General features: G+C 41.7%; 1 protein-coding gene and 2 pseudogenes across 4 annotated transcripts; 1 reads left to right on the forward strand and 2 right to left on the reverse strand.

The window, feature by feature from the left end:
* Nucleotides 1-32: 32 nt before the first annotated feature.
* Nucleotides 33-1,416, reverse strand: LOC128581557 (isovaleryl-CoA dehydrogenase, mitochondrial-like; annotated as a pseudogene). The gene has a single exon (XR_008378869.1). The product of XR_008378869.1 is annotated as an isovaleryl-CoA dehydrogenase, mitochondrial-like (transcript).
* Nucleotides 1,417-15,877: 14,461 nt separating this feature from the next.
* LOC128582159 (zinc finger protein 883-like) lies at nt 15,878-83,157 on the forward strand. 3 transcript variants are annotated; one of them, XM_053585789.1, is made up of 5 exons: nt 15,878-16,411; nt 18,152-18,210; nt 65,932-66,058; nt 66,811-66,906; nt 78,235-83,157. In XM_053585789.1, the coding sequence occupies exons 1-5, from the start codon at nt 16,081-16,083 to the stop codon at nt 79,980-79,982; spliced, it is 2,361 nt and encodes a 786-aa protein (XP_053441764.1). In that variant the 5' UTR covers nt 15,878-16,080; the 3' UTR covers nt 79,983-83,157. The 3 variants fall into 3 exon arrangements, with proteins under 3 accessions (XP_053441764.1, XP_053441765.1, XP_053441766.1); XM_053585791.1 differs by lacking the exon at nt 15,878-16,411 and adding an exon at nt 17,823-18,050; XM_053585790.1 differs by lacking the exon at nt 66,811-66,906.
* A 14,329-nt stretch (nt 83,158-97,486) lies between these two features.
* Nucleotides 97,487-109,369, reverse strand: LOC128581030 (nucleolar protein 56-like; annotated as a pseudogene).
* Between the last annotated feature and the right edge of the window lie 3,189 nt (nt 109,370-112,558).

Raw genomic sequence — 112,558 nt, forward strand, 5'->3', positions numbered from 1 at the left:
CAAAAACCACAAAAAAAAAAAAAAAAAAGGGCAGCTGAGCAACAGGGTCTGCCTCAGGCAGAGCAGGAGAGCTGCCATGTCTCTACTTGCAAAGAAAGGCCTCTAGGTGCTGGGAAAAGGGGGTGATGGGTCTTAGGGCTAGTGAAAGTCTGCGTTGAAGGCTCTGCCAATGACCAGCTGCTTCACTTCACTGGTCCCAGCCCCAATCTCATACAGCTTGGCATCTCGAAGAAAGCGGCCCATGGGAAAGTCATTGATGTAGCCATTGCCACCAAAACACTGAATGCCATCCAGGGCTACTTTCGTGGCACACTCAGCTGAGTAAAGAATCACTCCTGCACAGTCATTGGCAGTGCAGTGGCCCTCATCACAGGCCTTGGCAACATTATGGATGTACTGCCGACATGCCATGAGGCGGGTGTACATACTGGCCATCTTCCCCTGCATCAACTAGAAGTGGCTAATCTTCTGGCCAAAGGCTTCCCTCATGTGCAGGTAGGGAATGGCATGGTCCAGGACAGCTTGCATGAGCCCGAGGGGTCCCCCAGCCAGCACCAGCCGCTCCAGGTCCAGCCCACTCATCAGCACGTACAATGCCCTTACTCTCATGGCCCAGGACGTTGGCAGCAGGAACCTTGCAGTCTTCAAAGATTAGCTCACAGGTGTTAGAACCCCTCATCCCCAGCTTGTCAAGCTTCTTAGAGGTGCTGAAGCCAGGCATACCCTTCTTCACAATGAAGGTTGTGATGCCCGGAGAAGCTGGCACAGCAGCAAGATTATTCTTGGCATAGACTATAATGATGTCAGCATCAGGGCCATTGGTGATGCAGAACTTGTTGCCATTCAGAATGTAGTGATCTCCTTTCTTTTCTGCTTTGAGCTTCATGGAAACAACATCAGAGCCAGCATTGGGCTCGCTCATGGCCAGGGCTCTGATGCACTCACCACTGATCAGCTTGGGGAGATACTTCTCCTTCTGGGCCTCATTCCCATTGTGCACAAGCTGGTTGATGCCTAGGTTTGAGGAGGCACCATAGCTGAGCCCCACTGCTCCAGATGCTCGGGATATCTCCTCCATCACCAGCACACGTTCCAGGTAGCCCAGGCCAGAGCTGCCATACTGAACAGGGACTGTGATCCCCAGAACTCCCAGGTTCCCCAGCTGCTTCCAAAACTCAGGTTTTTGAACTCGTTGCTACGATCAATCTCTTGGGCCTTGGGGGCCAGGTGCTCCTGAAGGAACTTAGCCATGGTCTGACGAAGCTGCTTCTGCTCCTCACTTAGCCCGTTGATCGCATCATCCACAGGCAGCAGAGAGTGGATCCTCTAGGAAATGAGGCCAGCGAGGGGCGGCAGTGGCGGCCACAGCCTCCAGGTTACCACTCGGTGCCCCAGTAGCTGAGTTGGGGTCGCCATCTCTGCCTTGCTCCTGGAGGTAGAACGGCAGCTCATTTATTTTTTTGAGACAGAATCTCAAGCTGTTGCCCTGGATAGAGGCCATGGCATCATAGCTCACAGCAACCTCCAACTCTTGGACTCAAGTGATCCTCCTGCCTCAGTTTTTCTATTTTTATTTTATTTATTTATGTATGTATTTATTTATTTTTTGAGACAGAATCTCAAGCTGTCACCCTGGGTAGAGTGCCATGGTGTCATAGCTTACAGCAACCTCCAACTTGGGCTCAAGTGATCTTGCCTCATTTTTTGTATTTTTAGTAGAGATGGGGTCTTGATTTTGCTCAGGCTGGTCTCGAATTCGTGAGCTCAGGCAATCCACCTGCCTCAGCCTCCCAGGGTGCTAGGATTACAGGCTTAAGCCACTGTGCCCAGCTGAAGCATTTTATCTTTGACTATCACCAGTGAACATTACATGCTATCTACTTCTGATCACTGTAGAATGAACACAAATGTGCTGTTCTGGGGATCCATGTTATTGAGGGATGTGGCTGTGGACTTCACCCAGGAAGAGTGGAAGACCTTGGACCTTTCTCAGAGGAACCAGTACAGCAGGGGTCCTCAAATTACGGCCTGCGGGCCATGTGTAGCCTGCTGAGGACATTTATCTGGCCTGCAAGGTGTTTTTGCCATAGCTGCCTGTCCTGCTTAGCAGCCGACTCGTCCCAGGCTGCAGTGCACATGTGTGGAATGTGCGCCAACTCTAACTCCGCTCCTTCTCTCTGTCTGTCCCCGCCGGGTGTTTTTGGCATCCTGCTTAGCAGCCTACTTGTCCCAGCCCACAGTGCGCATGTGTGGAATTGCTCCACACTCTTCAACTTCCCTCCTACTCCGACTCTCCTCCTTCTCTCTGTCTCTGAACTCCTCCTCTCAGTCTCTGGTGTAATCGGAGGAGTCACCAGGTTGCCTGTGCATAGCCTGCTGCTGCCTAAGGACCGAGGTAAGAACAAGTTAGGATTTATTTTTTTTTTGAAGTTTGGAGGTCTATTTTTTTTTTTAATTTTGCAGTTAGTAGGACCTTTTTTTTTGCAGTTAAGGGGGGCCTTTTATTTTCTGAAGTTAGGAGGTCTTTTTTTTTTTTGCAGAGAGGGGGTGCCTTTTTTTTGAAGTTAGAAGAGCTTTTTTTTGAAGTTAGGAGAGCCTTTTTTTTTAATGTTTTTTTTTTTTTTTTGTAGTTTCTGGCCTGGGCTGGGTTTGAACCTGCCACCTCTGGCATATGGGGCTGGTGCCCTACTCCTTTGAGCCACAGACACCACCCAGGAGAGCCTTTTTTTTTAAGTTGGTTAGTTGGTTGGGGGTGATTTCTAGGGAGTTTGCATCACAGTGATAATGCAAATAGTCAGTGCTCAGTGTTAAGGCAAATTGTCAGTGCTCAGAGGTAATGCAAATGGTCAGAGCTCAGAGGTAATGCAAATAGTCAGTGCTCGGTGGTAATGATAATTATAAGTGCTCAGTGTTAATGCAAATTGTTAGCAGTCAGTATTAATGCAAATTGTCAGCAGTCAGTGTTATTGCAAATGGTCAGCGGTCAGCGTTAATGCAAATGGTCAGTGCTCAGTGTTATCGCACGGGGGCCCAAACTGGTAATCTGCCTAGGGCCCTATGGGAATTTGATCCAGCTCTGCAGACAGCCAAGGAGTAGGAAACCCAATTTAATTGACAGTCAGTGCATTTATATTCTGATTGCTATTCAGTTGTGTATGATGTTGTATGTTGTGTACTGTCTAAGCCCCAGTTCACACTCTTGTGATTGCTTAGCAGTGCGAGTTCAGTCATATAAGCATATGGATGAACTCACATTAGATTCGGAAGAAAAAAGGCATACATGCCTTCTTTTTTCCCATGGTGGTGAGAAGACCCATGCGATCAGATTCCTGTGTGAGTTCACAGATCGCAATGTGGTTTGCACAGGGTAGTGTGAACTGGAAAGAAGGTTGGGGAACCATCTCTGTAATTGTGCCTGTTCCTGCACTGCACCAGTGTGAGCCGGAGGTAAAAGCAGAGTTCCACCATATGGGCACTGGTGAGGCTGAAATGATGTGGACTGGCAAGGCTGCATTGATGGGCACTGATCAGACTGCATTGATGGGCAGTGCAGTCTATATGTCTCTGTGTGGGCAAAGTTATTGCTGGTATATTGTTTTTGGAGCACTGTATATATATATTGGTATTTTACTAATAGCAATTTGGAATCCCTAGGAAACAATGATATCAAGAAAGAGAAAAACTGACTCAGAATGAATTTCAAAGAACAGTGGACTTATGATTACTTTTTCATGCAGTACAAGGAAAGAGCTGTGTGTTTGATAATGCCAGAATATAGTGTCTGTGTTCAAAGAATACAATTTGCATTGACAATATCAAACTCAACATAAAGATAAATATGATTGTTTGGTCAGAGAAGTGAGAAAAGATAAAATATTAAAACTGAAATATACATTGACAACTCAGAAAAATACTTTTGTGAAGCAGAAACAGCTAAATACTTCATCACTGCAAGCAAGTTTTCAAGTTGCCGAGCTAATAGCGTGCACTGGCAGACCATTCGTGGAGGGAGAATTTGTTAAAGAATGCCTTCTTTCTGTTGCCAAAGAGATGTGTCCATAGAAAGCCGATTTATTTAGTACAGTGAGTCTTTCAGGACCCTCAATTACATTAAGGATTGAAGAAATGGGAGATAATTTGCATCAGCATTTGCAAAACTCCACAAAAAAACTTTCCTATTTTTCCTTGGCACGCGATGAAACTAACGATATTTGTGATTCTGCACAACTTCTAATTTTTATTCGTGGGACGAATGACTATTTCAAAGTCACAGAAGATCTTGCTGCACTGCAAAGCATCAAAGGAACAACTACAGGAGAGGATATTTATGAAAAGTTTGCCAAGGGGCGGCACCTGTGGCTCAGTGAGTAGGGTGCCGGCCCCATATGCTGAGGGTGGCGGGTTCAAACCCGGCCCCCGCCAAACTGCAACAACAAAATAAATAGCCGGGCATTGTGGCGGGCACCTGTAGTCCCAGCTACTCGGGAGGCTGAGGCAAGAGAATCGCGTAAGCCCAAGAGTTAGAGGTTGCTGTGAGCCGTGTGACGCCACGGCACTCTACCAAGGGCGGTACAGTGAGACTCTGTCTCTACAAAAAAAAAAAAAAAAAAGAAAAGGTTTGCCAAACTGAATAGTTTGGAGCTGGACTGGGCAAAACTAGCCAGTGTGACAACTGATGGTGCTCCTAGGATGGTGGAGTCCAAGAAAGGAGTAATTGCTCGCATTAACCAAGAGATGGACAAACATAACCATTGTCATCCAATAGCCATACACTGCCTCATCCAACAACAAGCGCTGTGTAGTAAATCACTGTAGTGGGATTCTGTTATGAAAACTGTGGTATCTTGTGTTAACTTCATTAGAGGTAATACACTAAACCACAGACAATTTCAGGAATTTCTGTCTGAGTTAAATGTTGCCTGTGAAGATGTTCCGTACCACATAGAAATCCACTGGCTGAGTCGAGGGAGAGTTTTGAAACATTTCTATGACTTACTTCCACAGATTACAGCTTTTCTGCTTTCAAAAAACAAAGAAGAACCAGAGCTCAGTGATTCAGAATGGAAATGGCACCTTGCCTTTCTGACAGATGTAACAGAGCTACTCAACAGTTTCAATGTGCAACTTCAAGGAAAGGGGAAGCTCATCTGTGATATGCAATCACATGTGAAAGTATTTGAAGTAAAATTAGGCCTCCTCATCAAACAAGTGAAGGAGGAAAATTTCTGCCATCTCCCCACAACTCAAAATCTGTTAGCAGAAAATCCATTGGTTGCATTCCCAAAGAAAACATGTGTGGATTCACTGGAAAAGTTGCAAAAGGAGTTCCAATTTAGATTTAAAGAACTTCATCTCCATGAACAGGACATACAGCTTTTCCATAACCCATTTTCTATTGACATTGAAAATGTGGATACGATTTACCAAATGGAACTGGCTGAACTGCAGAATTGTGATTCTCTGAAAGACCCATTCAAGTCAAGCAGCCTTCCTAATTTCTATGCATCTCTCCCCTCTGAGACATATTCTAATTTCAGGAACCATTGCACTCAAAATGGCAACCATCTTTGGCAGCACTTATGTCTGTGAACAGACTTTTTCCAGAATGAAGCATCTGAAATCTCCAACCAGATCTAGACTAACTGATGCACACTTACATCACTTGTTACGACTAGCAGTGACAGATTTGGAACTGGACGTTGACCATCACATTAGCCAAAAGCAGGCCTATAGTTCCCATTGAAATACTGGTAAGTTTGTCAATTTAACTTTACTTGTTCTTCATTTTAAATATTGTATTTGTTCCTGTTTTGTTTTTTTACTTCAAAATAAGATATGTGCAGTGTGCATAGGAATTTGTTCATAGTTTTTTTTTAAAGTATAGTCTGGCCCTCCAATGGTTTGAGGGACAGTGAACTGGCACCCTGTTTAAAAAGTTTGAGGACCCCTGCTATACAGGGATATAATGCTGGAGAACTTCAGCCACCTTGTCTGCATGGGTAAGGATTGTGTAATCTGAAACTCTAAATGATATTCATTTCCTTTTTAGCTGCTGATTACAGGTGGTTTCTTGGTAGATAGTATGATTTAAAAACTTAAGATTTAGGAGTCAAAGTTAGTTAATCTCTTTTGGTTACTATAAAGAACATCTGTGTTCTTTTCTCCAAAGAAATGTTCAAGTGGACCTATTTTTTTTCTTTTTTTTCGGAGACAGAGTCTCACTTTGTTGTCCTGGGTAGAGTGCTGTGGTGTCATAGGGCACAACAACCTCACTCTCTTGGGCTCAAGCGATTCTTTTGCCTCAGCCTCCCAAGTAGCTGGGACTGTGGGCACCCTCCACAATGCCTGGTTACTTTTTTTGTTTGTTTGAGACAGAGTCTCACTATGTTGCCCTGGGTAGAGTGCTGTGCTGTCACAGCTCACAGTAACCTCTAACTCTTGGGCTTAAGTGATTCTCTTGCTTCAGCCTCCCAAATAGCTGGGACTACAGGCTCCCGCCACAACACCTGGCTATTTTTTGGTTGTAGTTGTCATTGTTGTTTGGCAGGCCCGGGCTGGAGTTGAACTCACCAGCTCCAGTGTATGTGGCTGGCACCCTAGCTGCTGAGCTACAGGTGCCAAGCCATGCCTAGCTATTTTTAGAGATGAAGTCTCACTGTGGTTCAGGCTGGTCTCAAACCTGTGAGCTCTGGCAATCCACCCGCCTCAGCCTCCAGAGTGGTAGGATTACAGGGCCACCATGCCCTGCCTTAAGTGGACCTATTTTTGTGCAGGCACACCCTTGTCCCCCTTTAAATATCTCGAACATGAGGCTACTCATGTCCTTTGTCATTTCCATTCACAGGGTGTTGTGTTACCAAACTGGAGGTGATTTTTTTTTTTTGCAGTTTGGCCAGGGCTAGGTTTGAACCCGCCACCCTCGGCATATGGGGCCAGTGCCCTGCCCACTGAGCCACAGATGCTGCCCACTGGAGGTGATTTTTAAGTTGGAGCAAGGAGAGGAGCCATGGATCATAGAAGAAGAGTCCCCAAGCCAGAGTCACACAGGTGAGTGACTGAGGATACAGGAAGCTGTAAAACCAGGGACAAATTGAACCCTAACGGGGGTAGTTTACATATTGTCATCTTTGAAAATTTTCAGGAGTCTTTTGTTTGTTTGTTTGTTTGTTTTTGCAGTTTTGGGCCGGGGCTGGGTTTGAACCCGCCACCTCCACTATATGGAGCTGGCGCCCCACTCCTTTGAGCCACAGATGCCACCCTCAGGAGTCTTTTTATAGAGTTAGTAGAACTTTGGAAGTGATTGAGAAGAGTTCGCCTGCATGCAGATGCATATAACAGGCAAATAACAGCTAAATAGTCTTTGTTTTCTTTCAAAAGTCCAATCTGTCTCATTTTAGACATTTTACTATTCTTTCTGTATCAATTTCCATTTTATCTTCTTTTCCTCATGTATTGTGCAGTCATATTATAAGTATTAACACTTGCTATATGCTAGTTTTGTCTGTGTGCTGGACATACAGCTTTAACAATATAATGACTGCATCCTAGTGGTAGAAGAGAGTGAGGTGTAGTGTGTTCTTTGTGAAAATGTGGTCAGGAAAGGACCTCTTTGAAGTCAGTGGTTTAATGAACATGGATTTGAATGAAGTGAGGCATTGGATTCCAAGTATTCCGGCCAGATGGTATATCCCGTCCCATGAACCTGATGCCAGAGTATATATAATATGTGCAGGATAGCAGTAAGCCTGGTTAGAAAGAGATCTGTGTGTAATGGAGAGTATGTAAGAGGTGCTATCATAGATATAGTTGCTTGGACTGTTGATAAATTTTGAAGTTATCTCCAAACTAGAATTTGCTTTTTGACTGAATTAGTAGGAAAGCATTCAGTGTTTCAATACTACACATGATGTTAGCTATAGTTTTTTTGGTAAATTCTCTTTATCAAGTTGAGGTAGTTACCTTCTGTATTAGGTGTCTCTAAAACCCTACCCAGGTTTGATGATTTGCTTAGAGGACTTGGAGGACTCAGTATACAGTTATGCTTGTGGCTAAGATTTATGACTGAGGGCGGCGCCTGTAGCTCAGTCGGAAGGGCGCTGGCCCAATATACCGAAGGTGGCGGGTTCAAACCCAGCCCCGGCCAAATTGCAACCAAAAAGTAGCCGGGCGTTGTGGCGGACGCCTGTAGTCCCAGCTACTTGGGAGGCTGAGGCAAGAGAATCGCTTGGGCCCAGGAGTTGGAGGTTGCTGTGAGCTGGGTGAGGCCACGGCACTCTACGGAGGGCCATAAAGTGAGACTCTGTCTCTACAAAAAAAAAAAAAGATTTATGACTGAAAGCAAACAAAGCAAAATCAGTAAAGGTAATAGGCAGGGCAGGCAAAATCCAGAGAAAAATAGGGACAAGTTTCCAAGAGTCTTCTCCCAGTGGAACAGAACACAATTACTTAATTCTTCCACCATGAAATTGTGACAACATAGGTGAATTGTTTTCTACCAGAGAAACATATCAGAGACTGAGTACTCAAAGTGTTTTGCCAAGTACAAAATTCCAGATTCCCAAAGGAAGTAGGTGGTTAGCTTGAGTCATATTATTTACACAAACAGCTTAGTTACAGTGAGCCATTCTTACCAGGGAATTGTGAGAATGTTCCTGAAATCCAAATTCCCAGGGGCCAACCAGAGACCGGCCTTGGAAGCAGACCTTTGTAAGGATGCCAATCTCACGCTTGGTATTTTAACACTTTTCTGCACACTTTCTATTCCTAAACTGCTGACAGTTTGTCCAAGTATTGGATTTCTCTGAATTTGATATAATCTTATATTTTTCATTAGTTTATTTACATGGTTGCTTGCTTTATGAGTATTTGAATGTTTAACCAGCTTGGCTACTTGGAATAAATCTTTCTTTGTCATGGTATATAATAATAATAATCATAATAATTATTTTTTTTTTGTAGAGACAGAGTCTCACTTTACTGCCTTCGGTAGAGTGCCATGACGTCACAGGACTCACAGCAACCTCTAGCTCTTGGGCTTCCGCAATTCTCCTGCCTCAGCCTGCAGAGCAGCTGGGACTACAGGCGCCCGCCACAATGCCTGGCTATTTTTCGTTGCAGTTCTGCTGGGGCCGGGTTTGAACCTGCCACCCTCGGTATATGGGGCCGGTGCCCTACTCACTGAGCCACAGGTGCCACCCAAGTGTATAATTATTTTTATTTGCTGTTGAATTTACAATTCTTTTTTCCAGACAGGGTCTTGTTCTGTCATCCAGGCTGAAGTGCAGCTCAATGCAACCTGAAACTCCTTGGCTCAAGTGATTTTCTGCCTCAGTCTCCCAAGGAGGTGGAAGAAACTACAGGTGCGCACCCCAACACCCTGGTATTTTTTCTATTTTTTGTAAAGATAGGGTCTAACTCTTGTTTGGTCTGGTCTCATACTCCTGATCTCAAGCAGTCCCCCTACCTTGGTCTCCCAAAGTGTGAGGATTACAAGCATGAGCCACTGCGCCTGGCCTGTATTTATAAATTTTTGTGTGTAAATTCATGAGAGTTACTGTCTGCAATTTTCTTTTTTTGTAGTTTGTTTGGTTTTGGTATTGAGCTAATGCTAGCCACATAAATAAAATTAGTTGGGAAGTATCCTTTATCTTCTGCTGGAAGAGAATGTCTAATTGTTAGGGTGTTAATTATTATTATTATTATTATTTTGAGGCAAAGTCTTACTCAGTCATTCTTAGTAGAGTCCTGTGGCATCATAGCTCACAGCAACCTCAAACTCCTCGGCTTAAGGGATCCTCTTGCCTTAGCCTCTTGAGTAGCTGGGACTATAGGTACCCACCACAACACTGGCTATTTTTAGAGATGGAGTCTTGCTCTTGCTTAGGATGGTCTCGAACTCCTATGCTCAAGCAATTCACCTGCCTCAGCCTCCCAGAGTGCTGTAATTAGTGTGAGCCACCACAAACATTTGAGTTTTTTAAAAATAAAACACCGTCTTAAAAATTAATGATGAATGGTATTTGTAGTTCTTCTTATTAAAAAGGCCTCTTTTATTTTTTCACATAGTACGAAGCATATTCTTATGCAGGATTGCATTAGGAAATAATAATTTTTAAACAATGTTATCAGATAATCATATAAATCCCAAATGCAGCAAAGGTAGGCAGTCTTCAGAGTGCACTTACAGGTTGTTGCAGTTGAAGCTACTCCTTTTGGATATTTTTCTAATTCAATATGAAACAGATTTCATTATGATTTTATCATGTGGCTTTTTTTTTTTTTTTGCACTTTTTGGCTGGGGCTGGGTTTGAACCCTCCACCTTCAGCATATGGGGCCGGTGCCCTCCTCCTTTGTGCCACAGGTGTCACCCCATTATGTGGCTTTTTAAAAGAAAAAAATGGTTTTGATTTCTTCCACAGCTCACAGTTCTTAGGTGAGATTTCATTTTGGAAATCATAGGGTCCAGAAATGGTTTGAGTAACCATATGTTCTTTAGACAGCAACATCTCTCAGCATAACTATAATAAGTAAGCATCAGCTATGGTACCAGTATATCCTGGAATCAAAAGTAAGATCGTAGGCTGGGTGCAGTGGCTTACGCCTGTGATCCTAGCACTTTCCAAGGCCAAGATGGGCCGATTGCTTAGGGCTTACGAGTTCGAGACCAGTCTGAGCAAGAGTGAGACCCCCATCTCTAAAAGTAACCAGGTATTGAGGCGGGCACCGGTAGTCCCAGCTACTTTGGAGGCTGAGACCAGAGACTCTCATGAGCCCAGGAGTTTGAGGTTACTGTAAGCTATGAAGCCATGGCACTCTACTGAGGGAACATAGAGACTCTGTCTCAAAAAAAAAAAAAAAGAGTAAGATCATTTCCTTTTTGTACATGCACTTAATTGTTTTAAAATATGAATATTTTTGCCATTTGTAATTTCTATTCTGGATCATAGTTCTGACTTCCACCTTTTTATGACTGCTTGAAGACAGTTGTTTTTGGTTTTGGTTTTTTGAATAGGCAAAGTAGTTTTATTTTTCTTTTTAGTAAATCATTTAGATTTCTATGTGTGTTCATTCATCGGCCAACTAAAATGGTAAATGTAAGGTCCTTGATACATACATTCATTTTAATTTTAATAGGGAATGAACATTTTTTGTTCTTTTCCACACATTCTCCTTACTAAACATGCAGTCTGGTAACTGATTAAAACACTATTTCTAGATGACACATAAAATACAAACACATTGGAAGCCAATTTAAACTCTTTCTGATCCAACTTTTCTGCCACCTGCATGCTCCCCAGCTCTTATTTATTTTGGGTGGGAAAGGGCTTAATGGATTACTTGTAGTTATCCTACAATTTTAAAAGAGCAAAACACAAATAAGAACTCACCTGATGATTTTATTATCTATTTTAGGTTACATAAAATAATTGAAATGTTTTTGTTTATAATTTTTTTTGTTTGTTTTTGAAACAGAGTCTGACTTTATCACCCTCAGTAGAGTGCAGTGGCATCACAGCTCACAGCAACCTCTAACTCCTTGGCTTAGGCAATTCTTTTTTTTTTTTTTGTAGAGACAAAGTCTCACTTTACTGCCCTCAGTAGAGTGCCGTGGAGTTACACAGCTCACAGCAACCTCCAGCTCTTGGGCTTACGTGATTCTCTTGCCTCAGCCTCCCAAGCAGCTGGGACTACAGGCGCCTGCCACAACGCCCGGCTATTTTTTTTTTTTGTTGCAGTTTGGCCGGGGCTGGGTTTGAATCTGCCACCCTCGATACATGGGGCCGGCGCCCTACTCACTGAGCCACAGGCACCGCCCGGGCTTAGGCAATTCTCTTGCCTCAGCTGTCCAAGTAGCTGGGACTACAGGGGCCCACCACAACACCCGGCTATTTTTTGTTGCAGTTTGGCTAGGGCGGGGTTTGAACCTGCCACTCTCCGTATATGGGGCCGGCGCCGCCCTGTTTATAATTTTTTTTTTTTTTTGAGACAGTGTCTCACTCTGTTGCTCTTGGTAAAGTGCTGTGGTGTCAAAGCTCACAGCAAGTTCAAATTCTTGGATTTGAGCAATCCTCTTGCCTCAGCTTCCTAAGTAGCTGGTACTACAGGTGTCCACAACACTCAGTTAGTTTTAGTAGAGACAGGGTCTCACTCTTGCTCAGGCTGGTCTCAAACTCCTGTGCTCAGGCAGTCTACCCACCTTAGCCTACCAGAGTGCTAGGATTACAGGTGTGAACTACCATGCCTGGCCCTGTTTATAATTGTTTTGAATGTGATATTTCTTGAAATAGTCTCCAAGATGAAGCCCAGGTTTCCCCTTACAAATTTCATGGTGGAAAATGGTTTCTTTCCTTCCATATTTCTCATTCTTTTGCTGCAAACCATGCAATCCTTTGTTGATTTTTTTTCATTTTGCATTATAAAATGCATTTTCCCATTTATAAGATGATGGTCTTCCCCTCTTTCTTTTTTTTTTTTTGTAGAGACAGAGTCTCACTTTATGGCCCTCGGTAGAGTGCTGTGGCCTCACACAGCTCACAGCAACCTCCAACTCCTGGGCTTAAGCAATTCTCTTGCCTCAGCCTCCCGAGTAGCTGGGACTACAGGCGCCCGCCACAACGCCCGGCTATTTTTTGGTTGCAGTTTGGCCGGGCCGGGTTTGAACCCGCCACCCTCGGTATATGGGGCCGGCGCCTTACGGACTGAGCCAAAGGCGCCGCCCCCCTCTTTCTTTTTTTAATTTTTGAGACAGAGTCTCAAGCTGTCGCCCTGGGTAGAGTGCCATGGTGTCACAGGTCACAGCAACCTCCAACTCTTGGGCTTAAGCAATTCTCTTGCCTCAGCCTCCCAAGTAGCTGGGACTACAGGCATCTGCCACAAAGCCTGACTGTTTTTTTGTTGCAGTTGTCTTTGTTGTTTAGCAGGCCAAAGCCAGGTTCAAACCCACCGGCCTAGGTACATGTGGCTGGCGCTGTACCCACTGTGCTACAGGCGCCTAGCCCCTTCTTTCTTGAATTTCTGTTCCTAACATTACTCTTGAGCTGAGTGTTGAGATTTCTCATGTAAGAAAGGTGTGTCTGTACTTTTTCTCCACTCCTTATCTAATGAGTAAAGGATGTAGCTGTTCACAACCACAACTTCCATCAGCCAGAAGAATAATTTTTTCTACCATTTGTAGGACCTCCTTGTAAATCTGTACCGTCTACAGTACTGATCAGCTCTGTCCACTCTTCCCATAAACTGTATATTCTAAAATAAGTGTTTGTTTTTCAAACTGAACAGGGTTATTTCTTCCTATAACCAGTGATCATCTACCTCTTGTCTTAATGGAACCTCTTTGGGCTATTTATTAGGGCAGGTCGAAGGATGGTAAGTTCTCTTAGTTAAACTTCATCTGAGAATATCTTTATTTTCTCTCCCTTCCTGAAAGATATACGTTTTTTTTTTTTTTTTGTAGAGACAGAGTCTCACTTTATGGCCCTCTGTAGCGTGCCGTGGCCTCACACAGCTCACAGCAACCTCCAACTCCTGGGCTTAAGTGATTCTCTTGCCTCAGCCTCCCGAGTAGCTGGGACTACAGGCGCCCGCCACAATGCCCGGCTATTTTTTGGTTGCAGTTTGGCCGGGGCGGGTTTGAACCTGCCACCCTCGGTATATGGGGCCGGCGCCTTACCGACTGAGCCACAGGCGCTGCCCCCTGAAAGATATTTTTGTGGAACACAAGATCCCAGGTTGACATTTCTTTTCTTTCTTTCTTTCTTTTTTTTTTTTTTGCCCCGGCCTGCGGGGAATTCAACGGGGACCTGGGAAACAAAGGGGTCAGTCGAATGAGGGGACAAGAGACACGAAAGAATGAGAACAAGTCAAGAGTCTGATCAAGCTCCGAAGAGTTTATTGTTTCAGCTGGGCTTATAAGCATTCAAACGAGGAAGTAACTAAGGGCTATTCCTAACAGGGCGGGGAGGGGGCTAGTTTCTGGAAAATTACTAGGAGAAGGACCCTAAGGCAGGGGGTGCATTTTTGAGGAGATATGCAAGGGGAAAGTACCGTTGCTGTTTACGGTTGCTCCTAAAATCAAGATAGCAAGGGGCATTTTTGTGGTATGTTTTGGCTCCTGGCATTTTTTGAGACATAGTCTCATTTTTTCACCCTCAGTAGAGTGCTGTAGCATCATAGCTCACAGCAACCTCAAACTCTTAGGTTCAAGCGATTCTCTTGTCTCACCCTCCCAAGTACTTGGGATTACAAGTGCCTGCCACAATACCAGGCTATTTTTAGAGATGAGGTCTTGCTCTGGCTTGAACCTACAAACTCAGGCAATCCACCAGCCTCAGCCTCACAGAGTGCTAGGATAATAGTGTGAGCCACTGTGCTCAGCCCTGACATTTCTTTTCCTGTGGCACTTGAAAAGTTTTGTGCTGCTTCTTTCTGGCCTCTGTGGTTTCTAATGAAACATCACTGTCATTCTAATGGTATTCTCCCTGATAAGATGTCTTTGTTCTCTTGCTGCTTTCAGGATTAAAAAAACCTTTACCTTTCACAAGTTTGTGATGTGCCTTTGTATGGATTTCTTTGAGGTTATCAAGTTTGTGACTTATTCATTTTCTTAAATATTAATGACTTTTGCCAAATTTGGGGAATTTTAATCTATTATTTCTTTGAGTGTTCTTTCAGCATTTCCCTCTTTCTTTTCTCCAGAAACTTTGATGACATAAATATTAAAAAAAGTTTTTTTGAGACAGAGTCTCACTCTTTTGCCCCAGGCTAGAGAGCGCTGGCATCATAGCTCACAGCAACCTCAGACTCCTGGGTTCAAGCAATCCTCTTGCTTCCCCAGCCTTCCAAGTAGCTGGGACTACAGGTGCCTGCCACAACATCTGGCTAGTTTTTCTATTTTTAGTAGTGAAGGGGTCTCACTCTTGCTCAGGCTGGTCTCAAACTCCTGAGCTCAAGCAATTCACCTGCCTATTTTTTCTTTTTGGAGACAGAGCCTCATTCTGGTGTCCACGCTAGAGTGCCATGGTCCCAGCCTAGCTCACAGAAACCTCAAATTCCTGGGCTCAAGCAATCCTCTTGCCTCAGCCTTCCAAGTGGATGGGACCATAGGCACTGGCCAAAATTCCCAGCTAATTTGTCTATTATTAGCAGAGATGGGCTGTTGCCCATCTCCTTAGATCAAGCCATCCTCCTGCCTTGGCCTCCCAGAGTAGTAAGATTACAAGTATGAGCCACTGCCTGGCCCCTAGTAAACTATACAATAAATTCTTGGCTACCCTTTTTCTTTAAGGCCAATTCCAAGCTTAAAAAATGCTTTTAATATGCTATATGGTAAACATTACTGATAAAAACATGTTTTTTCTTCTTAGAGTCAAGACAACACAAAATAAGCAAAGAGAAAATTGGCCCGAAAACTTTTTGTTTGGAATATTTTTAAAGATTCTGGGAAAGTCCTAGGAATCTCTAGCTACTCAGTTCTTTTAAATTACCATATACTGGCCCGCTGCCATGGCTCACGGCTGTAATCCCAGCATTTAGTAGGCCAAGGCAGGTGGATTGCCTGAACTCAGAGGTTCGATACCAGCCTGAGTCAGAGCGAGACCGCGTCTCTAAACATAGCCGGGCGTTGTGGTGGGCGCCTGTAGTCCCAACTACTTAGGAGGCTGAAGCAAGAGAATCGCTGGAGCACAAGAGTGGGAGGTTGCTGTGAGCTGTGACAGCACAGGACTCTACCGAGGGTGACAAGTGAGACGCTTGTCTCAAAAAAAAAATTACCATATACTACACAATGTCATTTTTAGTTTTTTCTTAATAACTCGAATAATAATTATTTTGTACAATTTTTGAAGCTATTGTGAATGGAACTTATTTCTTTTTTTATCATTGGGGGGAAAACTGGTGTTATATTTTTCCAAGAACATTTTTTCTGACAGGATAATGATAAATATTATGACTATGTGTTCGTATTTCCGTAAACTCGCAGAAGGCGGTGTGTCTAATGACTAAGCACAAGAATCTCAGGGAAATGTCTATTTTCTGGTTTTTGTATATTACTCGGTAATTCTTGGGCTAGCCTGGCAAAAGGTATGATAATGAAATATTATTTGGGAAAAGCCGGGCTGTTCCAGTGTGTTTTCCTGGTAGAACAGGGCTCCGGTTGGTCGGTGGTCCGGCACCTGTTGAGGCCGCGGGCGACCCCACCTCTCGCCCCTCTCCCTGCGCGGGCGGTGGAGGCGCCCTCCTCCCTCCCGGGGCCTGATGGGAAGCGGCGGGCTCCGCGCTCTGTGCGCATGTGCGGCGCGCGGCGCTCACTTCAAGGCCGGCTCCGTTACTTTCGCGAGGTGGTACAGGCTCGTCCGGGTGTCGGAGCTGAGTCGCGCGCTCGCCGCGCTGTAGGGGTTCCGGGGTTGCATGGAGGTAGGAGCGCGGTCGAGAGGGGCCTGTGTGGACCGGAGCTGGCGGGCGAGTCCTGGGCGTCCGGGACGGCTCGGGCAAGGCCTGTGGAGAGCGCGCCCGAGGCCCCGTCCCCGCGGAGGGCCGCCTCCAGCGGGCTCCCCGAGGAGGAGGCTCTCCGCCGGCTTCTACGCTCTCTGAACGATGCCCCGTGTGAAGCATTTAGCCTCCTATCTGGTAGTTAATGGTTAAGGAGGTGTTTTCGTTTGATATCTTGGTGAATTTTCATAGCTGTTTTAGCAAATAAAACAGGCATGGAAAGTTGAATGATTGACCCAAATTCACATACCTAAGCAGGCGAAGGAGTTGAGGTCCAAATCTATTCTCTGCCAAATCTTTTTATTTATTTATTTATTTATTTATTTTTTATTTTTTATTTTTCTCTGCCAAATCTTACGTTGCTGCTAGTAAGATACTCTGCCGGGAAACCAGCCAGCGTCCTGCCCTTCACAGCCCCAGGGGGCACAGGTGCCTTCCTGATTACTCCGGTGAGCCCCAGGTTCTGTTCCCAGGCGTCTTGATTTGAGCTTATAGAAGGGCTAGCCTATAGGGTTCAGATTGGGGACCTTAGATTCCAACTGAATGGATTTTGTTCTCCAGGCCAGGGCCCCATCTCTTTTGGAACAAAGAATTGAGAGGGAAGGAACCAGAATCCCACCTGTGAGAAAACCCTGAATCAGACCTCTCACCAGAGTTTCAGAGCTAAAGTGGAGGACACTCTCCCCGCCTCCTTCACAGTCCCCAAGCAACAGATTATAGCTGAGGAAGTTTATTTAAAATTCTTCGAACAGCCCACATTTCTTTTGTTCGCTCATGTTTTTCAGATTCTGAGTTCACATGGGGTGTTTGTCCATGTATTTGAAATCTGTATATTTTGATTTTAGAATCACAAAATGGTGCTGCAAGCAGAATATACAAGGTTTATTTTTTTCATTTGAAAAATAAAACTCAGAGCCTGAGAGAGACAATGAATTGTTACAGGTCGCTCTTTTGTTACCAGTAGAGAAAAGAGTTTCTTGATTTCTTGTTTTCTTTGCATAGTTGGACTTACAAAGAAGTCTTTAAAAATGATGAAATTGCAGTCAAGGTAGGACGAATATTTTTAAAAATCTTGCATGGAAACGTTCTCTTCCAGAGTTTCTGTGAATTGTTCAACAATATCCCTAGTATTTATAGGAAAACAGATAAACAGTGAAATCTGAGTATTTCCTACCACATCAGGTTTAATGAAGACATTGTTTCTATATTTTAGTATTCTGTAATTTATAAATTGCTTGTATTTAATTTTTTTTTTTTTACATGTTCAGAGAAGAACATAACTTGTTAAAATCATTGGGATGTATGTGGTGACTTTCACCCAGTAAAAAATTGGACATTGGGGCAGTGCCTGTGGCTCAGTGAGTAGGGCGCTGGCCCCATATACCGAGGGTGGCAGGTTTGAACCCGGCCTCAGCCAATGGGCAACAAAAAATATCTGGGTGTTGTGGCAGGTGCCTGTAGTCCCAGCTACTCAGGAGGCTGAGGCAAGAGAATTGCTTAAACCCAAGAGCTGGAGGTTGCTGTGAGCTGTGTGATGCCACCGCACTCTATCCAGGTCAACAAAGTGAGATTCTGTCTCTTAAAAAAAAAAAAAAATTGGACTATGCTCAACTTGATCTGGTCCCCGCCAAATTCCTCCTGACTGCATTCTTTTTTCCTCCCCAGCTTTACCTTCATTCTTCTCCACATTTTCCCGAGACCAGCAGAAAATGAACAGATCCCAGGTGAGTTGTTTGTTATTACTACCTTATAAATACTGCCTAAATAATTACTATCTTATAAATAATCCTTGTCTGAGGATTTTAAGTGTCACTAGATTAGAGTGGAAATAGAGAAATCAACAGGGAAAATATAGAGTAGCAGATTAATAAGATTATTTAGTGCGAGTGTGGTGGTTCACATTTATAATCCTAGCACTCTGGGAAACTAAGGCAGGAGATTGCCTTAGGTCAGGAGTTTGAGACCAGCTTCAGCAAGAATGAGACCCTGTCTCTACAAAAAATAGAAAAAATTAGTTGGGCATGGTGGCAAGTGGCTGTAGTTGAGCTGGGTTTAATTTTTGTTGTAGCTGTAGGTTCCAGAGGCTTTAGTTTTCCTCTAGTATTCTTAATTTTTCTCTTGACCTTGGGATTCCCTGAGAGCTCCACCTTGATGAGAGTCTGTGTCTCGCAGCTCTGTTCGCTATAATCCACTCTTAATGCTGGAGCCCTGTTGATGTGGTAGAGCGTGAGGACAGGAAACATTTCTCTGATCTCATGGTTATATCTGAGTCAGTGGGCTTTTGCCCTTGGGCTGTGATTTTCACAGTGCTTCTTCAGTGGTACAGCTTTTTTCTCTCTTTACCTCCTACCTTCTTTCTTGGCTGAGACTTTCTACTTTATTTCGGTGAAACCCTAGGCCAGCGGTTCTCAACCTGTGGGTCACGACCCCTTTGTAACAATGAAAATACATGCAGCATTAGGAAGGTTGAGAACCACTGCCCTAAGCCTTTGTGATTCTGTGTTTTTCCTTTTAAGTGAGACAGAAAGGCTAGAGATGGATGGGAAAAGAATTCCCTTCCTCTGGCTTGGTCCCTGTAGCTCAGTGGTTAGGGCGCCGCCCACATACACCTGAGGCAGATGGGTTCGAACCCGGCCAGGGCCTGCTAGACAACAATGACAACTGCAACAAAAAAAAGCCAGGTGCAGTGGTGGGTGCCTGTAGTCCCAGCTACTTGGGAGACCGAGGCAAGAAAATTGCTTAAGCCCATAGTTTGAGGTTGCTTGTGAACTGTGATGCCATGGCACTCTACCGAGGGCGATAAAGTGAGTCTGTCTCAAAAAAATAATTCTCTTCCTCTAGCTGGGATTATATTTCAGAGAGTAGACCTTTGTTGTGGAAAAGGCTCTGAGCATATTTTACAGTAGATACTGTTTCTCTCCTCTTGCTAATTCTAAGAGTGGGTCTTTCTTACGATTTTTTCTATGAGAACCTGGTGAGGTTCTCAGAAGGAAAGTGCATGAAAATGTGGGCACCCTTCTAAGACTGCCGTTCCCATGAATTTCTCACTTTGATACTTTTCTTTCTTTCTTTTTTTTTACATTTCAATTTTTTTTCTTTAAAAGGAGTGAGTTGTGTACAATAGGGTTAAATGCTTTATAGACAAGAAAAAAAACTGCGCTAGAACTAACTTATTTATCATCCTCCTTCTCTTCCTCCTCTTCCTTCTTTTTCTTTTTTCAGCCTTGAAGACTCCCTTTTTCGCTGCATCAGGCTTTCCTTTAGCTCGGTGTGCAGCAATATCTTTTTAGTATTTTTCCTTCAGCTTTGCAGCCTTCTTTTCTTTTCATAAGGCTACTTGTCATCCGCAGCAGTGTTATTCCATGTCTCTCCCAGTTTCTTTGCAACATCACCGATGGATTGGCTGGGATGTTCTCCTTTGATTTTTGGGTGATACTCAGAACAGAACAAGAAAAAGGAGGCCTCTTGGGTGCATTGGGATCCTTGAACTTTTTTTTTGTTTCCCGTTTAGGAGGGATATAGGTTTTCATTTCTCTTTTATAATGGGCCTTGTCCACTTTTGCCATATCTTCAAATTTTCCTTTTTCTTTAGCAGACATGGTCTTCCACCTCTCTGAGCACTTGTTAGAAAACTCTGAGAAGGCTTGGCACCTGTGGCTCAAGTGGCTAAAGCATCAGCCACATAAACCTGAGCTGGTGGGTTCGAATCCAGTCCGGGCCTGCCAAACAACAATGACAGCTGCAACCAAAAAAATAGCCAGGCAGGCACTTGTAGTCCCAGTTACTTGGGAGGTGGAGGCAGGAGAATCGCTTGAGCCCAGGAGTTGGAGGTTGCTGTGAGCTGTGATGCCACGGTACTCTACCCAGAGGGACAGCTTGAGGCTCTCTCTCAAAAAAAAAAAAAAAAAAAAAAGAATAGTCTGAGAAGTTGACTGAAGCATTTGGGTGCTTCTTCTTGTGCTCCTCCCAATAAGTTTGCACAAAGAATGCGTATGATGACATTTTGCCTCTCAGCTTCTTAGGATCTCCTTTGCTCCTTTGAGTTGTTTTTCCTCACTGAGGCACAGAGTCGCCTAGTGCCTGTCCGGCTCTCACTTGCCCTGGTGCTGTCTCTATGGAACTCAATGTACTGCAGTGGCTGTGAGAGCAGGAGCCAGATGCCTGATACTTTTCTACACTAAGCTGACAGCACTTTTCGGATGTACCACTTAACTGCTCTCACCAATTTAGGGCTCTGGCTCCATGTAAGCAGATCTTGCTTGTGACTTGGGATGTGACAATCTCTCCAGGTTTCAGGGGTGTGGTTAGCCTTGTGGCTTTAATTCTTTTTTTTTTTGGAGACAGAGTCTCACTTTGTAGCCCTTGGTAGAGTGCCGTAGCATCAGAGCTCACAGTAACCTCAAACTCTTAGACTCAAGTGATTGTTTTGCCTCAGCCTCCCTCGTAGCTGGGACTACAGGTGCCCAATACTACACTCTGCTGGTTTTAGAGAACAGGTCTCACTCTTGCTCAGGTTGGTATTGAACTCCTGAGCTCAAGCAGTATCCCCATCTTGGCCTCCCAGAGTGCTAGGATTACAGGTGTGAGCTACTGTGCCCGGCCACTAGCTTTTTCTTGTAAGACGGGAGTGACAGCTTCCAAGCTCTTTATATATCAGAGTTGAAACCAAAGTTTTATTTAATTCTAAACTCTTTCAGTAGGTTTCGTTTTTTTTTTTTTTGAGACAGAATCTTAACTACGTCACCCTTGGTAGAGTGCCGTGGGATCACAGCTCACAGCAACCTGAAACTCTTGGGCTTAAGCAATTCTCTTGCCTCAGCCTCCCAAGTAGCTGGGACTACAGACACCCACCACAATGCCCGGCTATTTTTTGTTGCAGTTGTCGTTGTTTAAGAGACCTGGGTTGGGTTTGAACCCGCCAGCCCCAGGGAACATGGCTGGCGCCCTACACAGTGAGCTAAGGGTGCTGAGCCTGTTCATTTTATTTTTATTTATTTATTTTTTTACCATCTTTTTTTTTATTAATATTAAATCATAGCTGTGTACATTAATGCGATCATGGGGCACCACACATTGGTTTTATAAATAGTTTGACACATTTTCATCACACTGATTAACATAGCCTTCCTGGCATTTTCTTAGTTATTGTGTTAAGACAATTATATTCTTTTTTTTTTTTCCGTTGGCAGTAGAGATCTTTAATTTTTTTTTTTTTTTGTTGAGACAGGGTCCCACCCTATGCCCCTGAGCAGAGTGCAGTGGGCGTGGTAGCTCACCACAACCTCAGACTCGGGCTGCGGGCACCCCGCTGCCTCAGCCTCCGGAAGCCGCTGGGATTACAGGCGGAAGCCGCTGGGATTACAGGCGCTTGCCGCAGCGCCCGGCTGGGTTTTTCCATTTTTTTCATGAGTCAGGGTCTCACTGTCACTCAGGCGAGTCTCGAACTCCTGAGCTCAAGCGATTCTCCCTCCTCAGCCTCCCACAGTGCTGGGATTACAGGCGTGAGCCACCACGTCCGGCGAGATCTTTAATTTTTTTGTAGAGACAAGGTCTCACTGAGTAAACACTGCACATATTAGTTTCACCAAGTTTTTATAGAGTCCAAATTTAAAATACGCATGCACCCTTACATGTCAATAGTATTCATGTTTGACAATTTAATATAGTATTTTTGCACAGTTAAAAAACCACTTGCCAGTTCAAATTGAAGGTTTTTTACACTACAATCATGCTACTTGTGTACTGCCAAGGACAATTATATTCTACATTTACTAAGTTTCACATGTACCCTTGTAAGATGCACTGCAGGTGTAATCCCACCTATCACCCTCCCTCCACCCATCCTCCCCACTGCTTCCCCACTCCCTCCCCTCCCTCTCCCCATTCCCCATATTCTTAGGTTATAACTGGGTTATAGCTTTCATATGAAAGCCAAAAATTAGTTTCTTAGTAGGGCTGAGTACACTGGATACTTTTTCTTCCATTCTTGATATTTTACTAAGAAGAATATGTTCCAGCTCCATCATGTAAACATGAAAGAGGTAAAGTCCCCATCTTTTTTTAAGGCTGCATAATATTCCATGCTGTACATATACCACAACCATTAATCCATTAATCCATTCGTGGATCGATGGGCACTTGGGCTTTTTCTATGACTTAGCAATTGTGAATTGGGCTGCAATGAACATTCTGGTGCAAATATCTTTGTTATAATGTGATTTTTGGTCTTCTGGGTATATACCTAGTAGAGGAATTATAGGATTGAATGGCAGGTCTATTTTTAGATCTCTAAGTATTCTCCAAACATCTTTCCAAAAGGAATGTATTAATTTGCATTCCCACCAATAGTGCAGAAGTGTTACCTTTTCTCCACATCCACGCCAACATCTCTGGTCTTGAGATTTTGTGATATAGGCTAATCTCACTGAAGTTAGATGGTATCTCAAGGTAGTTTTGATTTACATTTCTCTGATGATTAAAGATGATGAGCATTTTTTCATATGTCTATAGGCCGCGCGCGCCTGTCTTCTTCAGAGAAGTTTCTCTTCAAGTCCCTTGCCCAGCCTGCGATGGGATCACTTGTTCTTCTCTTGCTTATACGTTTGAGTTCTCTGTGGATTCTGGTTATTAAACCTTTGTCAGAGACATAACCTGCAAATATCTTCTCCCATTCTGAGGGCTGTTTGCTTGCTTTACCTTACTGTGTTCTTGGCTGTGCAGAAGCTTTTTAGTTTGATCAAGTCCCAGTAGTGTATTTTTGAAGCTGCTTCAATTGGCTGGGGGGTCCTCCTCATAAAATACTCGCCCAGACCGATTTCTTCAAGGGTTTTCCCTGCACTCTCCTCTAATATCTTTATAGTTTCATGTCTTAAGTTTAAATCTTTGATCCAGTGAGAGTCTATCTTAGTTAATGGTGAAAGGTGCGGGTCCACTTTCAGTCTTCTACAGGTTGCCAGCCAGTTCACCCAGCACCATTTGTTAAATAGGGAATGTTTTCCCCACTGAATGTTTTTAATTGGCTTGTCAAAGATTAAATAATGGTAAGTAGCTGGGTTCATCTCTTGGTTCTCTATTCTGTTCCAGACATCTACTTCTCTGGTTTTGTGCCAATACCATGCTGTTTTGATCACTATCGATTTGTAGTATAGTTTGAGGTCTGGTAGCGTAATTCTTCCTGCTTTGTTTTTATTTTTGAGTAATGTCTTGGCTATTTGAGGTTTTTTCTGATTCCATATAAAACGAAGTATTGTTTTTTTAAGATCTTTAAAGTATGACAGTGGAGCTTTAATGGGAATTGTGTTGAAATTATATATTGCTTTGGGTAGTATGGACATTTTAACAATGTTGATTCTTCCTAGCCATGAGCATGGTGGGATTTTCCATTTGTTAATATTTTCAGCTATTTCTTTTCTTAGAGTTTCATAGTTCTGTTTATAGAGATCTTTCACGTGCTTTGTTAGATAAATTCCCAAATATTTCATCTTCTTTGGCACTACTGTGAATGGGACAGAGTCCTTAACTGTTTTTTCAACTTGACTATTTTTGGTATATATAAAGGCTACTGATTTATGAATGTTGATTTTGTAACCTGAGACGCTGCTGTATTCCTTGATCACTTCTAGGAGTTTTGTAGTAGAGTCCCTAGTATTTTCCAGATATACAATCATATCATCTGCGAAGAGCGAAAGTTTGATCTCTTCTGACCCTATATGGATACCCTTGATCGCCTTTTCTTCCCTAATTGTGGTGGCTAAAACTTCCATTACAATGTTAAAGAGCAATGGAGACAATGGGCAGCCTTGTCTGGTTCCTGATCTGAGTGGAAATGATTCCAATTTAACTCCATTCAATATGATATTGGCTGTGGGTTTCCTGTAGACGGTCTCTATCAGTTTAAGAAATGTCCCTTCTATACCGATTTTCTTAAGTGTTCTGATCTTGAAGGGATGCTGGATATTATCAAAAGCTTTTTCTGCATCGATTGAGAGGATCATATGGTCTTTGTTTTTTAATTTGTTTATGTGCTGAATTACATTTATAGATTTACGTATATTGAACCAGCCTTGAGACCCTGGGATAAAACCAACTTGGTCATGATGTATAATTTGTTTGATGTGTTGCTGGATTCTGTTTGTTAGGATCTTGTTGAATATTTTTGCATCTATATTCATTAGTGATATCGGTCTATAATTTTCTTTTCTTGTTGGGTCTTTTCCTGGTTTGGGGATCAGGGTGATGTTTGCTTCATAGAACGTGTTGGGTAGTCTTCTTTCTTTTTCTACCTTTTGGAACAGGTTGAGTAATATAGGTACTAATTCCTCTTTAAAGGTTTGGTAGAATTCTGATGTGAACCCGTCTGGTCCCAGGCTTTTCTTTTTAGGGAGGTTTTGTATGGTTGATGCTATTTCGAAACTTGATATGGGCCTGTTCAACATTTCCACTTGATTCTGGCTAAGTCTTGGAAGGTGACGAGCTTCCAAGTATCAGTCAATTTCCTTCAGATTTTCATATTTCTGAGAATACAGTTTCTTGTAATATTCATTAAGGATTTTTTTGATTTCTGAGGAGTCTGTTGTTATTTCGTCTTTGTTATTTCTGATTGCTGAGATTAGAGATTTTAGTCTTTTTTTCCTGATTAGGTTGGCCAAAGGTTTATCTATTTTATTGACCTTTTCGAAAAACCAGCTTTTTGATTTATTGATCTGTTGTATAATTCTTTTGTTTTCAATTTCATTTAATTCTGCTCTAATTTTGGTTATTTCTTTTCTTCTACTGGGTTTGGGGTTGTAATGTTCTTCCTTTTCCCATTGCTTGAGATGTCCCATTAAGTTGTTAACTTCCTCTCTTTCTGTTCTCTTGAGGAAGGCTTGCAGTGCTATAAATTTCCCTCTTAGAACTGCCTTTGTGGTGTCCCAGAGGTTCTGATAGTTCGTGTCTTCATTGTTGTTTTGTTCCAAAAAGTTGGCGATTTCTTTCTTTTTATTTATTTATTTATTTATTTTTATTCAATCATAGCTGTGTACATTAGTATGATCATGGGGCACCATACACTTGGTTCATAGATCATTTGACACATTTTCATCACACTAGTTAACATAGCTTTCGTAGCATTTTCTTAGTTATTTTGCTAAGACCTTTACATTCCACATTTACTAGGTTTCACATATACCCTTGTAAGATGCACCGCAGGTGTAATCCCATTAATCCCCCTCCCTCCACCTACCTCCCCCTTCCCTCCCATCCCTTTCCCCCTTCACCCTATTCTTAGGTTGTAACTGGGTTATAGCTTTCATGTGAAGGTCCTACATTAGTTTCATAGTAAGGGTGAGTACATTGGGTACTTTTTCTTCCATTCTTGAGACACTTTACTAAGAAGAGTATGTTCCAGCTCCATCCATGTAAACATGAAAGAGGTAAAGTCTCCATCTTTTTTTAAGGCTGCATAATATCCATGGTGTACATATACCACAATTTATTTATTTATTTATTTTTTTTGTAGAGACAGAGTTTCACTTTATTGCCCTCCGTAGAGTGCTGTGGCGTCACACAGCTCACAGCAACCTCCAACTCCTGGACTTAGGCGATTCTCCTGCCTCACCCTCCCGTGTAGCTGGGACTACAAGTGCCCGCCACAACGCCCGGCTATTTTTTGGTTGCAGTTTGGCCGGGGCCGGGTTTGAACCCGCCAGCCTTGGTATATGGGGCCGGCGCCAGGCTCGCTGAGCCACAGGCGCTGCCCACCACAGTTTATTAATCCATTCGTGGATTGATGGGCACTTGGGCTGTTTCCATGACTTAGCAATTATGAATAGGGCTGCAATAAATATTCTGATACAAATATCTTTGTTATGGTGTGATTTTTGGTCTTCTGGGTATATGCCCAGTAGAGGGATTACGGGATTGAACGGCAGATCTATTTTTAGATCTCTAAGTGTTCTCCATATCTCTTTCCAAAAGGAATGTATTAATTTGCATTCCCACCAGCAGTGCAAAAGTGTTCCCTTTTCTCCACATCCACGCCAACATCTCTGGTCTTGGGATTTTGTTATATAGGCTAGTCTCACTGGAGTTAGATAATATTTCAAAGTAGTTTTAATTTGCATTTCTCTGATGATTAAAGATGATGAGCATTTTTTCATGTCTGAAGGCCGTGCACCTGTCTTCTTCAGAGAAGTTTCTCTTCAAGTCCCTTGCCCAGCCTGCGATGGGATCCTTTGTTCTTTTCTTGCTAATGCGTTTGAGTTCTCTGTGGATTCTGGTTATGAAACCTTTGTCAGAGACATAACCTGCAAATATCTTCTCCCATTCTGAGGGTTGTTTGCTTGCTTTACTTACTGTGTTCTTGGTTGTGCAGAAGCTTTTTAGTTTGATCAAGTCCCAATAGTGTATTTTTGAAGCTGCTTCAATTGTCCGGGGGGTCCTTCTCATAAAAAACTCGCCCAACCCAATTGCTTCAAGGGTTTTCCCTGCACTCTCTTCTAGTATTTTTATAGTTTCATGTCTTAGGTTTAAATCTTTAATCCAGTGAGAGTCTATCTTGGTTAATGCTGAGAGGTGTGGGTGCAGTTTCAGTCTTCTACAGGTTGCCAGCCAGTTCACCCAGCACCATTTGTTAAATAGGGAATGTTTTCCCCACTGAATGTTTTTAATTGGCTTGTCAAAGATTAAATAACGGTAATTAGCTGGATTCATCTCTTGGTTCTCTATTCTGTTCCAGACATCTACTTCTCTGTTTTTGTGCCAGTACCATGCTGTTTTGATCACTGTCGATTTGTAGTATAGTCTGAGGTCTGGTAGCGTGATTCCTCCTGCTTTGTTTTTATTTTTGAGTAATGTCTTGGCTATTCGAGGTTTTTTCTGATTCCATATAAAATGAAGTATTGTTTTTTTAAGATCTTTAAAGTATGACAGTAGAGCTTTAATGGGAATTGCGTTGAAATTATATATTGCTTTGGGTAGTATGGACATTTTAACAATGTTGATTCTTCCCAACCATGAGCATGGTATATTTTTCCATTTGTTAACATTCTCAGCTATCTCGTTTTCTTAGAGTTTCATAGTTCTCTTTATATAGATCTTTCACGTCCTTTGTTAGATAAACTCCCAAGTATTTCATCTTCTTTGGCACTACTGTGAATGGGATAGAGTCCTTAATTGGTTTTTCAACTTGACTAGTTTTGGTATATATAAAGGCTACCGATTTATGAATGTTGATTTTGTAACCTGAGACGCTGCTGTATTCCTTGATCACTTCTAGGAGTTTTGTAGTAGAGTCCCTAGTATTTTCCAGATATACAATCATATCATCTGCGAAGAGCGAAAGTTTGATCTCTTCTGACCCTATGTGGATACCCTTGATCGCCTTTTCTTCCCTAATTGTGGTGGCTAAAACTTCCATTACAATGTTAAAGAGTAATGGAGACAATGGGCAGCCTTGTCTGGTTCCTGATCTGAGTGGAAATGATTCCAGTTTAACTCCATTCAATATGATATTGGCTGTGGGTTTGCTGTAGATGGTCTCTATCAGTTTAAGAAATGTCCCTTCTATACCGATTTTCTTTTTTTTTTTTTTTTTGTGGTTTTTGGCCAAGGCTGGGTCTGAACCCACCACCTACCAGCATATGGGACTGGCGCCCTATCCCTTTGAGCCACAGGCGCCACCCTATACCGATTTTCTTAAGTGTTCTGATCATGAAGGGATGCTGGATATTATCAAAAGCTTTTTCTGCATCGATTGAGAGGATCATATGGTCTTTGTTTTTTAATTTGTTTATGTGCTGGATTACATTTATAGATTTACGTATATTGAACCAGCCTTGAGACCCTGGGATAAAACCAACTTGGTCATGATGTATGATTTGTTTGATATGTTGCTGGATTCTGTTTGTTAGAATCTTGTTGAATATTTTTGCATCTATATTCATTAGTGATATCGGTCTATAATTTTCTTTTCTTGTTGGGTCTTTTCCTGGTTTGGGGATCAGGGTGATGTTTGCTTCATAGAACGTGTTGGGGAGTCTTCCTTCTTTTTCTACCTTTTGGAACAGGTTGAGTAATATAGGTACTAATTCCTCTTTAAAGGTTTGGTAGAATTCTGACGTAAAACCATCTGGTCCCGGGCTTTTCTTTTTGGGGAGATTTTGTATGTTTGATGTTATTTCCGAACTTGATATGGGCCTGTTCAAAATTTCCACTTGATTTTGGTTAAGTCTTGGAAGGTGACGTGCTTCCAAGTAACGGTCAATTTCCTTTAGGTTTTCGTATTTCTGAGAGTAAAGTTTCTTGTAATATTCATTAAGGATTTTTTTGATTTCTGAGGAGTGTGTTGTTATTTCGTCTTTGTTATTTCTGATTGATGAGATTAGAGATTTTACTCTTTTTCTCCTGATTTGGTTGGCCAAAGGTTTATCTATTTTATTGACCTTTTTGAAAAACCAGCTTTTTGATTTATTGATCTGTTGTATAATTCTTTTGTTTTGAATTTCATTTAGTTCTGCTCTGATTTTGGTTATTTCTTTTCTTCTACTGGATTTGGGGTTGGAGTGTTCTTCCATTTCCAGTCTCTTGAGATGTCCCATTAAGTTGCTTACTTCCTCTCTTTCCGTTTTCCTGAGGAAGGCTTGCAGTGCTATAAATTTCCCTCTTAGAACTGCCTTTGTGATGTCCCAGAGGTTCTGATAGTTCGTGTCTTCATTGTTGTTTTGTTCCAGAAATTTGGCAATTTCCTTCTTGATCTTATCTCTGACCGAGCTATCATTCAGCATAAGGTTATTTAACTTCCATGTCTTTGTATGTGTATGCAGATTCCTGTTGTTACTCATCTCAAGTTTCATTCCATGATGTTCCGAGAAGATGCATGGAATAATTTCTATTCCTTTAAATTTACTGAGGTTAGACTTGTGACCTAAGATGTGATCGATTCTGGAGTAAGTTCCGTGGGCTGATGAGAAGTATGTGTATTCAGTTTTGTTGGGATGAAATGTTCTGTAGATGTCTGCTAAATTTAAATGCTGGATGGTTAGATTTAAATCTAGAATTTCTTTACTGAGCTTTTTGTTGGAGGATCGATCCATCACTGCGAAAGGAGTGTTAAAATCTCCGACTATTGTAGAGTTGGAGGAAATCAAGTTGCTCCTGTCTGTTAGAGTTTCTCTTATAAATTGAGGTGGATTCTGGTTGGGTGCATAGATATTAATAATTGAAATCTCATTATATTGAGTCTTACCCTTAACAAATATGAAGTGACCATTTTTGTCCTTCCTTACTTTTGTTGTTTTAAAGCCTCTTGTATCTGCAAATAAAATTGCAACTCCTGCTTTTTTCTGGTTACCAGTTTCCTGAAATATGGATGACCATCCTTTCACCCTGAGTCTGTATTTGTCTTTTAAGTTAAGATGTGACTCTTGTATGCAACAAATGTCTGGCCTGAGTTTTTGTATCCAGTCAGCTAACCTATATCTCTTTAGAGGGCAGTTTAAGCCATTCACATTAATGGAGAGTATTAATAAGTTTGGTGAAATTTGGGGTATTGAGTTTTTCGAAAGTCCAGTGGGCATTTTTAATCCTTTTGTCATTGTGGAAGTTGGAGTTGGATCAGAAGTTTCTGAGTGAGTTTACTTTTGTAGTAGAGGATTGGGTTGGTTATTATGGAGGATAGGTCTGAGAATATCCTGAAGAGCTGGTTTGGTTATGGCAAATTTCTTTAGCATATGTGTATCATTAAAGTATTTAATTTCTCCATCATAAATGAAACTCAGTTTAGCTGGGTACAAGATCCGGGGTTGAAAGTTATTTTGCTTGTGGAGATTAAACGTTGATGACCAGCCTCTTCTGGCTTGAAAAGTTTCAGCAGAGAGATCTGCAGTCATTCTAATGTTCTTCCCTTTGAAGGTAATAGATTTCTTTCTCCTGGCCGCTTTGAGAATTTTCTCCTTCATATTAACTTTAGTGAAGTTAATTATGATATGCCTGGGAGATGTCTTATTCGGGTTGAGTTGTGCTGGGGTTCTGAAGCTATCTGCTGTCTGAATTTCAGGTTCTCTAGGCATGTCTGGAAAATTCTCTTTCATAATTTCATGCAGAAGGGCCTCTGCGCCCTGTGAAGCCACTTCATCTGTTTCAGGAATTCCTATGAGTCGGATATTTGCCTACTTCGAGTTATCCCAGAGCTCTCTGAGTGAGTGATCCATTTTTGCTCTCCATTTCTCTTCCTCTTTGAGAGTTTGGGAGCATTCAAAGGCTTCATCTTCGATGTTGGAGATCCTTTCTTCTGCTTGGTCCATTCTGTTGCTAAGGGATTCTACTGTATTTTTCATATCTTTGAGGGCTGCAAATTCTTGTTTCATTGTGTCTAAGTCTTTGGTGGTTTTGTCTTTAAATTCGTTAAATTCTTGAGACAGCTTTTGAATTTCTCCACGAATTCCTGATTCCATTTTGTTAATCTTGTTTGCCATCTAAATTCTGAATTCGATTTCTGACATCTCAGCCAGTTGTTTGTGAATGGGATCTTCAATTACATCTGCCGTATCTTTCCTTGGGGGGTTTCATCTATTCAGGTTATTCATGTTACCAGAGTTTTTCCGGTGATTCTGCCCCATGATTGTTTTACTCCCTTTGATTTTCCTCTAGTGTTTTGTCGAGGACCCGTACAGTGTTGTGGCCTGAGAAACTGGGGCCCTGTTTGGTGTAGAGGGGCTAAGTGGTTCTGTCTTGTTTTCAGCTGGTTTCTATGTAACCCTAGTGAAACAGTTACTCTTGGTTGAAGTCTCAGCTGTGGAGAAATACCAGCAATTAAGTCACCCCACCCACCACAGGCAACAAATGGAAAAGGAAAATCAAACCTACCTACAACCACACACCCAGGGCACCACCTGGATAGTCCCCAGGTGAGTGACTCAGTTCAAAAGGTCCAAGTCAGTTGTCTCAGTCAGCAGCTGCTTCGGGTGAGAGAGTTGAAATGTCCCTGGGAACTAGATCACAGGGATGTGGTGACTGCTCTAAAATGGCTTGCTCCAGTGCTGCGTGGAGTCAGGAAGAGCCACCAGTAAATAGATCAGTCTGGGAAGATTGATGCCTCCTTCCCCACCTTGCAGCTCTGTCACACCCAGTCGCTGCTAGCCCCACAGGGCTGTGACCCAGTCAGTTGTCTGCAGTAAGCAGATACTCCAGGGGTTTGCATCTGCCTAAGTCACAGGGTAGTCTGTGTCTGCTCGACTAGGCCGCTATTCTCTGTCTTTATCCAGCAGGAGATGGCGTGGCCTGTCAACCTCGGGCACTTGATGGAGGCTGGAGGTGTTCACTCAGTTCCTGCCCCACCCTTAGTTTATGTTACTGGGTGAAGGGAACAACCCTGTGGGAGTTTGTTTCTGACCTTGCCAGATTCCTCTGCAGAGGAGAGGCTGATTTGAGTTCCCAGAACTTGTGCCTCAGGCCCTGTCTTTAGTCCTGCGGGTTTGTATTCGCAGCACAATCAGTTGTTGGCTGTAGCCTCTTCGCCTCCTTTGTCTACAGGCTGGTGATCCCCTAAGGGCCAGGTGTGTCTTAGGCTCAGTAGAGCCGTCCTCTGGATCAGCCCCACCCTGGAGTTTCCCCGGCTCTGTGGGTGTGTTTTCTAGTCCCCGTGTTCCACCCAGGTCGGTACCATCTCAGGAAAACCCTTTACTCACGGGGCCTGTGTTTCAGTCCCAGGTCTGTTCCATGGTGGTTGCCATCTGAGAAGATGCTCGGCCTCATCTGGTTGCCCAGAAAGACAGGAGGAGAGGCTATGGGATATCTGGGGGTGGGCCTTATTATTGCTGAAGATGGCTGTTGCTCTGCACCTCAGGGCACCACCGCTGCAGTGTAATTCCCTCTCAGCTGACCGTCGTCTTCTCGCTCCTTTGCTACAGAGTCAGCACTGGCCAGCTGCAGTCCAGGTCCTGTCAACACCTCTCGAGAATTCACCCAAGAATCTGGACTCCTGGGGGGGGGCAGGTCTCCAGATCATGGAGTGAGAGTGGAGGGGAGTGTTAGGAGCTCAGAGTTGTAGGTCGTAACACCAAGCTCATTGAGACCAAATGAAGAAATAAACAGATACAAAGGTTACCAGGTTCATGGGCCCATAGATACAGAGACAGATGGAAACACATAGACATACAGGCAACAGCCACGATAACAGCAATATAAGAACAACTGCAATAAAAATAGTGATAATCGTAAAATAATTGAAAGAAAGGAAAAAAAGAGAAAAAAGTGGTGTTAGAAGGAATGTTAAATGAGAAGAAAGAAGAAATTAAAATTAGAAGACATAGAAATAAAAAATATATCTATATAAAAAGTAAGAAAAAGTATCGAAATCTCCTCTAAGAAAATGGTGAGGAAAAAACAGACAAAAACAAAACAACAAGAACAAAAAAAAGCCACGAAAACCAAAAAAAAAAACAAAAACAAAACAAAAAAAAAGGCACCAACTACAAAAATATTCTTGTGTGTAGAAATATAGCTATAAATATCTATATGTCTGCCGTAGGGATCAACTTTTGTAGGAATATATTCATACTGCAATATATTTTCTGGACACCAGGTGGCGCTGTGAGTGGTTCTGTGACTTATACCTGATTTACAGTTTATACCGTTACCATGGTAACCACCTTCCATGGCCAATCGCCATTTTGGAGTTTCCGTAAAAGTTTGTCGCCTAAGAATTGTGCAACCTTGGCTGTTCTTTTCCAGACAGCACTTGCGACCGACCTTCCCACTCAGTGCAGGTGTCCACGCTTCCTAAGTCCCTCCACTCTGTTCCCAGGTTCCACCGCAACTGGCGACTGCAATCGGCCATAAGGGGAGCGGTGCTGAGTTTGCGCGGTCATTAGCGGGCTTTCGGCTCTATCTCCGGTAGCTGGTTCCTGCGGCTTCAGCAGCCAAACCCAGTCCGCTGCTTCAGTAGCTTCGCAGCTCCAGAAGCCAAAGCCGAGTCCTAGGCTTCAAGCCCGTTCCCGTGCTTGGAGCACTCAGGGGACTTATTCTGAGTTTTATGGTTCAGAGTTTCCCTTTTAGATGGGCGCCCGCCAGTTCACCGCGCAGCCTATACCGCCAGTCCCCTCCAACACCTGGGGGAAAAGTGCCTGCCCTTTTGGGTAGTTCAAAATGTCTGTTTCCTTGGCAGGTTCCCTTCCCTTTAATTGTCCAACAGTTTGCCCAGCTCCCCGTGGTTTTGAGTGGCTCTCTTTTCGGATGCCTCCCTCAGTTCAGGATTAATTATTTGTCAATTGGATTTTGTCAGCATTTACAAGCTACTTACCTCCGTAGGGGAGGGGCCTGCTGACCAGCACGGCCGAGCAGGGAAGAATCTCTACAACAGAGTCTGTGATTTTAAATTACCCCTCATATATAGCAAACCGCCAGTTTACTGGGCATCTCCAGCTGTCTGTCCACTCCAATAATCCACACACAGGGAATGTCCAGACCGCCTTTCCTCTCACCTGGTGGCTTGAGAGAGGTGGGCTACACGTCCGTCCTGTCTGCCATCATGCTCCGCCTCCGTGATTTCTTTGTTAATCTCATCTCTGACCCAGCTATCATTCAGCATAAGGTTATTTAACTTCCATGTTTTTGTATGAGTATGCAGATTCCTGTTGTTACTCAGCTCAAGTTTTATTCCACGGTGGTCTGAGGAGATGCATGGAATAATTTCTATTCCTGAGGTTAGACTTGTGACCTAAGATGTGATCGATTTTGGAGTAAGTTCCATGGGCTGATGAGAAGTATGTGTATTTAGTTTTGTTGGGATGAAATGTTCTGTAGATGTCTGCTAAATCCAAATGTTGGATGGTTAGGTTTAAATCTAAGATTTCTTTGCTCAGCTTCTTTCTGGAGGATCGATCCAACACTGCCAAAGGAGTGTTGAAATCTCCGATGATTATGGTGCTGGAGGAAATCAAGTTGCTCATGTCTGTTAGAGTTTCTCTTATAAATTGAGGTGTATTCTGGTTGGGTGCATAGATATTAATAATTGAGATCTCATCATATTCAGTCTTACCCTTAACAAATATGAAGTGACCATTTTTGTCCTTCCTTACTTTTGTTGGTTTAAAGCCTATTGTATCTGCAAATAAAATTGCAACCCCTGCTTTTTTCTGATTACCATTTGCCTGAAATATGGATGAACATCCTTTCACCCTGAGTCTGTATTTGTCTTTTAAGTTAAGATGTGACTCTTGTATGCAACAGATACCTGGCCTGAGTTTTTGTATCCAGTCAGCTAACCAATGCCTCTTTAGAGGACAGTTTAAGCCGTTCACATTAATGGAGAATATTGATAAGTCTGGTGAAGTTTTGGGTATCTAGTTTTTCGAAAGTCCAGTGGGCATTTTTAATCCTTTTGCCAGTGTGGAAATTGGAGTTTGATCTGAAGTTTCTGAGTGACTTTACTTTTGTGGTATAGGATTGGGTTGGTCATTATGGAGGATAGGTCTGAGAATATCCTGAAGAGCTGGTTTGGTTATGGCAAATTTCTTCAACATATGAATGTCATGAAAGTATTTAATTTATCCATCATAAATGAAACTCAGTTTAGCAGGATACAAGATCTGGGGTTGAAAGGTATTTTGCTTTAGGAGATTAAAAGTTGGTGACTACCCTTTTCTGGCTTGAAAATTTTCAGCAGAGAGATCTGCAGTCATTCTAATATTCTTCCCTTTGAAGGTAATGGTTTTCTTTCTCCTGGCAGCTTTGAGGATTTTCTCCTTCATATTAACTTCAGTGAAGTTAATTATGATATGCCTGGGGGATGTCTTATTGGGGTTGAGTCGTGCTGGGGTTCTGAAGCTGTCCACTATCTGAATTTCAGAATCTCTAGGCATGTCTGGAAAATTCTCTTTCATGATTTCATGCAGAAGGGCTTCTGTGCCCAGCGAGGTCACTTCATCTGTTTCTGGAACTCCTACGATTTGGATATTTGCCTTCTTCGAATTATCCCAGAGCTCTCTGAAAGAATGTTCTGTTTTTGCTCTCCATTTCTCTTCCTCTTTGATAGTTTGGGAGCGTTCAAAGGCTTTATCTTTGCTGTCAGAAATCCTTTCTTGTGCTTGCTCCATTCTGTTGCTGAGGGATTCAACTGTATTTTTCATATCTTTGAGGGCGCAAATTCTTGTTTCAGTGTGTCTAAGTCTTTGGTGGTTTTGTCTGTAAATTCGTTAAATTCTTGAGACAACTTTTGAATTTCTCTTCGAATTCCTAATTCCACTTTGTTAATCTTGTCTGTAATCCAAATTCTGAATTCGATTTCTGACATCTCAGCCAGTTGTTTATGAATGGGATCTTCGATTGCATCTGCCATATCTTTCCTTGGGGGAGTTGATCTATTCAGGTTATTCATGTTACCAGAGTTTTTCCGCTGATTCCGCCCCATGGTTGTTTTACTCCCTCTGATTTTTTCCCCTGGGGCTTTGTCGAGGGCCTGTACAGTGTTGTGGAGTGAGAAACGGGCCTTGTCTGGTGTGGTGGGGCTAAGTGGTTCTGTCTTGTTTTCAGCTGGTTTCTGTTCCACCCTAGTGAAACAGTTACTCTGGATTGAAGTCTCAGCTGTGGAGAAATATCAGCAATTAAGTTACCCACCCCCCACCAGCAAACAATTGGAAAATAAAAATCAAACCTTGCTACCACCGTGCACCCAGGGCACCACCTGATTTGTCCTCAGGCGATTGGTTCAGTTCAAAAAGTCCAAATCAATTGTCTCAGTCTGCACCTGTCTCTGGTGAGAGTTTAGGAGGTCTCTGGGAACTGGATCATAGGGGTCTGGTGACTACTCGTGTGGCTTGCTCCAGTGCTGCGTGGAGTCAGGAGGAGCCACCCAGCCAATAGATCAGTCTGGGAAGGTTGATGCCTCTTTCCCCACCTTGCATCGCTGTCACACCCAGTCACTGATAGCCCTGCTGTTGGCTGACCCAGTTGCGTGTAATGAATCGGTACTCCAGGAGTTTGCACCTGCCTGAATCACAAGGAAGTCTGCCAAGTCGCTGCGCTCTGCCTCTCTAGCAGGAGGAGGTGAGGCCTGACAACCTCGGGCGCTTGATGAAGGTTGGGGGGTTTTCACTCAGGTCCAGTCTTGCCCCTGATTAATGTTACTGACAGAACAGAACAGAACAACTCTGTGGTTCCCCTTTTGTTTGTATCCTTGTGGTTGCAGCTCACCTCAGCGGGATTGATGTGCATTCTTCAACCTTCTCTCTTAGTGCAGCTCAAATCCACCAGGTTACTTGATGAATTTTTGCCCTTTAACTCTCCTACTGGACGGGAGCCTCTGTGGAAAGCTGGCTTCAGTCAGCCATCTGGTCTCTTCCCCCTTGTTGAATATTTTTGCATCTATATTCATTAGTGATATTGGCCTATAATTTTCTTGTTGGGTCTTTTCCTGGTTTGGGGATCAGGGTGATGTTTGCTTCATGGAACGTGTTGGGTAGTCTTCCTTCTTTTTCTACCTTTTGGAACAGGTTGAGTAATGTAGGTACTAGTTCCTCTTTAAAGGTTTGGTAGAATTCTGACGTGAAGCCATCTGGTCCCGGGCTTTTCTTTCTAGGGAGATCTCGTATGGTTGATGCTATTTCAGAACTTGATATGGGCCTGTTCAACATTTCCACTTGATTCTGGCTATGTCTTGGAAGGTGACGTGCTTCCAAGTATTGGTCAATTTCCTTCAGATTTGCATATTTCTGAGAATAAAGTTTCTTGTAATATTCATTAAGGATTTTTTGAATTTCTGAGGAGTCTGTTGTTATTTCGTCTTTGTTGTTTCTGATTGCTGAGATTAGAGATTTTACTCTTTTTTTCGTGGTTAGTTTAGCCAAAGGTTTTTCTATTTTATTGACCTTTTCCAAAAACCAACTTTTTGATTTATTGATCTGTTGTATAATTCTTTTCTTTTCAATTTCATTTAATTCTGCTCTAATTTTGGTTATTTCTTTTCTTCTACTGGGTTTGGGGTTGGAATGTTCTTCCTTTTCCCATTGCTTGAGATGTCCCATTAAGTTGTTAACTTCCTCTCTTTCAGTTCTCTTGAGGAAGGCTTGCAGTGCTATAAATTTTCCTCTTAGGACTGCCTTTGCGGTATCCCAGAGGTTTTGATAATTTGTGTCTTCATTGTCATTTTGTTCCAAAAATTTGGCCATTTCCTTCTTAATGTCCTCTCTGACCCAGCTATCATTCAGCGTAAGGTTATTTAACTTCTATCTTTTTGTATGAGTGTGTAGATTCCTTTTGTTACTGAGTTCAACTTTTATTCCTTGGTGATCTGAGAGGATGCAAGGAATAATTTCTTTTTCTTTAAATTTACTGAGGTTGGACTTGTGAACTAAGAAGTGATCGATTTTGGAGTATGTTTTGTGGGGTGAGAAGTATGTGTATTCAGTTTTGTTGGGATGAAATGTTCTGTAGATGTCTGCTAAATTTAAATGTTGGATGGTTAGGTTTAAAACTAAAATTTCTTTGCTTAGTTTCTTAATGGAGGATCTAGCACTGCCAAAGGAGTGTTGAAATCTCCGACTATTATGGAGCTGGAGGAAATCAAATTGCTCATGTCTGTTAGAGTTTCTCTTATAAATTGAGGCGCATTCTGGTTGGGTGCATAAATATTCATAATTGAAATCTCATCATATTGAGTATTACCCTGAACAAATATGTAGTGACCATTCTTATCTTTTCTTACTTTTGTTGGTTTAAAGCCTGTTGTGTCAGCAAATAGAATTGCAACACCTGCTTCTTTCTGATTACCATTTGCCTGAAATATGGATGACCATCCTTTCACCCTGAGTGTATACTTATCTTTTAAGGTGAGATGTGGCTCTTGTATGCGGCAAATATCTGGCCTGAATTTTTGTATCCAGTCAGCTAAACTGTGCCTCTTTAGAGGACAGTTTAAGCCGTTTACATTAATGGAGAATGTTCATAGGTCTGGTAAAATTTTGTGTATTGAGTTTTTCAATAATCCAGTGGACAATTTTAATCCTTTCGCCATTGTGGAAGTGGGAGTTTTATCAAAAGTTTCTGAGTGAGTTTATTTTTGTGGTAGAGGATTGGGGTGGTCATTATGGAGGATAGGTCTGAGAATACTGGTTTTGTAATGGCAAATTTCTTCATCATATGTATGTTATTAAAGTATTTAATTTTTTCATCATAAATGAAACTCAGTTGGATACAGGATACGGGGTTGAAAGTTATTTTGCTTTAGGAGATTAAAAGTCGATGACCACCCTTTTCTGGTTTGAAAGGTTTCAGCAGACAGGTCTGCAGTCATCTAATATTCTTCCCTTTGTAGGTAATAGATTTCTTGCATCTAGCTGCTTTCAGAATTTTCTCCTTCATATTGACACTAGTGAGGTTAATTATGATATGCCTGGGGGATGTTCAGTTTGAGTCGTGCTGGGTTCTGAAACTGCTATCTGGATTTCAGAATCTCTTGACATATCTGGAAAATTTTCTTTCGTAATTTCATGGAGAAGGGCCTCTGTGCCTTGTGAGGCCACTTCATCACTTTCAGGGATTCTGATGAGGCGGATATTAGCCTTCTTCGAATTATCCCGGAGCTCTCTGAGAGAATGATCCATTTTTGCTCTCTATTTCTCTTCTTTTAGAGTTTGAGAGTGTTCAAATGCCTTGTCTTCAATGTCAGAAATCCTTTCTTCTGCCTGCTCCACTCTGCTACTGAGGGATTGTACTGTGTTTTTCAGATCTTTGAGGGCTGCAAATTCTTGCTTCATTGCATCAGAATCTTTGGTGGTTTTGTCTTTAAGTTCATTACATTCTTGAGACAGTTTTTGAATTTCTCCTCGAATTTCTAATTCTGACGTTTGAATTGCTCTTCGTATTTCTAATTTGAAATTTTCCTCCATTCTGCTAATCTTGTTTGCAATCCAAATTCTGAATTTGATTTCTGACATCTTGGCCAGCTGTTTATGAATGGGATCTTCAGTTACATCTGCCATATCTTTCCTTGGGGGTGTTGATCTATTCTGGTTATTCATGTTACCAGAGTTTTTCTGCTGATTGTGCCCCATGATTACTTTACACCATTTAATTTTTCCCCTGGAGCCTAGTCAAGGACCTGTGTAGTGGTACAGCCTGAGATGTTGGGGATCTATTTGATGTAGTGGGGCTAAGTGGTTCTGTCTTGTTTTCAGCTGTTCTCTGCCCCTAGTGGAACAGTTACTCTGGTTTGAAGTCTCAGCTGTGGAGAACTACCAGCAATTAAGTCACCCTGCCACCCAGAGGCAACAGTTGGAAAAGGAAGATCAAACCATTCTACAACCACACACCCATGGCACCACTTCTATAGTCCTCAGGCGATTGGCTCAGTTCAAAAGGTCCAAATCAATTGTCTCAGTCAGCACCTGTCTCAGGTGGGAGAGTTTAAAAGGTCTCTGGCAACTCAAATATGACTTGCTCCAGTGCTCTGTGAAGTCCCGAGGACCCACCCAACAAATAGATTAGTCTGGAAAGGTTGATGCCTCCTTCCCCACCTTGCAGCTCTGTCACACCCAGTCACTGCTAGCCCCACAGGGCTGTGACCCAGTCAGTTCTCTCCAGTGAGCAGATACTCTAGAGGTTTGCACCTGCCTAAATCACAAGGAAGTCTGTCTGCCTAGCCAGGCCGCTGCTCTGTGCCTCTATCCAGCAAGGGGCGGTGAGGCTTGTCAACCTCTGGCGCTTGATGGAGGCTGTGGGGTGTTCACTCAGTTCCTGCCCCACCCTTGATTAGTGTTACTGGCAGAACAGAATAACCATGTGGGAGTTTGTTTCTGTCCCTGCTAAATTCCTCTGCAGAAGAGGGGCTGATTTGAGTTCTCAGAACCTGTGCCTCAGGCCCTGTCTTTACTCCTGCAGGTTTGTATTCGCAGCACATTTAGCTGTCAGCTCTAGCCTCCTGTCCTCCTTTGTCTATAGGCTGATGATCTGTTGAGGGCTGGGTGCATCTTAAGCTCAGTAAAGTGGTCCTGTGGGTCAGCCCCGTTCTGGGCGTTTCCCGGCTCTGCATGTGCATTTTCTAGTCCCCGAGTTCTACCCCGGCCAGTTCTGCCTCAGGCAAAACCTTTACTCACGGGGCCTGTGTTTCATTCCCAGATCTGTTCTGTGGTGGTTGCCATCTGAGAAGATGCCTGGCCTCCTCTGGTTGCCCAGGGAGACAGGGGGAGTGGCTTTGGGATATCCAAGGGTGGGCCTTGTTGTTGCTAAAGACAGCTGCTGCTCTGCACCTCGGGGCACTGCCGCTCCGGTGTGATTCCCTCTCAGCCAGCCGTCGTCTCCTCACTCCCATGTTGTAGAATCAGCACTGTACAGCTGTAGTCCAGGTCCTGTCCACACCTCTCGAGAAATCCCCCAAGCATCTGGACTCCTGGGGGATAGGCCTCCAGACCTTAGAGTGAGAGTGGAGGGGAGTGCTGGGAACTCAGAATTGCAGGTCGTAACACCAAGCTCGTTGAGACCAAATGAGCAAATAAACAGATACAAAGGCTACCAGACACACGAGCCCACAGAAGCACAAACAGACGGAGACACATAGACATACAGACAACACCCACGACAACAACAAAAAACAACTACAATAAAAACAGTGATAATCATAAAATATTTGAAAAAAAAGAAAAAAAGTGTTCATAAAAAAGTTAAAAAAGAAGAAAGGAGATATTAAAATAGAAAAAAATAGAAATGAAAAATATATCTATAAAAAATAATAAATAATTGGGCGGCGCCTGTGGCTCAGTCGGTAAGGTGTCGGCCCCATATAGTGAGGGTGGCGGGTTCAAACCCGGCCCCGCCTGAACTGCAACCAAAAAATAGCTGGGCATTGTGGCGGGTGCCTGTAGTCCCAGCTACTTGGCAGGCTGAGGCAAGAGAATCGCTTCAGCCCAGGAGTTGGAAGTTGCTGTGAGCTGTGTGATGCCATGGCACTCTACCGAGGGCCATAAAGTGAGATTCTGTCTCTACAAAAAAAAATAAAAAAATAAAAAACTTAACAATAGCTCCTCCAAGAAAATGGTGAGAAAAAAACAGAACAAAAAAAAAAAAGAGAGAGAAAAGAAAAAAATGCACCAGCCATAAAAATATTATTCTTGTATATATGTAGAAATAGATCTATATGTATGATGTAGGGATCAACTTTCGTAGGAATATATTTATAATGCAATATACTTTCTGGACACCTGCTGGCTCTGTGAGTGGTTCCCAGCCTGATTATTATAATATATTATTAATATATTATATATATATTATTATACCTGATTCACAGTTTATACTGTTACCACGGTAACCACCCTACCTGGCCGATTCCCATTTTGGAGTTTCTGTAAAAGTTTGTCACCTAACTATTGTGCAACCTCAGCAGCTCTGTTCTGGATGGCACTCCTATCCCAGCTCCCAACTCAGTGCAGGAGTCCACGCTTCACAAATCTGTCCACTCTGCTCCCACATTCTCCTACAATTTTGCAGCTGCAATCCGCTGTGGGGGAGGGTGTTGGCTGCTGCTGGCTCGCGCGGATGCTGGCGGTTTGCGCCTGTTCATTTTATTTTTATGCACAGAGAATTTTATTCTCATTCTTGTTGGCCTGTTCCTGCCAGGATCCTGTATTGGGTCCCCTCAGATTCTGTCCTTGTCTTTCTGCTTCCTTGGTCTCCTCCTTGGGAGCATCTGACTCAATGATGGTTTTAGCAGCCACTAAGATGCCAGTGACTCCGTAGTGTTCACCTTTGTCTTGTTATTCCCTCCTGAGCTCCATAAACACAACACATCTGCTGCCTCCTGGAGATCCCTGCCTGCCTTTTCTATTGACACTTCAAGCAGAATGCATCTGAGACCTGTCTCTAACCCTTACCTTCTGCTCAGCCTCTTTCTCTGCACTTCCCAGTATTTACAAATGGCACCTGTATTTACCTGGATGCTTGTAAAGAAATCCTAGGAGGCAATTTCTCCATTTTTCTTTTTCCACCATGGATGTGGGATGAAAATCTCTCTCTCTTTTTTTTTAAATTTATTTATTTTTATTGTTAAATCATAGCTGTGTACATTAGTGCAATCAAAGGGTACAATGTGCTAGTTTCATATACAATCTGAAATATTGTCATCAAACTGTTCAACGTAGCCTTCATGGCATTTTCTTAGTTACTGTATGCAGGCATTTGTATTTTGCATTTAGTAAGTTTCACCTGTACCCATTCTAAGATGCACCGTAGATGTGACCCCACCCATTACCCTCCCTCCACCAAAACCTCCTACCTCCCTTCCCTTCCTTGGCCCTTTCCCCATAGTCTTGTGCTGTAGTTGGGTTATAGCCTTCATGTGAAAGCTATAATTTAGCTTCATAGTAGAGCTGAGTACATTGGGTACTTTTTCTTCCATTCCTGAGATACTTTGCTAAGAAGAATATGTTCCAGCTCCATCCATGTAAACATGAAAGAGGTAAAGTCTCCATCTTTCTTTAAGGCTACATAATATTCCATGGTATACATGTACCACAATTTGCTAGTCCATTTGTGGGTTGTTGGACACTTGGGCTTCTTCCATGACTTAGCAATTACGAATTGGGCTGCAATAAACATTCTGGTACAGATGTCTTTGTTATATTGTGACTTTTGGTCTTCCTGGTATAAACCTAGTAAAGGAATTACAGGATCGTATGGCAGGTCTATCTTTAGGTCTCTAAGTATTCTCCAAACGTCCTTCCAGAAGGAACGTATTAGTGTGCATTCCCACCAGCAGTGTAGAAGTGTGCCCTTTTCTCCACATCCACGCCAACATCTCTGGTTTTGGGATTTTGTTATGTGGGCTACTCTTACTGGGGTTAGGTGATATCTCAAAGTAGTTTTGATTTGCATTTCTCTGATGATTAAGGATGATGAGCTTTTTTTCATGTGTTTGTAGATTTTGCGTCTGTCTTCTTTTGAGAAGTTTCTCTTCAAGTCCTTTGCCCACCCTGAGATTGGATCACTTGTTCTTTTCTTGCTAATATGTTTGAGTTCTCTGTGGATTCTGGTCAATAGACCTTTATCGGAGGTATAACCTGCAAATATTTTCTCCCATTCTGAGGGCTGCCTGCTTGTTTTACTTACAGTGTTCTTGGCTGTGCAGAAGCTTTTTAGTTTGATCAGGTCCCAGTAATATATTTTTGATACTGCTTCAGTTGCCTGGGGAGTCCTCCTCATAAAGTATTCAACCAGGCCAATTCCTTCAAGAGTTTTCCCTACACTTTCTTCAAGTATTTTTATAGTTTCATGTCTTAAGTTTAAATCTTTAATCCAGTGAGAGTCTATCTTAGTTAATGGTGAAAGGTGTGGGTCCAGTTTCAATCTTCTACAGGTTGCCAGCCAGTTTACCCAGCACCATTTGTTAAATAGGGAATGTTTTCCCTACTGAATGTTTTTAATTGGCTTGTCAAAGATCAAATAATGGTAAGTAGCTGTATTCATCTCTTGGTTCTCTATTCTGTTCCAGACATCTACTTATCTGTTTTTGTGCCAGTACCATGCTGTTTTGATTACTATCGATTTATAGTACAGTCTCAGGTCTGGTAGCGTGATTCCTCCTGCTTTGTTTTTATTGCCGAGTAATGTTTTGGCTATTCGAGGTTTTTTCAGATTCCATATAAAACAAAGTATTATTTTTTCAAGATCTTTAAAATATGACAATGGAGCTTTAATAGGAATTGCATTCAAATTATATATTGCTTTGGGTAGTATGGACATTTTAACAATGTTGATTCTTCCCAGCCATGAGCATGGTATGTTTTTCCATCTGTTAACATCTTCAGCTATTTCTTTTCTTAAAGTTTCATAGTTCTCTTTGTATAGATCTTTCACATCCTTTGTTAGGTATACTCCCAAATATTTCATCTTCTTTTGCACTATTGTGAAAGGAATAGAGTCCTTGATTGTTTTTTCAGCTTAGTTATTGTGGGTATATATAAAGGCTACAGATTTACAGGTGTTGATTTTGTAGCCTGAGACATTGCTGTATTCCTTGATCACTTCTAAAAGTTTTGTAGTAGAATCCCTAGTGTTTTCCAGATATACGATCATATCATCTGTGAAGAGTGAAAGTTTGATCTCTACTGACCCTATGTGGATACCCTTGATCGCCTTTTCTTCCCTAATTGTGGTGGCTAAAACTTCCATTACAATGTTAAAGAGCAATGGAGATAATGGGCAACCTTGCCTGGTTCCTGATCTAAGTGGAAATGATTTCAATTTAACTCCATTCAATATGATGCTGGCTGTGGGTTTGCTGTAGATGGCCTGTATTAGTTTAAGAAATGTCCCTTCTATACCAATTTTGTTAAGTGTTCTGATCATGAAGGGATGCTGGATATTATCAAAAGCTTTTTCTGCATCGATTGAGAGAATCATATGGTCCTTATTTTTTAGTTTGTTTATGTGTTGAATTACATTTATAGATTTACGTATATTGAACCAGCCTTGAGACCCTGGGATAAATCCCACCTGGTCATGGTGTATAATTTTTTTGATGTGTTGTTGGATTCTGTTTGTTAGGATCTTATTGAGTATTTTAGCATCAATATTCATTAGTGATATTGGTCTATAATTTTCTTTCCTTGTTAGGTCTTTTCCTGGTTTAGAGATCAAGGTGATGTTTGCATTGTAGAATGTGTTGGGTAATTTTCCTTCTTTTTCTATATTTTGGAAGAGGTTTAGTAGTATAGGTACTAGTTGTTCTTTAAATGTTTGTTAGAATTCTGACGTAAAGCCATCTTTTCCTGGGCTTTTCTTTTTAGGGAGATTTTGTATAGTTGATGCTATTTCAGAACTTGATATAGGCCTGTTCAACATTTCCACTTCGTTCTGGCTAAGTCTTTGTAGGTGGTGTACTTCCAGGTATTGGTCGATTTCTTTCAGATTTACATATTTCTGAGAGTAGAGTTTCTTGTAGTATTCGTTAAGGATTTTTTGAATTTCTTTTTTTTTTTTTTTGTAGAGACTGAGTGTCACTTTATCGCCCTTGGTAGAGTGCCATGGCATCACACAGCTTACAGCAACCTCCAACTCCTGGGTGAAGTGATTCTCTTGCGTCAGCCTCCCGAGTAGCTGGGAGTACAGGCGCCTGCCACAACGCCCAGCTGTTTTTTGGTTTGTAGTTCAGCCGGGGTTGTGTTATGAACTTGCCACGCTCGGTATATGGGGCCGGCGTCTTAGCGACTGAGGCACAGGCGCCACCCGGGTTGTTTGAATTTCTGAGGGGTCTTTTGTTATTTCATTTTTACCATTTCTGATTGATGAAATTAGAGATTTTACTCTGTTTTTCCTGGTTAGATTGGTGAAAGGTTTATCTATTTTATTGATCTTTTCAAAAAACCAACTTTTGGATTTATTGATCCAAAAGTGTATAATTCTTTTGTTTTCAATTTCGTTTAGTTCTGCTCTGATTTTGGTTATTTCTTTTGTTCTGCTGGGTTTGGGTTTGGAATGTTCTTCCTTCTCCAGTTGCTTGAGATGTCCCATTAAGTTATTAACTTCCTCTCTTTCCGTTTTCTTGAGGAAGGCTTGCAGTGCTATAAATTTCCCTCTTAGGACTGCCTTTGCAGTATCCCAGAGGTTCTGGTAATTTGTGTCTTGATTGTTGTTTTGTTCCAAAAATTTGGTGAGTTCCTTCTTAATCTCGTCTATAACTCATCTATCCTTCATCATAAGCTTGTTTAGCTTCCATGTTTTTGTATGGGTATGCAGGTTCCTGTTGTTATTGAGTTCAACTTTTATTCCATGATGGTCTGAAAAGATGCAAGGAATAATTTCTATTTTTTAAAATTTGCTGAGGTGAGATTTGTGGCCTAGCATGTGTTTGATTTTGGAGTATGTTCCGTGGGCTGATGAGAAGAATGTGTATTCAGTTTTGTTTGTATGAAATGTTCTGTAGATGTCTGTTAAGTCCAGATGTTGAATGGTTGAGTTTAAATCTAAGATTTCTTTGCTTAGCTTCTTTTTGGAGGATCTATCCAGCACTGCTAAAGGGGTTTTAAAATCTCCAACTACTATGGAAGTGGAGGAAATTGAGTTGCTCGTGTCTGTTAAAGTTTCTCTTTTAAATTGAGGTGTGTTGTGGTTTGGTGTATAAATATTAATAATAGAGATCTCATCATATTGAGTATTAACCTTTATCAAATATGAAGTGTCCATCCTTATCTTTAATTATTTTGGTTGGTTTAAAGCCTATTGTGTCTGCAAACAGGATTGCAATGCCTGCTTTTTTCTGTTTTCCATTTGCCTGGAATATGTATTACCATCCCTTCACCTTAAGTCTATATTTGTATTTTAATGTAAGATGTGATTCTTGTATGCAGCAGATATCTGGCTTGAGTTTTTGTATCCAGTAGCCAACCTGTGCCTCTTTAGAGGACAGTTTAAACCATTCACATTAATTGAGAATATTGATAAGCCTTTCGAGAGTCCAGTGGACATTTTTAATCCTTTTGCGACTGTGGAAGTTGGAATTTCATCAAAATTTTCTGGGTGAGTTTACTTTTGTGGGGGAGGATTACGTTGGTCTTTATGGAGGATAGGTCTGAGAACATCCTGGAGAGCTGGTTTAGTTATGGCAAATATCTTCAACATGTGAATGTCATTGAAATATTTAATTTCTCCGTCATAAATGAAATTCAGTTTAGCTGGGTATAGGATCCTGGGTTGAAAGTTATTTTGTTTTAGGAGATTAAAAGTCGATGACCGTTTTCTTCTAGCTTGAAAGGTTTCAGCAGAAAGATCTGCAATTATCCTAATGTTCTTCCCCTTGTAGGTAATGGTTTTCTTTTGTTCAACAGCTTTCAGAATTTTCTCCTTCATATTAACTTTAGTGAAATTGATTATGATGTGTCTGGGGGATGTCTTATTTGGGTTGAGTCGTGCTGGAGTTCTGAAACTGTCTGCTATCTGAATTTCAGAATCTCTTGGCATGTCTGGAAAGTTATCCTTCATAATCTCATGGAGAATAGACTGATTGCCTTGTGAAGCCACTTCGTCACTTTTGGGGATCCCTATAAAATGAATATTGATTTTCTTCAAATTATCTCAGAGCTCTCTGAGAGAGTGATCTGTTTTTGCCCTCCATTTCTCTTCCTCATTGAGAGTTTGGGAGTGTTCGAAAACTTTGTCTTCAATGTTAGAAATCCTTTCTTCTGCTTGCTCCATTCTGTTACTGAGGGATTGTACTGTTTTTCTCAGATCTTGGAGGGATGCAACTTCTTGTCTCAATGTATCAAAATATTTGGTCATTTGGTCTTTGAATTTGTTGAATTCTTGATATATCTTTTGGGTTACTGCTTGGAGTTCTAATTCGATCTTATTTGCTATCCATATTCTGAATTCGATGTGTGACATCTCAGCTATTTGTTTGTGCATGGGATCTTGTGCTGTGTCTGCCTCATTGATCCTTGGGGGAGTTGATCTACTCTGATTATTCATATTGCCAGAGTTTTTCTGTTGATTTCGCCTTATGATTGTTTTTCCCCATTGCCTCTGGCCGTCCTCAGAGTTGGGAGGTGTCTCTCCAAGATTAGATCCCAGCGGAATCACTATATTATTGCTTTATCTTTGTAGGGAGTGACCCTGTGTAGTTCCTCTGGGGCTGCTCCAGCTAGGGAGTTCTGGTTGTGGCAGCAGCTCCGGCGTGTGATACACCTGGATCCAGCCACAGGGTGGGAGGTGGTGCACACGGTTCTGGGAGTGTCTGGCGCCCAGTGACTTTGGCACAGAGAGCCCAAAGCTCCAGCAGTCTCTGGCCAGGAGAAGCGGTCTGCGCAGAGGCAGGGAGGGCTGCAGAGGGCACGCAGCTATCAGTATCACTGGCCAGACGAGCGGGCCAGTGTGGAGGCTAGGAGGACGCAGGAGGGAGGATGCAGTGTTGCATGGCTCCTGCAGTTCCTGGTCAGGGCATGCAGAGGCCCAGTTGGTGTGGGGTCGCAGCACAGATCTTATGGAGGTCTGGGCAGCACCAAGCCCAGGAATTTGAGGAATTTGAGGTTGCCATGAGCTGTGGCACTCTACTGAGGGCAACAGCCCAAGCCTCTGTGCTAAAACTGTCTCACTCTGCCCCTTAGGGTTAAGGCAGCTCAGTCCCCGCCTTTAGGTTGCTCAGTCACTAGGTTACTACCTCCCGCCATATCTTTGCTCTGTGATCCTGAGGGCAGATCTTGCCGGGGCAGTTCTCTCACAGAATGGCTCCCTGCAGCCCAGCTCAGTGGCTCTGTCTGGGGCCCCAGACAATGCCCAAGGTTCTCCGCACTCATGATTAAGCTCTCCCCAAGGCAGTTCAACTGATTGCCAACTCCAGAAACACCAAAACAGTTCACAGGTAAGGCCTTTCCGGTTTGCAGTCTCACTGCTGCTTGTACTAACGGTTGCCAGGGTGATTAGGTTGATCGAACACACGCAACCACTTGCCAGTTTCCCACTGTTTTTGTCCTCCTTTGGGGTCCAGAAGTCCCTTGCTGACTCCCTGTATCCACAAAGGGATGATTATAGGCGGATCCCACCAGCCAGAGATGTCTGGAGTCTTATCTCTCCAGACTCACCGTGTTCAGTTGCAGGGAAGCTGGTACTCAGCCGCCATCTTTAATCTGATCCTTTGTTTTCTTTTTTGAGACAGCATCTCAATTTGTCCCTCTTGGTAGAGTGCTGTGGTGTCGTAGCTCACAGCATCCTCAAACTCTTGGGCTTAAACAATTCGTTTGCCTCTTCCTCCCACATAGCTGGGACTACAGGTTCCTGCCACAATGCCTGGCTATTTTTAGAGCTGGGGGTCTTACTGTGGCTCAGGCTGGTCTCCAGCTTGTGAGCTTAGGCAGTCCACCCAGCTTGGCCTCCCAGAGTGAGGATTACACGAGTGAGCCACTGTGCCCGGCCTGAACATATCTTAATGTCTTTATTTTCTAGGATCATTTTTTCTTTCCAGTGTTGGCATACATTTTTGGAAAGAGCCAGATAGCAAACATTTTGGGCTATGTGGGCCAAGAAATAAAATTGAAGGTTATCATGTAGGACTTACTAAGCCGTAGACAAAATAGAACTTTCACCAATTTTTTAGTGTGGTATCATAGCTGGGATTATAGGCACCAACAACAACGCCTGGGTCTCACTCTTGCTCAGGGTGTTCTGAAACTCCAGAGCTCAGGCAGTCCACTTGCCCTGGTCTCCCAGAGTGTTAGGATTGCAGGTGTAAGCCACCATACCTGGCCTTGCATATAATGTTTTTAATGCAGGTCTGCTAGTGAGATAATGGAATTCCTTTGGGGTGGTTCACATTTTGTTTAATTTGGATTATTCATTAGTATTCCCTGCAATCAAAATTTGTTGCAGGGGTACATGTAACTTACTGGGTAGGGTGTTGGCCACATACACCAAGGCTGGTGAGTTTAAACTTGGCCCGGGCCAGCTAAAAACATCATTGACAACTGCAACAAAAAAATAGGCAGGCGTTGTGGTGGGTACCTGTAGTCCCAGCTACTTGGGAGACCAAGGCAAGAGAATTGCTTAAGCCCAAGTGTTTGAGGTTGCTGTGACTTATGATGCCATGGCACTCTACTGAGGGCAACATAGTCTCTGTCTCAAAAAAAAAAAAAAAAAAAAGAAAAAAATGAGGTGGTGCCTATTGTTTAGTCAGTAAGGCGCAGGCCCCATATACCAGGGTGGCAGGTTCAAACCCGGCCCTGGCCAAACTGCAACAAAAAAATAGCTGCCTGTAGTCCCAGCTACTCGGGAGGCTGAGGCAAGAGAATCACCTAAGCACAGGAGTTGGAGGTTGCTGTGAGCTGTGATGCCATAGTACTCTACCAAGGGCAATAAAGTGAGACTCTGTCTATAAAAAAAAAAAATAAATAAAAAATCTGTTGTGTATTGTCATCTTTTAATGCTGAACTGCAGTCAGCTTTTACATAGTTTATCTTTGCCAATTACTGATAGCAGTCCATAAGCATATGCTTTTATTTTATTTATTTTTTGAGACAAGAGTCTCAAGCTGTTCTCCTGGGTAGACTGCCGTGGTGTCATAGCTCACAGCAACCTCTAACTCTTGGGCTCAAGCAATTCTCTTGCCTCAGTTTTTCTATGTTTAGTAATAGAGATGGGGGGTCTCACTTTTGCTCAGGCTGGTCTTGAACTTGTGAGCTCAAGCAATCCACCCACTAAGGCCTCCCAGAGTGTTAGGATTATAGGCGTTAGTCACTGTGCCTGGCTGAGTTTATTTTACTTTCAAAAATACATTATTATTATATCTGTTTGAGATTTATGTGATGTTATGAAAATACATATAGATAGTAAAATGATTACTATGGTGAAGCAGATTAGCATATCTAGCTTCTCACATCGCTTTTCTGTGACAGGAGCAGCTGAAATATACTTAACAAAAATCCCTTGCACAATACAATTTTATTAATTTGTATATTAGCTCTTTAAATGTGTTCATCCTACATATGTGTTACTTTACATCCTTTGACCTACAATTCCTCATTTCCTCTCGCCTGCCATCCCTATTTGAGCTTTAAAAATTTATATTTATTTATATATTAAATACTAGTATACATTTATATATATGTCATGTAAGCGAGATCATGCAATATTTTTCTTCCTGTGTCTGTTTATTTCACTTAGTGAAAGGTCTGTCCAATTAGTGTTGTAACAAATGGCAGGATCTCCTTTTTTTTTTTTTTTAAGGCAGAATGTCAAGTTGTCACCCTGGGTAGAGTGCTATGGCATCACAGCTCACAGCAACCTCCAACTCCTGGGCTCAAGGGATTCTCCTGCCTCTGCCTCCCAAGTGGCTGGGACTACAGGTACCTGCCACAGTGCCAGGCTATTATTTGGTTGCAGCCGTCATTCTTGTTTGGCGGGTCCAGGCTGGATTCAAATCCTCCAGCTCAGGTGTATAGCTGGCGCCTTAGCTGCTTGAGCCACAGGCGCTGAGCCAGGATCTCCTTTTTAAGGGCCAAATGATATTCCGCTGTTCAGTTGTTCCAATTACATATTTTCTTTATTTGTCCATCAGTGGACATTTAGTTTGTTTCCATATCTTGACTATTGTGAATAATGATGCAATGAACATGGGAGCGCAGATAGATATATCTTTTTTTTTTTTTTGCAGTTTTTGGCCAGGGTTGGGTTTGAACCCACCGCCTCCGGCATATGGGGCCAGCACCCTACTCCCTTGAGCCACAGGCACCACCCAGATATATCTTTATAAGGCGGTAATTTGTTGGGTTGTATGGTAGCTCTAGTCACAAGCATATGATTTTAATTGAGTATATTCCTCACTTGTAAGCCATTTGTAGAATTATTTCTGATTCTTCTTTTCCCTTTTAGCATGTCATTACATTGTAGATTAATCACTTTCAAGTGAAGATTAGGTGGAATCTGAAATGTATAGTAAAAATGGATTTTAAAATATAGAAATGTCATATGACTTGTATTAAGGTCAAGGAAGTTTTTTTTTTGCAGTTTGGCTGGGGCTGGGTTTGAACCCGCCACCCTCAGTATATGGGGCCAGCGTCCTACTCACTGAGCCACAGGTGCCGCCCTAGGGTCAAGGAAGTTTTGCTGGAGTTGTAGATGGAGCTTTGAAAATGAATCCACTGTAATTTAGAAATGGAGATCTCACTTCTATCTTTAACTTTTGACAGCATGAGATTTGCTGCTTGACCTCACTTGTGTTTCTAACAATGTTAGTGGAAATTATAAGTTTTGTGTAAGTGTTGTTTTGCTTTGTAATTTTATTATTATTTTTTTTTTTGTAGAGACAGAGTCTCACTGTACCGCCCTCGGGTAGAGTGCCGTGGCGTCACACAGCTCACAGCAACCTCTAACTCTTGGGCTTACGTGATTCTCTTGCCTCAGCCTCCCGAGCAGCTGGGACTACAGGCGCCCGCCACAACGCCCGGCTATTTTTTTTGTGCAGTTTGGCCGGGGCTGGGCTTGAACCCGCCACCCTCGGCATATGGGGCTGGCGCCCTACTCACTGAGCCACAGGCGCCGCCCTGCTTTGTAATTTTAGATTGAGTTCATTAAGAGACATTCTTAAATGTTTAGCAAAAGCCATAATAATTAGAACTGTTCAGTGTTTAGTATGATAGATGTTGAGGTGTTGAGGGATATTATTATTTTTTTTTGCAGTTTTTGGCCGGGGCTGGGTTTGAAACCGCCACCTCTGGCATATGGGGCCGGCGCCCTACCCCTTTGAGCCACAGGCGCCGCCCGAGGGATATTCTTATTCAGACGAATTTCAATTTCAGCCCTGAGCTAAAAAAAAAACCATAGTAAAATTTTACTACTGTTAAGCCACTGGACTATTATATGGAAAGATAAGCCAAGATATGCAGCTTCTATTTCTGACTGTATTTCATGGAAATGGTGACAGTGAAGATCCTTAGAGTAAATGGCATTGACCATTGCCATTGCTGGTTCAATTATACATGATGATGTTTAATGTTGAATTAAACATTTTTCTGTAAAGTGCCTATTAAATAATACAATGAATAGGCTTTAGACATCTTACATTTTCATAGGATTTATAAATTTGTCTCACTAATCTTTCCTACACGTTTTCTTTTTCTTTTTCTTTCTTTTTGAGAAAGAGTCTCACTTTGTTACCCTTGGTAGAGTGCCGTGGCATCTTAGCTCACAGCAACCTCAAACTCTTGAGTTCAAGTGATTTACTTGTCTCAGCCTCCCAAGTAGCTAGGACTATAGATGCCTGCCATTAAATGCCCGCTCTTGCTCAGGCTGGTCTCGAACCTGTGAGCTCAGGCAATCTACCCACCATGCTCCACCCACCATGTCCAAGTGCTGGCATTACAGGCATGAGCCACTGTGCCTGGCTGAAAATATTCTTTTTGTAGTTCCATGCGATTATAGGAACTAATTTCAGTTTTGTCAAGCTCAGTATTGACACTCAGAATAAATAATAACAACTGAGCAGTATTGGTAATGGCTTTTGTCTCATTAAGCCACTCTATCATATACATTGTTTTTGAATTGACTGGTACTGTTGCTTCTAGGGTCTTTAAACTTTTGAACTTCTCAGCAAGAGACTGATAGTCCTAAACAAGTTTATTTATTTTTTTGGACTCATTTGTTTAGCTATTTTTATCAAATATGATTTATTTAACTCACCATTAATAAATGGCTTTCCTTGGTTGGCTAACAAATGAACCATTCAGAAATTCTGTGATGAAATATTCTAGGGTGGCTCCTGTGGCTCAGTGAGTAGGACGCTGGCCCCATATACTGAGGGTGGCGGGTTTGAACCCAGCCCTGGCCAAACTGCAACAAAAAATAGCTGGGTGTTGTGGCAGACGCCTGTAGTCCTAGCTACTCAAGAGGCTGAGGCAAGAGAATCACCTAAGCCCAAGAGCTGGAGGTTGCTGTGAGCTGTGACGTCACAGCACTCTACCAAGGGTGACAGAGTGAAACTCTGTCTCTTAAAAAAAAAAAGAAAAAGAAATATGTTTGAAATTTTCTTTTCTTTCCTTTTTTTCAAGACAGTCTCACTTTGTTGCCCTTGGTAGAGTGATGTGGTGTTATATAGTTCACAGCAACCTCAAACTCTTGGGCTCGAGTGATTCTCTTGCCTCAGCCTTCCGAGTAGCTAGGACTACAGGTGCTCACCACAAAGCCTAGCTATTTTTTTTTTTTTTTTAGAGATGGGGGTCTCAGATTTGCTCGGTCTCGAATTTTTTTTTTTTTTTGTAGAGACAGAGTTTTACTTTATCGCCCTTGGTAGAGTGCCGTGGCGTCACACAGCTCACAGAAACCTCTAACTCCTGGGCTTAGGTGAATCTCTTATCTCAGCCTCCAGAGTAGCTGGGACTACAGGTGCCTGCCTCAATGCCTGGCTATTTCTTTGTTGCAGTTTGGCCGGGGCCGGGTTTGAACCCATCACCCTTGGTATATGGGGCCGGTGCCCTACTCACTGAGCCACAGGCACCACCCGTTTTCTTTTTTTGAGACAGCATATCACTCTGTCACCCTGGGTAGAGCGCTATGGCATCCTAACTCACAGCAACCTCGAACCCTTGGGCTCAAGCGATCCTCTTGGCTTAGCCTTCCAAGCAGCTGGGACTATAGGTGCCTGCCACAATGCCCAGCTAGTTTTTCTAATTTAAGTAGCTGGAGATAGGATCTTTTTTTTTTTTTTTTGTGGTTTTTGGCCAGGGCTGGGTTTGAACCCACCACCTCCGGCATATGGGACCGGCGCCCTACTTCTTGAGCCACAGGCGCCGCCCTGGAGATAGGATCTTGTTCTTGCTCATGTCTCATTCTTGCTCAGGCTAGTCTCAAACTCTTGAGCTCAATCAGTCTACCTACCTTCCCCTCGCAGAGTGCTAGGAATATAGGCATGAGCCACTGCGCCCAGCTTATTTCAGAGTTTCTAATTTTTCAGACTGGTACTTTCCTGGAAGTTGGAAATAGTGTTAAATGCTTAGCATGGCGGTGTTAAGCCATATGGTGTCTTTGCATAATAAACACAACACTTAGCCATCTAATTAGATAAGAAAATAATCCACACTCCATTGTGCCTTAAAAATGTGACATTCAAAGTCCACTTTTCTTGTTTTAACATGTTATACTTTGGTAATAAAAAATAAAGTATCAGTCTCAGAGCCTGTAGTGCAGTGGTTATGGCGCCAGCCACATACACCAAGGCTGGTGGGTTCAAACCCAGCCTGGGCCAGCTAAACAGCAACAATGACAGCTACAATAAAAAATAGCTGGGTGTTGTGGCGGGTGCCTGTAGTCCCAGCTACCTGGGAGGCTGAGGCAAGAGAACCCCTTAAGCCCAAGAGTTTGAGATTACTGTGAGGCTATGGCACTCTACTGAGGGTGACATAGTGAGATTCTGTCTCAAAAATAAATAAATAAATAAATAAATAAATAAATAAAGTATCACAATATGGCATTAGGCCTGGCACTCAAAATGCAGTGATGTTATAACTGCATCCCTGTGATTTGTAGTGTGCCAGGCAACAGTGAGAGTGCCACTTAGTGTCTGTGTCAACTGCTCACTCATGCTTTTATATTGTGAAAGCAGCTGTAGATAATATACAATTCAACAAGCATGCATGTATTCTAATAAAATTATATTTATGAACACTGAAATTTGAATTTTTGAATAATCGTTACATGTATGTCACCAAATGTTCCTTTAGTAGTCTTCTCAATGAACATGTGCAGCATGCAGTGCATGGAAGTGATTAATCTTACAGTGTAATGACATGCTAAAAGGGAAAAGAAGAATCAGAAATAATTCTATAAATGGCTTACAAGTGAGGAATACACTCAATGCAATGCATGCCCTGCATGTTGGTTCTTGCCTGTAGTTCTACCATTCTGAGAAGCGGAGGCAGGAGGATTGCTTGAGCTCAGGAATTTGAGACCAGCTTGACCATAAGGAGACCTACAGAAAAATTAGGTGTGGTGGTGCATGCCTATAGTCCCAGTCACTCAGGCTAAGGCAGAGGGATCACTTGAGTTCTTCCTCAAAGCTATATTCCTCCTGGAGTTTGAGACCAGCCTGAGTAAGTGGAGACTTCGTCTCTACAAAAAAATAGAAAAAATTAGCCAGGCATGATAGTGCATGCCTGTAGTCCCAGTTACTTGGGAAGCTGAGGCAGGAGGATTGCTTGAGTCCCCAGGAGTTTGAGGTTGCAGTGAGTTATGATGATGCCACTGTACTCCAGCCCCAGAAACAGAGACCCCATGTCAAAAATAAATAAAATAAATAAAAATATAAAAAACGTAAGATTATTCCTAGCTCAGAGTCTGTACAAAATGGGACAGGTTGGTTTCCCACCTTCTGGTCTTTTCTCTGAGTTTCCTATTAAGCCATTCTCCACTCTCCATAATTATTTCTAAAATCCAAATCTGAACATGTTACTCCAGTGCTTTTACCTTTTAATTGGCTCCTCATTACCACATCTGTGATCTTACTGTGGCCAGTTTATACCTTAGGGTAGGGGTCCTCAAACTGCAGCCCATGGGCCACATGAGGCAGTGTGATTGTATTTAGTTCCCGTTTTGTTTTTTTTACTTCAAAATAAGATATGTGCAGTGTGCATAGGAATTTGTTCATAGTTTTTTTTTTTTTTTTAAACTATAGTCCTGCCCTCCAATGGTCTGAGGGACAGTGAATTGGCCCCCTGTTTAAAAAGTTTGAGGATGCCTGCCTTAGGGAGTACTTAAGAAAATCAGCATGTTAAGAGAAAATACTAGCATTTCTGTTTACGTTACTTATACCTAAAAAAAAGAAGAAATTTTATAGTGTATATGTATAAATCATGATAAAACATTTTGGAGAAGGAATTAGTCGCAAATTACTTAAAATCTTGCTCCTGTTTTTGCTTATGGATCTGTATGTTAATATAGCTCAGTCCTTTCACTAACAAACTATGCTATTTGTAGTTCCACTAAATATGCCATTTGTTTTTATGCCTCTAGGTGTTTGCTTATTGTTGGCCCTTAGTCACAGGAACACTTGACAGGTTTGAAAGGACTCAAAACTTCACTTCCTTAAAGTAGCCTTATCTCATATACAAAATAGAATCTAACACTTCTACCCCTGTGCAACTACTGCCTTTTACATTCTTCTGGCATTTCTTCTGCAAAACCTTATTGCAGGTATGTATTTTTAAATATGTCTGTCAATGATATGATGAGGTCTTTGAGAACAGGATTTTTAAAAATTCATTTTTAGGGTCTGGGCGCGGTGGCTCACGTCTGTAATCTGAGCACTCTGGGAGACTGAGGTGGGTGGATTGCCTGAGCTCAGGAGTTCAAGACCAGGCTGATCTAGAGTGAGACCTCATCTCTAAAAATAGCTGTTCATTGTGGCAGGTGCCTGTAGAGTCCCAGCTACTCTGGAGGCTGAGGCAAGAGGATCCCTTGGGCTCAAGAGTTTGAGGTTGCTGTGAGCTGTGATGCCACAGTACTATACTGAGGGTGACAAAGTGAGACTCTGTCTCATTAAAAAAAAAAAATTCATTTTTAATGTCCCTAGAAAGTGAGGGAGTTCCAGACACACTGGGGAACTTCAGTTTTTTTTTTAACTCTGTACAGTGGTGTTGAACCTCAGATTTATTTTTTCCATGAATCAAGAAATTAATACTTTGTTAGAGGACTTTTATGATTTGTTCTTCTACCACATATAATGCCAAATACAGCACAGAGTAGGTGTACTATGTATCAAGTAGCAGCAGTGAACATGGACAGGGTATAGGATTCCCAAACATTGCATGCTTTCTGTTCAGGTCACTGTAAAATAAGCACAAATATACTTTTTAATTTTTTTTTTTCCATGTTTCAGTATTACTTTAATACTATAATTTTTTTACTATCATTTTTTTTTTCCTTTTTTTTTTATTAAATCATAACTGTATACATTGATATGATCATGGGGCATCATACACTCGCTTCATAGACCATTTGACACATTTTTATCACAGTGGTTAACATAGCCTTTCTGGCGTTATCTCAGTTACTGTGCCAAAACATTTACATTCTACATTTACCAAGTTTCGCAAATACCCCTGTAAGATGCACCACAGGTGTGATCCCACCGATCCCCCTCCCTCCACCCACCCTCCCTTCCCACTTCCCCCTATTGTTAAGTTGTAGCTGGGTTATAGCTTTCATGTGAGAGTCCCAAATTAGTTTCATAGTAGGGCTGTGTACATTGGGTACTTTTTCTTCCATTCTTGGGATACTTTACTAAGAAGAATATGTTCCAGCTCCATCCATGTAAACATGAAAGAGGTAAAGTCTCCATCTTTCTTTAAGGCTGCATAGTATTCCATGGTATACATATACCACAATTTATTAATCCATTCGTGGATCGATGGGCACTTGGGCTTTTTCCATGACTTAGCTATTATGAATTGGGCTGCAATAAACATTCTGGTACAAATATCTTTGTTATGTTGTGATTTTTGGTCTTCTGGGTATATGCCCAGCAGAGGAATTACAGGATTGAATGGCAGATCTATTTTTAGATCTCTGAGTGTTCTCCATATATCTTTCCAAAAGGAATGTATTAATTTGCATTCCCACCAGCAGTGCAGAAGTGTTCCCTTTTCTCCGCATCCATGCCAACATCTCTGGTCTTGAGATTTTGTGATATAGGCTAGTCTCATTGGAGTTAGATGATATCTCAAAGTAGTTTTGATTTGCATTTCTCTGATGATTAAAGATGATGAGCATTTTTTCATATGTCTGAAGGCGTTGCGCCTGTCTTCTTCAGAGAAGTTTCTCTTCAAATCCCTTGCCCAGCCTGCGATGGGATCCCTTGTTTTTTTCTTGCTAATGCGTTTGAGTTCTCTGTGGATTCTGGTTATTAAACCTTTGTCAGAGATATACCCTGCAAATATCTTCTCCCATTCTGAGGGCTGTCTGCTTGCTCTGCTTACTGTGTTCTTAGCTGTGCAGAAGCTTTTTAGTTTGATCAAGTCCCAGTAGTGTATTTTTGAAGCTGCTTCAATTGCCCGGGGGGTTCTCCTCATGAAATACTCACCCAGACCAATTTCTTCAAGGGTTTTCCCTGCATTCTCCTCTAGTATTTTTATAGTTTCATGTTTTAAGTTTAAATCTTTAATCCAATGAGAGTCTATCTTAGTTAATGGTGAAAGGTGTGGGTCCAATTTCAGTCTTCTGCAGGTTGCCAGCCAGTTCACCCAGCACCATTTGTTAAATAGGGAATCTTTTCCCCACTGAATGTTTTTAATTGGCTTGTCAAAAATCAAATAGCGGTAAGTAGCTGGATTCATCTCTTGGTTCTCTATTCTGTTCCAGATATCTACTTCTCTGTTTTTGTGCAAATACCATGCTGTTTTGATCACTATCGATTTGTAGTAAAGTCTGAGGTCTGGTAGTGTGATTCCTCCTGTTTTGTTTTTGTTTCTGAGTAATGTCTTGGCTATTCGAGGTTTTTTCTGATTCCATATAAAACGAAGTAATGTTTTTTCAAGATCTTTAAAATATGACAATGGAGCTTTAATAGGGAGTGCGTTGAAATTATATATTGCTTTGGGTAGTATGGACATTTTGATAATGTTGATTCTTCCCAGCCATGAGCATGGTATGTTTTTCCATTTGTTAACATTTTCAGCTATTTCTTTTCTTAGAGTTTCATAGTTCTCTTTATAGAGATCTTTCACGTCTTTTGTTAGGTAAATTCCCAAATATTTCATCTTCTTTGGTACTACTGTGAATGGGATAGAGTCCTTAACTGCTTTTTCGACTTGACTGTTGTTGGTGTATATAAAGGCTACCGATTTATGAATGTTCATTTTGTAACCTGAGACGCTGCTGTATTCCTTGATCACTTCTAGGAGTTTTGTAGTAGAGTCCCTAGTGTTTTCCAGATACACAATCATATCATCTGCGAAGAGCGAAAGTTTAATCTCTTCTGACCCTATATGGATACCCTTGATCGCCTTTTCTTCCCTAATTGCGGTGGCTAAAACTTCCATTACAATGTTGAAAAGCAATGGAGACAATGGGCAGCCTTGTCTGGTTCCTGATCTGAGTGGAAATGATTCCAATTTAACTCCATTCAATATGATATTGGCTGTGGGTTTGCTGTAGATAGCCTCTATCAGTTTAAGAAAAGTCCCTTCTAGACCAATTTTCTTGAGTGTTCTGATCATGAAGGGATGCTGGATATTATCAAAAGCTTTTTCTGCATCAATTGAGAGAATCATATGGTCTTTGTTTTTTAATTTGTTTATGTGCTGAATTACATTTATAGATTAACGTATATTGAACCAGCCTTGAGACCCTGGGATAAAACCAACTTGGTCATGATGTATAATTTGTTTCATGTGTTGTTGGATTCTGTTTGTTAGGATCTTGTTGAATATTTTTGCATCTATATTCATTAGTGATATTGGTCTATAATTTTCTTTTCTTGTTGGGTCTTTTCCTGGTTTGGGGATCAGGGTGATGTTTGCTTCATAGAACGTGTTGGGTAGTCTTCCTTCTTTTTCTACATTTTGGAACAGGTTGAGTAATATAGGTACTAATTCCTCCTTAAAAGTTTGGTAGAATTCTGACGTGAAACCATCTGGTCCCGGGTTTTCTTTTTAGGGAGGTTTTGTATAGTTGATGCTATTTCTGAACTTGATATGGGTCTGTTCAACATTTCTACTTGATTCTGGTTAAGTCTTGGAAGGTGGCGTGCTTCCAAGTATCGGTCTATTTCCTTCAGATTTTCATATTTCTGAGAATAAAGTTTCTTGTAATATTCATTAAGGATTTTTTGGATTTCTGATGAGTCTGTGGTTATTTCGTCTTTGTTGTTTCTGATTGATGATATTAGAGATTTTACTCTTTTTTTCCTGATTAGGTTGGCCAGAGGTTTATCTATTTTATTGACCTTTTCAAAAAACCAGCTTTTTGATTTATTGATCTGTTGTCTTATTCTTTTGTTTTCAATTTCATTTAATTCTGCTCTAATTTTGGTTATTTCTTTTCTTCTACTGGGTTTGGGGTTGGAATGTTCTTCCTTTTCCAGTTGCGTGAGATGTCCCATTAAGTTGTTAACTTCCTCTTTTTCCGTTCTCTTGAGGAAGGCTTGCAGTGCTATAAATTTCCCTCTAAGAACTGCCTTTGCAGTGTCCCAGAGGTTCTGATAGTTTGTGTCTTCATTGTCATTTTGTTCCATAAAATTGGCGATTTCTTTCTTAATCTCATCTCTGACCCAGCTATCATTCAGCATAAGGTTATTTAACTTCCATGTTTTTGTATGGGTATGCAGATTCCTGTTGTTACTCAATTCAAGTTTTATTCCATGATGGTCCGAGAAGATGCATGGAATAATTTCTATTCCTTTAAATTTACTGAGGTTAGACTTGTGACCTAAAATGTGGTCAATTTTGGAGTAAGTTCCGTGGGCTGATGAGAAGTATGTGTATTCAGTTTTGTTGGGATGAAATATTCTGTAGATGTCTGCTAAATCTAAATATTGGATGGTTAGGTTTAAATCTAAGATTTCTTTGCTCAGCTTCTTGCTGGAGGATCGATCCAACACTGCCAAGTGAGTGTTGAAATCTCCGACGATTATGGAGCTGGAGGAAATCAAGTTACTCATGTCTGTTAGAGTTTCTCTTATAAATTGAGGTGCATTCTGGTTGGGTGCATAGATATTAATAATTGAGATCTCATCATATTGAGTATTACCCTTAACAAATATGAAGTGACCATTCTTGTCCTTCCTTACTTTTGATGCTTTAAAGCCTATTGTATCTGCGAATAAAATTGCAACACCTGCTTTTTTCTGATTACCATTTGCCTGAAATATGGATGACCATCCTTTCACCCTGAGTCTGTATTTGTCTTTTAAGTTGAGATGTGACTCTTGTATGCAACAAATATCTGGCTTGAGTTTTTGTATCCAGTCAGCTAACCTATGCCTCTTTAGAGGACAGTTTAAGCCATTCACATTGACGGAGAGTATTGATAAGTCTGGTGGAATTTTGGGTATCGAGTTTTTCAAAGGTCCAGTGGACATTTTTAATCCTTTCGCCAGTGTGGAAGTTGGAGTTTGATCCGAAGTTTCTGAGTCAGTTTACTTTTGTGGTGTAGGACTGGGTTGGTCATTGTGGAGGATAGGTCTGAGAATATCCTAAAGAGCTGGTTTACTTATGGCAAATTTTTTCAACATATGAATGTCATTGAAGTATTTAATTTCTCCATCATAGATGAAACTCAGTTTAGCTGGATACAAGATCCTGGGTTGAAAATTTTTTTGCTTTAGGAGATTAAAAGTTGATGACCAGCCTCTTCTGGCTTGAAAAGTTTCAGCAGAGAGATCTGCAGTTATTCTAATATTCTTACCTTTGTACGTTATAGTTTTCTTTCGCCGGGCTGCTTTGAGAATCTTCTCTTTCATGTTAACTTTAGTGAAGCTAATTATGATATGTCTGGGGGATGACTTATTGGGGTTGAATCGTGCTGGGGTTCTGAAGCTGTCTGCTATCTGAATTTCAGATTCTCTAGGCATGTCTGGAAAATTTTCTTTTATAATTTCATGCATAAGGGCCTCTGTGCCCTTGGAGGCCACTTCATCGTTCTCAGAAATTCCTATAATCCTTATGTTGCTTTTTTTCGAATTATCTGAGAGTTCTCTGAGTGAGTGATCCGTTTTTGCTCTCCATTTCTCTTCCTCTTTGAGAGATTGGGAGCGTTCGAAGACTTTATCTTCAATGTCAGAAATCCTTTCTTCTGCTTGCTCCATTCTGTTACTGAGGGATTCTACTGTATTTTTCATATCTTTGAGGGCTGTAAGTTCTTGCTTCAGTGTGTCTAAGTCTTTGGTGGTTTTGTCTTTAAATTCGTTAAATTCTTGAGACAATTTTTGAATTTCTCCTCGGATTCCTAATTCCGTTTTATTAATCTTGTCTGCCATCCAAATTCTGAATTCGATTTCTGACATCTCAGCCAGTTGTTTATGAATGGGATCTTCATTCACATCTGCCGTGTCTTTTCTTGGGGGGGTTGATCTATTCTGGTTATTCATGTTACCAGAGTTTTTCCACAGATTCCCCCCCATGGTTATTTTACTCCCTTTTGTTTTTCCCCTGGGGTTTTATCGGGGGCCCGTACAGTGTTGTGGCCTGAGAAACTGGGGCCCTGTCTGGTGTGGTGGAGCAAAGTGGTTCTGTCTTATTTTCAGCTGATTTCTGTTTGATCCTATTGCAACTTCTACTCTGGCTTGAAGTCTCAGCTGTGTGGAAAAATCAGCAATTAAGTCACCCCACCTGCCCACCTCTGGCCCCAGTTGGAAAGGGAGAATCAACCTTCCTACAACCATACACCCAGGGCACCACCTGAAAAGTCCTCAGTCTATTAGCCCAGTTCAAAAGGTCCGAATCTACTGTCTCAATCGGCACTTGTTTCGGGTGAGAGAGTTCAAGAGGTCTCTGGGAACTGGATCACAGGGGCCTGGTGACTCCTCTGACACAGCTCACCCCAGTGCAGCGTGGAGTCAGGAGGAGCCACCCAGCAAACAGAGCAGTCTAGGAAGGTTGACGTCTCCTTCCCCACTTTGCCCCTTCGTCAGACCCAGTCACTGGTATCTCTGCAGATGGCTAACCCAGTTGCCTGCAGTGAACAGACACTCCAGGGGTTTGCACCTGCCTGAATCGCAAGGAAGTCTGCCAGGCCCCCGTAGACTGCCGCTATCTAGCAGGAGGAGATGGGGCCTGACATCTATGAGTGTTTGATGCAGGTGATGGGAAGGAGGTGTTCACTCAGGCTTAGCCCCGTCCCTGATGGATGCTGCTAACAGAACAGAACAGAACAGAACAGACAACTTTGCGGGGTTCTGTCTCTGTTCCTGTCGAAATCGCCTACAGAAGACGAGCTGTTTTGAGTTCAAATGTCTTTGGTGTTGGAGGTTTGAGTCCGATCACCTCTCTGGGTCGGCCCCGCCCTGGAAGCTTCCCGGGTTTGTGAGCTGTGTCAGGAAATCCCCCGCTCACAGGTGGTTTCCTCTGGTTGCCCAGGGAGACAGGGGGTGTGGCCTCAGAATATCCAGAAGTGAGCGTTCTGCCGTTAAAGAAAAAACGGCTGTTGATCTACCTCCAAGGGGGTTCCGAGCCGTAGGGAGCCCGGTCGACAGCGAGCAGATTCAGTTTCTCCCAGTCTCTCGCCCGGTTGTACTGCCGCAGCTCAAGCCTTCAGGCTTCAGAGTGGGGGCGGGGTGGGAGGGAGCGGCTGGAGCCCAGAACCGCTGGGCAGCGGACGGACTCGGCTATCCCCAGTTCCCTGCCCAGCCACACGGCAGGTGTCAGGTCTCCGGACCACAGAGTGAGGGCGGGGAAGCGCCTGGAACTCAGAGCCAGCAGGGGCTCCAAGCCTAGGGAGCCTGGTCGACAGCGAGCAGATTCAGGTTCTCCGGGTCTCTCGCCCCGCAGCTCAAGCCTTCAGGCTTTAGAGTGGGGGCGGGGTGGAGGGAGTGGCTGGAGCTCAAACCGAGCAAGTCTCCGGACCCCAGAGCGAGGGCGGGGTGAACGCTGGGAGACTGGAGCCAGAGCCCAGATTCTTCCGGTCTCTTGCCTGGGTATACTGCTGCAGCTCAAGCCTTCAGGCTTCAGAGTGGGGGCGGGGTGGGAGGGAGTGGCTGGAGCCCAGAATCCCTGGGCAGCGAACAGACTCGGCTATCCCCAGTTCCCTGCCCAGCCACACAGCAGGCGTTCAGGTCTCCGGACCACAGAGTGAGGGCGGGGGAGCGCCAGGCACTCTGAGCCAGCAGGGGCTCCGAGCCTAGGGAGCCCGGTGGACAGTGAACAGATTCAGATTCTCCCGGTCTCTCGCCTGATTGTACCGCCGCAGCTCAAGCCTTTAGGCTTTAGAGTGGGGGCGGGGTGGAGGGAGTAGCTGTAGCTCAGAACCGAGCAGGCGTTCAGGTCTCCGGACCACAGAGCGAGGGCGGGGTGAACGCCGGGAGCCTGGGGCTCTCGGCAGCAAGGAAATTCAGATTCTTCCCGTCTCTCGCCTGGTTGTACTGCCGTAGCTCAAGCCTTCAGGCTTCAGAGTGGGGGCAGGGTGGGAGGGAGCGGCTGGAGCCCAGAACCGCTGGGCAGCGAACAGACTCGGCTATCCCCAGTTCCCTGCCCAGCCACATGGCAGGCGTTCAGGTCTCCAGACCACAGAATGAGGGCGGGGGGAGCGCCAGGCACTCAGAGCAGCTGGTAGCGAGTTCGACTCAGCTATATGCCTGGAGGTATTGTTGCCCAAGGAGGGCTGCTGCACCTCTCCTCGGGGAAGTGCCACCCTGGTGAGGGTCTCCCTCCGCTGACTGTCCTAACCTCTCTCCCATGCCCCAGAAACAGTGCTGACCAGCCGCAGCTCAGGGACTGTCCTCTCCCCTTTAGAAGCCTCCCAAGAAGCAGCTCAGGGACTGTCCTCTCCCCTTTAGGAGCCACCCAAGAATCCGAACTCCTGGGGGACAGGCTTTCAGACCTCCGAGAGAGTGGAGGGAAGTGCTGGGTACTCAGAGTCACCGGCAAAGGAAATTTACAGATTTATACAGTTTTATGCCTGGCAGGATAACGCCTAGGCCTCCTAGTAAGGGAGGTAGGTCTAGTTTGTAGTAGGTCTTTCCCGTGAAGTGTAGTGGGATGGCCTTTGATTTCTGCCCTTTTGTTTGTGGGACCCTTAAGCCGATCAGGTGGGGAGGGGGGACTCCCGTCCGCTTGGTGATGGGTTTTGTACCTTTTGTTTGCTTCCTTGTGATCGCAGCTCTCCTCAGTGGGGTTGATGTGCGTTCTTCAACTTTCTCGCTTGGTGTTGCTGGAGTCCATCAGGTTATTTGCTAAATTTTTGTCCCCTAACTCTCCTTCAGGACAGGAGCCTCTATGGAAAGCTGGCTTCAGTCCGCTATCTTCCCATCATCCCCTGACTTTTTAATTTTTAAATAAATATACTTTATCTTTTAGGTATTAGTGTCATTCAAGGATGTGACTGTGGGCTTTAACCAGGAGGAGTGGCAGCACCTGGACCCTGATCAGAGGGCCCTGTACAGGGATGTGATGCTGGAGAACTACGGCCACCTCGTCTCACTGGGTAAGGATTGTGTTATATGTAATCCCAAATAACATTTCTTTTTTCTTTTTTAGCTGGTGATATGTGGGATCTTTTGTAGAAATTAATGATCTTTAGCATTGAAATGTAGTGTTCAAAGGTGACTTCTGGGCTGTAACTATAAGGTGATTGATCCCTTTTGGTCACTAGAAACATTTTCTCCCATCTCCTAGTGAAAAATTTAAGTTGCCTTATTCTTTCCTTCATTTTTTTTTTTTTTTTTTGAGACAGAGTCTCACTATGTTGCCCTTGGTAGAGTGCCGTGATTTTACAGCTCACAGCAACCTCAAACTTTTGGGCTTAAGCAATTCTCTTGCCTCAGCCTCCAAGTAGCTGGGACTATAAGCGCTTGCCACAATGCCCAGCTTTTTTTTGTTGTAATTGTCATTGTTGTTTTGCAGGCCCTGGCGGGGTTTGAACCCACCTGCTTCGGTGTATGTGGCTGGCACCCTACTCGCCAAGCCAAGTCACCTTATTCTTGTATAGCTCCTGAAGCTGTACCTTTTTTCATTAGAGGGCTTGAAACCCAAGTCTTTTATTTTTTATTTTTTTAAGAGACAGAGTTTCACTTTGTTGCCCTCGGTAGAGTGCTGTGGCATCACAGCTCACAGCAACCTCCAGCTCTTGGGCCTAGCCCATTCTCTTGCCTCAGCCTCCTGAGTAGCTGGGACCACAGGCGCCCACCATAACGCCTAGCGACTGAAACCCAAGTCTTGAGTCATTTCTATTCACAGGGTGTTGCTTTACCAAGCCAGAGGTGGTTTTCAAGTTGGAGCAAGGACAGGAGCCATGGATAGTAGAGGAAGAGTCCCCACACGAGAACCACCCAGGTGAGTTAGAAATAGCTGTAAGCCAAATGATATTGGATCCTCATCCATTCAGGTGATGGGCCTTTGAGGTTTTTCTAGGAATTTTTTGTTTAGAGGGACCACTTTCAGGCCTAGAATAACTAGCTTGTTTTTCTTAGATACATATAACATTCTTGTGGGTAATGCTGTCATAGCTGAATGATTGGGAGTTTTCACTTAAATGTTTTTTGAGATGGAGTTTTGCTCTGTCACCTAGGCTAGAGTACAATGGCATCATCATAGCTCCCCGCAACCTCAAACTCCTGGGCTCAAGTAATCCTGTCTGAGGCTCCCAAGTAGCTAGGACTACAGGTGCAATACCACCATACCTGGCTAATTTTTTCTATTTATTTATTTATTTATTTTAGTAGAAATGGGGTCTCCTCTTGCTCAGGCTGGTCTCAAACTTGAGCTCAAGAGATCCTCCTGCCTCTGCCTCCCAGAATGTTTATAGGTGTGATCCATGATGCCCAGCCTTCACTTAAATTTTTTAAACAAGTTACCATTCTTAGTGTTTACAAAATCTAATATTTGCCTGTCTCATTTTAGACCTTTTGTCTATTACTTTTCTTTTAATTATGTATTATTTTAATTGCATATCCCTTATTCATTTAACAAATATTAAATTATTAATTTACGCTGCCAGTTATGTCTATGAGCTGTAGACATACAATGATCCTGCTATTATAGAGTTTTTTTTCATTTTGGAGTAGAGGAGAGTAAAATTGGTATGATAGCAAATGTTTTTAAAATACACTTTTGGGGTCAAAATCAGAACACAAATTTTAGTGATGTGAGGAAGTGTGTAGCCATATGGTCTCTGAATATTCTAGGCATTGGAGGATTTTGAGTAAACAAGTGACAGGATCTGATTCATCTCTCTCTGGTTTCTAGGAAGAGAATATGCCATTGAGGGAGGTCTTTGGAGGGTGAAGCAGCAGTAAAAGCTGGTAGTCTATCACTGCCTGGTGAGGCTTTACACTAGCTTGGGAGTTGTGGAGGTTATGCAAAGTATATGGGTTCTGGATATATTTTGAAGGTATTCTCAAAATAGGATTTGTTAGATAGAGATATGATTTTTTCAGTTGGGGAAAAATGGGGAGAATAGTGCTGGAATAAGAATGTAGGCAAATCTAAATGGGATTATAGGCGTGAGCCACTGCACTTGGCTCAGCTCCAGGTATTTTAAAAATTACAGTAAGTAAATGTGAACTAAATTCTGATAAAAGAGATACTCAAGTTGGATTTTTAGAACGCATAGGCTTTTTGTGAGTTATACCTAAAACAAACATGAAACACTAGAATATAAAAGGAGTAAACATATAGAGCCAAATACTAAAGAAAATAGAATTGGGATATTGAAACAGATAAAGACAAGAGCAGTGTAAGATGAGAAATTTTATTGGGATAAAAATGGTCGCTACTCAAAGATAAATGTTTCATCACCAAAGGGAGAAATAACAGTTCTAAAACAATAGATTAAGCCAGGTGTGGTAGCTCATGCTTATAATCCCAGCACTTTGGAAGGCTGGGGCAGGATTCGAGGCTAGGATTTGAGACCAGCTTGAGCAGCAGAGTGAGACCTGTGTCAACAAAAAATTAAAAAAATTAGCTGGGGGCGGCGCCTGTGGCTCAGTCGGTAAGGCGCCGGCCCCATATACCGACGAGGGTGGCGGGTTCAAACCCGGCCCCGGCTAAACTGCAACCAAAAAATAGCTGGGCATTGTGGCAGGCGCCTGTAGTCCCAGCTACTTGGGAGGCTGAGGCAAGAGAATCGCTTAAGTCCAGGAGTTGGAGGTTGCTGTGAGCTATATGATGCCATGGCACTCTACCAAGGGCCATAAAGTGAAACTCTGTCTTTACAAAAAAAAAAAAAAAAATTAGCTGGGCATATTAGTGCCTGCCTGTATTCTGATTACCCTGCAGTCTGAGGTAGGAGAATCACATGAACCCAGGGGTTTGAGGTTGCCGTGAGCTATGATAGTGCCACTGGACTCCAGCCAAGATGACAGAGTTAAGACCCTATCTCTAAAAATAGCTTTAAAGAAAATTTGGTAGAACCAGAGAGAGATGCCAAATATACCGAGATTGCAGTATATCCCTTTCCATTATTGATAAAGCAAGCATAAATTTTTTTTTTTTTTGAGACAGAGTCTCTCTTGTCGCCCTCGGTAGAGTCCTGTGGTGTTACAGCTCACAGCAACCTCCAACTTTTGGGCTCAAGCAATTCTCTTGTCTCGCCTCTCAAGTAGCTTGGACTACAGGTGCCCACCACAACACCCGGCTATTTTTAGGGAGGGAGTCTAGCTCTTGCTCAAGCTGGTCTCAAACCTGTGAGCTTGGGCATTCCACCCGCCTCAGGCTCCCAGAGTGCTGGGATTATAGGCATGAGCCACTGTGCCTGGCCTATAGTTAGGATCTTAACAGCATCCAAATTTCTCTAACAGCACAGCTATAACGTTACACTGGTGCCATCTTCCTCTGAGAAGATACATTTGACACACTCATTCAGGACTTAAAAATACTGAAAAAGGAGTTCACAAAAAAGAGGTCCCCACACACATTGCATAGACCTGCCACCTCTGTTAAATTCCTAAAAATTAAAGGGCCATGTCATCTCTGATATTGTTTAGAAATAGATACTAACCTTCTTAGCAATGTTAATTCAAATATCTTTTAATCCTCTTTGGGATCTAGAGCAACATATTTCCCATTTATAAGTTTTAGTTAATTTCTTTTTTTTTTTTTTTAGGACAGAGTCTCACTTTATTGCCCTTGGTAGAGTGCCATGGCGGTCACAGCTTAATGCAACCTCCAACTCCTGGGCTTAGGCGATTCTCCTGCCTCAGCCTCCCGAGTAGCTGGGACTACAGGCGTCCCCCACAACACCTGGCTATTTTTTCGTTGCAGTTTGGCTGGGGCCAGGTTCGAACCCACCACCCTTGGTATATGGGGCCGGCCGGCGCCCTACCACTGAGCCACAAGCACCACCAAGTTTTACTCAATTTCATTGATTCTGTTATTTGCAAGTCAGCCCAGTTGAGTGGGTTCATTTTAACAAAAGGCTTTGGAATTTCCACATTGTAAAGCAGTAGGGGTCTCATTAATGTCCTCAGACTCTTTTGCTATAGGGGCTTTAGCAGCTTCCTCTCATGCCTCCTGAGGGCTGTATATCACCCTTGAGCTTCTAAACTGTCCTCTCTGGCACTGTTCAATACATCATTAGAGCAACAATTGCTGGCTATATACTCGGCTCTCTTAGAAATAGAGGCATTTAGGGGTCCATCCATACCCAGCTGTCCATTGTGCCTTAGATCATGGATGCAGTACCCCACAGGTTCTGCACAGCTAGCAAGGCCTCCTTGGCCCCTTTGCCTTACCCCACTTGCGGGAGGGATTGCCTTCCTTTGTCCTCAGTCTCTGGCTAGATGTGCTGGTCCTCCCTCTCCCAAACTTCTGGGGTACCTGGGTAGCCCCTTGAGATTGAGTGAACAGAAATAAGGTTTTCTAGACTTTCTGGATGTCTTTACCACATATGGTGAAGCTCAGTGGCATGTTGTTGCTTTCCATTCTTTAACCAGGATGTCCTTCATCAAGCGCAGGACCCAGGAGCCAGCACCAGTGGCCACATTCAGGCAGTAATCCTGGCACCAGATGCCCTGGCCAAAAATGGCTCTACGGGTACATTTTTATGATCTCTTGGACCTTTGCTATTTGAGTTGCCCCCTTTAGGGTAAAGACCATTGGAATTCTCTTGCTTCACAGATACCCACAATCTAAATCAAAGTAGCAAATTATCTTTACATATATTAAAGGCTCTAATATAAGGCCTCACCAGGACACACCTTACTGACCAGACAGTTCTTACAGTGACCAATGCACTTCTCAGAATACTCAATGGTGAGCTTTTGAAAAGGGTATTCAATATAAATTCTACCTCCCATCTAGGCACCAGACAACTGGTTTAATTAGGAGGTGTAACACTCCTTAAAGAACTCTAAATAAAGTGGCAAGTAGGCCCCTTGCTGTGTGTCACTGTTGCCACAGGCATTGATTAAATTTATGCCTCCTGGGTCCTTACCTCCCTATACCGATGCTGCAGTGGTTTCCTAGTTGTCCTCAGTGGCCATAAAGAGGGACACTTAAAGTTTATGTTTTTGATACCTACCTTATGTTTTTGATGCCTTCTTTTTCCTAGTTGAGTACTTTCTTCACTTCCTAGGGGGAGGCATTTCTATGTCCTAGAAGTCTCAGTCATCACCTGGTTTAAACTGATGTTAGTTTAACCTCCATAAGTGCATATTCACATCTTGTCCTCCATGTTTGGATTTCTATACTTGGTACCTGGAACAAAGCTTTATTATCCCATTTTAACATACTATCTGTTAGGTGGATGCATGGTGATTCCTAGGACTCTTCCCTCTTTGCATCTTTAAAACTTCTCATGCACAGGGCGGTGCCTGTGGCTCAGTGGGTAGGGCACTGGCCCCATACACCCAGGGTGGCAGGTTCAAACCCATCTCTGGCCAAACTGCAACAAAAAAAGTAGCCGGGTGTTGTGGCAGGCGCCTGTAGTCCCAGCTACTCGGGAGGCTGAGGGAAGAGAATCACCTAAGCCCAAGAACTGGAGGTTGCTGTGAGCTGTGATGCCATAGCACTCTACTGAGGGCGATAAAGTGAGACTCTGTCTCTACAAAAAAAAAACCCCAAAACTTCTCATGTACTTTCTGTTCAGTCATGTAGTAATTCTCTCCGTGCATTGTTCACAACTCTCTTGTATGTTCACAAGACTTGAAGCTTGTGACTCCCAAATTATATCACTGTCTCATCTGTCCTGTTTGCTCTTGAGTCCTACAGTATTTTACCTACCTACATTAAATCCCTCTTGGGTTCTAATCCATACTTACTCAATATAGCAAAAGCTAAAAAATAGAATTAAACCTCACAAATCTTAAATTTTCACTTCCCATTTATTGTAATTTTTTTTGTCTTAGCCTCTCTATAAATTAGATACTATAATTTTTATTAGGTCTACTATAATTGACAAAAGGAAAATCCCTTTAAATGTTTCAGCTCTAACACTCTCAATGTTTATTAGGTCTACTATAATTGACAAAAGGAAAATCCCTTTAAATATTTCAGCTCTAACACTCTCAATGTTCTTTGGCGGTTCTTGTTTTACTTTTGTAAAGTGGCTTCTAAATATCCTTATGTTCTCACTTTCCCTGACGTTGCCCGAACCCTTAGGGTGCCTAGGTGCATCTGATTCATAATATGGATCAGACTCTATTCAATTTAAAGCTTACCTTGATGTTAGCCTGATAGGATAAACCTGTGATTGCCCTGTTACCTAACACTTAAAATGTAGGGTCCTCTTTAACAAGCATCTAAGATGGCCACATGTAGCCTCACCAAATTAATTCTTCTCTCTTTGTCTCTGAGAGGTCCCTCAAACCACAGTGCTCGTCACCTTGCTTGTACCTTTCATGCTAGTGTGTATCTTCCTGGTCCATATGGTTAAATGCATCACTTGGTGAAAGGTGCTTGAAACAGTGCCTGGCATGTAGTAAAAGTGCTACATACCTCGGTGTTGAATATCACTGTGATTACCTTTGAAGTACTCCCTTTCGGGAGTTATGCACCAGTGCCACCACTTAGTCCACAATTTTGAAAGCAATTTTGGAACTCATTTTCTAGAATGGGCATCAAAGCTGTTGTATTACCCTTTATGTCCTGAATGTCATCAAAGTGTTTTCCTTTTTTTTTTTTTTTTTGTAGAGACAGAGTCTCACTTTATGGCCCTCGGTAGAGTGCCGTGGCCTCACACAGCTCACAGCAACCTCCAACTCCTGGGCTTCAGCGATTCTCTTGCCTCAGCTTCCCGAGTAGCTGGGACTACAGGCGCCCGCCACAACGCCTGGCTATTTTTTTGTTGTAGTTTGGCCGGGGCTGGGTTTGAACCCGCCACCCTCGGCATATGGGGCCAGTGCTCTGCTCACTGAGCCATGGGCACCGCCCGTGTTTTCCTTTCAATATTTCCTTTATCTTCCAGTAAAGAAAAAAAGTCACGGTAGGCCAGATCAGGTGAGTAGGGAGAGTATTCCAAATGTGTTTACTGCCTAAAAACTCCCTCACAGACATTGCTGTATGAGCTGGTGCATCATCGTGATGCAAAAGACATGAGTTCTTGGCCAAAATTTTCAGTTAAGATTTTCCTGTTTCTCTATTGATGTTTGCCTGGTCTGCTGTGCTTTTCTCAGCTGATTTTGATGCACAATTTCATGAATTTTTGCTTTGGTTTTGTCAGTTTTGCTCATTACTGGTTGCTCGGACTTCATCAGGGGCATTTTCTTTTCAAAAAACATTTAATCCATTTGTCAAGCCATTTTCTTCATGGCATTATCCCCATAAGTTTAGATGAGTTTAGACTGTCTCTGATTTCATTTCTGCTCTTGCCAAGTTTAATAACAAATTTACAAATGTTTGTTCGTTGATACAATTGAACCTCTAACATTCTTGCAGTGACACACAAAAACATGCAACAAGCAAGATAATCACTGCACGGGGACCCTGAACACAACCATGAGACACTGATATGAAAGGTTGTGAAACCTTATTGAGTTGTTTGTATAGTGCTGGCAATGTAAGTGAATGGAGGCAAGTTTGTGAACTTAATTGTCAGACTCGTACATCCACAGATTTATCCATTCAGATAATTGAAAGAAGATTGGGGGTATCCCTGATACCTGGCCAGGAGCTTAGGGTGTATTTGTGACAGAAGAAAAAAAAGTAACATTGAAATATTTTAAAATTCATTTGGAAAGGAATATTTGGTATAGACTAATGCTATGCCAAGTGATACAGTTAATATCACCACTTTTTAACTAGAAAGGTTTAAGCATATTTTCTTGATATTATGAGATAGTTGCCATTTCTTGAAGGCCATGCAGCTCCTGAGTAGGGCTAAGATCAAAAAGCACACCCAAGTAGGTGGGTATAAATGTAGGCCTGTGGGGTGGTGCCTATGCTCAGTGGGTAGGGTGCTGGCCACGTACACAGAGGCTGGCAGTTGGAACCCAGGACCAGCTAAAACAACAATGACAACTGCAACAGCAACAAAAAAATAGCCAGGTGTTGTGGTGGACACCTGTAGTCCAGCTCAGGCAGGAGAATCGCTTAAACCCAAGAGTTTGAGGTTGCTGTGAGCTATGATGCCACCGCACTCTACCCAGGGCGACAGCTTGAGATTCTGTCTCCAAAAGAAAAAAATGTAGCCCTGTGGTTGCGGGTAAGCAACTTATAGATTAACCGTGTAGATTGTGGAGTGCAAAGGATAGTGTTATAGGTATAAGGAATGATTGCCAGTAGCAAATAGAATCCACTTAGCGGATTTGGTCTGTCAGAGTGAGGACATTATCTGTTGTATTTCTTGATACTTTGGGACAGTAAGCTTAGGGATGGATGTTGTAGATTTTTGAGCATATAATTGGCAATATTATAAATGTGGGTAGGAACAGGGCGATAGCTGTCACAGTCAGAACTTTTCACAGTTACAGAATTCTCATGACTCAGTAGTTACGTTCTTTCTAGAAAGTCACCCCAAGCACCGAATTACTGAATACTGAAACATTACTCCTAGGAGAAATGCTGGGTTAAGTTCCTTCCAGCCTCTGTGCACAACATTTTTTGGTCAGCTGATACATAATCTTGCTTTATATTAGTTTCTTTTTAAAGGTACCATATTTAATATATATTGTTGATTTATTAACATTGAACTCATGGACAACAGTACTACAACTCATGCCTGAATAAAGCTTATTTAACACACATAGTTTCTGTATAAGGTACATCTAAGCCTTCTCATATTAGGAACCCTAGGGACAGGACAACAACTAGGAAGCCATTTTATTTTATTTTATTTTAATTTGTTTATGTTTTTGAGACAGAGTCTCACTTTGTCACTCTTGGTAGAGTGCTGTGGTGTCATAGTTCACAGCAACCTCAACTCTTGGGCTCGAGCGATTATCTTGTCTCAGCCTCCCAAGTAGCCAGGACCATAGGTCCCCGCCACAACACTCGACTATTTTTAGAGATGGGTCTTGCTCTTTCTCAGGCTGATCTTGAACCTGTGAGCTTAGGCAATCCACAAGCCTCAGCCTTCCAAGGATTACAGGCGTGAGCCACTATGCCCCATTCAGTAGCCATTTTATTTTATTTTATTTTTTTTCAGAGTCCCAGATTCAGCTTTATTACCTAATATAAGTCTAATCTCTGGAACACTAAAATTGACTGTTCCAAAGTTAATTAAAAACACAGTTTACAAATATTTAATATCTTGTGAAAAGCATTTCCAAGATTTTTAATTATTCAGTAGCCATTTTAAACAGTGAAAATCCACAAAGCTGAAAAAAAGTACTAAATATACCATGAAAAGGACACTTATGTGTAGAATGAGAACTGAAACAAGAAGGTAAATAGAGCATTGTCTGGAATGTATACTGTGTGACTGAAATTTTTCGGTGCTGTGCACATGCATATCTTCTGACCACAAAAGCACCAAGAGTCTTGGTTTTGGGTTTACAAATAAAATGTAATGAGTAGATGAATTTGCAGTCACAGAATACAGAAATCATGAGGAATAACCATAAAGATTAATCAAGATTCTAGACTAGGTTGAAAGTATGATTTTTTTTTTTTTTTTTTGAGACAGAACCTCAACTGTCACCCTGGGTAGAGTGCTGTGGCATCACAGCTCACAGCAACCTCCAACTCCTGGGCTCAAGTGATTCTCCTGCCTCCGCATCCCAAGTAGCTGGGACTACAGGCACCCGCCACAATGCCTGGCTATTTTTTTTGTTGTTTGGCAGCCCTGGGCTGGATTTGAACCCACCAGCTCAGGTGTATGTGGCTGGCGCCTTAGCCGCTTGAGCCACAGGTGCCGAGCATGAAAGTGTGATCTTTAAAGAAGTTCACACAGGAAAGAGAAACCAGAAATGATGAAATAAATAATAAGTACTTGGTTTACATATAGGAAAAGTGAAGGATTAGGGTTGTGTGAGGGGCAAGACGTGATGAAAGAAGCAAATCAAAAGAAATAGGTTTAACAGGTTCATTAATGAACAAGGGTGGTAAAAGAAAATGAAGATACAATAGCAAAATAAAACTGTGCCCCAGGCTCGGTATCCGTAGCTCAGTGGTTAGGGCACTGGCCACATACGCTGAAATTGGCAGGTTCGAACATGGCCTGGGCCTGCTAAACAACAATGACAACTGCAACAATAACAAAATAGCCGGGTGTTGTGGTGGGCGCCTATAGTCCCAGCTACATGGGAGGCTGAGGCAAGAGAATCGCTTAAGCCCAAGAGTTTGAGGTTGCTGTGAGCTGTGCGGCCACAGCACTCTACTGAGGGTGACATAGTGAAACTCTGTATCAAAAATAAAAAAGCACCTGATTTTGCTCATAGTGTAAGTGTACTTTTTTTTTTTTTTTTATATTGGGGTTCCATGTGAAGCAGAGCTATAATGAGAATTACAGTCTGGGCAATAGGATTTTTCTTTCTTTCTTTTTTTTTTTTGCAGTTATTTTTGGCTGGGGCTGCGTTTCAACCCACCACCTCCCGTATATGGGGCTGGCGCCCTACTCCTTTGAGCCACAGGCGCCGCCCTAGGATTTTTCTTTTGAACGTGGGAAATTACTGCTCTGACATATTACAGTTTGGTATTGGTGAGTGAACAGAAAAGAGTATTGAAAAGTTAGATGCATGTGTTTTATTTTTATTTATATATTTATTTTTTGAGTCTTTGTTGCCCTCAGTAGAGTGCTGTGGCATCATAGTTCACGGCAACCTCCGACTCTTGGGCTCAAGTGATTCTCTTGCCTCAGTCTCCCGAGTAGCTGGGAGCACCTACCACAACATCTGCTGTTTCTTTGTTTTGGGGGTTTTTTTAAAGACAGAGTCTCACTGTGTTGCCCTTGGTAGAATGCTGTGGCTTTACAGCTCACAGCAACTTTAAACTCTTGGGCTTAAGTCATTCTCTTGCCTCAGCCTCCCTAGTAGCTGGCACTACAGGAGCCTGCCACAAAGCCCAGCTATATTTTTGTTGCAGTTGTCATTGTTTGAGCTGGTCCAGGCTGGGTTCAAACTTGCTAGCTTTGGGGTATTTGGTGCCCTACCTATTGAACTACAGGTGCCGCCAGGCTATTTATTTATTTATTTATTTATTTTTCAGGCTATTTTTCTTTCTTTTTTGTAGAGACAGAGTCTCACTTTATCAGCCTCGGTAGAGTGCTGTAGCGTCACACAGCTCACAGCAACCTCCAATTCCTGGGCCTAGGCGATTTTCTTGCCTCAGCCTCCCGAGTAGCTGGGACTACAGGCGCCCGCCACAACAACCGGCTATTTTTTTTTTTTTTTGCAGTTTTTTTTGGCCAGGGCTGGGTTTGAACCTGCCACCTCTGGCATATGGGGCCGGCGCCCTACTCCTTTGAGCCACAGGCACTACCCATGCCTGGCTATTTGTTTGTTGCAGTTTGGCTGGGGGTGAGTTTGAACGCGCCACCCTCAGCGCCCTACCCACTGAGCCACAGGTGCTGCCCAAGGCTATTTTTTTTTTTTTTTTTTAAGAGACAAGGTCTCACTCTGGCTCAGGCTGGTCTCAAACCTGTGGGCTCAGGCAATCCACCCACCTCAGCTTCCCAAGTGCTGTGATTACAGGCAGAAACGTGTTTTAGTGAGACTTATGTGGCAGGAGGTAGGAAGTTACTGAGGATTCTGTGACAGGAAGTGGGACTTAGATATTTTTTTCCTCCTCCAAACTTAATTTTTTCTTTGCTATAACCCCTCAACACTGTTGTCTACTAATTTTTCATGGCAATTCTGCCTACTATTGGTTTCTTCTTGTGTTTCTCCATGTCTCAAACATTCATTCAAAATTACTTTGTTTTTAGTTTATTTTACTTTTTCTAGTTTTCAAGGTCAGATTTCAAAAGTGCAAATTACTGTGATTTTTTTTGCAGTTTTTGGCTGGGGCTAGGGTCAAACCCACCACTTCCTGTGTATGGGGCCGGTGCCCTACTCCTTTGAGCCACAAGTGCCACCCCTACTGTGCTTTTTTATTTGTAGATTCCATTCCTGTTTCCCACTACTACAGGTTATTGTGCAACTCTAAGAGAGCGAGATATAAACTCTCAGGGTTATCTTCATACTGGAAGACTGGGCTATGTATGCTAGGGCATTTGTATATTAAGTTCCCTTTCTACTTGAAATGTTTTAACATTTGTAAGGTATGGTAAATTATTCTCTTTTCTAGAATTCTGGAATGTTGATGACCTGATGGAGAAGAGCCAGGAAAACCAAGACCAGCATTTGTGGAAAGTTGATATTATCAATAATAAAAAACAGACTAAGGAAAGAAATAGTGTATTAGGAGAAACATTTAATGTGGATACAAACCTAGTTCCAGTGAGAAAAATACCTGATAAAAATGACACACATATAATAAATGTGAATATTTCAGATTTAATCATTAGTAATAGAAACTCCTATTTAGGGAAGTTTCATGAGGTCAGTGGACAAAAGAAATTGCTCCCCTGTGCAAAGCATGAGAATCCTCATGCCGGAGAGAAACATTTTGAATATGATGGAAATGCAAAAGCCATTAGTCAGAATGAAAACCGATTTCAGCATCAAGACATTAAAACTCTGAAGCAGTGTTTTAAATATAATGAATGTGGGAAAGCCTTCCACAAGGATGCAGAATTCTTTACCCATAAGAGATTGTGCTCATGGGAGAAGCCCTGTGAATATAATGAACACGAAAAAATCCTTTCTGATGATTCAAACCTTCTTGTCCATCAGAAAACTCACACAAAGGAGAATAATTATGAATTTAATGACTATGGGCGGAAGTATGTTGGTGAGAAACCAACTCTAAATAAACATAGAGTTATCATTAGGAAGAAATACTATGAATGTGGTAGTAATTTTGACAATAAGTCGTTTCTCACTCAAACTGAAAGAACTCACAAAGGAGAAACAGGCTTTGAATGTAGTGAGGGTGGGGAAATCTTTGAGAAACCAAATCTCTCTCCCCAGCAGAAGCATACAGAAAAGAAAACCTTCGAAGATACAGTTCCTTCTAAACATCAGCAAACCCACACAGGAGAAAAACTTTATGAATGTAAAGAGTGTGGGAAAGCTCTCAGCCACAGGTCATCTCTTCTAGTACATAATAGGATACACAGCGGGGAGAAACTTTATGAATGTAATGAGTGTGGGAAAGCTCTCGGGCACAGGTCATCTCTTATAGTACATAATAGGATACACAGTGGGGAGAAACCTTATGAATGTACTGAATGTGGGAAAACTTTCACAAATAGGTCAGGACTTAGAGTTCATCGGAGAATACACACAGGACAGAAGCCATATGAATGTATTGAATGTAAGAAAGCCTTCAGATACAAGTCTGGTCTCATAGTACATCAGAGAACACACACAGGTGAGAAACCCTATGAGTGTAATGAATGTGGAAAAAAATTCTGTGAGAAGTCAAACCTCCGTGTACATCAGAGAACTCACACGGGGGAGAAACCCTTTGAATGTAATGAATGTGAGAAAAGCTTCTTCCAGAAGTCGTCTCTTATAATACATCAGAGAACACACACAGGGGAGAAACCATATGAATGTAATGAATGTAGGAAAACTTTCTCCCAGAAGTCATCCCTTATCATGCATCAGAAAAGACACAAAAGAGAGAAACCAGATACATGCATTCAATGCAGCAAAACATTTAATCAGACATCAGCTCTTATTAAACATCAAAGAACACATGCTGGAGAGAAGCTATATGAATGTAATGAATGTGGTAAAACTTTCTTTTATAAATCATCTGTCAGAGTACATCAGAGAACTCACACAGGGGAGAAACCCTATAGGTGTAATGAATGTGGGAAAACCTTTCGCCAGAAGCCATCTCTCACAGCTCATCAGAAAGCACACAGGAGGCAGAAATCTTGTGAATCTACAAATGTGGAAAAGCCTCTCACCAGAACTCACTGATCTGAGAAAGGGCAGTGGGAAGAAATGCCTGTCAATATCATGAACATCCAGGAACCTTTTAACTCAGTTTATGTTAGAAGTAGTGAAAGGAAGAAACTTAACAAATATGAAGAATATTTTGCCCAGAAATAAAGTACCATCTCAGTGAGTATCAGGTATTTGATATTAGGGATATCTTACAAATGTTTTGAATATTCATTCTCAATTTTATGTTAATATCAGGTGTTAGCTGACTAGAACTATGCCAATTTGGGAATTGAGAACTAAAAAATCCCCACTAGAAATATTGTACTAAATGTTTCTGATATAATACCAAAATTTTACTGAAAATATACCACATAATGTAGCAGGAAGGTTGTTGAACAGCACAATTAGGTTGAGTAATTGTAAGTATTATACTAAATACAATTGCAAAGAGGCAAAGAAATATGTGAATATGCTTTATAACAGAGAAGTGTTGATTTTCTTAATGGAACCCATCATAATCTTATGTAAATGTGCCTATAGTTTAATATTTTTAATGATGTGTTTTAGATTTTCCACACTTAATATTTATCTTTTTCAGCCACAAGAACAAGGTATATATATATATATATTTTTTTTATTTATTTATTTTCTTTTTAGAGACAGAGTCTCACTTTATGGCCCTTGGTAGAGTGCCGTGGCATCACACAGCTCACAGCAACCTCCAGCTCCTGGGCTTAAGCGATTCTCTTGCCTCAGCCTCCCGAGTAGCTGGGACTACAGGTGCCCGCCATAGCACCCGGCTATTTTTTTGTTGCAGTTTGGCCAGGGCTGGGTTTGAACCCGCCACCCTCGGCATATGGGGCTGGCGCCCTACTCACTGAGCCACAGGCGCCGCCCAAGGTATATATTTTAAATAAAATATTTGTGGAGTGTAAATTTGTGTGCTCAAATTTTTTTTGCTACTCTTGGGCATATATCTACATATTGCCATTATTACTAAACTACTTCCCCCCCTAAAGAATCCAGACAGTGTATTTGTAAACTCAGTGTTAGCTAAATGGAATAGTAAGCTTGACAACAGTTAAACAGAAAATCGTTTAATATAGAAATACAACATATAATATTTACTTTTTTTTTTTTTTGAGACAGGATCTTGGTCTGTCTTGGAGTACAGTGGTGTCATAGTTAACTGCAACCTTAAACTCCTGGGCTCAAGCCTGCCAAGTAGCTGAGACTACAAGTGCACACCACCATTCCTGGCTAATTTTTCTAGATTTTGTAAAGACCGTGACTCACTCTTGGGCTGATGTTGAACTCTTCACCTCAGTCAACTCTCCTGCCTCAGTCTCCCTGAGGCACCACACTTGGTCAATATTGACATTTTATGATAATTGGAATTATGACATTCTAATTATGAAATCTGCCCTTAAAAAATTAATACTATTGGGCAGCGCCTGTGACTCAAAGGAGTAGGGCACCGGCCCCATATACCAGAGGTGGTGGGTTCAAACCTGGCCCCAGCCAAGAAAAAAAAAATTAATACTTATCAAATTTTATGTAAAATTTTCACTAATGCAATTCCCAAATTATTGTATGATTGGTATTGCAAAGTTTGAAGCTGGCATGCTCAGTCATTCATGAATTGTGTTTTTATTGCTGCATGGTTGTGGCACTAACAAGGAAGACTAACATGTCAGCAGCCTAAGAATGAACTATGCTGTTATTTAGATGATTTGGCAGTTTCAAAGTCTGTTTGTGGACTTTTACTTAATATTTAATGTTATAATTTAAAATACAATTAAAATGTTATCCAAGAGTCCATAAGATTTATGTAGGATACTTACCTGAACAATCACCAGAAAGCTAAGAAGAAATTTTAAGTAACAGTATGATACATTATCCCATTAGTTTATTGAAAATACGAGCTTTAAGGCTTGGTTTGGAGGCTCATCAATCCTGGCACTTAGGCAGGAGGCCATGGTGGGGGGAACTCTTGAAGCTAGGAGTTTAAGACCAGCCTGGGCAACATGTATCTGTCTTTGCAGAAACAGATAGTTTTTTATATTAGCCAGGCATGGTGGTGTGCATCTGTATTCCTAGGTATTTGAGAGGATGAGGCAAGTGGATCATATGAGCTCAGCAGGTTGGAGACTAGTGGGCTGTAATCCTGCCTCTCTACTCCAGCCTGGGCAAGAGAGTGAGATTGTTCTCTCTCTCTCTCTCTTTTTTTTTTTTTTGGTCTTGTGAGATCCTTCTCTTAAAAAGAAATACATGCTTAGAAAATATAAAGTAACATTAAAAACGATTAGAAAGTATAAGGAAACATTAAAAGCATGCCAGAGTGGTACAAATTTATACCCTGTGACAGTGATTTTCTTTTTTTTCTTTTTTGAGACAGAGCTTCAAGCTGTTGCCCTGGGTAGAGTGCTGTGGCATCACAGCTCACAGCAACCTTCACTTCAACAGGCACCTAGTGATTTTCATACTTAGCAATCTCCAACAGGCACTTAGCTCCAACAGCAACCTCAAACAGGCACCTCCAACAGGTACCTAGCTAAGTGATTTTCAATTGATGTGTCATGAGAAGATCTTAGGTGTGCCACAAACAATTTTAAAGTTCATTAAATTATTTTAAAAATGTTCAAAGCACAGTACATTTACTATTTTTTTAAACTTTTTTTGGTAACATAATTTAAGTGTGCCATGAGATATAAAAGTTTGAAAAACACTGTTCTGTAAGAACACATTCTCACTGTTTTATTTAGTCCCTATGAGAAAATTGGTATGGAATTTTAAAAAGGACTTTTAGGGCGTTGCCTGTGGCCCAGTGGATAGGGTGCTGGCCCCATATACTGAGGGTGGTGGGTTTGAACCTGGCCCAGGCCAAACTGCAACAAAAAATAGCCAGGCATTGTGGTGGGTGCCTGTAGTCCCAACTACTTGGGTGGCTGAGGCAAGAGAATTGCCTAAGCTCGGGAATTGGAGGTATGAGCTGTGACATCACAGCACTCTACCAAGGGTAAAAAAGTGAGACTCTGTCTCAAAAAAAAAAAAAAAAAAAAAAGGATTTTTAGGATAACATCTATGATGCAGACAATTCTGGACTGTTCTTTACTAATTTAATTTTTTTTTACATTTCAAGTGTTAAGATTTTAGGATATGTGTATAATTTTTCAATAAATAAGATCATACTTTACATATTGTATAACTTGTATGATACATTTTATGATTTGCTCTGAATTTTTCTGTGTCTCTGTTTCATCTTGAAAACATCTTTAATGGCCACATGTTTTCCCACTTTTCAAAACTGCAATTGCTTTTACCCACATCTTTATTTGGGGACATTTACATAGTTTGTTTTTCCATCTGAAGGGGATGTCTTCCCTTAATAGAAGGGAAGATAATTTTGACCAAGCCTTTCACTGAAGGAAATGTGAAAGCTGAGCCATTTTTGTTTGTTTGTTTGTTTGGAGACAGAGCCTCAAGTTGTCGCCCTGGGTAGAGTGCAGTGGCATCACAGCTCACAGCAAACTCCAACTCATGGGCTCAAGCGATTCTTCTTTCTCCGCCTCCCAAGTAGCTGGGACTACCGGGGCCCGCCACAATGCCTGGGTATTTTTTGGTTGTAGCCATCATTGTTGCTTGGCGGGCCCGGGCTGGATTCGAACCCGCCAGCTCAGGTGTATGTGGTTGGCGTCTTAGCCGCTTGAGCCACAGGCCCCGAGCCTGAGCCATTTAAAAAATGTTTTTAAAAATCGGAAAGGCTATGTTAACCACTGTGATAAAAATGTGTCAAATGGTTTATGAAGCGAGTGTATGATGCCCCATGATCATATCAATGTATACAGTTATGATTTAATAAAAAAAAATCTTTCTGAATGCACCATATAACTAATAATACAGCAATTACTGCAATATGATTCAGAAAGAATTGGAATTTCACGATACCAGCACAACACATAAAGCTACTTTTGCTGTGATAACTTGGTGATTTGAAAGAAGCAACAGGCTATGGTTTCCAGGGTTGTTTAGGCACAAAGAGGTCTGTAGTACAGATGGATCAGGATAAAACACCTTTGACTTTACTGGACCCCTGGAGGATTCTTCACATGTAGGATGCATAGAAAGAAAAGCAGTCTTTCTACAAATTGCAGTGAGGCTTCAAGATATTTGGGAAGTCTAGAACATTCTTAGGCCCTGAAATTATATTTAAGATATCAAGGAGTGTTTGTATACCCAACTTTCCTATAGAAGCAAGAAAAATTCCGCTGGAGGAAGAAACATCATCTTAGGCCTCAAATATATTTTCAAAAATTCTTTTTAATCACAATATAATAGAATTCTTTTCCAAGCAAAATTAAGTTTTAAGGAGGGACACATACAGCATTTTAGAAGAGGAAATGAGAGTTATGTCAGGAGATTTGGGTTAAAAAAGAACCCCAAATGTTTTTCTTTAAAGATAAACAGAATAATCCCAAATGGGATGACCCAGATTAAAGAAGGAAAAGAAGTGCAGTGAAAGTGGTGCATAAATATGAATGAATATTGGGTAACAGGTTTTGGGGGGAATTTTTTTTTTTTTTAATGTTTAAAACATTCCCTTTGGCTAGGGTTGGTGGCTTACAACTGTAATCCTAGCACTCTGGGAGGCTGAAGTGGGTGGATTGCCTGAGCTCAGGAGTTCAAGACTAGCCTGAGCAAGAGCAAGACCCCCTCTCTAAAAATAGCCCAGTGCTGTGGTAGGCACCTGTAGTCCCACTACTTGGGAGGCTGAGAGAAGGGGATCACTTGAGCCCAAGAGTTTGAGTTGCTGTGAGCTATGATGCTACAGCACTCAACCTCAGGGTAACTGAGTGAGACTGTCTCAAAGAAAAAAAAATAAAGATGTATTGTTATTTATAATAATCTTCAGTGGGGAACAACACACTTCTCCATTCACAGAATGATTATTTATACACTGCATTTTGCTGTGTAGAAAACTTACGTTTTACCCAAAATTTTGAGGGAAAAATAAGGATATGCATTTTACATGGGTAGTTAATTGCATATCAATGCAAATGTTTTATTTTATTTTAATTTTTTTTGAGACAGAGTCTCATTTTGTCACTCTTGATAGAGTGCCGTGGCATCACAGCTCATAGCAACCTCCAACTCTTGGGCTTAAGCGATTCTCTTGCCTCAGCCTCCCAAGTAGCTGGGACTACAGGCATCCTGTTTTAAATTATTTTATTTATGCTTATGTATTAAAAGTGTAGCTCTAAAATTTCTTGTGCCATAATATAAAATTCCTTTGTATTACATAAAGCAAGTACCCCTAAATATAGAAAAAAATTTTAATTAAAAAAATTAAAAAGAAATCTTTTTTCCCTGAAAGTTTGGCCCAATAATATGGGTATGCTTTACATACAGTAGTGCATTCTACATGTCAAACTACAGGGTGTGTGTATATTAATGCTGTTGTATATTCATGGATTGGCACAAAAATGAAAATGAATATTACATATAAAACTTGGATGAGGGCAGCACCTGTGGCTCAGTGAGTAGGATGCCAGCCCCATATACCAAGGGTAGGAGCTTCAAACCTGGCCCGGGCCAAACTGCAATAAAAAGATAGTTGGGCGTTGTGGTGGGCGCCTGTAGTCCCAGCTACTTGGGAGGCTGAGGCAAGAGAATCGCTTAAGCCCAGGAGTTGGAGGTTGCTGTGAGCTGTGACGCCATGGCACTCTACGCAAGGGCCATAGCTTGAGGCTCTATCTCAAAAAAAAAAAACACAAAACTTGGATGAATGTAACATGCAAATGAAACACATGTATATTACATTTATGTGCCCCTGAAACCATGTCTGTTGAAATTCAATATGAGCATTTTTTTTTGAAAGAGAAATTAACAGATCTATCTGTATTCTCTGCTTAACCGGCAGAGCATATGTTCCCCCACTCCCACTGCATTGCTGCCTTGGGGACCCTGCCTGTGAGAAGTAACACTGCCCTTCTCTTAGAGAAAACCACATTATAGTAAAGTCTGCCTACTTTAGATTTGGGTTATTCATAGTGTCATTATGGCAGAGGCTAAATGTTTTCATTCATTTATCAAATATTTATTGATTTTTGACTACATTTCAGTCACTGTCCCAGGTATACAGTAGACAAAAGGGAATACAGTAGACAAGAGGTATTGTGAATAGTGGCCACTCTCCTTTTTTTTTTTATTTATTAAATCAAAGCTGTGTACATTAATGCAATCATGGGGAACAATGTGCTGGTTTTATATACAATTTGAAATGTTTTCATCAAACTGGTTAACATAGCCTTCACAGCATTTTCTTAGTTATTGTGTAAGACATTTATAATCTACACCTAGTCCTAGTGAATTTCACATGTACCCTTGTAAGATGCACTGTTAGGTGTAATCCCACCAATTACCCTCCCTCTACCCATCCTCCCTCCTCCCCTCCTCACTCTCTCCCCTTCTTCTTGGCCTATAATTGGGTTCACAAGAAAGTTAAAAATTGGTTTCATAGTAAGACTGAGTACATTGAATACTTTTTCTTCCATTCTTGAGATACTTTGCTAAGAAGAATATGTTCCAGCTCCATCCATGTAAACATGTAAGAGGTAAAGTTTCCATCTTTCTTTAAGGCTGCATAATATTCCATGGCGTACATATATCACAATTCATTAATCCATTCATGGGTCGATGAGCACTTGGGCTTCTTCCATGACTTAGCAATTATGAATTGGGCTGCAATAAACATTCTCGGTACGCATGTTTTTGTTATAATGTGATTTTTGGTCTTCTGGATATATACCTGGTAGAGGAATTGTAGGAGGAATTGTAGGATCAAATGGCAGGTCTATTTTTAGATCTCTTAAGTATTCTCCAAACATCTTTCCAAAAGGAATGTATTAGTTTGCATTTCCACCAGCAATGTAGAAATGTTCCCTTTTTTCCACATCCACACCAACATCTCTGGTTTTGGGATTTTGTGATGTGGGCTAATTTTACTGGAGTTAGATACTATCTCAAAGTAGTTTTGATTTGCATTTCTCTGATGATTAAGGATGATGAGCATTTTTTCATGTGTCTGTAGGCCATGTGCCTGTCTTCTTCAGAGAAGTTTCTCTTCAAGTCCCTTGCCCACCCTGAGAAGGGATCACTTGTTCTTTTCTTCCTAATATGTTTGAGTTCTCTATGGATTCTGGCTATTAAACCTTTGTCAGAGACATAACCTGCAAATATCTTCTCCCATTCTGAGGGCTGTCTGCTTGCTTTACTTACTGTGTTCTTGGCTGTGCAGGAGCTTTTTAGTTTGATCAGGTACCACTAGTGTATTTTTGATGTTGCTTCAATTGCCTGGGGGTCCTCCTCATAAAATATTTGCCCAGGCCAATTTCTTCAAGAGTTTTCCCTGCACTTTCTTCTAGTATTTTTATAGTTTCGTGTCTTAAGTTTAAATCTTTAATCCAGTGAGAGTCTATCTTAGTTAATGGTGAGACGTGTGGGTCCAGTTTCAGTCTTCTACAGGTCGCCAGCCAGTTCACCCAGCACCGTTTGTTAAATAGGGAATCTTTCCCCCCACCGAATGTTTTTAATTGGCTTGTCAAAGATCAAATAACGGTAAGTAGCTGGGTTCATCTCTTGGTTCTCTATTCTGTTCCATACATCTAACTTTTTGTTTTTGTGCCAGTACCATGCTGTTTTGATAACTATCGATTTATAGTATAGTCTTGAGAGAGGATACCCGAGAAGGGTGAGGTCTAGAAGAGCAGGTCTTCTCAAGGAGACCACAGGGATACACATGCAGGGTCCTCTCCATGGTGACTCAGCTCTTGGGAATTTGTAAACTTAACTTCCTGAAACTTGGAAATTTCCAAGTTCTGTGAAGTCCTGTAGTTCTGTAGGGGTGGGAATAGTGTCTCTCACTTGATTCAAACTGGCCAATGAGAAGGGTACCTGTAGGGTGGAACTTTTTGACTGTTAATAAAGAGGGAAAGACCAAGGCAGTAGGAGAGCACGGCCATTTGGAATTCTTCTATGCTGTAAGCTCCTGGTTGGTGAATAAAGCCCTTCCTCTTATAAATGTGGCGTTTGAGTGCTCTTTCTCTCTGTTGGGCCTTGTCTTCCTGCAACAGTCTGAAGTCTGGTAGTGTAATTCCTCCTGCTTTGTTTTTATTTCTGAGTAATGTCTTGGCTATTCAAGGTTTTTTCTGATTCCATATAAAACGAAGTATTTTTTCGAGATCTTTAAAGTATGACAGTGGAGCTTTAAGGGATTGCATTAAAATTGCATATTGCTTTGAGTAGTATGGACATTGTTTTTAAACACATTTTAATAAGCCCTTTTATTTTGATAAATAAAATAAAATTTACAGCCTAAATGTATTACCACAGCTTGTTAATCCATTCCTGGGTTGGTGGGCATTTAGGCTGTTTCCACATTTTGGCGATTGTAAATTGAGCTGCAATAAACAGTCTAGTACAAGTGTCCTTATGATAAAAGGATTTTTTTCCTTCTGGGTAGATGCCCAGTAATGGGATTGCAGGATCAAATGGGAGGTCTAGCTTGAGTGCTTCGAGGTTTCTCCATACTTCCTTCCAGAAAGGTTGTACTAGTTTGCAGTCCCACCAGCAGTGTAAAAGTGTTCCCTTCTCTCCACATCCACGCCAGCATCTGCAGTTCTGAGATTTTGTGATGTGGGCCATTCTCACTGGGGTTAGATGGTATCTCAGGGTTGTTTTCATTTGCATTTCTCTAATATATAGAGATGATGAACATTTTTTCATATGTTTGTTAGCCATTCGTCTGTCATCTTTAGAGAGGTTCTATTCGTGTCTCTTGCCCATTGATATATGGGATTATTGGCTTTTTCCATGTGGATTAATTTGAGTTCTCTATAGATCCTAGTTATCAAACTTTTATCTGATTGAAAATATGCAAATATCCTTTCCCATTGTGTAGGTTGTCTCTTTGCTTTGGTTGTTGTCTCCTTAGCTGTACAGAAGCTTTTCAGTTTAATGAAGTCCCATTTGTTTATTTTTGTTGTTGTTGCCATTGCCATGGCAGTCTTCTTCATGAAGTCTTTCCCCAGGCCAATATCTTCCAGTGTTTTTCCTATGCTTTCTTTGAGGATTTTTATTGTTTCATGCCTTAAATTTAAGTCCTTTATCCATTTCGAATCAATTTTTGTGAGTGGGGACAGGAGTGGGTCCAGTTTCAGTCTTTTATATGTAGACATCCAGTTCTCCCAACACCATTTATTGAATAGGGAGTCTTTCCCCCAGGATATGTTCTTGTTTGGTTTATCGAAGATTAGGTGGTTGTAATGTGTTAGTTTTATTTCTTGGTTTTCAATTCGATTCCAAGTGTCTATGTCTCTGTTTTTGTGCCAGTACCATGCTGTCTTGACCACTATGGCTTTGTAGTATAGACTAAAATCTGGTATGCTGATGCCCCCAGCTTTATTTTTATTATTAAGAACTGCCTTAGCTATACGGAGTTTTTTCTGGTTCCATATAAAACGCAGAATCATTTTCTCCAAATGTTGAAAGTATGATTTTGGTATTTTGATAGGAATGACATTGAGTAGGTAGATTGCTTTGGGAAGTATAGACGTTTTAACAATGTTGATTCTTCCTGTCCGTGAGCATGGTATGTTCTTCCATTTGTTAATATCCTCTGCTATTTCCTTTCTTAGGATTTCATAATTGTCTTTATAGAGGTCCTTCACCTCCTTCGTTAGGTATATTCCTAGGTATTTCATTTTCTTTGAAACTATGGTGAAGGGAGTTGTGTCCTTAATTAGCTTCTCATCTTGACTGTTATTGATGTATACAAAGGCTACTGACCTGTGGACATTGATTTTATATCCTGAAACATTACTGTATTTTTTGATGACTTCTAAGAGTCTTGTGGTTGAGTCTTTGGGGTTCTCTAAGTATAAGATCATGTCATCAGCAAAGAGGGAAAGTTTGACCTCCTCTGCTCCCATTTGGATTCCCTTTATTTCCTTGTCTTGCCTAATTGTATTGGCTAGTACTTCCAGCACTATGTTGAATAGTAAAGGTGACAGAGGACAACCTTGTCTGGTTCCAGTTCTAAGGGGAAAAGCTTTCAGTTTTACTCCATTCAGTACAATATTAGCTGTGGGTTTGTCATAAATAGCTTCAATAAGTTTTAGAAATGTGCCACCTATGCCTATACCCTTCAGTATTCTAATTAGAAAAGGATGCTGGATTTTATCAAATGCTTTTTCTGCATCTATTGAGAGGATCATGTGATCTTTATTTTTGCCTCTGTTAATATGGTGGATAACGTTTATGGACTTGTCTATGTTAAACCAGCCTTGCATCCCTGGGCTGAAGCCTACTTGATCATGATGAATGACTTTTTTGATGATAAGCTGTAATCTATTGGCTAGGATTTTGTTGAGAATTTTTGCATCTATATTCATGAGTGAGATTGGTCTGAAATTCTCCTTTTTGTTTGTGTCTTTTCCTGGTTTTGGTATCAGGGTGATGTTTGCTTCATAGAATGTGTTGGGGAAGATTCCTTCTTCCTCAATTTTTTGGAATAATTTCTGCAGTACAGGAATAAGCTCTTCCTTGAAGGTTTGATAGAATTCTGGTGTGAAGCCATCTGGACCAGGGCATTTTTTTGTTGGAAGATTTTTTATTGTTTCTTTGATCTCAGTGCTTGAAATTGGTCTGTTCAGGAGCTCTATTTCTTCCTGGCTAAGTCTAGGGAGAGGGTGTGATTCCAAATATTGATCCATTTACTTCACATTGTCAAGTTTCTGGGCATAGAGTTTCTGGTAGTATTCAGAGGTGATCTCTTGTATCTCTGTGGGATCAGTTATTATTTTCCCTTTATCATTTCTGATTGAGGTTACTAGGGATTTTACTTTTCTGTTTCTCGTTAGTCTGGCCAATGGTTTATCTATTTTATTTATTTTTTCAAAAAACCAACTCCTTGTTTCATTAATTTTCTGAATGATTCTTTTGTTTTCAATTTCATTGATCTCTGATTTGATTTTGGATATTTCTTTTCTTCTACTGAGTTTAGGCTTAGATTGTTCTTCTTTTTCCAATTCCGTAAGATGGCTTGTGAGATTGTTGATGCGCTCTCTTTCTGTTTTTCGAATGTAGGCATCTAAAGCGATGAATTTTCCTCTCAAAACTGCTTTTGCAGTATTCCACAGGTTTTGGTAGCTTGTGTCTTCATTGTTGTTATGCACAAGGAAGTTAATGATTTCCTGTGTTATTTCTTCCTGCACCCATCTGTTATTCAACAGAAGATTGTTTAATTTCCATGCCTTTGGGTGGGGTTGAACGTTTTTGTTAGAGTTGAGTTCCACCTTTAGTGCCTTATGGTCTGAGAAGATACAAGGTAAAATTTCAATTCTTTTAATTCTGTTGATATTTGTTTTGTGTCCCAGGATATGATCAATTTTGGAGAATGTTCCATGGGGTGATGAGAAGAATGTATATTCTTTATCTTTGGGGTGGAGTGTTCTATATGCGTCTATCAAGCACAGTTGTTCTAGGGTCTCATTTAAATCTCTTATATCTTTGTTTAATTTCTGTTTAGAGGATCTGTCCAGCTCTGTAAGAGGAGTGTTAAAGTCCCCTGTCATTATGGTATTATCAGATATCATATTGCTCAGACTGAGTAAGGTCTGTTTCAAGAATCTGGGAGCATTTAAATTAGGTGCATAAATATTTAGAATTGAAAAGTCTTCTTGTTGAATTTTTCCCTTGACCAATATAAAGTGACCATCTTTGTCTTTTTTGACTTTAGTTGCTTTAAATCCACATGTAGTTGAAAATAAGATCGCAACTCCTCTTTTCTTCTGAATTCCATTTGCCTGAAAAATTGTCTTCCAACCCTTGACTTGGAGCTTTAATTTGTCTTTTGAAGCCAGGTGTGTTTCTTGCAGACAGCAAATGGATGGCTTGTGTTTTTTAATCCAGTCAGCCAATCTATGTCTCTTCAGTGGGGAATTCAAGCCATTAACATTTATTGAGATAATTGATAATTGTGGTAGTATTCTATACATCTTATTTGGTGAGAGTCCATTGCTTAGTTTTATCTTTTGCATCAGTGTGGAGGTTAGGTTCTGTCCTTTGATTTCTGAGTTCTTACTTTGCTGCTGATCCATTGTGGTGGTCAGTGTGCAGAACAGATTGAAGTATTTCCTATAGAGCTGGTCTTGTTGTGGTGAATTTCCTCAATGTTTGTATATCTGTAAATGATTTGATTTCTCCGTCAATTTTGAAGCTTAGCTTAGCAGGGTACAGAATTCTGGGCTGGAAATTGTTCTGTTTAAGTAGATTAAAGGTAGATGACCATTGTCTTCTTGCTTGGAAAGTTTCATTAGAGAAGTCTGCGGTCACTCTGATGGATTTGCCCCTGTAGGTCAACTGGTGCTTACTCCTGGCAGCTTGCAGAATCTTTTCTTTTGTTTTGACTTTGGGCAGGTTCATCACAATGTGTCTTGGAGAAGCTCGGTTAGAGTTGAGGCGACCTGGGGTCAGATATTCCTCTGAAAGCAGTGTGTCAGAATCTTTGGTGATATTTGGGAAGTTTTCTTTTATAATATTCTCTAGTATCGCTTCTATTCCTCTGGGGCAGTCTTCTTCCCCTTCTGGGATTCCTATAAGTCGTATGTTGGAACGCTTCATAAAGTCCCATAATTCTGACAGTGAACGTTCTGCTTTCTCTCTCTTCTTTTCTGCCTCTTTTACTATCTGAGTTATCTGAAGAACTTCGTCTTCTACCTCTGAAATTCTTTCTTGTGCATGGTCTAACCTGTTGCTGATACTTTCTATTGCATCTTTAAGTTCCTTAATTGACTGTTTCAGTTCCTTCAGCTCTGCTATAGCCTTTTTATATTCTTCGTATCGTTCATCTCTTATTTGATTCTGTTTTTGGATTTCCTTTTGGTTATTTCCCACTTTATTAGCAGTTTCCTTCATTGTTTCCATCATTTCTTACATTGTTTTCATCATGTGTATTCTAAATTCCCTTTCTGTCATTCCTAACATTTCTTTATAGGTGGAATCGTCTGCAGTAGCTACCTTGTGGTCCCTTGGCGGGGTTGTTCTGGACTGGTTCTTTCATGTTGCCTGGAGTTTTCTGCTGATTCTTCCTCATGAATGATTTCTTTTATCTGTTTCCTTGTCCTAATTTTCCTTTCCCTTCCTGTTGCTCTTTAAGTTCTTGTGCAGTTGCGGGCGAGTTTAGACCGATTGAACACACGCAACAACTTGCTGGTTTTCCGCTGTTTTAGTCCTCCTCTTGGGGTCCAGAAGTCTCTCGCTGACTCCCTGAATCCTCACAGGGGTGATGATAGGCAGATCCCATCAGCCAGAGATGCCTGGAGTCCTATCTCCCCAGACGCATGGTGTCCAGATGCAAGGAAGCTGTTAGTCAGCCACACATCTTCCTCTCCCCAGTCCTATTTTGATGTCAGGTTCTCCTCTTCAGCCCCTCTTACCTCGTTTCCCTGGAGGGCCTGTGGTCAGAGAGGGAAAGGATGAGTAAGAAGGAGCTTGCAGATGAAGAAGCCCTCCTGACAGATGCTTGCTGGGCGGGGGAGGCCTGGAGGAGAAACACGCACAACCCAGGCTGCTCCTCCACACCAAATGGTCCCAGGAATAGGTCTCCAACATCTGCAGCTGGCTCTTGGGAAGAAGAAACCTGTAAAATGTCTGTAGTACAACATTCCCAGGAAGTTCCAGTAGTTTGGACATTTTAACAATGTTGATTCTTCCCAGTCATGAGTATGGTATGTTTTTCCATTTGTTAGCATCTTCAGGTATTTCTTTTCTTAAGAGTTTCATAGTTCTCTTTATAGAGATCTTTCATGTCCTTTGTTAGATAAACCCCAAAATATTTCATCTTCTTTGGCACTACTGTGAACGGAATAGAGTCCTTGACTGTTTTTTAAGCTTGACTATTGTTGGTATATATAAAGGCTATCAATTTGACTGTTGATTTTGTAACCTGAGACACTGCTATATTCCTTGATCACTTCTAAGAGTTTTGTAGTAGGATCCCCAGTGTTTTCCAGATATACAATTATATCATCTGTGAAGAGTGAAAGTTTGATCTCTTCTGACCCTATATGGATACCCTTGATCGCCTTTTCTTGCCTAATCGCGATAGCTAAGACTTCCATTACAATGTTAAAAAACAGTGGAGACAATGGGCAACCTTGCCCGATTCCTGATTTGAGTGGAAATGATTTCAATTTAACTCAATTCAATTTGATATTGGCTATGGGTTTGCTGTAGATGGCCTCTATCAGTTTAAGAAATGTCCCTTCTGGGGTGCGCCTGTGGCTCAGTGAGTAGGGCGCTGGCCCCATATGCTGAGAGTGGCGGGTTCCAAGCCAGCCCCGGGCCAAACTGCAACCAAAAAATAGCCGGGCGTTGTGGTGGGCGCGTATAGTCCTCGCTGCTTGGGAGGCTGAGGCAAGAGAATCGTGTAAGCCCAAGAGCTAGAGGTTGCTGTGAGTCCTGTGATGTCATGGCACTCTACTGAGGGCAGTAAAGTGAGACTCTGTCTCTATAAAAAAAAAAAAGAAAGAAATGTCCCTTGTATACCCATTTTCTTAAGTGTTCTGATTGTGAATGTATGCTGGATATTATCAAAAGCTTTTTCTGCATCAATTGAGAGAATCATATGGTCTTTGTTTTTTAATTTATGTGCTGAATTATATTTATAGATTTACATATATTGACCCAGCGTTGAGACCCTGGAATAAAACCCACTTGGTCATGGTGTATAATTTGTTTGATGTGTTCCTGGATTCTGTTTGTTGCTGAATATTTTGGTGTCAATATTCATTAGTGATATTGGTGTATAATTTTCTTTTCTTGTTGGGTCTTTTCCTGATTTGGGGATAAAGGTGATGTTTGCTTTATATAATGTGTTGGGTAGTCTTCCTTTTTCTATATTTTGGAAGAGGTTGAGTAATATTGGTACTAGTTCCTTTTTAAACTCTACCTCTCCCTATTAAAACTCCACTGTCATACTTTAAAGAGGTAGAGGTAGAGTTTAAAGAGGTAGAGTTTAAAGAGGTAGAATTCTGATGTGAAGCCCTCTGGTCCAGGGCTTTTCTTTCTTTCTTTCTTTCTTTTTTTTTTCTTCGTAGAGACATAGTCTCACTTTATCACCCTTGGTAGAGTGCCATGGCCTCACACAGCTCACAGCAACCTCCTCCAACTCCTGGGATTAGGCGATTCTCCTGCCTTAGCCTCTTGAGTAGCTGGGACTACAGGCGCCCACCACAATGCCTGTTTTTTTTTTTTTTTTTGTTGCAATTCAGCCGGGGCTGGGTTTGAACCCACCATCCTCCGTATATGGGTCTGGTGCTCTACCCACTGAGCCAGTGGCGCCACCCTGGGCTTGTCTTTTTAGGGAGATTTTGTGTAGTTGATGCTGTTTCAGAACTTGATATAGGCCTGTTCAACATTTCCACTTGATTGTGGCTACGTCTTGGAAGGTGGTGTGCTTCCAAGTATTGGTCAATTTCCTTCAGATTTTCACATTTCTGAGAATAAAGTTTCTTGTAATATTTTTTAAGGATTTTTTGAATTTCTGAGGAGTATGTTGTTATTTCATAATTACCATTTATGACTGATGAAATTAGAGATTTTACACTTTATTTCCTGATTAGGTTAGCCAAAGGTTTATCTATTTTATTGACCTTTTCAAAAAAAACAACCTTTTGATTTATTGATCTGTTGTATAATCCTTTTGTTTTCAATTTCATTTAATTCTGCTCTGATTTTGGTTATTTCTTTTCTTCTACTGTGTTGGGGTTGGAATGTTCTTCCTTTTCCAGTTGCTTGAGATGTCCCATTAAGTTGTTAACTTCCTCTCTTTCCGTTCTCTTGAGGAAGGCTTGCAGTGCTATAAATTTCCCTCTTAGGACTGCCTTTGCAGTATCCCAGAAGTTCTGATAATTCGTGTCTTCATTATCGTTTTGTACCAAAAGTTTGGTAATTTCCTTCTTAATCTCGTCTATGACCCATCTATCATTCAGCATAATGTTATTTAGCTTCCATGTTTTTGTATGAGTATGCAGGTTCCTGTTGTTGCTGAATTCAACTTTTATTCTGTGATGGTTGAGAAGATGCAAGGAATAATTTCTATTCTTTTAAATTTGCTGAGGTTAGACTTGTGATCAATTTTAGAGTATGTTCTGTGGGCTGAATGTGAATTCAGTTTTGTTAGGATGAAATGTTCTTTTGATGTCTGCTAAATCCAAATGTTGAATGGTTAAGTTTAAATCTAAAATTTCTTTGCTTAGCTTCTTATTGGAGGATCTATCCAAGCCACTCTCCTTTTTGCTAAGGAGAGTGGACTCACATGAAACACATTTCTATGTGATGTTGGAAATTCTACATCCTTCAGAGAACCAACAATATATATTCTTTCTTGTGTGCAATATAAGCGCAAGAGGGAGTGCTCCTAATAAAATCAAATATTTTGACCTGGTTGGTTGTACCCTCACATTAACCTGAAATAAATTTACTTTTTGAAAAAAAAAAAGTTCTTTCTTGTACTGAGCACTGTGTGTGTTTCATCTAAGTCTAAAATTTCCACAAAAGGGAGTGAGAGTGGCCACTACTCAAAAGCGTGCACATCAGTGCCTAATCTACAGTAAGGTACACATCATTTCTTTAACAAATTCTTACTATTACAGTGATAATGGTGGCAATGAAAAGTAATTCAGCCATATATTCCTAGACAGGATTCAAACATTAGGCATTCAAGTTTGGGTTAGGATTGCAATAGAGTTCTCACAAGGAGCAGACTACTGCCTCCCCACCCCCACCCTGGGGATACTTGGAAATATCTGGAGACATTTTTGGTTGTCACAATAATGGAAAAGGGAAATTTACTACTGGCATCTAGTGGGGAGAGGCAGGGATGCTACTAATCATTCTATAATGCAAAGGATAGCTCCACAGAACATAGAATTTTCCATACTAAAATGTCAGTGGTGTCGAGGAGAAACCTTGGGTTAGAATTATAATGGGGCTTATTCTTGTTCCTTTTCAATTATTCTGAAAATATACATTTACCTGATGAGAGAGAGAGAAGGAACATCAGTTCAGATGCAAGTTGAGACCCTTTTAAACCTAGGACGGTACAGATTAGAGGCTAGAGCATGGATTCTGGAGCCAGATGGCCTCAGGAGAATGCCAGGTCTTCCATATACCAGTTGTGTGACTTCGGGCAAGTCACCACTCTCTGTGCTTCAGATTCGTCAATTGCAAAATGTAGATGACAACCGTCCTCCCCCCACCAGGGTCAGGATGGTGTGAATAGAACTTGTCTATGTAAAGCATGCACATCAGTGCCTGACTCTAGTAGGCACATACACATCAGCTACTGTGTTTACTAATCTTTGACTTTAGTGAGTCACTGATTTCAGTGTTTTTAACACCTAAATTACATAATGAGAATTTCTATCTCATAGCGTGCTTGGTGTGGATAAGTGAAATAGTACAGTTATTGAGAATTAAAAAGCATCATACAAATGTAATTCCAGGGGGCTCTGCTGCCACTTCTTGGACACAAATACCTATGGACACAAATACCTGGACACAAATGGCCTTCTCTTGTGTTGACAGGAGCATTCTCATGTGTGAAATCAAAGTTAGGTGCTTAAGTAAACTTTTTTCTTAAAACCCAAACTGCCTATTTTCTGGGATCAACTGGAAGTTGGGGGACTCTTGGAAATGGAGGACAGTAGGTCTGTGAGGTGTCCCTCACCCCGGGCCTGTCTCTACACCCATGTTCTGCAATTCAGAGCTTTAACCCTAGAGCCTACGAAAGAGGTCAGAGTAGATGAGGGGTTGGGACCCTGGAGCCCGGGCACAGCAGGAGTGTGGTCCTTATGAGCATACTTCCCTGACCTCAGTTCCACACTGATATCTCTGAAGCTCTGTTAGGGTGAAAAGAAGGGGCTGTGAGGCGGTGCCCATAGCTCAGTGGGTAGGGTGCCGGCCACATACACTGAGGCTGGTGGGTTTAAGCCCTGCCTGGGTCTGCTAAACAACAATGACAACTGCTGTCAGAATATAGCCAGGTTTTGGGCAGCACCTGTGGCTCAAGGAGTAGGGTGCTGTCTCCATATACCAGGGTGGCAGGTTCAAACCTGGTCCCAGCCAAAAACTGCAAAAAAAAAAAAAAAAGCCAGATGTTGTGGCAGGCGCCTGTAGTCCCAGCTACTTGGGAGGCTGAGGCAAGAGAATCAATTAAGCCCAAGAATTTGAGATTGCTGTGAGATATAATGCCATGGCACTCTATCGAGGGCGACATAATGAGAGTCTGTCTCAAAAAAAAAAAAAAAAGGAATTTAGGAAGATTAGGAAGAACTGCAGTAAAGCAGGTAAGAAGTGATGCTGGCCTGACCAGGGTGGTGCTGGTGGAGGTGGTGAGAAGGAGTCAGATGTGGGAAATATTTTGAAGGTAAAATGGTAGAACTTGCTGAATTGAATGGTGATGTGAGGGAGAAAGAGAAATTAACTGGGAGACAGCACAGGAAAGACAAACTTAAAACTTAGCTCATGTGTGTAGGGGCCCAGTGAATAGGGGACCAGTGTTTGCTGCCCCTTCCTCACACGTTCAAAACCACAGGCATGAGGGCACCAGCCTAGTTAAGGTAAGTTTATTCTAATGGACTTAGCACAATTTTTTAAAAATTGTAAGCCACTTGGGTGGTGCCTGTGGCTCAGAGAGTAGGGTCCCGGCCCCATACACTGAGGGTGGCAAGTTCAAGCCCGGCCCTGGCCAAACTGCAACAACAAAAAAAATACAAAAATAAAGAAACTTAATTAAAGGTTTCCCCAGACTTCCTTCCAAAAAGTTGTACTAGTTTGCAGTCCCACCAGCAGTGTAAAAGTGTTCCCTTCTCTCCACATCCACGCCAGCATCTGCAGTTTTGAGATTTTGGGATGTGGGCCATTCTCACTGGGGTTAGATGATATCTCAGGGTTGTTTTGATTTGCATTTCTCCAATAGATAGAGATGATGAACATTTTTTCATGTGTTTGTTAGCCATTCGTCTGTCATCTTTAGAGAAGGTTCTATTCATGTCTCTTGCCCATTGATATATGGGATTGTTGGCTTTTTTCATGTGGATTAATTTGAGTTCTCTATAGATCCTAGTTATCAAGCTTTTGTCTGATTGAAAATATGCAAATATCCTTTCCCATTGTGTAGGTTGTCTCTTTGCTTTGGTTATTGTCTCCTTAGCTGTACAGAAGCTTTTCAGTTTAACGAAGTCCCATTTGTTTATTTTTGTTGTTGTTGCAATCGCCATGGCAGTCTTCTTCATGAAGTCTTTCCCCAGGCCAATATCTTCCAGTGTTTTTCCTCAAAGCACTCAAGCTAGACCTCCCATTTGATCCTGCAATCCCATTACTGGGCATCTACCCAGAAGGAAAAAAATCCTTTTATCATAAGGACACTTGTACTAGACTGTTTATTGCAGCTCAATTTACAATCGCCAAAATGTGGAACCAGCCTAAATGCCCACCAACCCAGGAATGGATTAACAAGCTGTGGTATATGTACACCATGGAATACTATTCAGCCATTAAAAAAAATGGAGACTTGACATCCTTCGTATTAACCTGGATGGAAGTGGAAGACATTATTCTTAGTAAAGCATCACAAGAATGGAGAAGCATGAATCCTATGTACTCAATTTTGATATGAGGACAATTAATGACAATTAAGGTTATGGGGGAGGGAAGCAGAAAGAGGGATGGAGGGAGGGGGGTGGGGCCTTGGTGCGTGTCACACTTTATAGGGGCAAGACATTATTGCAAGAGGGACTTTACGTAACAATTGCAATCAGAGTAACCTGGCTTATTGTACCCTCAATGAATCCCCAACAATAAAAAAAATAAAAAAATAAAAATAAAGAAACTTAATTAAAAAAAAAAAACTAAAAAAAAAAACTGGAAGCCACTCACACTTTTGATTATGCAACCACCTGCTTCTTGAGAAACAGTGTGCCTCACCTCAGAACTGTGGGTATGTGGAATATGTGGCTTGCTCCCTGATATACAGGGGGCATTTGACCATTAAGTGTTGATATGTATATACCTGTTTGATATTGTGTTTGATAATTCCTGGTGTGATGGGCACCCAATTTTATAATGTATTTTTGTTTTGTTTTGTTTTGTTTTTTTGAGACAAAATCTCCCTCTATTGCCCTGGGTGGAGTGCCATGGCATCATAGCTCACAGCAACCTCAAACTCTTGGGTTTAAGTGATCCTCTTGCCTCAACCTCCCAAGTAGCTGTGACTATAGACACCTGACCCAACACCCAGCTAGCTTTTCTTTTTAGTACAAATGGGGTCTCGTTTTGGCTCAGGCTGGTTGAGAACTCCCGAGTTTAAGCAATCCCACCTGTCTCGGTCTCTCAGAGTGCTAGGATTACAGGTGTGAGCCGCTGCATCCAGCCTATAATGTATTTGTAATAGCCATTGATTCATTATAAACACTTACGCTGCTTGCTGTATTACTGAAATATTAAAAGAATGAATTTTCCTGAGTTTTTATTAGAATTTTAATCTGAATATCTTTTATAACTGATGAACTCTTGTTTTAATATTAACTGTCCTGTGAACAAATAACTTTAAGAAATACTAAATTAACTGATGAGTTTCCTGAACACTAAATCACCTTAATTTTTATAGGCGACAAGAATGAAAACTGCCTAGGAAAATGAGCTAGTAACACTTGACACTGAGTGATTAGTCCATGAAGTGACCTTGAATTTTTCTGTGTAGTTCTGCTATTCAAAAATTTCTATACTAAACACGAAAAAGGAAAAAAAACACCCCCCCCCCAATTTCTATACTAAAAAGACGAAAATAAAAAAAGCAATTTGAGAGGTGGAAGTGGAGGATTGTTTGAAGACAGGAGTTTGAGATCAGCCTGGGCAACATAGTGAGAGCCAGTCTCTATGAAAAAAAAATTCACCAAGTGTGGTGGCACATGCCTGTAGTCCTAGCCACTTGGAAGGCTGAGGCTGGAGAACTGCTTAAGCCCAGGAGCTTGAGGTTGTAGTGCACTATATGATGACAACATTGTATCCTCACCCAGGTGACACACTGAGACCCTGTCTCTGAAAAGAGAAAATAAAAGAAGAAAATGAAGAAAGGCAAATGGGCCTTTCTCATAAAAATTTCTGGCATTTCTGGAAAAGATAGACATAATTATCTACGAATTAGAACTTCAAGGAAAAGCTTAGAGTCCTACAATGAAAGTTTTATCTCTTGAGGAAAGGAGGAGTATCTTACCAGATTCTTAAAAATGAGATGCATGTGGTGGATGTTTAAGAGGAAGTATTGAAGGAGTTCATCAAGATTTTGACTCCTGGCCAGGTATGGTGGCCGAGTTGGGTGGATTGCTTGAGCTCAGGAGTTCAAGACCAGCCTGAGCAAGAGCAAGACCCCATCTCTAAAAACTAGTTGGGTGGCCGGGCGTGGTGGCTCACGCCTGTAGTCCCAGCGCTGTGGGAGGCTGAGGTGGGTGGATTGCCTGAGCTCAGAGGTTCGAGACCAGTATGAGCAGCAGTGAGCCAGAGTAAGACCCCATCTCTACTAACATCAAGAACAGCCAGACATTGTGGTGGGCGTCTGTAATCCCAGCTACTGGAGAGGCAACGGGAAAGAGCATCACCAGAGGAAGAAGAAAATGAACAAAAAAAAAGAGTACTTCAAACGAAGAAGAATGAACAAGCAAGCTGAAATTAAAAATAAAAAACACAAAAAACAAAAAACTAGTTGGGTATTGGGGAGGGCACCTGAATCCTAGCTACTTGGGAGGCTGAGGCAGAAGAATCACTTGAGCCCAAGAGTTTGAGGTTGCGGTGAGCTATGATGCCATGACACTCTACCCAGGGTGACAAAGTGAGACTCTGTCTCAAAAAAAAAAAACAAAAAAACCAACAAGATTTGACTCCTGTGATGTCCAGAGACTCACACCAGCTCCGAACTTTGGGAAGAAAATTCATGCAGACAAGTCACAGTGTTCTCAGGAAAACAGAGATCAGTTGGTGACCCAGGAAAACTCCAAGTGAAAACTGAGTGGGGAGAATGTTTCCCTGAGCTCAGAGAACCCCAAGGTTAACATCTGTCTGACAGCAAAGTATGTAAATCTAGTTTTCAACAATAATCTGCCAACACTGCCAATAGAGAGATCCTGCGGAGAATCAGACCAGTGTTATAACACTCCCAAGTGATGTGTGCTGGTGTGTGTGCATCTGTATATATGTTTTAATTATTGAAGTACAATTTATACACAATAAAATCCCCCAGTCATGCAAACAGCTCAGTAAATATAGCCAGGTAATTGCCACTACAACTGAGAGAAGGTATTTCTACCCCTCATGGCACTCCCGCCAGTCACCTGCCACCCACTGCCAACAACCACTATGTGTTTAAAATTGTATCCATTCCTCAATGTGTGCTAAACCTGGTCTAAGGCAAGATTTTCAGAATACAAGCTTATAAGATTTTGAGTGGGTAATGAAGTCAATTTAGTGAACCTCAAACATCATTCTTGTGTGTGTGCTTCTTTTCTTGAGACGAAGTCTCACTCTGTTGGCCCAGGCTACCTAAGCTAGAGTGGCAAGGCCACAGCAACCTCAAACTCCTGGGTTCAGGTGATCCTCCAGCTTCAGCCTCCTGAGTAGCTGGAACTACAGACACCTATCACAACACCTGGTTAATTTTTTTTTTCTATTTTTAGTAGAGAGAGGGTCTTGCTCTTGCTCAGGCTGTTCTCAAAGTCCTGATCTCAAGGGATCTTCTTGCCTCAGCTTCTCAGACTGCTAGGACTATAGGCGCCAGCCACCATGCTCAGCCCATCATTCTTGTTTTAATGAAACAGAATAGAACAAAAATATTAATTTGTATAAAAATATTGTATCCATTTGTCCCTGAATTGTCTTCACATCTTTGGTGAAAAACCATTTGAAAATATATGGGTGAGCCTAATTCTGTTTCATTTATCCATAAGTCTATCCTAACTCCAATTCTATACTATCTTGATTACTATAGCTTTAGTCTTGAAAAAAGTTGACTTCTAAAAAAATTCTGACTTTCTTAGTCCTTGAGATTTATAATTCTTAAATATTGTATATCTGTTTAGGATTTCTCTGCTTTCTCTTAGCATTTTTTTGTAGCTTTAAGAGTATAGGTCATGCCCCTATTCTGATAATTTTAATCCCTACATATATTTCATGATTTTGATGGTACTGTGTTCTTTTATTAATGTCAACTTTTTATGTTTGACACTAATATATTGAGCTTGTCTCCTGTGACTTTACTAAGCTTACTTACTGATTTTAAAAACATTCTCATAGACTTTTTCTATGCATGTATAATCATGTCACAACAAACAGAACTTTATGTCTTCTCTTAAAGTCTGTGTCCCTTTTCCTTTTATTGCCCTATTGTACTGTCTAGGACATCTGGTACAATACTAATGACAAGTGGTGAAGAAAGTGCTCTGTAATTCACCATTAAGTATAATGACAGATGTATGTTCTCCTGTAGATGCCCATTATTAGATAGCTGAGGAAACTCCCTTTAATTAATTAATTAATTTTTTTTTTTTGAGACAGTCTCATTATGTTGCTGTGGCCTCACAACTCACAACAAACCTCAAACTCTTGGGCTTAAGTGATTCTCTTGCCTTAGCCTCCCGACTAACTAGGACTATAGGTGCCCGCCACAATGCCCGGCTATTTTTTGGTTGCAGTTGTCATTGCTGTTTAGCAGGCCAGGGTCAGGCTCGAACCCACCAGCCTTGCTGTATGTGGATGGCACCCTACTCACTGAGCTATGGGAGCTGAGCCAACTCCCTTTAATTCTTTTTTTTTTTTTTTTTGGCCGGGGTTGGGTTTGAACCCGCCACCTCTGGCATATGGGTCACTTTAATTCTTAACTGAGAGCTTTTATCATGAATGGGTATTGAATTTTTCAAATGTTCATCTACACCTAAAAAAGATTTTATGTTTTTTAAGGTACATTAATATAATCATACACAAAGCTTTTTCAATGTTAACACAACCTTGCATTTTTAGTATAAAACCTACTTGACCATATGTATTACTATCCTTTCATAGATAGCTGTTTTCAATTTGCTGTTTTTAAAGTAATTTTTACATCTATGTTCATGACATATATTGATGTATGATTTTTTTTTCTTGGGATGTCCTTTCTGTGTTTGGTAAGTGGGTAATGTCAGTGTCTCAAGATTTTTTCCTTATGGGAAGGTTATTAGCCACGATTTTTTTTTGTGTGTGTGTGCATTTGTTTTTACTGAGGTATGGGACACAGGGTGGGAAATGTCACTGTGGGGTAGGGGATACCCCTTCCTCACAGGGAATGTCCATTCTAATCTTCCTGGGGAGCTGTGGAACTTTTTCTTCTTCTTGGAGCTGCTCTTGGTGCCTGCAGCCTCTTCCGGCCTGTTGCTGACCATCTTCTCCGTAGAGGAGACTTTCCTCTTTTTCTTAGACACGCTCTTGTTGCCTGCCTCTTCAGAATCACTAACTACTGTTTCCTCCTTGGGTGAAGCTTTCTTCTTCTTGGGAGGGCTTAAAATGCCAGAGGCTCCTCAAGATCACTACTAACCAACTCCTCCTTAAAAAAGATTTCTTTTTCTTGGGTTTAGAGACAGGGATAGATAGCTGGTCTTCCATTCCATTCTCCTGAGGAAACTCCTGGGGCTTTTGCTTTTTCTTCTTTTTGGGTTTTTCCACTGTATCCTCACACTCCTCCTGAGTGCTACTACTGTTTTCTGAAAAAGCGAAGGCAAGTGCAGCCAGTCGTTTCTTTTCCTTCTTCAAGCGTTTCTTCTCCTGTTTCTCCAGTTTCCTAGTGATCTCAGCAGCCGCTTCCTCTGCCTGAAGCATCGCTTCCTTCAAGACATCCAGATTCTTTCGTGGAATCTCCAGTCTCTAGAAGGACAGCCGCTCCTCAAAGCTTCTCCCCAAATACGCTCGTGGGCACCTCAGAAAAGCAATCGATTCGTGAGGCAATACTGCATTTGTTTGTCAGGTATTGGGAGATTCGGCCTTTGTTCTTGGCAGCTGCTCGGCCAATGAAGGTGGAGTGGAAAACGAGTCCATATTTTGGTGTGTTACCCCTTGTCTTCAGGGCTCTGGAAACTTGGTCCCTTTGCTGGGCCCTGGGAATCACTGTTAGCCACAAATTTAACAGGCCATTCAAGTTATCTTTTTTTTCCAGAACTTTTCTTTTCTTTTCTTTCTCCCTTCCTTCTTTTCTTCCCTTCCTCCCTCCCTTCCTCCCTTCTTCTTCTTTTTTTTTTTTGTAGAGACAGAGTTTCACTTTATCACCATTGGTAGAGTGCTGTGGCGTCACACAGCTCACAGTAAGCTCCAACTCCTGGGCTTAGGCGATTCTCCTGCCTCAGCCTCCCGAGTAGCTGGGGCTACAGGCGCCCGCCACAACGCCCCGCTATGTTTTTGTTGCAGTTTGGCAGGGGCCGGGTTTGAACCCGCCACCCTCAGTATATGGGGCCAGCGCCCTGCTCACTGAGCCACAGGCGCCGTCCCCTTTTTTTTTCTTTTTTTTGAGATAGCCTCGAGCTGTTGCCCTGGGTAGAGTGCTGTGCCCAGCCTGTATTTGAACCTGCCAGCTCAGGTGTATGTGGCTGGCGCCTTAGCCGCTTGAACCACAGGCACTGAGCCCAAATTCTGATATATTAATTCAGTTCAAAATATCTTCAAAATTTTCTTGCTACTTTTTCTTTAACCTATTGCTCATTTAAGAGTGTGTCACTGAGTTTCCAAATATTTGGGGATTCTTCAGATGTCTTTGCTATTGACTTCTAACAATTTTATCCTGGGGAGATAAAATTTCATGGTTTTCATTCTTGTAAATTTTTTTTTTCTTTTTTTTTTTTTCTTTTTGTAGAGACAGAGTCTCACTTTATGGCCCTCAGTAGAGTGCCGTGGCCTCACACAGCTCACAGCAACCTCCAACTCCTGGGCTTAAGCGATTCTCTTGCCTCAGCCTCCCGAGTAGCTGGGACTACAGGCGCCTGCCACAACGCCCGGCTATTTTTTGGTTGCAGTTTGGCCGGGGCCAGGTTTGAACCCGCCACCCTCGGTATATGGGGCCGGCGCCCTACCGACTGAGCCACAGGCGCCGCCCCATTCTTGTAAATTTTTAAAGACTTGTTTTATAGTCCATAATAGGTGCACATGAAAGGAATGTATATTATGCTCTTAAAGTGTTCTACAAATGCAAATTAGTGAAGTTAATTGACAGTGCAGTTCAAGTCTTATATATCCTTACTGACTTAACTACTTGTGCTATTGAAATATCTAATTATAATTGAAAATTTACTGAAATCACTTTATTTGTTTTTATTTCATGTGTTTTGAAGCTGTTATATGTGTATTGGAGCTAGAAAGATAGCTGCTTTACTGTTGGATTCCCCTATGCAAGACTATAGAGATCCTTCCCGGGGGTCAGTTCAACATCTGCAGAGAAGAAACTTTCCACCTCCAGTTAGAAAGCAAATCTCTGGCTGAGTATGCACAGGGGTTGAGGAGAAGTATGTGTATTTATAAGACAAGAGAGAATTTTCCGTATACCACTGACAATTACTTTCACTGCTTTCTCTTTGTGTCTCACTCATATCCTCTAGGGTTTCTGAGCCTGGAAGCAAACTGGTTCCTTCTTTTCCTTATCCCCACATGCCAGCAGCACAACTGTGCCTGTTTCTGCTCTAATAACTATTCTTCCATTTTCTTTCCATTTATTTATTTATTTATTTATTTTATTATTTATTTTTGAGACAGAGTCTTGCTTTGTCACCCTCGGTAGAGTGTGGTGGCATCACAGCTCACAGCAACCTCAAACTCTTGGGCTTAAGCGATTCTCTTGCCTCAGCCTCCCAAGTAGCAGGGACTACAGATGCCTGACACAACACCTGGCTAATTTTTTGTTGCAGTTGTCGTTGTTTAGGTGGCCTGGGCTAGGTTCAAAGCCACCAGCCTGGGTGTCTTTGACTGGCTCCCTACCCATTGAGCCACAGGCGCGACCTTCTTTCCATCTTTTAAATGTGTTGAGATCTCACTTGCTGATGGTCTTTCTCCAGTTCTCTTTATTGCTATGGTTTTATAAATTAAAAAAATTTTCTCCTACCATTTTAATATCCAGAGATATCAGACCTATTTAAAAAAACACATTCTCTAGTACTTTCTCTATTCGCCATTTTCAGTTTTGCAAGTCCCAGTGTGGTTTCTATAGCCTTTGCTCATCAGTTGCCACATGCTCCCTACATTTAGCCTTTCCCAGATCTGCTTCTGGAACCCTTTGTCAGTATCATCTACTCTTAGGTACACCCTTCAATGCCAGCTGTTCTCTGGCAAATACTATGGGCACATTGCTTAGGACCTTCCCTTGCTTCCACTGTGGAAATACCTCTAATAAACTAGTTGTAGTTAAGAAAAAGAACTGTTTATGTTTCTAACAGTTGCCTAAAAGATAAGGGGTTGTTTAACTGTCAAAATAGTATATAGGAGTGTACTACATGAATACTGAGTAATTTTTCTCTACCTTCTTGTGGTGTGGCCACTAACTGCTATATATTTTTGCAATATACACAAGAGATTTTCACATTCATTATATTTCCAACTACCTCCTCAGTCTAAAATGGATGTCCTATACAATCATAGTTTAGAAAGGGCTAATCAGGACTGGAAGGTAATACAAAAAAACAGAAGGCATATAATTTGAAGAAAAATCAGAGTTTCAATCGCTCAGAGAATGTCAACAAAGGGAAATATGCCCTGGTTTGACAAATGTAGAATTCTTGCAGTTAAAAATGCTGGGTAGAGGGCGGCACCTGTGGCTCAGTGAGTAGGGCGCCGGCCCCATATGCCGAGGGTGGTGGGTTCAAACCCAGCCCCGGCCAAACTGCAACAAAAAAATAGCCGGGCGTTGTGGCGGGCGCCTGTAGTCCCAGCTGCTCGGGAGGCTGAGGCAAGAGAATCGCGTAAGCCCAAGAGTTAGAGGTTGCTGTGAGCCGTGTGACGCCACGGCACTCTACCCAAGGGCGGTACAGTGAGACTCTGTCTCTACAAAAAAAAAAAAAAAAAAAATGCTGGGTAGAATATGTAGTTCTAATAACACTGACTTATAAAATACAGATGTTTTCACTCTACCAATCTAAGAAAGCAGAATGATTCATTCATTGTATAGCATTAAGAGAGGATATCTAGGAAGGGTAAGTTTTAGGAGAACGGAGGTCTTCTTAAGGAGACCCCAAGAATACACCTGCAGGGTCCTCTCCATGGTGACTAGCTCTTAGGATTTGTAGACTTAACTTCCTGGGACCTGGAAATTTCCACTTCTGTGAAATTTTGTAGTTTTGTGGGGGCTGGAACAGCTTCTCCTGCTTGATTCAAACTGACCAATGAGAAAGGTACCTGTGGGTTGGAACTTTTTGACTGGATATAAAAAGGGAAAGACCAAGCCAATTGGAGAACATGACCATTTTGAATTATTCTATGCTGTAAGCTCTGCTGGCTGAAATAAAGTCCTTCCTCTTATAAACATGGTATTTGAGTGCTCTTTCTCTCCATTGGGCCTCGTCTTCCTGCAAAATTTTTGGTTCCCTGAACAGGAAGCAAGACCAGCCGAGGAGAGAACAGGCTCAGATGCACCTGGTAATTGCTGCCAACCCTCTGAACACCCACACAGGAGGCCCTGATCAGCCTGGGTGATGTGAACCACTGAGTGGGCCAGGAGGCAGCTTGGCCTCCTTGTTGGATGCCTCAACTGGCTGGAGAAAGAACCCCTTTGGGGGGTCTTCAAGGAGTTGGACACTGGAACTGACACACAGGAACTGGCATCTGCACTGGGAGAATCTAAGGCAAGGTAGGATCAATCCAGAGGTTCCCATTATTTGAGTGGAAGTGGGGGTCTGATCAACCCCTGGGCATTAGATTGCTGGCAGGACTGGTGAGAGGTGTATGAGAGAGTGAGTATGGTGTGACTGAGATTGGACACCAAGGGGGGGGGGTTCCAATTTCCCCTCACAGGGCCTCAGAGAATGTTGCTTTGCCTCTTGTGGCTAAGTGGCTGTTCGAGTGGGAAATCAGGATGCCCAGGTTAGGAAAAGGTTAGAATTGTATGCATGTGAGTATTTGGAGACTAACTAAGATAGGTAACAATAGGTGGGGTTTTGCGTCCCCTCCCTTCAAGGGCAAAATGATTGTGTGAGTGGCCTCTTCTTCCCTGCTCCAACTTTGCCCCCTGGCTTTTCAGACAGAAACTGAACATTCTGGATTTTCTGCTTTCTGTCTCGGATACATGTCCAATCCTTGGTAGCCATCTTTGCCATGTGAGACTTAGAGGGACAATGAAAAGACATCAGAAAGGATGACTATGTTGTGGTTTTCTTACCAGAATTTATTTCTTTAGTGAGTCCTTGGTCTCGGAGATACAAGAATTGAGCCCACGGGCCATAGGTTACTGATAAAATGGGATTTTATTGGACAGAGGGGCATTCAGAGGGAGTGGAGAGCACCAGAGGAGGCTCAAGTTGGAGGTGTCCTGCACGGGTTCTTTGTCTAGGGGTAAACATTGGCCCTACAGTGCCTGTGGCTCAGTGAGTAGGGTGCCGGCCTCATATACTGAGGGTGGCAGGTTTGAACCCAGCCCTGGCCAAACTGCAACAAAAAAATAGCTGGGAGTTGTGGCGGGCCCCTATGGTCCCAGCTACTTGAGAGGCTGAAGCAAGAGAATGGCCTAAACCCAAGAGCTGGAGGTTGCTGTGAGCTGTGATGGTACAGCACTCTATAGAGGGCGGCAAAGCAAGACTCTGTCTCTAAAAAAAAAATTGGCTCTAAAACAAATTTTGGCCAGGACTTGGTAGATGGAAAAGCACCTTTATAAATTGAAGGTTTTAAGAAATGAATGAATGCAGTCCCTTCCCTGGGGCAAGGTTATTAGGTCTTTGAAGTTTTTGTCCTAGGGAGGAGATTAGGGTGTGTGCTCCCTATTCAGGGTGGAGCCACCAAAAACATTTCAGGCTGCTTTGTTCATGGTTTTGCTGAGGTTCAGATGGTGTGGCTTGCAGGATGCAGCCTATTTGTACCTAGAAATGGGAGTTTGATTTAGTCTCAAACCTAGTCTGAGCTCACCTTAGTCTGAAAAATGGGGGTTCCTTGTGTAGCCCTGAGTGGGAAAATCTTATATCAATGTTAAATTCTGTAAAAATGTCTCTCTTTGTAAAATGTAATAATTTGGTTGTTTAAATTGTTTGAGAAACCTAGTCTTTGTCAAAGAATAAGATTCTTGCCTTTTAAACCTTGTAGTTATCAGTTCAGCCAAATGAATAATTAACTTCATAGTAAACTGTGATCCTGTTTTATGAAAAGTTGTTTTTTTGAGAATAAGAACAATTAAACAGAAAGGAAAATGGCATTGTGTAAGGAAAGGATCTTGTGTGGTAAATTTTTGTCCTGAAACAGAATGGTTATTTAAGAAAGTGATAGGTAGGGCAATCCAGAAGATTTAGTAAATCTAGAAGATTTAGTAATTTGTAAATTGTCTGTACAGGATTGAATAAGATTCCTAAAAGGAAATTTGTGAAGGAATTTGCATGTGATCCAGTTGACTATCCAGTATTGCTTTTAGACTCATTTGGCTTGTAGTCTTTTTTTTTTTTTTAATTTTATTATTATTATTTCTTAAAAAATTTTTTTGGCTTATAGTCTTATTTGAACAAATGTTTTAAGCCTTTGATATTCGATAAACCTTCCAAAATCAAAACTCTAAATTTGGTCTTCTTGAAATATCAAGACCACTGAAAGTCTGAAAAAGACATATTAGGCTTACTTGGTATGCTAAAAATGTATAGGAAATATTGTCAAATATAGATGGTGGTTGATTTTGTATGGACTATGTTTATGTGTATGTTCCAATATTATAAAATATTAGTCTGTCTTAGTGTATATCGTCAGTAATAATTTTAATTCATCTCAGAAAGTGTTTTTTGTAACTGGCTGAGTCCAAAGTTTGTCCTTCACGAGAAATGTTAGGAAAGGCTGGCAAATTCTCTCAATTTCAAATTTCTGGTGTCTTTGGAAGTTAAATACTATTGGGCTAAAAGCAAACTTCTAGGAATTTAATTAGAAAGCTTACATGTCCATGAGTATTGCTAACCTAACTTCAAATAGAACAGAGATCAGTTACATAGAACTGGGCTAGTTTGTTACGTGTTTTTGTTTGAAATATTGTGGATTATTTCTATGTTCTGTTTTCCAGAGGTCAAGAAAACCATTTTCTGTCTTTTGAGCTATTTGTAGCTTTCATCAATGTATATACTTACAGACAGAATTTGAAACATTTATTTTTTCTCTCTTCTTGATTTCTTCAGAATTTGAAAACCATTTGTAAATATTTTTAATTTCTGACAATACAGTTATTTGCATAAGTTCAGTAAGAATCTGTTTTGTTCTATAGGAAATGATGAAGGCACTGGTTATTTTACCAAGGCTTTGACTGGAATAGCATTTTGAGAGCTGTCCAGAGAGCATTAAGGAATTAAGGTTGACTTTACAAGGCCAATAAAAAAGACCTTTGGAAAAGCTGGCCAGATACCCATCAATAACATTTCCTGATCTGTGACAGGGAAAGAATTTCCCTTACTGACAGGTCTGGGAACCACAATTTACTTGAGGACCTCAATAGAAGAGGAATTTACCCAGTGCATACAGGTATCTAATGGCACAGATGAGACCTGGGCTCATGTAAGGCTTTCAAGTCTAACCTGAGATTCCTTATAAAAGGTCCCAGCAGGCTCAGCATCGGTAGCACAGTGGTTACTGTGCCAGCCACATACACTGAGGGTGGCAGGTTTGAACCTGGCCCAGGCCAACTAAACAACAGCAATAAAAAAAAAAAAAATCCCAGCAAAGCCAATTTTAAAAGGAAGAAAAGCTTAGATGGCTAATAATTATTCTTGCTGCACTTTATGCAAATAATCAGACCCAGTATACTGAAAGTACAGTTTATTTTGGCAATTGAATTAGTTCTGCTATAATTTGTTTTTAGTAAAGTGAGAAATTATAAAGAGAAAAATGGTTCAAAAGGGGGAAAAACTGTGGCCCACCTGTATTAGATTCCAGCCTTCTCTGTAATGTCAGCTCATAAAATGAGACATAGCTGTTTTACTAAACTGATCTGTTAAATGGGACTAAGAGACTGGCCAAAGAGTATAGAATTATATATAGTAGTTATATTTTCTTTGAAGACTTAAGGCTCACAAAGGTCACCTGTTGAGTACACTGGAAAAATTTGTGCAGTATTAAATGTTATCTGCTGTGTTTATATAGATACTGCCGGAGAAACTAGAACCTGAATGAGAATTTCCCAGTAAATGCTGTGACTGTACACAGCCTCATAAGTGGCCCCACACCCAACTGATGTTCAGAAATATTCACTTGAATTGTCCAGACCTTTGGATCAGTTCCGTAGGGATTCTTAAAGCTAAGTATTATTTTAAGAACTGTGGTAA

This window comes from Nycticebus coucang, chromosome 3 (genome assembly GCF_027406575.1).
Source record: "Nycticebus coucang isolate mNycCou1 chromosome 3, mNycCou1.pri, whole genome shotgun sequence".
Taxonomy (NCBI): Eukaryota; Metazoa; Chordata; class Mammalia; order Primates; family Lorisidae; genus Nycticebus; species Nycticebus coucang.

Excerpts from the sequence above, each read along its gene's own strand:
- LOC128582159 (XM_053585789.1), top strand. The coding sequence starts at position 16,081 with ATGATAATGAAATATTATTTGGGAAAAGCCGGGCTGTTCCAGTGTGTT. Across the intron at positions 16,412-18,151 it reads GGTTCCGGGGTTGCATGGAG|CTTTACCTTCATTCTTCTCC; the intron begins GTAGGAGCGCGG and ends TTTCCTCCCCAG. Across the intron at positions 66,907-78,234 it reads CCCACACGAGAACCACCCAG|AATTCTGGAATGTTGATGAC; the intron begins GTGAGTTAGAAA and ends TCTCTTTTCTAG.